Here is a 121,896-nt window from a genome sequence, read left to right on the forward strand (position 1 = left end):
GCTCTAGGCCTACGTCGGCTCTGGACAGAACAGTCATTTGAGTCCGTCCGCGACGTGGATGCCAGAAAAGTTCACACGCTCTGATCTGGAAGTGACAGTGGGAAATTGTTACTCACTTATTAGAAAGTCTTTACCATTGTCATGTGTAAAGTTCTAGAGTTCTAACTATAAAATAAATGAACATATAGTTTCATTGTGTTTTTCAAGCTTTGTTACATCGTTTTCCATTTTCTTTTACGATGCCATTGTTGTAGCCATATAATGATAGGTACATGCACTTAACGTGTTTGGCTGGCCGAAACGTAAACGTGAGAATTGCAGTCAGTCGTCGAATTAGATGACGTCTGATAGAGTTGTTGTCGCATTAAGCCACTAATACATATTCAGAAGTCGATAGTAATTTCTTTGTACTTTGTTTAATAATTAATTAATAATATCCTAATTTTGAGAGCGAAAAGCTTCTTCTCATTCAATTAAAATTGGACAGGAAAGTGCACAATGAACAGCAGATTTTATTTAACAATATTTACTGACTCGTTAAAATTGGATCATTTATTTTCTAAGAATGTTGGACTAGGAATGTCCTTGACTTAAAAAGTCAGCTTAATACTAGCTTTGTGATAGGAGCAGGTTCACCATTCGGGGATCGCACTTCTGACTCAAATCGACAATCCTATGCCTAAACCGTTGGGCTGGGGTATTGTCCCCATTCGTTTTGCCACCTGCTGATATTGTCATTTATCAAAAGTGCCACATCCAGCGCTCATATATCCCTGCCGCTGTTCTCAGGCAGACGTGCACTTAGCATGTACGGCGCCTCCTTTTGCGCTAATTTTCATCAACTGATATTGTCATTTACTGATCAAAAATGCCTCATCCAGCAGTCGTACATCCTGGGCACTGTATTCTCGGGCAGACGTGCACTTAGCATGTTCGGCCGGCCGAAACGTGATCTCGCAAATCGCAGTCGGCCGTCTAGACGCCCGGAGGCAGTCTGCTAGAGCCGGTGCGGCACAAAGCCACCATTACAGATTCGGTAGCAGCTATTAGTTACATCTTGGCTCGTCTTGGACATGATGCAATATCCAATATGCCAGACTGATCTTGATTGGGATGATTTTTTTCCAATTAAAACGGTAGAGTTCGGACAATTGTCCATGCGTTGTTCTATCTGCATTTTAGATAGGTAAATAAGGAAGTCACGGGTTGTAAGTGATGCTGTGTTATGCGAGGTTAGGTAGAATTTATCGCAAATTAAAAACATACATTTATGTATGGTTAGCAGAATAATGTTATAACAAAGTTAACTAGTATTAATTATAAATTATGACAAAAAGCCTGTATCACCAAGCAAATTACTTTAATATGAGCCTTAGCCATCCATCATCTTCAGATACTGATGTAGAGAAAATGCAATAAGCCCCATAAAACTAAATAGCTGTTGTGCTCACTTGCTAATACCTCGCTACGCACCGTGCATGGTAAACGCATATTTACATATCTATTTACATGTTTAAAATAGTTTTACATTAACACGTAAATGTTCGCAAACATCACATTTGTAAGTATGGCACCTAGAAGTCTGGATCTTATGCTGTAATATAGGTACATTATACATACTTACATCGATCAAATGAACTCATTCAATAACTCTACGCAAAAGAACTACTTTATCTTCTTTACTCTTAAAACTACATATAATGCAAGATAAGTACAATGAGGGTTTTCGCGATTGACAAATCCGCCAGATGGCAATACGTAGACGGGAGGTCCAAATGCTGTATGATTGGTGGATTTTGACATATCTGTCAATGTCATGTCAAAAATAACCAATCATGCAGCATTTGGACCTCCCGTCTACGTATTGCCATCTGGCGGATTTTTCAATCGCGAAAACCTTCATTAACTAGGACTTATGACTGTTTATTACGTTTTCCCGCCTATGCCTGAAACAATTATTTTGGTATAAAATCGGTGGGACCTAATAACGACCCAAACTACCATTTGTATTAAAACTTAATCTTAAAAAGTGATGAAATGGTGTGTTCTTATGAGGAACCAAACATTCACCCGTGCCCGTGCGCAGATCATAAAGGTACCTACCTAAATAATGATATCAAATTTCGATGCAAGCATATGATTACAATCAATATCCCTCTTCAAAAAGCGGTCTCAGACAGAACCAGTAACTTGAAGATAAATTCCAGCGTCAAAAAATAGAGGACACCGTCTCGAAACTAGTATTCACTCGAGATTAGTAAACACAGACGAGAGCCAGACGGTCATCAATCGGGATGGGAGAAAAAAGGCGCGGATAAAAAACTGCGTCGACGCGGATGTGCGCAGGCGCAGACCCTGCATCGGTCCGCGCGCACTTGCAGGCCTACTCTGTGAGAGGATGCCCGCGTTTTCGGCGGTTTCAGGCTCTTTTACGCGTCCTGAAACGCTTAACAGATGAAGAGACATAATAAACTTTGAAAAGCTGCTCAGTAGGTATGCATGCAGCCGTAACTTTACATTTTTTTTAAAGTTTTGATATCACTACATTACCTATAGCGAGTTGCCTCATCAAATAATAAGTAAGCCCACATTATTATTTATCAATGAATTACTTTCATTATTTCACCAATATCATGGCTATGGATGGAATATGAAAATTCTGAAATATTTTTCTCAAGAAAAAAAAGGGTTCCGAAGGACTATAATATTATTTGAAAGTTATAAATGAAAAACTATTATTTTGTCCTCCTGGAGGTCTTTCGGTTGAAAAAGAAAAGATGGAAAGATTCAGAACGAAAATAGCCTACCTATGTAATTTGTTTTCTGAGAGCAATTATTTTTTTCTGGATGGCTATGTGATGGTGTAAACCTTTATTCCAGGATTGGGAAATTTCATACGTACCGTGTATGAAATGTAGGTGCCTACCTATATTAGGTATATCGAAACTGAATTCAGTCGAATTTAATTACCTGCAGCCAATATATTTTACATAAGCCTGTCTGTGTTTATGTGGCGTCTGGCTACAATTTAAGTGTTCGCTTCACGTTTGATCTCTGGATAAAATAAATGCTACCGGGAGACAAAAACAAAACATCCGTATCGAAAACCAGACCTACATACAGAAATATCCGATATACAAACGTATATAAAGAACTGATGAATCGATGGAGAACTACTTCGTTTATTCTTTAGCGTATTTGTCAAAGGTATTCTTCGTAACAATACGTAATAGTCCGACGGCCGTATATTTAAGTGGGTAGCCGATATTATAATACTCAGAATTCTAAGAGATATGATTCATGAAGGTCGCTCAGGACTCGCCGAAATGTTCACCTTAAGGTAGGTCACAAAAAGTACTAAGCTATACGTGTCCAAGTAACAGATGACTCTGCATTAGTTAACAGTTTTCGCACAATATCTTATTGATGAGGACGTCGGTTGCCTTTTTTTACGGTACAGTTAGGTAGTCTGGAAATTTCCATTGTTACTTAACTATGATTCTGATTGATCGGCAATTCGAATGGAACGACCGCGACCGGCCACAACACCAAATATTTTGCGGTTCACGTACACTTTCACAACTTTGCTTGCGTCGTCAATTGTTTCGTCCCAGACTGGCCTCATCAGTAAGGTTTTTCTAGTCTCGATTGACAGACAGATGTCTGCAAAGCTAGATGCGGCTATTGTGGAGATAGTAATCGTACTTCAGACAAATTAGAACCCAATAAGAGCCAATCTGTTTAAGTTTACGGTTGAAATTTGAACTGCCTGGGTTTGGCACTTAGAACATAGCTTAGCCACGAGCGTGCTCTTGGTCTATTTTGAATAGCATAATGTAATGAATGTTGAACTGATATGACAACATAAATAAGAACATGTAACTCGCATTGATGCAAATTACTAATACATACATACTTATAATACTTAACTATTCTGGTGTCTACGCCAGTGATTCACAGTTCGAGCCAGACATTGTGATAATAAATACCTAACTGTTTATTTAGTCAAACACTTGGTAACAATTAATGATGCATCTCCGAAGTGAATCCGGCTAGTCACGTCGGCTCCACAAAAAATGAATTTTCTTGTAGCGGTTATGCTTCGGTAACCGCTTCCAAGCTCGCGGGATTATCAAGGAGTCATGCATCGTGGTCCGGATCCACTTTTGACTATTATTTTGGACACAAATCCGTATTATAAACTACATTCTTACCATGTGTCTACGAGCTGGTAAATTAGATGCAAACCCCTGAATGTTCTAATATGAAAATTCAATTACAGGCCTAAATCTTTTTTACTCGAGTTTGAATCAAGTAGAACGTCATTTCACTACTGAAAACACTCGTATTACTAAAAAAAGTGAGACTTATCATGTCAGTAACGAATTTCCTTGGATAGACATACAGGGTGTACGAGACATATTGACAAAAAACTGAGTTCTTGAAGTGATCGGGACTTGCAGAGCTTAGTTAAGAATTTTTTTTAAATTTTTTTTTTTTAAAGTTATACATTAAAACTACCCTCGGTTGTTTCAAATTAAAATATTTTTCCTAACCTAAGCCTAGTACCTAAGCCTCTACATTTTTTAAAATTCAACCCCATATTGAATCAATTAAAAGCGCGTCCAAAGCAAGAGAAAATAATGTAAACAGGGTCAAGCGAGCCAGCCAGTTCGCAGACAGTGCGTTTCCACGATTCTTACTTTCGCAGAACATCGTGCGCATATCGGGTAGCCTTGTTTGATGTAAGCAGACACGTCTGCCATTAACTAAGTACTTGTTTCGTCTCAATACTTTGTAAGCTCATGGGAATATTCTCTCATGGAGTTACGAGACAGCGTGTGAAGGATGACTTTATTGATGGACAGAGTGCAAGTTAAGTTGCATTTGTTATAAGCAAGTCATTTTATAAATTAATCCAGCCAGACAGTATTACAACTTAGCAACAAGATCTAAATATAGACATATTGATCTATGGACTCGTACGACTACCTACTGAATTAAATTTAAACTTTTTAGACCGGCTTCTGTTCGCAGTTAGTTTTATTTCATATTTATTGCCTGCTTACTAAACCTATTTTAATATTTATGAGTATATTATGAACACCGAAAACTTATCAATATACAATCTTGCTGTTGTAAAAAGTTGCCGAAAGGATGAGTCAGAAATTAGGCAGATTTTAGTCAGAAATTAAAGCGTGGCCTGGCCTACTCGCGCTGCCTAATATCTTCCATCCAGATAACACATTATACCATATGATTATTGAGTCCATAATTCATATTATGCTATCATTTTGTTTTTATTTATTGGCTGCTAATCTATTTCTTCATTTTTATTATTTATTACCTCCTAAATTGCTGCTGGGGGCATCAATTTGGGAACATTACTGAGTTATGTGCGCAAAAAATGGATGTTCTAAGAGAGTGTTGGTTGTGTAACCTATTGGGGTGATCTGACCAGATTTTTGTAGGTCATAAAAAGTTATTACGTGGTTTATGAGATTAGGTACTTATCCAAGGCTACCATCTAAATGAGCTCCACCTGTTAAAATGTCGGACAGAAGAGATAACTTAGAAAATTTGATTTGGGCTATAAAGATAATATTTTATTAGTGGGTGTGGTGTGATTAATGAATAAAAATTTACCTCGGAAAAAAATAATACTTAAACTTTGGAAAAGTATTATGCAATATGAGGTATTCAAAAATTAATAAATTTTCCTGGCTATTTCTTGTTCTATAACTTCTCTACCATTCTGCAGTCAAACTTTTGTAGTCTTGTCACAACAGGCTAGAAAAGCTCAAACCTTATCCCTAAAGCGTTGCACTAGATCACCGCTTTATTACACAGTAGTGCTGCTTAAGTTTAAAACTTAATTTAATATACGTATATTATTTTTCAGACACGTAAGTAGATTAAAGCCTACAGTGCCTGACCAAAGAGGGAATAAATAGACATTTTTGTCCCACCTGGGAATCGAACCCAGCACCTCTGTAATTCTTTCTTTTTACCCGACTACGGCAAAGCAAAAGGAGGGTTATGATTTGACAGGCTATGTATGTATGTATGTATGTATGTATGTTCATGTGTTCCCTCGTAACTTCTAAACTACTTATCAGAATTCGACAAATGACATATCATTAGAAGCGTCTATATTGTCCGCTGGTTATAGGCTATATGGAGTTTCACAAAATCGAATGTGGCGGCCTCTAGCGGACAAAACATACAGAGTAAAAAAATAAAATTAAGATAAATATGCCGTGTTTGGTATCATTTGAATGCGCTTTACTTGTACATTTCGAATATATATATATTACTAGCATTTGCTTGTGACTTTACCTGTATTCATGGGCTGATTGCATATAATTCACATCTTTTCGTTCATAGGTCATACCTTCTTTACTACTTATTAGTTCATCAATTTAACTTTTGTTAATATTATGCGCCACAAATACACTTTAACACCAAAATTGTAAAAATAATAAAGTATTCTGAAAATCTTGTTTTATACTTTTTCAGCGTCGTTTTTTGTCGTAGTTGGGTTTTATTACGTAGGGATATCATGCAGTAGGTTCAGTAACTTTCATTGGGACCTTTTGAAATAACTTCTCTATTCATTTTTTTATACTAAGGTCATCTGTCATGAGGTCGAAAATACATCACAGACTTAACGACACACCCTGTATAATAATCGCTTTTTTAATATTCGGTATTTTGTCTACTAAGTACCTATTTGAATGTAGATTATTAAATAAATTTTATCTTATCTATTATTTTTAATCTCATAATAGACCACCCTGAATCCACAAATGCAAAGGATGATGGGCACAAATGTATGGAAAGTGGTACCCGCTCCAATAGCCATAACCAATATATATTTTAAAAGGCCTTTAGATGTAGGAAAATGTCTGCTATGGGGCCAGTTCTAATTCACGTTTTGAAAGCAGTAATTCCACTAAGTATTATAATGAAAGTATAACACAATCATCCATGTATACGAGTAGGTATGTATTATGACTACAATCTATTAATATAACTAAAAGAAGCATTGAAAAGGAAAGGATTATACCTACGATGAACTACCCAAGCTATTAGCCCTTTATTCGCTTTCATCATCATCATCATGATCATTTTAGCCATAAGACGTCCAGTTGAACATAGGCCTCCCCCAATGATTTCCACAATGGCCGGTTGGTGGCGACCTGCATCCAGCGCCTTCCCGCTACCTTTATGAGGTCGTCGGTCCATCTTGTGGGTGAACTTATTGGGTCTTGTGGGTTTGTTCGCTTTAGCAAACCATAATAAAACCCTTAAGAAGTAATAAAACTTTAACCCTTTTATTAATAAAAGTTACACCCTAGTTGAACTCTGGCTTAAATTGTCATTTGGTATGGAAATGTCATTTTAATTCAAGTTTCTTCCTAGGTGTAACTTTTTATTAATAAGGGGGTAGTACTTCTTTAAATAAACATATTTATTTCACAATTATCCCCATTAATAATTATAGAGTTAAGGAAGGATGCTGGAGCAGTAAACCCTTCCTGCCTCGCATAACCTAAGTACCATACGATGGACACGTATGATACTTCTTCTTCTTCTTCCTCGGTCCCTCACTGATGAGGATCGCGACCACAGATAGTGTTCCTCCACAGACTGCGGTCATAAGCTGTGTGGACCGCACGATGCAAACTCCCGCCCACCGTCTTCCTCACCGCGTCCGACCATCTCGTCGGTGCCCTGCCCCGAGCGCGTCTGCCTTCCATACTGTATGATACTTAGGTTACACAAAAAGTATCTTTATCATCGAACGCAACCAGATCTGAGGCTGGTGGCCATAGTAAATGTTGTTCGTCTCGGTAAGACCTTTCAAATGACACTACAAACATAACTATTGGAGCCGGGTACCATTCTGCAAAAAAGTATGTATATCTTCGTACACAACCAGATCTGGGGCTGGTGGTCATAGTAAAAGTTGTTCATCTTGGTAAGACCTTTCAAACGATACTAGACACATATCTATTGGAGCCGGGTACCATTTTGCCCATTGTCCAAATCCATAAAACTGTGAATTGCGAAAATAACGTATTGCGATATAGATCTAAGATCCATTGTGTTACCGCGAAAATTGGCTAATAGAGTCTTGTAGGTTTCTTAGTTCCAAACATTACTGTACCTTTAGCATGAACAACAACATGAATCGTTTGCGTAATCGAAAAATTCGAATTCAACGATAACATACCAATTTTTATTGTAAAAATTAGTTTCGTGCTCACCATTTCTCACACTGAGTTCACTTAACGTCACTTTCAGAGGGGCTCTGTTCAAGTTTTCATACTAAATCTATTGATGGCGATTCGAATACGCAAACGATTCGAAGTCGAAAGTTTTTCATGCTAGAGGCACTGTAATAAATCTAGACAGGCAAAAAAGTAATGAGGCAGTGAATCTGGTCTGTTTCAGACTGCCTAACTCTAGCTGGCTAGACGGTGACTCATTAAATAATTGACACATTTTTTACGACTTGTCTAGGATTCCTTAAATGAGTATGTGCATATGTTACCCAAATGTGTCAGTACGGAGAATTTAGAGTTAGCAATTTTTTAGTCGAGAAATTGAAACATGCACATGGAATCATTATTTTATTAAATTTATTCATAGCAGCATTTTTATTGAGAGTTATTTATTTTAATTAGACATCAAAAGTGCTACCTGTGACACATTAGCAGAATTGTGAATACATCTGCACTAAACGATTTTTTTTTTATTTCAATTTATAGCAAAACATGGTAGTTTACCAGGCATGTAGAGTCCCTACATGCCTGGTCTCAGGAGCTCGATTCAGTTTTAAGCAAATATCAAAACTTGTAAAGTTTTACTTTAGTTGATTATTAATAAATAATAGTTAATTAATTGTATAGTTAGACAACAATCATAGGTCAAAATCGACAGCTTATTTTTTTATGTGACAGGAGGCAAACGAGCAGACGGACCGCCTGATGGTAGGTAAGTGATTACCGTCGCCCATAGAAGCCCGCAGTCTCAGAGGCGTTACAGGTTAAATTTTTCTATTGAATCAAGTTTTGTACTCCTAAAAGCCCAGCCTAGACTACTGAGTTCATAACTTCATACTATCATCGTCAAATTAAACGGAGTGTGAACTCATAGTCAGTCAACAAGATGGCAGGCAAACGAGTGATGTTTGTCAGTGTCTAGACGGTTGACATAACGTCTGGGGCAGCCTGCACCGATGCTGGGCAAACATGTCAGGCAAATAAGCTCGTCTGTGATGGAGCGATAGGATATGATGGCATTTTGATAGATCCAATTGAAATGTTCTAAATTAAAATTAGGAATATTTTTAAGTCTAAGGTTCACAGTCTGTGGTGCGTAATTAAAAGTATCTTTATATTATACACAAACAATAGCCAATTCCAAATCGTAGAGTTATAAAAATGCGATTAAAAACGATTGAATGCGAAATAACATTTTTAAAGTAAAGTTAAACACTGACAAGGTAAAACACAATAGACATTGTCAGATGCTCGCGTGATGCCGTAATTTGGTATTGCATTTACATAATCCTGCCTGCTTGATAATAAACACCTAGACTTTAGCAAACGTACAGGGGTTTAAGAGGCGTCAGTAAATGATTTGCCTAATCCTAATAATATGTACAAGTATATGAACGAAATACCTATGGTTGTATGTAGACGTACTCGTACCTACTGGCTTCTAATTCTTAATTAATTAATAATGCCTATGTCTATTGTCTACATTATATCAAAACAATAACCAGTGAGTTCATTAAAATACACTGACATGTAAATCACAAATCTAGTGTTACTTTTTTAACAAAATACCAAGGCCCTATCCACGCCTGTGTCGTATGTAGCACCCATCTCGTCACGTTAGCAAGAAATACCAAACGCACATTTGTGGAAGGCAGAAAGACAATAAATAATTGAAATGACCGTTCGAGAATTCTAACCAGACCTATTGTGGCTTTAGACAGGCCTAGACTGAGTGGCAACTGGTAATACTAGACTGGCAGGATAGAAAGCCGTTCTCATTGACACGCCGGGCAATTTACAAAATTTGCTGCGAATTAAAGTACCTACTCTCACTTAGGGCCGCTTTCAAAGGAAAACTTGAGAAAGTTAAAATTACGAATTCCTTGACTCCTATTAGGTAAAATGACAAACGTTGTTTCCCTAAAGGATTTAATCGCGGTCTAAAATTGCTATAAGTATACTCACGGGGTCGTAACATATTTATCATCGTATTATATGGAATAGTGCATTTATAGGCAATACAGACATTTACTTAACCACTTCCGTAATGTCTGCACTTTCCCCTATCCATAAAAATATTTAACTGTCAGTTTAAAGACACTAGCTTCTGCACATGGTCTTTTGGTCTAACGGAAAATCAAATGAAAATCACTTGATTTTTCTCCAAAGGCATAATCAGCCTGCATTTCAGTCTGCCGAAAAATAATATGATTTTCATTTGGTCTCTTACCAAAAGCTTTTGAATTTTCAAAGCTTTTACTTGAGTAATTATTCATTGTTCCTATTTAACTTTAAAATAGATGAGTATGGCTCCTAGGTCTTATCTACCTCTTAATAAAATCCAATGATGATGAAATCAATATGAAGTAACAGACAGACACATAAGTAACTTTAGCATATAAAATATAAGTATCGATTATTATGTTATTTTTGCACAATTTCCACGAAGATGTACCTCCGCAAAACATTGTAAGTAACATGTTACCCGATATTACGCTAGTCGAAACTGCCAGGCGAAGTAAGTAGCGCCATTGTAAGCTACATTGTAGCACAATCGGCGGAGACCGGTATACGACAGCTTCGGTAAACCGCGATCTAGTTGCGAACGTACAAATTAACGGTACAACCATTGTAAACGCAGGCCGTGCTAGACAAGGGGTTGAGGTGGGAACGAAAATATCTGAACTTTTGTTTCATAGAAAAAATAGTACCTATTCGGATTTACGACATGCTTGTTTTAGCGCTCTACCCGCTCTAGCTTTAATTATGTCACTCTCACCTGAAATTTATGAGATATTTTTTCTTTTTCAAATTAATACTGTTATGCATTACAATGTAGTTTTAAAGAGGAGCTTAAATTATTTCATTTGTTTCTGTTTTCGTCGCCAGCATTCAAATTGCAATATCTGTTCAATATCGCACAATTTGAGTCGGGAAGTGTGCTTAGCTAACTCTCGCTCGAGACGGCTGGTATGTGTAAAGTATTTCCCAAAAATAGAGATGTGTTTATCGTCTTGTCGCTCGCTAAAGGTACTAAAGAGATATGTCACAATACATCGTACAGCCAACACATAGCTGTGGCATCATGTATTAGGTGCGATTTAGCAACATGTCAGCTGTCAACTGTCACCACATCCTAAGCTTTCGGACTTACGCGGTTTCCCTGCCCACCTACCACGTAACTTGGGGTATTATTACCGTACATTCAGAAATAGCCGTCGCCACGTCTCACGAGGTAAACAAGTGCTATGTAAAGTTGTAATTCGCCAGATTCTTGGCATCGCACCACCGCCCGCATATTTGAACTGCTAAGGGCCCGTGACCACTCGAGCCGCTAAACTGAGCGATACTCGATGGTACAAGGTTTACTTTTGATTTACATAGCAGGAGAGGAAAGCTAATATCAGTGGCAGTAAAATCTGACTTGAGTAAGAGCATTTTAACCATGAGAGTAGTATTTTACCAATAATATTCAAAGAGCGTTGTTGAAGACCAGATAGACCTACCTATAACGAATTTGAAACCAATTATTTTGATTGATCCGACACCATGGATTTTACTGTTATCGCGCTTACATGAACAAAAGAAACCTAATAATTCCAATGAAGTTCTGAATTCTGCAGTTTCCGTACAGACGAATGTCAAAATTAAAAAGCTCCTGGTATTACTTAGGTACATACATGTAACGTACCTACATATGTTCAGCACATCTTCGATACTGGAGATTCGTCTCTATTTCCGTACAATATCAATGTCGCACCCTTAATAATGAATGGGCACAACTCCAAAATTCAGTTTTTTGGGAAAAGCCAAAAAACCAATCGGCGGATCGCGGTTTTTTACATAATTGGCTCTAAAATCTTTATTTTATAAGCTACAACTTTCAAATTAAGCATACTTCATCACTGGTATCTGTTATATAATTTGACATGAGACATTTTTGAAAATATTGATTATGAGTATGTAAAAAAATTGTTTAAAAAAATATTTCAAAGTTAGGCCTTTATTTTACTATTTCTGTTGTTGTGATTTTGGGTATTACTTGTACTTGTGCCCATCTAATCCTTAGGCTGAATTGTTTTATATGGCATATTCCCTAATATTGCTCTCTAATATTTAAAAATAAGTGTATTATTCGATTTTTATATTGATTTACGCCCAATAACATTGGGGACAGTTATTGTGCGGTATAGTAGCTTATAGCTAATTCAGTATAAGAGTAGGGTGCTGAATACTAGAAAATTATTAGATATGTCGAATTAGATTAAAATAAAGACTATTAGCTATTTCTCTGAGAAAACCGACATGAAAATACTAATTTTATGCATTCAAAATATTTTTACTTAGATAGATAGGGACTCTTACCCTATAAAAAATATGCTTTTTATCAAATAAAGAAAAAACCTACAAAAACTTTTTCTGTAAGGTTTTCTGTTATGGATTTGTTCATGATAATCACTTATTAAAGTCCAACAGCCGTACCTTGGTATCTTTTTTCCACTATCCTGCTGTCCTGGTGGAAGGAACCGTTCTCCTTGTCCCTTACTATAATCACCCACATTATGTGGGAATCAGTTCAAATGGCTATTGTAAAAAATACAATTTAATACTCAAATTGGCGTGTGTAATTTTTGAAGGATTTTAGCAACCAATTTTGAACACAAGAATATCTATTCTGGTGTTCTAACATTCCCCAAAAAAGATTTTACTACTAAAGCACCTTAGCCATGCTTCAGATTCAATTTGTGTTATATGGTTTACAAATACAGTATTTTATAAGAGCACGGATTTGCAGTCCATCGAAGATAGCTGCTTTTAATTTTTCCGTACTCATCATCATTTTGCTTTTGATCATTTTAGTGATTAGAAAGCTCAATACATATCTTTGGCCCTCCAAATAGAAGCCCTTTACGTCCTGCTTGACTTCAGTATTGCAAAGAGTCTAGGTACACAAGGTTTACGACGATATTGGACACCCAATATTTATTATTTTGTACAATTTTTATCCCAGAGTATGCTTGATTTGCTATCACAAACTCCGTGATCTTTTTTCTTTGCTTTTGTGTACAATATTTGCCACATATTAATAAAAACTGGTGTTAACACAAGATTACATTACGAACTCACATTTTTAAGACAAAAAGCACTTTAGAACTTAAATTTAGACAAACTGAAAATTTCAAGGTCTAATAGCTGATCAGTAAAATTGTAGTAACTTAATACGTGAAAAGATAATTTTAAAATAAATTCGATGTATCCTCAGTCCTCAGAATCTGAGTGATTAATTAGCATCAATTTATGTGACCGTAATAAATTAAAGAATATAATTATAAATTATAACACTAACATATTAAAGTAATTCACCTTTTGGCTGACTAGTGCGTTTATTCATGAAATAAACAAAGAAAAAAGCCAACCCGAGCCCCGAGCGAACGTTAATAGCCTTAACACGTAGGTATGTCTCTTATTTTATAAATCATTAGTTTATTTGTCGGGAAGTATTTCATAACCACCGCTTTATTTCTTAGCATCGCGATAAAACATTCTATAGGCTCCTAATCAACCAATAGGTATGAAAATTAATACCAAGAAGCAAATTACTTTTATAGGAGAGTTACAAATTTAACTACAAACACCCATCCATGGTCCGCCTAGCTAAAGTTAAAGTTATATTTTATAATTTTCTATTATTAACGGGACTTTATCAATGTAATAAAAATGAAAATGTAACATATTATTAGAAATATATGGAATTAATTAGACTTAGCTCACTAACACTTACTTAAAAGTTTGTCACACAAAGGCACAACTCCAAATTGGACCACAGTCGCGGGGGCCGGATTCGACAAATATCGGCATGTCTCTGATTCAGCCCTTCTAGCGGGAAGATAGATGAAAGTATGGAAGGGGCACAAAATGTAGAACTCTTTAATCTGATCATTGTTTTCGATTTCTGTGAAAGCCATCTTGTAGAACTGACGAAAATATGCCTCTCTAGTACAAAAAGTAAAAAACCAAAAATTTTGAGTTGTGCCCCTATATTATTAAGGGTGCGATGTGCTCTCGCTTTCAGCAAAGGTGCTTAGAACCAAATATTTTAACGCAAGCCCTTACAGTTTAGGAATCTGTTAATGACCGGCATTGAGATATACTTACCTAATAGTGAATGTAGAATGATTGGCCTCGATAATACTTAGGGGAAACGGTTTAGTTAAGGGTATGTACTAGTAAGGCTTATGATTGGTTACGTTTAATAGTTTAACGTTTATTTACCGTGTTTTTCATATAAGATTACTTTAATAGGATCGCAATAATGGTGTCCTGGAAATGAGATTGAAAATTGAAAGCTTGAACGGTATTTTACTTTAATGACATGACGTAAAAATCGTAAAATACATATTTTTAACGCATTAGAACTATGTACTTACATCTGAAATCAAGCAGATGTCTAATATTCTAAAGCATTAGTCCGTTCTGGAACATTTAATAGGCGCCATGCAGCAGTTTCTTGGTAAAACAGTGATTATTATGACTTATGCTGACACGAAATGGAACTGGCACACGTAAACGTTGCATTTGTCCCATGCAAATGAATGTGTGAGGAACTGGACTTGCGTAAATATTGCGGCGACGGTGCAGGTGGAAATGTTATTATTCTGAAGAAAGACAGTTGTAATAGGATTCCTCTAACATACTGTTATGATCTGGCTTTCACATTTCGCAATCTGGTAACAATTTCAAAAGCAATAATTTTTAGAAGCTTTGAAATTTACAAATAATTTGCAGCCAGTTGTGATCGCAACCTGATGACGATCCAATCCCCATTCCCATACAAAATGTACGGGAGAGTCGCTTTTCGACAGCTTTAAAAAGTCACGGACGGAGCTAGGTCTCCACTATGAACTCTCTATGAACACATTTAAAGATAAGTAAAGTTTGTTTTGTTTTATTTTTTAGCCAGGGTTTCACAATCAATCTGAAACATCCATACATAATTTAATCTCTACTTCGAGGAAACTTAATTTTCTAAAAAGACGGGATTACGCCGATAAAATCAAGTCAATTTGTACGATCCCACGACGTGTTGAGTACATCTTGTCTAGCCATCAGTATCATTTGACTACTGTACTAGTCGGACCACTGGTAATTCCACGGCTTAGGGTCGCCGCACACGGGCCACCGGCCACCACCACGAAACGCCACCACCACGAAACGCCACCACCGGCATATTTACGTACATTTTCGTGTGTCGGCCACCGGCGTTAACGGTTGACGTATGAAAATCTGCCGGTAGCGGTGATTCGTGTTTGTGGCCGGTGGATCATATGCGGCGACTCTAAACTCATTTTCAAGCTTCAATGGAGCGCCTACGCGGCCTGTCTAGACGATAGACTGGAATCAACATGCTTGCTAATTTCAAAGAGATTTATGTACTAGAATAGGTGTTTGAATGCAAATATTTACCTTACATTCGAAAAAACATGTCTGAGGAGTTATTTTTCTAGGAATGAGTCACTACAAGTGATTTCGTCTGATAATTACAAATGGACACCTTAAATTCAATTTATCAATTTTGCTCTTTTTAGTGCTTCTTTCTTTTAACTTTTTTCGCATGATCCTACTTAGTAATATCAAGGAGTTTTGCATCTCAAAGTCACGTTTAAAATTTGAAAAATTTTTCGTCTCTCGTAGGAATTGAACCCACGACCTTCTGCTCGTCAGGCATCCACTCTGACCGCGCCTGACACGTTCGAGGCAGTAGATTTTTTTAAATTTACTACTCGTAGTATAATTTCCAGTTCTACATTAAAGTAGCAGTAATTTACTACATTCCGTTTTCTATTTACGTTACTTTTTCAGTTTTCAGAACAGAACTACGATATATTGCTTTTTTTTTGTAAACCCACTTCTCATGTCTCGGCATTTTACTATATCCCACAACTCCCATACTACGTACGGCGCTCAATGAAGCGCCTACGCAGCTTAAGTCTAGACGAGTTGCAATTAATCGTCGTTAGTCAATCGTGCGCACTCGCTCGTCGCAAATAAATCTCAATTGCTTGAAAAATAACCAACAAACGCCGACAGATTGTTGCATTTGGAAGAAAATTGCTAGAGAAAAAGTTAGCTCAAGTTAATCTTTCAGATCGGTAGCATTTTCCGAGAGAGACTCTACCTACACAGTGTTTAATGTTTCATTCTCCACTTAAATTTTGTGAGAGTCGCAGATTTTATTCGAACTGTTGATATGAATCGATATCACCATTCTGTAAGTAGTCTAATTATTCACCAGAGAAAAACCACGTAGAAGTACCTCCCCTAGGTAAGTAAATAGTTCCGGGACTTGCTGTGTGCTTTGCCGGGAATGTCTTAACTTACTTAATTATAAGATCCTGATAGACTTAAATAAACTAACATGAACTAAGTAGAGACTCTTTACGAACATAAATAAGGACCTCATATTTTAAGATGTTTTGAATTAGTATTAGATTACATAATACTAATACGAGTACACATCGCTTCATCTCGCTTTTATTTTGAACCATATCTAAGTTGTTTCTACAAATGTTGGGAGTCGAATCGCGACTAAATTGCCGCAGACAACTCGTCCATCTTAATAACCCATGTGTTGACTGAATCATCGGCGTCTTTTTATCCTGACAAATTGGGACAATCATTTACGCCATTATCTTTTTGTCCGACACAATGCACTTGCGTCTCATTTTGGCAAACAAAAAATGACATTTGTGTGATTAGGTCACAGTAATCACGATGCTTGGGCCGTAAAGCGACAGATACTAATGATTCAAACCCAAAACTGACGCAACAAAAAGAAATAACTAGACAAATTGTCCGAATGCCCTATTGTAACTTTGTGAGTCAACTGTCTGCTAAGTAGGTACCAACGTAACTCTTGAGAAAAACTAATACTTAATGATACCTACTTGTCGAAAGGTTGTCTCGCGTCAAGTGTTTGTCATGTAAATGATAAGCAGAAATTAAATTGATACCAGACGAATATCTGCATTTATAATGGAATTTCAAAAGAGGTTTATGATTACGTTTTCAAGGCGAAAGTGGATAGGCGTTTGAATATTTCTGTTTTAAGATTATTATATCCAATTTAGATATCTAACATTAAATGTTGCTCAATTGGATATTGAATGTCTATCTACACAGACACTTCCTGACTAGATGTGAAACAGGCTACAAAATATTTAAAGTAATGCATACTACCCACAGTTTACCCTCATAAATAGCTACTAACTTGTTTTTTTCTTTATAATTAGGCGTGTCGACATTTCACTGCGACTGCGGTTCCTATGGCCAGACTCTACATCGGTTACGGTCAAGATTATCCCAGAGCTCAATTAGACATTGAAGTTAATCAGGGGAAAATAACAAAGAGTTCATTCCAAAAGAGGTTAAACACACTATAGTGAAAAGAAGCTAAAAATAACCTAAATCTGGCGTCATTTTTAACAATACCAACACGATAAGTCGATCCTTATAGTTGTTTTATGTTCATTGCAAGTAACGGTCTGGGCATCATGACTGCACTCGTGCGCAGTCCGACAAAGGGCCGGACCGAGGGCTTGCAGACATTTAATTAAGCCCAGAACTCTTCGACGCTATTCACATTGGTGACTCGCAATAAGCGAAAATATCCTGTCATTCCGCTCCAACATTATACTTACTTAAGTATACGGCCAGGGCTGTAATCAGTAAGGATTTCTTCAACCATTACGGTTAATAGTCGGCGACCGGCTACTGGACGTTTTTAAAATCATTAGCAAAGTTTGCAGGCACGGATTAAGGCTGGAACAAATAATATTGAGCATTTATTTTTAATTTTGTATTACTCACGCTAATTTTAAAATGTTATGAATATGATTTATTTACAACTCCTTTTACAGTTTTCTAATTATTTTTCATCGAAATTAAACGATAGTCAAGAAGGTAATGCATGCAACTACCTTTTGAATATGTATTTATTTTTAATAGTTAGGTAGACTTTAAATTAAATTAACCTAATTGACTAAAATGACAAGTAGTTATATTTATTTAAGTAATAATATTTTATTCTACTTACTGATTAACCCGAGTCCTGCTCTGCCTTAAGGCAATATTATACTCCGAATTGTGTAAACCCTTTCAAGAATTTTTTATTTTATTGTGAGCCATCAGTGTTTCGGGCTACCCCTTCACTGGTGATTTTCGCATGATGATGGTCTTTGGTACCAAGATCAAGTAATGATTACCACAAAACTTCAACGAAACTGAGAATGTGCAAGCTTTTAAATCAACATCGTATCCATATCCATATAAATAATTAGATATTTTGCAGCAGCCAATATTAAATATATAAAACACTCTCCCACACTTTTTCTTTCGGCAACTAAACGGGTTATGATGAATTATATCGTATTAGTAATTAAATTAGAATTACTTAGTGTTGTCGAGAAAATAAATGTAACTTAGTACTTACCTAATAATTTATTATTTTAAACTAGATACCTAATTCAAAATCGATTTTATACCAAACTGGGCAATTATATTCCTATTAAAATTACATTGTAGGGTTTTCAGAATTTCGAAGTACCTTACAAGCGATTATAATATTTCGATACACAGCCCTACAAACGTACTTTTCTATAGAGTTATACCAATACTCTAAAATAATAGTATCGACGCGAGCTGTGGTGGCCATTTTTACATAACGGTTTGCTTTAGCGCCCTTGAAAAGACTTCAACGCTTAAAGACAGCTCGAATGCTCTATCAAATAACCTTGTCTAATTAGTAGGCAACACGATTTTTATCACAATATTGGCGTATGTAGGATTAAGTTATTACGTACAAATAGGTATTACATATAATATTGAACATTTTTTTTAATAGGTTGATTTGACATTAATTGAATTCAAATCCTTTAAATCGTTATGCGATAAAGTATACGTACATTATGGTATATGTATATTAATAAACTAAATGCTTAATGATTCACTACTAGAAATTTACAATTTTAGATGGAATACGTAGTGATAAATTTTAAAATTCTAAGTACATGTATTTGTAAATCTAATAGGATTTACTTACTAATTTCATCCTACTTTAAATAAATCTTCGATGTTACGTAATACGTAACGTTTCCGAGTTACATATTTACAACTTGTTGCTAAGTGTAGCGTGATGTGGTTTTTGTAATAGGTGTTCAATGTTGTCAAAAACACGTGGGTCTTCTAGTGATTATCTACTAGAAGGTATGTGGTTGATAAAAGATAGATATAGATCGATAGAATATAAACACTATTTTGTTTGGTATATTACCTAGATGGAAAATATAAGTATCCGAGTAATTTTCAAGTGTGAATATTTTTACACGAAAATTAGAAGAAAGAATGTTGTAGGTATTGTGTATTTGAAAATACTCTGAAAAAGTTGCAGGCTTGTTATTTAATTTTTAATAAAAAGTTAAATTCTTGTCAGATAATAAAGAGTCGTTAATAAACCTAATAAAATTGGAAAACTGTAATGTGTATGTTTTAGTATAATTTTCTGTTTCAAATTTATTACCTACCTATAAGTCACCGGGTATTTTTTTGCGAAAACAGTAAACTGAAAGTTAAATACCCAAATCTCATCGTAGGTAGGTACCCATGCACCTACACAGTTTAACAATTAAAGAAGTTTGATAATGAGCGTTCAATCTAGTGGCAAAGGTTAGCACATGGTGACGGCGACGGTGCGGTGCGGGTGCGGTGTGGCGTTGTGGCGCGGAGTCCGGAAGGCCGCGGGACGCGCGTGGCTCGGTCGACGACTCCGCTGCACTTGCACCGCGGCCGGCTCGCCGCGCTCAGTCCGCCACCGAGCCCCGCCAAGAACAGGCACCACGCGCGCGATCACTCTTGGGCTGCGCACCCAACTTTAACGTAGTGTATTACTTTAACGCGATCATACAACGTTTTTGAATTCACTCATTGTTTTTGCACGGGTTTTGTTGGCGGTCAAGCAAGGAGTTGCAGTGGTGGGAAAGAGGTGGGAATTGTTACAAAATTATTTGTTTTTCGAAATGTAAAGCTTTTAACGAAACATTATTTAAGAAGTAAGCAAAAATATAGAGCTATTTTATGTCATGCGAAATTTTGAATCGACTCTACATTCCCGCGCTAGACTTTGTCACTGCAATGAGAACATGTAAGATTTTTAAATGTGAAATTACCGATAAAAGTGACCTGACTTTGAAAATACACATATTATAGATGTTACCTCTACTCATACAATCCTGCAGATACTGCAATGATTTCTTCCTCTTCATTTAACCACGATGCCGCCGTCACGTGTTTAGTTTCAAGATTTTATATTCAGTGACACCAACATACAGTAGTGAAGTGACAGAAGGTTTCCATTACGATCATTAATATTTAAAATTGTCATTTGTCACTGGCTATCAGAAAACGAAAAAATTTGGTAACTAGTTGACAGCGCGGGAACCGCACGGCAGCGTGTTAGCTATACAAAAAAGTTTTTATTTTAAATTGTAAATGGTCATCCTCATCAGAAAAAGAAATGATAGTTTGAGCAAGGTGTTATCAGTACCAAAAAGTATTTAATCAAAATAATGATACTGGCCATAAAAAAATAAGTTTCTAGAATCGCACAACGTGCTAGCATTAAAAAGTATAAGTACCTATGCATTTACAAGAACCTCATGCCAGGATTAAAAAGTATCCTATCAAAATTGTTACTGGCCATAAAAAATGTGTTTGACAGCTCTAGAACAGCAGTGGGTCTGGACAAAGTGCAAATTATAATCGCAAACCAGTCGAAAAGTGGTCGAAAAGCCCCTTTTCAACCGACTTCAAAAAAGGAGGAGGTTCTCAATTCGACCCGTATGTTTTTTTTTTTTTTTTTTTTCTATGTTTGTTACGCGATAACTCCGCCAATTATGAACCGATTTGAACAAATCTTTTTTCGGCGTATAGGTAATACCTCAAGGGTGGTCCCATTTAAATTTAATAATAAAAAAAACAACCCCCAAGGGTGGAAAATTGGGGATGAACTTTTTTATACGCAATATCTCCGCCGATTATAAACCAATTTGAACGATTATTTTTTTGTTGAATAGGTATTATCAAAAGGGTGGTTTCATGCGAATTTGAAGAAAATATTTCACCCCCAAGGGTGGAAAATTGGGGATGAACTTTTTTATACGCAATATCTCCGCCGATAATGAACCAATTTTTTTTGGTCTCAGTGTACTGCCTACCTTCAGTGGTAACATCAAGGTAATAATTAGTTAACTAAAAAGCAAGAAATAAGTAAAATTTTATAAAAAAAAATAAAACCGACTCCAAAAAACCTACACTAAAACGTAGAAAAATAATTACTATTTACCTACTTATTTATTAGGACGAATTATTAATATTTATGTAGGTATACCATGATTGATACTTTTGGAGTCGGTGCAGGCAAACTTTATATGTTTCATAATCTTGGCACCGACTCCAGAAGTATCAATCATGGTATACCTACATAAATATTAATAATTCGTCCTAATAAATAAGTAGGTAAATAGTAATTATTTTTCTACGTTTTAGTGTAGGTTTTTTGGAGTCGGTTTTATTTTTTTTTATAAAATTTTACTTATTTGTATGGAGTTTTGACGGATTCGATTTTCGATTCGATCAAAAAGTGCGTTTTGTCTAGGGGGGCAGAACGTGTTAGCACCAAATACCGTACCTATTTAGTCAAAAATTGTCACTGGCCATAAAAAAATGTTTTTGACAGCTCTAGAAGCGCACAACGTGTTAGCATACCTAGTACCTATTTAGTCAAAAATTGTTACTGGCCATAAAAAAAACTGTGTTCTTTAGCGGAACAACGCACGGCGCGCCACAGCCGTAGCGCAGCGTGGTGCGGTGCAGGCGCGGGCGCGGCACGTGCTCCGGAGCGGGCACGGCGCGTGCCGCGGCGCCAGTGCCGCGGCAATACCAACCTATTAGGCTGGTTTAAGAGTCACGCTGACGCACGCTGACCGTCAGCGCTGACAGCCGAAATGTATGAAGCGTCGGCGCCGAACGATCAGCGTCACTCAGGAACGTTCCCATCAATTACATACATATTGATCTGTCAGCGCCGACGATCAGCGAGCGGTCAGCGCGATTCTAAAACCCGCCTTAGTCAATTGTCACTGGCGCGTCTTTCCGTTCTATACATGGCCAGAACGCACCCATAGGAAACTGCTCGTGTATATTTCGGAGTGCCTGTTTGTAAATCTGTGACTCCAAACTATACACGAATTTTGCGTACTGATCGTGTATAGTTTGGAGGAGCTTAGTAAAAAAAGTCATCTCCAAACTATACTCGATTAGTTTCTACTACACCACTTACACTTGACTAGAGTGTGTTTAGTTGATATTGATTTAGTAAAATTCAGTAAAATATGGAACTATATTTAAAATTACATTTATTTGATATTATTACATAAAATATTATTATTTTACTGAATCTATAATAAATCCAGATTTTTAAAACTATTGTAAGTGGTTTTTGAAATTAAATTGATTAGGTAGATTTCAAATTAAATAACAATTTAATTAATACTAGCGGCCGCCCGCGACTTCGTACGCGTGGATCCCGTTTTAACCCCTTCATCTATCTTACGCGGTTTAGATTTTTTCATACAAATGTTTTTTCCCGCTAACTCCCGTTCCCGTTGGAATTTCGCAAAATCCTGTTGTAACTAAGCTTTAAGTTTACTAAGGGACCTGCATCCCAAATTTCAAGCGTCTAACTTAAGCGGTTTAGATTTTTCATACAAAAGGATTTTCCCGGTAATTCCTGTTCCTGTGGGAATTTCGGGAATTCCTTTCTTAGTGCACCTCTACGGTACCTAAGCTACGTCCCTTATAAATTTCAAGTGCCTACGTTTAGCCGTTTAGGCTGTGCGTGGGTATGTCAGTGAGTCAGTCATACAAAAGGAATTTCCCGCTAATTCCAGTTCCCGTGGAATTTTTGCAATATCCTGTTGTAACTAAGCTTTAAGTTTAGTAAGGTACCTGCATCCCAAATTTTAAGCGTCTAACTTACGTGGCTTAGATTTTTTCATACAAATGTTTTTTCTCGTTAATTCCCGTTCCCGTAGGAATTTTGCAATATCCTGTTATAACTAAGCTTTAAGTTTACTAAGGTACCTGCTTGCCAAATTTCAAGCGTCTAACTTAAGCGGTTTAGATTTTTCATACAAAAGGATTTTCCCGCTAATGCCCGTTCCCGTGGGAATTCCTAAGTATCCTATAACCTGCCCAGGAGTATGAAGAATAATTGTACCAAGTTTCGTTAAAATCCGTCGAGTAGTTTTTGTTTCTATAAGGAACATACAGACAGACAGACAGACAGACAAAAATTTTACTGATTGCATTTTTGGCATCAGTATCGATCACTAATCACCCCCTGATAGTTATTTTGAAAATATATTTCATGTACAGAATTGACCTCTCTACAGATTTATTATAAGTATAGATGAGAGAGAGTGAGAGAAGAAAGTTCAACGCGCATTAAATACAATATTATGCGAGACTTTAAATGCTAGGTTTGTATTGTCGGCCGTTTGGTGTAGTGGTTCGAAGTGGTAGCGGGTTCGATTCCCGCACAGTACAAACATTTGTGTGCATGAACATATTTGTTTGTATTGGACTGGGTGTTTTCTATGTATGATAAGTATGTATTTACAAAAAAAAGTATTTAATTATGTTTATATCCGTTGTCTAGTACCCATAGTACAAGCTTTGCTTAGTTTGGGACTAGAAGCGCAGTGTAAAATGTCTAAGGATATTTATTTATTATTTATTTTATTTATTAACTTTTATCTCAAGAACAAAATCATTTTGACATATTTCCATACCTACAATTGGTGAAATATCAGCCCCAAAACAAATATCTTTTCTATGGCAGAATAAGAAACACCAAAAAATCCTTTATCAAAACAATGACACGTGTCGTAAGATGATTCAATGTTTAAAGTAGACACGCAGATATGAATTAATCTATCTATATAAATAAAAATGAATTGATGTTCGTTAGTCTGATTAAAACTCGAGAACGGCTGGGCCGATTGAGCTGATTTTGGTTTTAAAATGTTTGTCGTAGTCCAGGGTAGGTCTAAACGGTGAGCAAATACGCGCGCGATATTGTTTTTCTGTAACAGACAAAATTCCACGCGAGCGAAGCCGCGGGCGGAAAGCTAGTATGTAATAGAAAGAGAGGTCAATAAGTCAAAATGACTAGCATGCAACTACTCGCGTATAAATTGTAATCACGCACTTATTACAATACATACATGATTAGTCCGTATGCGTACTGGCGATGTATATTTTGGAGGAAGATAATTGACCTAAGTCACTACAAAGTATACGCGAGCAGTACGCAGCGTATGCGTACTGGTCGTGTATAGTTTGGAGGAGCTTAGTAAAAAAAGTCATATCCAAACTATACTCGATTAGTTTCACACCCTTGCGTTCTGGCTATGTATAGAATGGAAAGACGCGTCACTGGCCATAAAAAAACTGTGTTCTATAGCGGAACAACGCACGGCGCGCCACAGCCGTAGCGCAGCGGTGGTGCGGTGCCGGCGCCAGTGCCGCGGCAATACCAACCTATTAGTCAAAATTTGTCACTGGCCATAAAAAAAAACTGTGTTCTTTAGCGGAACAACGCACGGCGCGCCACAGCCGTAGCGCAGCGGTGGTGCGGTGCAGGCGCGGGCGCGGCACGTGCTCCGGAGCGGGCGCGGCGCGTGCCGGCGCCAGGGCCGCGGCAATACCAACCTATTAGTCAAAAATTGTCACTGGCCGGAAAAAAAATGTGTTTGACAGCTCTAGAACAGCACAATGTGTTAGCACCAAATACCTATAGTCAAAAATTGTAACTGGCCATAAAAAAAACTGTGTTCTTTAGCGGAACAACGCACGGCGCGCCACAGCCGTAGCGCAGCGGTGGTGCGGTGCAGGCGCGGGCGCGGCACGTGCTCCGAGGCGGGCGCGGCGCGTGCCGGCGCCAGGGCCGCGGCAGCCAGCGCCGGAGCGCCGCACGCGCCATGCGCCGCTAGCGCGAGCATGCGGCTGCCTCTGCTGCCGCTGCTAGCGCTCTTGCTCGCGCGCCCGTCGGCAGGTAATTCACCAGTTTTTCGATTCATAGTATAACTAATTGTTAAATTTTGCTACTAATAGTTAAATATTAACAAAATGTAAACTAATAGTTAAAAAATGTACCTACTAAAAGTCAAGCTAACCATTGCTGGAAAAATATTTTTTTCTGATATTTAACCTATACCAATATAAAATTTACCATTCAACTCAAAATAGTGTCTTATTTACAATATCATTATTCTCTACATTTGACTGATAAAAAGTCGTATTCTAATTCGGTAGACGTCGCGTCGGCAGGTAAAATCTAAATAACGCGTGTAGTTACTTCCCTCTACATTTGACCAGTAAATAGTCACAATCTAATTCAGTAATTTTTATTCCGAAGATATTGCCCACGCGCTCGTCGGCAGGTAAAATTCATCTTTCAATTCACTATAATGTCTAAATTAATCCGTATTATTGAGGTATTATCAGTCACTACTCTCTACATAAATAGTCGCAATCGTATTTGGTAAGTCCGTTCCTTCAGTAGATTTTCCGATGATTTTGTTCGCGCGATCGTCAGCAGGTAAACTTAACGCTTTGTAGTGTCTAATTAACCCTCAGTATTACCACAGAATAGTACTAGGTACGGTATTACTCCTCTCTACATTTGACCAGTAACTAAATAGTCGCAAGTGGAATGACTGAATACGAATTCAGTCATTCATTAAAACTCATGTTATCAATTATTCTCTACATTGACCGATAAATACTGTCGCAGCCGATCATCGTCTTGCTATTTGATCAAGTTAATTAAACTCAACATAGTCTTTAGCACTTAATTAATATTTACATTTTAATATGACCAGTAAACTAAAGAATATCTCTACTTTTGTGTCTACTTTTAAACCGATGAACTTGCTCTACCGCGCATCAGGTAAAAAGACCTACTTGCAGTTTTTTTTATTCTAATAAAATGTAAGGACTTTTGTCTATGTATAGACATGCCAGTCCTATCGTAACCTAACCTTATAATTTACAAAGCTAGAGTTATAAACTTTTAATTAAGAGCCATTTCACAAAAATATTCCGCGCGAATTTAGCTACAAACTGTCAACGCAACGACAAAAGAGTAAAAAGAACGCCGAAATGGACAAAAAAATCTTGAGCCGTGACCGTATTAAGACTTGATATAAGTTATTAATTTTAAGGTTCGTTCGTTCGTTCGTTCGTTCGTTTCAGCCGAAAGACGTCCACTGCTGGACAAAGGCCTCCCCCAAGGATTTCCACAAAGACCGGTCCTGCGCCGCTTGCATCCAGGTACTTCCCGCGACCTTTACCAGATCGTCGGTCCACCTAGTGGGAGGCCTGCCCACGCTACGTCTTCCAGCTCGTGGTCGCCACTCAAGAACTTTCCTGCCCCAGCGGCCATCAGCTCTTCGAGCTATGTGCCCCGCCCACTGCCACTTGATTTTAGCGATTCTGCGGGCTATGTCAGTCACTCTGGTTCTCCTACGGATCTCCTCATTTCTGATTCGATCACGCAGGGAAACTCCGAGCATAGCACGCTCCATCGCTCTTTGGGTGACCTTGAGCCTTCTTATGAGGCCCATAGTAAGCGACCACGTCTCAGAGCCATACACCATCACTGGCAACACACACTGGTCAAATACTTTTGTCTTGAGACACTGCGGTATTTCGGACGTGAGAATTTCGCGAAGCTTCCCGAACGCTGCCCAGCCGAGTTGGATTCGACGATTAACCTCTTTCTCGAAGTTGGACCTACCTAACTGGACTGTTTGTCCCAGGTATACATAATTGTCAACAAGTTCGAGTGTAGTGTGTAATTTTAAGGTAGAATAAGGTATTAAAACATGATGAATTAATTTAAAATTTTAATAGAGTTTATTTAGTCTTTTAAAGATTTTTATACTTATTTCGATTAATAATGAAACACGAATAGGTATAATATGTAAAATATATTATATTAAGTACAAAATAAAGACAGTCACATAGTGAAAAAAAATCTGCCCCCTTGCAGCTCCATCATCGGACCCTGGATATCATTTACCTAGACGAAGTATTCGTCAAGGCGAATTACACAAGCCCAAACTCCATAGGGTTCTATTGTTTTGTTATGGAGTTGCAATGGAGGTGGCCATTGCAACTCCTCCAGATCCATTATCAGACAGAGCTAAGAAATAAATAAATATTATTATTATTTAACAAATAACTAAAATAAATTCATCTTACTATCTTTCTTCTTACAAGTCTTACTAATATTATAAATACGAAAGTTTGTATGGATGTTTCGATGTTTGTTACTCTTTCACGCAAAAACTACTGAACAAATTTTGATGAAGCTTTACAGTACAGTACAGCAGTACTAGGCAGTTTGTGTTCAACTATCACTCGGGTCGGACGTTCCTATCGCAAGACCGTTGGTTCACTCAGTTCCGATACGACTCTAGTGCTGTGTGTAATTATTCTCGTGAATACACTAAGTTTATTAATTTCTATGAGTGGATTTCATTTTGCCTGAGAACTACGTCATGAACCCTTAACCAGAAGACCCTGTCGCCAGCGACAGCGATGCTCATCCATCCCTGGCGTCGACCAGAATAACAATATATTTATGACGATCTGTAGCAAACTAAATTTCACGCGAGTAAAGCCGCGGGCAATACTACATATTCCATACTAGCTTTTTGCCCGCGACTTTTTCCGCGAAGAAGTGGAAACTGGTTCTAATAAAACTAAATTATTCTAAGAAATTATTAATTTTGTTATATGATAATATTTTTTAATATAAAACTTACAAATTATTAGGTATGTTTAAATATCTGAATACTTACAAAATTATGATATCTTTCTACAACAAAATTGAAACATTTCCTTCGGGTGCTAAAATCACCAGGCTATTGTGTGCACACTCTGGAGCATACAACTTACAACTGGCCGTCGGAGAAGCATAGATTTCCCTTAAGTCTACTCCCGCTACCACATGGAACTCCGCTAAAACTCGTGAGCCAACACTTGTTTTTGTATCGAAAATTAGTATGAGCAGCGCACGCGGTTGCCCGTTGCAGGCTCTATGCAACCACGCTATTTTAAACCGTGGCCCTAAGCATGAGATGGGAAACTGCACTCTCTAGAATTCTCTTGAATTTGATGGTGTTAGGGGAATCCTAGGAATGAATACAGACTTTCCAATGGAATCTCCTCATCAATATTGAAACATTGCAACTTGCAATGCAATGTTTCGTTTTCATTTGTTGTATTATTGACTATTTCTTGATTTTTCAAACACGTCAAAATAAAAAAATACCTAATTTAAATCAAAAGCACTAAGGAATATTTAATTGATATCAACTTCGAAGCAAGCACAGATCACAGAAACTAAAGGGAAATGTGATAAGGGGGCGGAGCCGGTGTCGCAACAATATGCCCAAAAACAGAACATATTGCTTGTGATAGCAATGATGACAGCAGCGACGTTATAATGTAAACAGTTTACATTGCTTGCATACTACTAAAGATTATTCGAACGTTGAATACTGATACCGCAGTGGATAATGAGCACATATTTTGATTTCTTTGACACTGAGTTTCGAACTCAGCGCATTACTTAGCATCTTTCTATATCTCTATGGAAGCAAGTTATCTTCAAAATAACATTCTACACCTTTTTAACCAAATACGAAGCACGTCATCTATCAATAGGGAATATATTTTAGAAGTTAATAAATTATGCATAAAATAACACTTTAGTTAAATCATAGAATTTCTAAAAACTAGTACTGAAATCGTACTGGAAACAATAAAAAAATATTAATATGTTATCTAATTTATTTATTAAACGACCAATTATCGAAGATTTTGGAGTAAAGTTTTTGAAAATATTTTATAGCCAACATAGGAAACATTTAGTGAAAGAATTTCTTTTCGGTGCCTATTGCCTTCAAACAAAAAAATAATCAAATCTTTCCTCTTTTATTACTATTGATTTAACAACAAAACTTCCCTCTCGAAACAAAACGGTTCTTTTTCTTCTTCACGAAACAAAACTCAAAGCGGATAAATAAATAAACAAATCTTTGGACAATTTCACAATGCCATCTAGTCCCAAAATAAGCAACTAATATGCTTGTGTTAAGGGTGCTAGCTTAATGGATGTACTATGTACTTACAACCTTTTTTATAATTTATTTATTAAATTAAATTCATACATAAATACATAGTTACTCCCAGTCCCGTCAAAGAAATTAAATTTCATCATTTCAATTTCTGCTCGGCCGGGAATCGAACCCGGGACCTCTCGGCATATTAGTCCGTTTCGAACCACCAAACGGCCGACTCAAAACGGACCTCCCGGCATAGTATCAAAAGTATTTGGTCGCCGTATAAATCTCCGCTTCATGACACGAACACACGTAAACGTCATGGCGGGAAAAATGACACAGGTCCTGCCTTGACGGGCGCTCGCGCCGTACTAATCAATGTCGGCTTCCGCATTGTAATTTATACTGATATTCACATCAATATTTTGACAAAGTAGTTACTAATATTTAAACAATAACTGTGGAAATCAATTCTCCAATGAATATTCTTTATTTTGGGATACTTTTATTGCTGTTATTGCTGTGTATTAAAACCAAAAATCACGATCAAAATGTGACGTAAATCTTAAAAATTTGCCAAAATATTTTTAGATTTTACTCAATAATGGTAATGAAATTCAAGAATCCGTTTGATTATTGGACTACAAGAATATATGTCCGATGATTTCTATATATTTTTAAGCTTATTATACGAGCATAAATAATAGATACAGGACTTTGAAATTGAGTCTGCGGCAATTTTTCCGTAAAATGGTTGTGGGAGATGGGGCACTGACAGGGCCGGATTAACCATCTCGGGGCCCCTAGGCACAGTTCGTTTCGGGCCCCCCCTCTTTCATACCACAAAAACGCTATTTGGAAATTTTTACTGTCTACATTACGAAATAGAATGAAGGTCATTATCATCATCAACAACTGACTTCAGTCATCACATTGAAAAGGTATACGCCTTCCTTCAAGTGAAAAGACTTTCGCCACAATCTACAGGACGAAGTATCGGAGTCATTTAAAAATGAAACAAAGAACAGGAAAATCTTGCAAATTTAAAAAAAAAACTAACAAACATTAAAAATAAAAATGTACGTAATTAGTCATGTAAACCTAAACAGTAATGTCAACTAGGCATGTAGAGTAAGACATGAAATAATTCCTACAAAAGGTTTTATTGTTCTAATGGCTTCATTTGTTGCTCTTTAAGATTATCCTTGGTTTTCGACTTCGACGGAGTTATGCTTAAGTGGTGGGGCCCCCCGAAAGGGCCATTTTTGCGGTTGTACTGTTATACCGCGTAAAGGACTTATTGCATCGAAAGCTGATCTTTATGACGGTTAAAGGACATTCAATGCTGCATTGAATAAGACCAAATTCATATGTTTTGGACAAACCGTTCTTGTGCTTATCTTCGACAAAGTAGAAAATATACGAGTACGTATAATTAATTAATGACGCTCTCTACGTCCAATGGCTCGTCACCCGCAATTTCCAAAGCCTTAAAAAGGGCCACCTTAACCAGCATATTCCTGTTAAGCCTCGCGAGTTGGATTCGTCTATCCTTATTCATCCCAGCCGTTCCTTTACTACGGTTGCTGCACCTCTTCCTTGCACTCTCTTAAAAGACTCTGTGTTATCTACTGTGGCTGCCCCTCTTCCTTGCACCCTCCTGCATGACTGCGTTGCCAAGTCTTACAGCTGGTCCATGGCTCGACTCCAAAAATCAACAACAACAGGTTCATATTAAAACGCTGAAGAGTGAAAAGTTTGTTTGAACGCGCTAATCACAGAAACTACTGGTTTGATTTAAATAATTATTTTTATGTGGGATACCTCGTAAATTGAGGAAGGCTATAGGATATACAGGGTGGAATTTTGAAATGCCACCTGGAGGGAAAGTACTCTTAATACTGTAGATAGAAAATTTTACACAAAGAAAACATTCCTTTATTTTTGAAAAGAAATATAACTGCATTCAAAGATTTCCAAAAATTTGCTTGCCACACCCGGGAATCGAACCAACTGAAATCTGTTAAAAATTACACCCTGTATTTTTATTGCATCGATCGTTAGGGTTAAGTATAAGGATGAAATCTCTTTAACAAATTAAATTAAAGGAAAACCATGAAATCTTAAATTATTTTAATTATTTACAGAAAATTGTATGCGTGGTGAATTTTCAAAAAATTATCGGAAATCTTTAAATGCATTTCTCTTTCATTTTAAAAATGAAGGAATGTTTTCTTTGAGTAAAATTTTCTATCTACAGTATTAAGAGTACTTTCCCTCCAGGTGGCATTACAAAACTCCACCCTGTAACGATCACGCTACGACTAATAGGGACGAAGCAGTTAAGAAAAATGTTGCAAGCACGGGAAATAGTATTCAAACTATTTTCACGCGTACGAAGTTGATTTTATGGCGTCGAACCTTGGACCAGGCGTACGGCTAGGCAACGCAGTCGTGCAGTAGGGTACAAGGAAGAGGGGCAGCCATAGTAGATAACACAGAGTCGTTCATGAGAGTGCAGATAAGAGGTGCAGCAACCGTAGTTAAGGATGAAGAAGGAGGAACAAGTATAGGTAAATCCAACTCGTGAGGCTTGAAAGGGATACGCTGGTTAAGGCGGCCCTTTTCAAGGTTTGGGACCCTGCGGGTGACGAGCCATTGGACGTAGAGAGCGTCATTAATTAATTATACGTATATTTTCTACTTTGTCGAAGATAAGCACAAGAACGGTTTGTCCAAAACATATGAATTTGGTCTTATTCAATGCAGCATTGAATGTCCTTCAACCGTCATAAAGATCAGCTTTCGGTGCAATAAGTCCTTTACGCGGTATAACAGTAAAACCGCAAATCGCGGGGCCCCACCACTTAAGCATAACTCTGCCGACGTCGAAAACCTAGAATAGTATTAATGGGCAACAAATGAAGCCATTAAAACAATAAAATCTTTTGTAGGAATTATTTCCGATTTAAAATCTAATTCTACTGGCCTAAATGTTACGAATATGAATTAAGTTCCACAATATCGAAATATAACGATTGAATGTGTAAACCAAAATAAGGCGAAGTTTGGAGGTGGTTTGAGATTTTTTGCATAAAAATAATCTTTAACATATTGTTTTTTTTTTTTTCATTTTTAATCGGGACTGCTGGGCCCCTGGTCATAGTGGGCCCCTAGGCACTGGCCTAAAGTGCCTTATGGATAATACGGCACTGGGCACTGAGAATTAATCAAAAGAGTTTTAGTAAATCCGTTACATTATTGGTCAACAACAAGGATTGAACTATCTTTCGCAGTAATTAAATAATCTCTGGGTGTTGCTTAAGATAGTAATTCATGCTTCCAAAATCTTAGAAATTTGCACGAAAATGTAAAATGGCTCTTAATAAAAATATCAATTTAGCCGCGTCGGGCAATGGTTCGGCTATCAGTGGAGTATACACGTGCTAATCACATTGAATTTGACCGGTAAATATACTAAACAAGTATACCTATGCTGTCTTACATATCTACACGTGCTATACTTACTTACACTTGACCGGTAAATTAACATTTTAATTATGTTCACTTAAGGCTATTATTCTTGAAGTGCTTTTACTCGCGTGCCCGGCAAAACATAACCTAAGTCGTTTTTAGCGCTATTCTTAACTTACTCTTTACTAATAATTACTTTGTGCTTTGATACCGATGATCCTTGACACGCATAGGTGACTAAAGCAGTTCTGATTTTCCCGGTGGGTTTCGTATGAATACGTGATTGCAGTCAACCTGAATTTATACATTTAAATTGGTGCATTCTCGGACGAAACTTGGCAAACGGAGAGGAGAATTGCCGGCAATACTTTAGGCATAGTTTTTTCCCGTACCAACACACTTGCACAAACTTTTTGTTTATTTTTACTCGCGTTACATCATCAATACTAGTTTTTGTATACACACATTTTATGTTTGAAAATTATCAGTAGGCGTGGAACGATAATTCAATTTAACTTTTATTCAAGTTGCTGAGTTATTTAAAATCGCATAGAGCTCTATGACTTTATGTTATTTGTAAGTATACCTACATTGTACAGTTGGAAACCCACTTAAATACTTCTGTATATGTATACAGAAAAAGTATATTAAGTATCTATCTACTTGTCACTCAAAATGCTCGAAGCTCTTTAAACTTTTAACATCTTGAAATGGTTAATTATTTTAAGATAAATAATTATCTTACTATAATTAAAAAGTAAAACTAAGAAGCAAAGTCCACGACAAAGTTCAAATTACCTAAACAGTCCGTTTTTGTGAAAAGTGCGTTTACAAGTTGACTGGTAGTCATTTAAATTGTTTGTTACTTTGGATTTACGGACTCTATGTAAGAAACCGTATTCAATCCATAAGAAACTCTTAGTACCAGAAAATGCATATTTTAAAAGTAGCATTCGTAAAAATAATTCGAAATTGCACTTCATAGAATGTAGAGTTCTTATTGAAAAATATCTATTGTATCCTACGACTTAGGTATTCAGTTACAAATTAACATTCAACCGATTTACATAATAGCACTTACTCAAGTTACTCATCAACTACACGAGACGTAATTTTGCATATTCGATTGTAGAGTTAACAAAAAGTGTTTCATAAAATTAAAACTAATTTCGGTTAGCACTCCTAAATTAGATACACGTGTCTATAACTTTTCTAATAGGTTAGGTAAACAAAAAGTTCACGAGTTTAAGGAACCATATTTGGTACATAACTAAACAATGTAGAGATAGATTTATTTCAACGTCTGGGGACTTTTCCAAAATTGATCATGCGCGTCGTAAAAGATAGAGTTTAATTATCACTGTATAAAAATATATTTATGAGCATTTTACCAAATTAGCCTTTGCTTTCCCATTCAAGGATTAGTAGCAAAAGTTTTAACAGGAATAGAAACTTGCTATTTCGAAACGACCGTTGTCTCTAACACAAACTCGACTAGGTATACTATTTCTTGTCCTGATTTTTGACATGACTAAATATTTGCCCATACAGTTGGCTCGTTAGGCCATGTTCCTGGGCGATTAAGGCGAATTAACGACAGTTAGCGCCTGCCTCTTACACTAGGGGACAAGTAAATAGACCAACAAAGTAATAAACACAAAATAAACATGCTTCTCAATTTACTTAAGTTGGAACTTACGAAACTGATAATTATACTTGCTGAGTAATTTATAGCGCTGTAGCGCACATTTTATTTTAAATAGAATATTTTATATTAGCTAAAAATATCAATTAATCGAACGAAAAATTTACTGTTCAGTTTTCAGCACGATCTTCTGACTCTATCATCAGACCCCTCGAAAATTAACGTAGGTATTTAAAGGCAAAGCAAAAAAGTTCAAATATAATGGGATAAGGATGATGTGTCGAATTTTCTTTAAAAACCAACCGACTTCATCATCGACAGGTCTAACACAAATAAAACGACACGAGTCTTTCACCCTTTATCTTCCATTTCCATTATCAGACTAGCACAACGTGACCATAAAACTACAATGTCAATAATACTTAGCTAGGTATACCTAAAAAGTTAGCTTTGTATGATATGTAACGCAACTTTACTGTACAACCTTATCAACTTGGCAAGAAAAGCCTTATTTAATTCTAGGTTTTTACAGCAACGCGTAAGTTTTAAGTAAGGGTTGTAATCCTCAACCTGCCCGTATGTGTATAAAATATCCACTTTACTGAATAACACAATATTTCTCTGTCTGGAAAACATCCGGCCATCGGCTGACCACGGTTGACCAGGCGCGCGTTAATTGTGGGACAATAGTTTGTTAAGTCACTCGTGTCGACGTAATAAAGTGCAAATTGCAATGATTTTGTTAAATGAAAATTTCGCTGTGCAAGATGAATTTAAAATTACATTTTAAATCAATAATGAAACTAACCTAGAGTAAGTGTACGAGAATAAATCCAAACCTATGAATCCAAATAAAATTCAGGCTTGATATCTAGCTTGTGTTTGGATAGAATTATGAGGCTTGGATCATGAGACTTGATTTAAACTCAAAATTTGGAACACTCTTATGTCTTTATTATTACTTATGGTGTGTTTATCTAGACCCGAACTCAAAACATACCGGTTAAAGGTTTTCGAGAGAGTTAAAGCTTAATTTTCCAAAGAAAACTGTACTTGACTAAGATCTGTCAATATAAAACCTACAAAGTATCTTAAAGATTTTCGTTACCCCAGATACGAGTAGGTACGAGTATTTATCATTTATTAACTTTTACATTTTAATGTGTAATGTAAATGTACTCGTATAGTATGTTCTATGTTTCGCATTACGTCCACCTTTGTCGATTCTATATTTTCTGCGTAACCTAATGACACGGTCTACTGGCAGAGAACGCGTTTGTTTGTAACTACACTCTGTCTATCTATGCAATTACCAACACCTATGTACGTGTCTTCTCTAAAACTCTACCCATTACTTAGCTAATCATAGTAATCATGCCTGTAATTAGTAGTGTGCGCTGAAAACCTCGTAGTGACAAGCGAGTAGCAATTGCTTGGGGACCGTTCGTACGGCAACTTTGTCGCGGGCGACGCGGAAGCGTCTGCGCTTGCGCAAGTAATGACGTTGAGGGTTGACAGGTTGACATATAACATACAATTTTGGGTATTAAAGTCATATAGGATTAGGGTTTCAATGCCTATTTCTTTTACTTGAAGTAAAAAACAATGCGAAATATAGTATCGTTTAATGATTGACTTTTTAGCTTGAACAATGAACATGCTAAAATATAATTTGGGATTAACTAAAGCTTTCCAGAATTAGGAATTTAAATCCCTATTTATTTGATTTGAAAACAAATACAATGGGCAATTTTCATTTTCTATCCCAGCATCTGAACTGAAAACCGGCTGTATGTCTGTAAAAAGCTTCAAATGCTAAGACGAGAATATAGAACATTCATAGCGAGTAAAAACCGTGACTTAAAACTTCCAACGCAAAGTGAATTAGCTCAATTCTGCGTAAATAGCACTGAGAAAGTTTTATTGGTGACAAACAAGTAAATATATTGTTGATGTCAGATATTAATGTCTCTTGGGCGATGAACACACATTATCTGCGTATCAAAAATAAAACTTGTGACCCCTTGTGAGCTTAGACCCAAATCTAGATCCAAACCTTGAGGTTTAATCCTAGAGGGTCTTAGAAGACCCAAATCTTTTAGAGAGGACCTTTTCTAACATGTTCAGCCCTGAGAGGATGTGATAATAAACATGCTGTTGTGCGCGGGCGCTTCAGTGAACTCGTAATACGCATAGATGGACAGAAATGGGACTCATCCTTTAGACTATGGCAATCTTTTTATTGTCCCTTATAGGACATCATGGAGTTACCCAATATCTTAAAGTATTTCTTGCTCTTGGTTATTTGACGTGGTGACAATTTTGTATCTACCTACCTATGAGTAACCTTAAATAGGCTATAATTTATTTTCGACTGAAGTTCCGCTAAAAATAATAACATAGTTGTACACACAACTGGCTGCTCTAGGTGCTTCATTTATAATTATCTTCATTCATTCCTCAAACTTGAGAATCGTAACAGAACTACCAGGTAATCTCAGCAGACAAATAATAATAACGTCTCATTAATTTTTTCTCAGATTTGTATTCCCAATTTATTCTGACTGAAAACGAATAACGTTACGACTCTACAATTCCTCAACCAATCACAATGATAAGATTGCGTCACTAATTAATACTTCCGCAGTGCCCATCCATAAACGCCATTACGTCGAAAAAATACTTGTCACGCGACATTTCCAGTACGAAACCCGTCTGCCGGGCCACAGCATTGTGCATCCCACGAAATGTTTAAGAGCGACCAGTCCGGTGCAGGCGAAACGATTGAGTCAAATATCCGTCCAATTCCCCGCGATGTTTTGGCCGGCCGCATTAGCATGTGTAAATAAATATAAGAGCCGGGTCGTCTGGTCGGCGGCGCCCGCGCAGCGCATCAACCGGCCGGCCACCTGCGGGCTAGTGCGGACCACGGAATGACCTCGATATCGAATATTTTGTCGATTGACGCGATAAGCTCACGAATTCTATAACTTATTCAAAATCAAATCATGCTTTTATACCAGTTGCATTCAAGCTGATCTTAGGTGGCTATTTCTCATCGCCACGGTTCTCATCGTCACCTTCGTGGCGAATTTTATTTCTAACTTATTTCAACTTTTTTTAAACAAAAATTGTAGCGCTTGATGTGAAGATTGTATTCTCAGTAAATCAGTCAAATAGTGAGTCTCGTTTGGAAGCTTTAACGTTTTGAATTTTTTGATGCCACGAAAGTGATTCTGTACTTCACAGCAATATTTTTTTCAAACTTCACTACTGTAAATGACTCTTTTAAGTGTTTATAAAACATATATTTTGTCTTATTTTCATAGATAAATAGCAATAACATAATATAAATAGGTACCTACTTAAATACGAGATAAAATTCTACCGATTACGTCACCTACTAAGTTACAAGATTCTACGCAATTGGTTTTAAGGGTGACACTGGTGGCATTCTGATATGCTAAAGAAGCAAAAAACGTATTATCAGTACCTCAATAAAAAGAACTCTAACTGATTATCAGTCCCTCAACAAAAATATATTTTTTATTTAGGGCAGAGGGCCTCGCATTTTTGTTGTACAACTTTTAACTCAAACTTCAGATTAAATTTATCTTACAAACAGATACACACACAGTCACATATACAGACATACATACAGTCACACAGACAGACAGACAACAAAAATACGAGGCCCTTATTTATTTATTGATGTAGTGATCTCTACTTACCACGTATAATTTATTAGTTACTAGCTAACCCGGCGAACTTTGTTCCGCCTTAATGGCAATAAATAAGCAGACTTTTTTTTTAAATTTCGAACGGGACAAAAAGTATCCTATGTCCTTCTCCTGGCTCTAAACTACCTCCCTGACAATTTTCAGCTAAATCGGTTCAGCCGTTCTTGAGTTATAAGTGGAGTAACTAACACGACTTTCTTTTATTTATATAGATTAAAATATTGTAAAAACATAAACACCAGTCACTATATTTTAAAATAAACCAAAGCAAGAAATCACTTTCGTGGCCTTAAATCACCTTCGTGTATAAAACACCACGAAGGTGATGCCACGAAGGTGACGAAAATTTTAGTTTTTTATGAATTATCCTTAAATTTGAATTTAACGGTTCAAGTTGAATACTACACAAATAAGTCTAACATGTTAAGTGTTCAATGGCAAAGTTTCAATTAAATTGTTTAAATTTTAGAGGTAGAAAATATTGTTCAAGCAAGCGACGGTATGTCTATGGATAATCACAAAAAGTTACGTATTTTTTTCGCGGAGCGACGATCGACCTATCTCACCTCCCCAATGGTCGAAGCGCGACTGACGTTAACCGAATAGAACGCTGTGATTGGTTGTTGGTGTTCGGTTTAACGGCAATCTTGTATTATTACTCAAAATTTTAGGTACCTAAAATCGTGTGACCAACGTATTTCGCTTTCTCAATTCAAAATAATTATAAGAAGATATTTTTTTGACTATTGTGTAGAAAGTATATTTAATTACGATGATTTTAGTATATGCTACACACAAATTGAATGAAAATTGTGAATGCAGTAACCAAATGTTTCATTGCAACCGAAGGTGTGACACAATGAGAACGCGAAAAATGACCCCGTTTTTTATCGTTTCATGTGATTTTTTCGTATTATTTTTGCTTCTATTATGATAAAATTTATTTTGTATGTAGCTAAATAGATATTTTATCATCTGATTACAAAGTTATTGTTCTAACTTATACCGTTTATGAACTATTATTGTGTGACCATCAAATTTGAGTGTAAATGAGAAGTACCCAGGTATAGCCTTGGTTTTTTGCGGATCGATAAAAATATTTATAATCTGCTGGGTCATCTTGCATCTCAGTTTCCACCACATTTCTTCTTTGATATTTAATGTATGTGATGAAAGTTCTATTAATCGTAACAGGCCTTGAACAAATGACGAACAATATATCTGAGGATATTGATAATATTACTGTGGCGACAGCTCATCTTTGTGACACTGACTCATGCAGTAAAATAATTAAGGCAAGAGGTAATCATTCTTTAAACATTATCACTCAAAATATTCGTAGTATTTACAGGAATTTCAATGACTTTTGTGCTCACCTTGCCAGGCTTGATTTTGAAAATGATGTCATTGTTTTGACGGAATGCTGGCTTAGTGAACACAAATTGCCACCGACTCTTGATAACTATAAGTGTTACTATTCTAAAAAATATTTGAACCAAAATGATGGAATTGTTATATACATAAAGGAAGATCTCAGATGTACTGTTGAAGAACCAGACCCGATTGGTGCTAACTTCATGGTGCTAAATATTGTCCCAGATATTGTTATAGTTTGTACTTATAGGTCACCATCTATATATAACACTGATGGTTTTCTTCAATCGCTAGAAAACATAATTATGCCAATACGTGCAGATAATATTGTCTTGGTAGGCGATGTTAACATTGATATAAAGATAGGTAGCAGCGATAGAAATAGCTCCTCATATCTTAATCTTTCCGCTGAGCTTGGTCTACTTCCGGGACATTCCTTTCCAACAAGATTAAATAACTGCCTAGATCACATATTGATAAAATCCCGTATGTCAGCAACAGTAATTGTAATTAATTCCACAATAACTGATCACGCCTCAATTATACTCAATTTAGATAGGGAAAAATCTAAAATGTCTTGTAATCCTTACTCCATTAAATGTAACCTCGTGGATGCCTTAGATCATCTTAAACAGGTGGATTTCTCATTTGTAACATCATTCTCAAGTGTTGAAGAGATTGCACAATCATTTGTCGATAAGCTTTCTTTTGCTGTAACTAGTAATACGAGGGAAATTAGAATCCCTAGAAGAAAAAGAACTATAAAGCCCTGGATCACCCCGGGTTTGCTTAGATGCATCAAACATCGTGATAAACTACATGAAAGGGCCAGGGCCCATCCTAGTAGCACCGAAGCGGAAACCTGCTATAAGCGATACAGAAATTTCTGTAACTCGCTCATTAAGAAAGTCAAAACCCAATACGACAGATCTTTGATCTATACCGCTAAGAATAATAAACAAACCTGGTCTGCTATCAAATCAATTATTGACGCACCTAACAAAAAATCAAATCCTGACGAACTTTTACGCCTGTCAGATGACCCCGATAAATCTGTTAGTTGTGTCAATGGTTTCTTTGCAAGCATTGGTAAGGATTTGGCTGATAAAATTGCACGCCCGAGGGATACTGGAGATTTAACTTCTTTTAGAGCTTCATTTTTGGCCAATTCTATGGGAATGTTACCACCTGATGAAGCTGAAACTGAATCAATCATTTTAAATCTAAAGACTGACTGTGCGGTGGGGTATGATTCAATTCCTAATAAATTCTTAAAAATGGCAAAGGATATTATTGTTCCACCACTTACTATTGTTCTGAGATTGTGCTTCGATCATGGTGTCTTCCCCAGAGCCTTTAAGAAAGCGCTTATTACACCAGTCCACAAGGGTGGGAGTCGAGACAGTGTTACGAATTATAGGCCAATATCAGTACTTACCTCATTGTCAAAAATTCTTGAAACTATGTTAAATAGGAGATTAATGTCGTTTTTGGAAAATAACAGAATTTTATCAGATTGTCAATTTGGATTCAGGCCTAAAAAAAGTACGGAAGATGCTGTGCGTACACTTGTAGATTTTGTTTCTCATAATTTGGATTGCAAACGTAAGTGTATTGGTATATTCCTGGACCTCGCCAAGGCTTTCGACACTGTTTCGATTCCTGGGCTTGTGGACAAGCTAGAGCGGATTGGAATAAGAGGTAACGCGCTTTCTATTTACTCTAGTTTCCTTCGTGACCGTGTCCAGCAAGTCAAGATAGGAAGATATATCAGCAGGGAAGAGTATGTGTCCTATGGAGTCCCGCAAGGTAGTATCCTGGGTCCGAGTCTATTCTTGATATACATCAATGATCTATGCCAAATGTCGCTTGATTCTGGCAAAGTCATCACATACGCTGATGACACGGCACTTGTGTTTCATGGATTGACTTGGGACGAGGTGCGGGGTAGGGCTGAGGTTGGGTTGCGCAAGGTGATTGAATGGCTTAATCGAAACTTGCTAACACTAAATCTTTCCAAAACTACCTTCTTACAATTTTCAGCCTCTAAGGTGCAATCTAGTGATTTTGTCATCAAAGCTCATTCTTGTGACGTTAAATTTGAGAATTCGTGCACATGCCTTTCTATTATAAAATCCTCTTCCATTAAATACCTCGGTGTTTTACTAGATTACCGACTTAACTGGCAACAACATATTGAGCTACTTACATCACGTACTCGAAAACTCATTTGGGTTTTCAAGAGGCTAAGGTATGCGGCCAATTTAGACCTTTTGCGAAAAGTGTACTTTGCATTAGCACAATCAGTTCTTGGCTATTGTATTGTCGTTTGGGGAGGCGCCTGCAAATCTCACATGATCCAAATTGAAAGAGCACAGAGATCCTTGCTAAAAACAATGACTTTTAGCCCCTTCAGATTTTCGACTGTTGCCTTGTATCAAAAGTGTTCTGTCCTAACTGTAAGGCAACTATTCTTTTTGCGGACTATTACCAGACAACATCGTTTCACTCCATACATCGCTGAGAGAACTAGTGGGAGGCGTGTAATCAAGAATGTAATTGAAGTGCCCAAGTGTCGAACTGCATTGGCCAGTCGACAAAGTTGCTTTCTATCCATTTATTTATATAATCAAGCCAACAAACTTCTTAACTTTTATCCTGGTACTGTATATGAATGCAAAATTAAAGTAACAAACTGGCTGCTTACGCTTGACTACCAGAAGACTGAGGAACTTTTAAAAGTACGTTTTTAGCTCACACAGAAATAATTTGCTCTTACACACACACACACACACACTCTACACACACACACACACACTCCACACACACACACACACACACACACACGCACCGATACACCTCAAACTCATACACCTCACAATGTACTATTTTATCAGTTTTTTGTTTGTGAACAATGTTTAAGATTCAATCTTTATTAACACTTTTAATTTTTCTTTGTTTATGATCTGTGGAAGAGGGCGCTGATCTTCTGAGATACAGGTATTCTATACCTAGTTCGGAAATCAGAGTTCTTTTAAAGTCTCTGTATTATGTTACAATTAATAAAGAAATTTATTATTAAAAAAAAAAAAAAAAAAAAAAAAAAAAAAAAAAAAAAAAAGAATTAGATCGACGGCCTAGATGCCAATGAAAAGTCTAGTACGATGAAATATGTAGCATTTTCTTTGGAGACATTGATCAATAAATACTGAAAAGTTTACCAAAATAACTTTTTAAAATTCCATCCTACCCCATCACCGAAATCATGCAAAACAATATTTTACTTTTATCGATCCACCCGATATTTACATTTTCGAGCTCAGCATATAAATATTAATATTACTGTCACACGCAGCCTACCGATGTTTACGCGCAACAACAAAACCATAAAAGTTGCCAGACGCATAAAAGCGACAACCTTGACAAAGAAAACTTTCAAGAATACCAATGTTACGTCTGAGCTTTTTTAAAATGTCCTGCGTGTTGTAAAACGACTTATGCATTTGTCAAATGACAATGACGAATTCCATCGGAGGGTAGCTCTCGAATTTTGATTTTTACAGATGCATGATTCGTAGTGACCAATATGCACATTACGTCGTCACTAACGGGTTTATGGCTTCGAAATGGAAGCAGCCGTCTGCATGCCAAGCGGCGATTCCTGGTGATCGCCCCTTTGAATTATGCGCACGGGCACACTTACGCGTCTGCATTCAATCGCCACGAGAGATTTATGTGTGTCCCGCCCGCCCGACACATACAAATGTTTCCGCGAAATTCGACGTGAGAAGTTTTTCTTTCGGCTCGTTATTTTGGCAATAAAATTTTAATAAACAAGCGTACATTAAAGTTATTTATGTGCTATCGAAAGCTTAAAATAGCTGTATGTATAAGGTACTTCACAATAATAACTTTCTGTCACTGACATTTCCATATTTTATTTAAGTAACAAAATATGCACTATGATACTTAACAAAACCCCTACATACTGTTTTTGTTATAAAGGATCGACATGTAGGTACTATTTGCTTTTTATCGACGTTTTTCCAACATAATCGGGCATCACTAAAACGATTGCACGCCCGAGGTGCTGCGGTCGGTGCATCGCGCTCGCTATTGTTTGTACGGACCGAAAAATGCAATGTGGCTTCTGCCCCATCTGCCGCCAGACTCGCCGCAATTATTACAGTGCACACTCGTTTAATTTTCAATTATAAACTTCGCTGAAATAAATAAAGTCTCCCAAAATGTAGAGTCATCCTAAATTTTTCAAATCCATTATTTAGCATTAGAGCTTACAGGCTTTATATTTTTACAGGTAGAGTTTTTAAAACGTACGAGCAATCTAAGAAACTGGCATCTAAAAGTCGCTGAAGTCACTGGCGCCACAAAATAGGACTGGGGCGCCTTAATAATAATAATAATTTATTTAGTCAGAGACTAGATCCAGCATGTGCACCACTTTCACTTTTGTCGATTATTTTGCGCTTAAAACGGCCTCTACGTGTTGGATCTGTATCCCCACGCAAGCCTTACAAAGGACCGGGCCACTTTTGACCCGTGAGCTCCAAAGCGTACAAACATAATAATAATAATAATAATAATAATTTATTTAATAACCAAGAAGATGACGATTTACAATATTGTACAATGTATTAATTACTTAAACTACGATTGACAATCGTGTTAATCTTAAGTATGTCCCTGCCAACTAAACTAGGATTAAACCTGTATCTTAGATGACAGTGATTCCTCCAGGGTGAAGAAAGTAATGTAAGTTAAGTGAATCAAAGGAAGTTTAAAGTAAGTTTACAATTATTAAGGTTGACGGACAATAAGTACTTAATAAGCTAAAATAATAAATTTATGTTTGTGGTGCAAACGAGCACAGGAGCTGTGGGTGTGTAATGTGGAGTGTAAGTGTTGAGTGTAGTGAATGTGTATAGTGGGATGTGAGTGTGTTAGATGTGATTTCGCCTATGTTAGTTGTTTAGCAAGCTTTCGGTTTCTTTATAATTTGTTGGCCTTGGAGAATGCCCGTTACTATAATTACCTATGATGACGTATGTTTTTATTTTCGCTAGCTTCTGCCCACGACTTCGCATGGATTTCACCTGTCACAAAACAAAGTCCAACTCATAACCCGTGATCTTCATCTAAATTATTTCTCACCTAAAGCGTGTCTCCAAGGTTCAATTCATCTCTATGTATAGTTAAATTCATTGAAATCGATTCATTTAGAATTAATTCATCAATTTCTTAAATATTTAGAATTCCAATTCCAACGAACGCTGTTCTACGACGTCTGCTTAATGTTTTAGATAATCATCTTCGTATAATCAGATATCTAATCTTAAATAGTTGCAAAACGCAATCAAGTTAGCTCATTGCGCTGGAATTTAAAGGACAGGCTATTTGGGCTAACGAAACTGAGCTAATAGGTAGATGAGCTAGACACAATGATCGCTGTTTAATTTGCATTTCGAGATATCTAATAAATCAACAGTAACTAGGTTTCTCATTTTCATTCTTGAGTAACACCTACCTATAGATATTCTTACTTAACGTGGGACGTTGCATTAAACCTATACAACATATTATTAACTTAGTAGGTATATGTTAAGGTTGTCTAAATGTGGTTCTTTAAAAAAAGTAAGTCCTTACTTCAAGCCTTAACTGATTCGCACCCGCTCTACATTCAGACTTTATTGCAATAAGAGTCATACAATTTTTTATTACATAATCATATTATTACCGGAAATTTTGAAATGTCATGAAGCCTGTCGGGAAAAGCCTGTTTCATATAGGCTCTTCCTGATCATCCTCTAATTACGTAGGTGTTAGGTAATTGAAAAATCACTGAAAACTATAATTAAGGTGGCAGCTGCTGCTACAAAATTCTACAGATTGGTGTCGGGTATTTACATATTATTCTCGTTTGACTCACAACAGCCCCCGTTCAAGTTAAAAACTATGTATAAAAAGTTAGTTTTGCATTGCACACCGAAGGCACTCGCAATCCAGAGCGAAGTTAGGGCCTAATTTGAAATGTTGATTGTCTGGCTGTCCCGCCGACCTACTTTACGTTTCTGGGACGCCGAAGGACACAAGCAGGTGACTGGGGCAGAATCATATTTTGCATATTTTATCACAATTCGCTGTCTAGTCACTACTTTATTAATATTTAGATTCGCAGACAAAGTTTTAGAATTTATTACCATGTTTCCGACCTTGGATTCCAGAAAGTTATCACTCACTCCGAACTGTATACATTAAAACAATGTTCACTACAATTCGTTTTTTGGTGTGTGCTTAATACTTTTGGGGCTGTTATAACAATTTTGAAATAAGTTGGTTTCATTTCGTAAAGTTTGAAAGTCTGGGCTAACGCTTTTTGATTTGTGTTACCATGTGAATTAATCAGCATCTCATTTTACAGATTTGTTTCAAGGACTGCGCCATTCTCTTGTACGCACACCCTATATAAAAAGCTACATGCATTAAAAACCACTGCACGCAATTATTTCGGTACTAAAATTATTTGCAGCTCTGCCAGTCACACCTTGTCACAGGAGATACGGTTAGGGCATTTCAAATTGACAGAGACATGCGACAATTTTTGATGTTCTGCCAGAGTTCATTACATCAAAAACAATGTCGGTGCCTGTTACGAAATGCACTACGACAGTTTTAGACAACCTTATTTTAAGACCGTTCACCTAAAAGTTAATGAGAAAGGGAATGATGCAAGGAAGTCGTTCTGGGAATAAAACGTAATGATGCTCTTTAAAATAAGTTTTGTATTACTGAAATGTTATACAGTGTGATTTTGCTAATATTATCCGTGGTATAATAAATCCAAACAATGAATTATTATGAAGTTACAAAATAAATATAATAGGAGATTTTTGAGATTGATAACTTTTGTAAGTCAAACGTCACTGGGGCGTTAGATTTTTAAAATTAAGTTATGAATTTAAATACATATGTGTGTAAGATAAATAAATAAAATAAAATAAAATATTGTATCTAAAATCAAAGCTAAATCTAGTTATTAAAATTAAATCACTGAAATTCTCTGAAATTTTGTTTCAGAGAATCAGTTATTTTAAGTGACTTCTTAAAAACGTTTAAGAAACACTAACAACTAAACTAGAAGAATGAACTGTATCCTGGTTCTAAAAACGCGTATCCAAAAAGGTATATCCTGTTTAAGTTGACGCATCACCTGTTTATTATTCCGCCATACCATGTGGTTTTAATTCCCGCCTCTTTCTTTGCCAAGAGCGATTTGTTCACTCGATCACTTGTTGTTATTTTGACATAATCAAAGGCGTTTGTTTTTGCGAATTAAAACAAGCAGTGCGTAAAATTAGGCGAGCTTTATTTAGCCGTCTATTCTTGTGTCATTCATGTGCTGGTATTGAAACTAGCTGTGCTATTATGATGGTGCCATAGTTAAATTACGTTTCAGTAGTAATATGCGCTTGACGCACTATTTGCATTGGGGAAGGTTCCTGAAAATGTTTCAGATTGTAAAGTAAAGGTTGCTGGCTGATGACCAATGACTTCTTCCAATAGAGAAGACTATATGATAGGTTATTATTAAGGCGATTTCATGATACAATTTTATAATAGTAACAGTAAAGTTTCACATATAGAGAACTGAAAGACTGAAGACATTTGGCAAACCTTTTCCTTTACTCTAACCGCTACTAATGCTTTAGGATTTTTGGGCAGAGCTAAATATAAAATAACAAAACGTTATAAAAGAATCTACAGGAACATGAGTTTTTAAAAAAAGGAAAAACTATTTTCCATTCGATTCGCTAAAAACTACTGAAAAACCATTAAGAAGAGAGATACATTACTGGGAATTTCTACATTGTGGTCCTCAACGAATCTATTTGCGAGTTTGGCCGCACTTGACTTGCTCCATGTTTGCGTCCGCTGCTTTAGAATTCGTACGCTAATAGCCAAACAATGGGGCAAATTATTTACATAAAATGTTATCTGAAAAGTGGATAGAGCTGCTATAGTTGTCGTTGTGAACTGAAGTAACAGATGGACTAATAAATTGAGTTGCTGACAGAAAGGCATAATTGAACACCGTTGCTTTAAAAATATGATCCTGGTTAGTTGTGCTGATGATATGTGTTATCTTTAATTTTAATTAAAAATAATATTTCAGTACAAATTCGCGGATCTAATAAAAGCATTGTCATCCGCGTCAACTTCTACAGACACAGCATGATTAGAAAATCTATTGAAATAGCCAGAAACTTTAAGTGTCTACCTATTTTAATGCAAATATCAAGTAGCTCTACTTTGTTAAAATATATTATATAATTAGTAAGTAGTACCTACTTGCAGTCGAAGGCACACGTAAGAGACAGTAAAAATTCAATTAGTTCTACTTTACATAAAGTTGATGTGATACCTAACATCAAATCAGCATGTTTCTACGTTCATTCGCCTCTACGCGGTCGGTATTTTAGATTTTTTAGGTTCTTTTTTGCGTTACAAAGACACAAGTCATCATAGACAAGACAAAGGTCATAGTATGCTCCAATCACGAGTTGTTTCATAGGTCACGGTGAGAAGAATACGAGCAATACCACCGAGTCCGCAGGTGGTATTTGGCATTCGCACAAAATCCCGTTATTTTTGACAAAGCAACTGAGGCCTAGTATTATAAATGACAATGTGACTGACCAGAGCCTATAAATACTAAGCATGAGGCGATTTGAATAACGGACAAAAATTCCGTGCATAGTAATGTGTAGTCAACGCGCGATCGGAAATGGCTTAGAAAATATTTTAAGAGATTTCCAAATCCGCAAAAGGTTACGGACCTAGAACCTTATTGCGCAACTTTAAATTTGTAGATAATTCTGTATAAGGCACAGGTTACTGAATAATGAAGATATGACTTATGTAACTAACTATAAAATATTAAATCGAGACAGTAAGTTCTGAAAAATAAAGTTTCCGAAACTTTAATTGATATTCTGTTGTGTGAGGCTATAAGTACAGGAAATAATGGATAAAAATGTAAAGTTCCGACAGGTCTTGAATTTAGAAATTGGAATCTACAATCATTGAAATTTCTTCTTATAATAAAAGTAAGATTATCAAAGTGCAGTTTGATGAATTGTTGAAAACGTCCAAAATAGTTTTCGGTGAAAAAGATAAAACGAACATTTTTCGAAATTGTTCAGTGTCTCCGAATTATTACCGAAGTTAAAAAATAAGTATTATGTAAATTGTATGTCTTCATTTTGAAGACGCAAACATTCTAGGTAACCTACCTACATAGACAAGGAAAACCCAAATTTTTACAAAAGATAATATGTATGCCGAAATAAATGTACGTCATAACAATGCATTTACAAGATTTAAATTATAGGTACTTAATGGATACATTGTAGCCTCATGTAGCCAACAATTCCACAATCGGCCACAATTTAAATTATTTATTATCCAAACAAGGCACTTTCCTTCTTATACTTACTAATAATAACTCTCCTGGCATCGTACGCTTCACGTCGCTTAAAAACGAATTACTCAAAGAAAGTCGGATATAATTTGTTGGAATAAGTGCAAATGTCCTTTTAAAAAGGTCATTCGATCCATACACGTCATTGGCAGGCCGCTGCATTCATGCCCATGTTAGGCCACGCTCCGCGGCCCCGTCTGCCGTCTGCGCGGCGTCTAGCACCGGCGGTGACTCACGCGCATCGCGAACTTTTTTAATCGATTGTTTTATGAACAATCGCGAGATCAGACGTCTAACTGCTAGAATTTAAATGCCTGAATTTGATTTTGATGGTACACAGTTAGATTTTTTAAAGTTCGAGTCGCGAACTCATTTTTGCAGACAGAGTTTTAGGACGAAAGTTTTGAAATGTTGAGCCATGGAAAAGGCATATTTATTTAATTGCAAAAATATCGCTCAATACGGAAAATATTTAAAATATGTTGAATTCACCTTTGCATATTAGATATTTTATCACTTTGCCAGGTATTGTGAAATAAACGTTGCACGTGTTGGGGTTTGAACCCAGAGTCTAAATCCGAACTGAGCTCTTAAAGCCCTTTTGCCATTTACTTAGGACCGTGCCCTGAAAGTCTCTCTCTTAAAACGTACCTGAATTTATCTAAATCAGTCCGTGTTCCAACCATGTTTATCAGTCATGCTCAAAATATTCAACACACAGCCCAAAATGGTTTTGTAGTTGGACTCCCACGCAAGGCTCACTTGTTTAGTCTGGAGGCGATTTTATGTTCCTGGTAAGAAGGCCCGCCGCGCCATATCTTGTTTTTCTACAGTACATCGACTAGTAAAAAACTCCGCGTACTAAATTACGTATTCACTGTATAAACAGAGCATCTTTACGATTACATTTATAGGTGCTAAATTCTAGCATTAGTAATACTTAGTTGAATCAAAGTGGATTTTAAATTCGCAAATCTCGCGGCCTAGTCTTATTCTTTTACTATTACTATTTTGATACAACGCTACGTCAAATTCCGTGAAGATAACGAATCCGGTTTCTTTAAAATATCAAACACGTGTACACCTGTACACTCGCAGCTTACGTACGATTTTATACAAAAACGATCAAGCATGACGGAATTATCAGTTCTTTCTGGTATTTTATTAATAAACCTTTAGTCCGCGCCTATGGACTTGCAAGTTGAAGTAGATGAACGGATCTCTACATTATTGCAGTAATATTTATCCAATCCAATCGATTATTGGGACACGGAAAATTCGTTTACGATTTTCCGACATTATCGATTCAAAAATTCATTACACTAATTACCTACATAAGTTAATCTGCCTGAAAATGACGTGAATGGTCTTAACTTTTATACTCCTGCGCACAGAACATAGAAAGAGGTTTCTATGTGCTCCTGCGTCAAGCTTTAATTCACCTATTGAACCATCCTCTTTAGCCGAAAAACGTCCATATTTCATTCTATTGTTTTTGTGTCTAGCCGGGATTTGCTGGACGGGAATGGACCGCGGCGGGCGGTGTAGTTCTGTAGCGGCGCTGCGCGTGGGCCGAGCTGAGTGTTGCGCGGGCGGCGCGCGCGCACCGGCCGCGTGGAGCCCTAGGGACCTGGATAGCGGCGAGATATTCTTCTACAAGGCGCTGTCGGGAGGCGTGCCTTGTACTGCTTGCGCTGGTGAGTGGATAATGTTACAAAACAGTTTTGTAGTTTGGAATCGGTAGCGTCACTGCGCGTGCACCGACCGCGTGGAGACCTAGAGACCCTGATAGCGGCGAGATATTCTTTTACAAGGCGCTGTCGGGAGGCGTGCCTTGTACTGCTTGCGCTGGTGAGTGGGCTAAATGTTACAGAAAGATTTGTAGAGTTTGGAATCGGTAGCGTCACTGCGCGTGCACCGACCGCGTGGAGACCTAGAGACCCTGATAGCGGCGAGATATTCTTTTACAAGGCGCTGTCGGGAGGCGTGCCTTGTACTGCTTGCGCTGGTGAGTGGGCGAAATGTTACAGAAAGATTTGTAGAGTTTGGAATCGGTAGCGTAGCTGTGCGTGCACCGGCCGCGTGGAGCCCTAGAGATTTGGATAGCGGCGAGACATTATTCTACAAGGCGCTGTCGGGAGGCGTGCCTTGTACTGTTTGCGCTGGTGAGTGGACCAAATATTAAGGAAAGTTTTATAGGGTTTTGAGTTAATTCAGAACTCAACAGCCCAAATTGTAGAGCAATGTAATACTTAGCTTAAGCTTGGTCCTAAGATGTCTGACTGGTAATTTAAGAAGTTGGAAAATTATGTTTTTATCATTAGTTAGTGAGTTAACTATATTGACAGATGAATTAACCACTCGATTGATATTGTTGACGTAAATTGATAGGTGCGAGTAAGTCATTGTTTCAAAATTAATTAGGGCAGAGAGCGTTGTACGATTATCATTCAATTGAAGGTACACACATAGGTGTAAATTTTCTTGAAGGTGCCCAATTTTGGATCCGGAATGCTAATTTGATTTTAAAGTACTAAACCACATATCGTTAGAAGCGTCTATAAAGCTAAATCTTTTTGATGACTAATTAATATTCATGATTTCCTAATGAATATTTTATTCAACCAGAGTCGTGCGCCGGCGTTTCCTGCGGCGCGGGCAGACGGTGCGTGGTCCGCGACGGGCGCGCGCGATGCGTGTGCGCAGCAGCGTGCCGCCGCGTCGGCTCCGTCTGCGGCACCGATGGGAAGACCTACTCTTCGCTCTGCCGGCTCCGGAGACGGGCTTGTAGGCGGCGGACCAAGCACCTGGCGCTGGACTATCCGGGACCTTGCCAAGGTAAGAACTGCTGATACTTGTGAGTCACGGATGTACACTAATTTCGTAAGAAGACCGTAAGATCATATCACTTACTTTTGGGGTTTGGTACCTTCGAGTCTTCGATAAAATGACCTAGAACCAAAGTAAAGTGGTCCACGAAATACAGTTGAATCAAGTACGTGGCGATGAATTATCCGGGACTTTGCCAAGGTAAGAACTACCAACAACAGTATAGCAAGTCCACTAAACCGACGAGAAAGGCCTACTCTTCGCTCTGTCGGCTGCAGGAGGCCGACCAGTTACCAGCGTACCCTGGGCCTACTATGATAACTACTGGGTTTTATCAAGGTAACCCTAACCAGTAAGACTGTGCAAATAGCACCACATGAGGTCTCCCTTCTTCTAGCTAGAAATTAATTCCACCAACACAGAACATTCTTTAACTTGGTTTGCAAGCTATGGTACTGGTAGACTGGTACTACAAATGAGTTGCAGTGAGGGATGGAGTAATAGGTATTCTCCCAGGCCTAGATAGATCTAGTTCTGCAAAAAGACGTTTAAAATAATGAAAAGGCTCTAAACTCCAAATCTTAATTGGAATTATAATGATATCTCCTGACATAGTCAAGCTTAGACTTCACACATTTTATCGATAAATAGACGTTACATGTATATTTTCTTCATAAACTCTTTCCATCAGTGTCGGAAGTGAATCGTACCATAACTCGTTCGAAAGCACTTTATAAACGTAATAAATAATCATCTTTCAGTCTATCTAGTCAGTCAGAGCATCTATTAAAGCGGTAGACTGACAGGCAGACTTATTTATTACTTTCGTTTGAGATCTTGACATTATAACTAGATAACGACCGCTCTATCATCGGATGGCTTGCAAAAAAGTTTTCTTGCAACTCTACGACTCGTCACTTCAAGTGAATTTGCCGCGGTCTTACGTTTTAGAACTCGTTATTGTCATATGAAAAAGGCATTCTAACTATGGTTAGTAAATTATTTCATTTTTTTACCGAGCGACTTGATAGTTTTTTGTTTTATTTAAAAATTATCAATTTCTGAATGCTCTATTCTTCAAGAGTTGATCGGTAAAAATAAACGTAATTTTAATTATTGTATAAATAAGAAGTTCATTATTTTATAACGTTTTTATCACACTAACATTACTCGTATTGACTAAAATGGCAATATAAGTAGAAAAAGACATCTTCAGTCTTTTCATAATAATTACTCGTACCTGCTACGTTTAATGTACCTACTTGAGCATCTTTTTCATCTTTTAATAGCTGTAAATAGACCTAAAGTAAACGAAACAGTATACATCAATATAGAGTTAAAACACACGGCGGGATTCGAACCAGCAACTTGCGTTATACCGACGCAAACCACCAGGTCATTAGTTTTTCTTAGTCATCATTAAAGATGCATTAGCCTCAGTGATCGCAAGATTCATCAAGTACCCGCATAGCAACTAGCAATCATCTATCACTCTAGGGTGGCAACACTGGCTACACGCTCCGACATAAACAATATTACCATTACGGTACTGGAAATAAGTACGAAGGTTAAATTCCATTTGGATTTAACACCGCAAACACGTCACTTTTTCTTTCAATAATTATTTGAAGTGAAGCTAATTTTAATTTCTGTGACGGGTCTGGGTGTTACTATGTATAATATGTATGTATTTACAAAAAAAAGTATTTAAGTATGTTTATATCCGTTGTCTAGTACCCTTAGTACAAGCTTTGCTTAGTTTGGGACTAGAGGCGCAGTTTAAAAATGTTCAAGGATATTTATTTATTTATTTAATTAATTTTGATCTAGTGGTACTAGCTATAGTTAATAGGTATTTTGGGGGAGCTTTTGTTTGATGGTAGGTAGGCCTTTTCTAAACGCTCTTTTACTTACTCGTACAAGATAATATGCAAATTGTGTGACACAAACATGCAATTATAAAGTTCACCACTTAAGGGCACTTCCATTTATCACACACTCAATTAACTAAGCAATACCTACTTAATTAACTAAGCATACTAATTACAGAACAAAGTGCGACGTGATAAAATATTACCTAAGACTTTATCATTGGCCCCTTCTTAACATCTAATTGAGAGGTCGATAGAGTTTATTACTTTGTCACCAGACAGACATTAACCTACATTATAGCCTGACCAGGAACATAAAAACCCTCGCCATGTTGCGGAAAACTAATGGTACTAATTTCTTTTAATGGCAACAGTAACTGAAAACTTCATTGACATGTCACCTTGCATGTCAGTCTATTGCTGTCAAAGTGTAAACAAACTTTATTTTAAATGTGCGCAATTGATTTTGTGAATTAAATTGCTAAAATCTTTTTATAGTCGTGAAATAAAAGTGGTTCACAATGTGTTCAAGTATTTGTCGAAGAGAAATAATAAGGGTTCGGACAATATTTTCATTGAATAATTTTTCCGACAAGGGTGTCAAATTGACTGACATGTTTATCGTATAGTACAGTCCACTATGAAAATTAGCTGTGGTTTGTTTCAACTACCTATTTTAAAGTTTTTTGTCACTTTCTAAGTGTTGAATTTTATGGAATTGGGAAAGAAGTACCGAGTTTGTAGCGTTCATGAGCAGACATTGCAGTTGAATATTGAAGTTCTGAATTTGATTATTGATGAATAATAAAATAAATCCTACTAGCTCGATTGATGTTTTCATTTAATTTATTTAAACCAGGTTACCTATAATAATATTTTTTTGTTAATTCATGAAAATATCAAATTAGCCCGTAATCCTGAATCCTGATACATAAAGTTAGCCTATTAATTTAACACAGGTACGACTGTACTCAGTGTTGCACTATCAAATGCAATTGAAGCGCCTCTATGCCAGGGTTTTTATGTTCCTGGTCAGGCTATAAGAATAGTGCTGAAAACCGCTGAAAAAGTCTAACAAGGTTACAAAATCTGGCCAAAAAAGTTTTTCAGTCACTATAAAAGTCTGTGGTCTGTGCCTAGGCTAAGACGTGTTAAACCATGATACTCAACCTCATTTGCACCACCTTAATTTTAAATAACTACGACCGGTCTTTTTCAGTTTTTGTATGGAGTTTGAAAGTCTTTTGACGTTGTTAGAGTTAAAGTGCAACCAGTGCAACCCAAGGTTAATGTTATCTCTAATGCGTTACCGGTACCGGTCGATGCTAGTGGAACATAAAGCACGTTTCTCACAAGTGACGCTTGTTTAGCGCCCATCAAACTTACGGGCTCGTTACAGCGCTTATCGGCCACGGAATACTTCACAAGGCCCCGCTAGCGTCATTAAGAAAACGTTCTGTGGCAACTAGTTTAATGAGCAGCGAAAATTGTATGCATACTTTTTTGACACACCTATGCAGAAAAATGTGACTTTGGATGTACTCTTTGGCTTAAAAATCATTCGATCGGCAACTGAAAGGACATTGTCAGAAACGGCCTTAGATTCCTGGGCACAGCAGTAAAGTATCAAAATTAATCTCTTACTTTTTGAATACATAAATATTAATTAGATTGTAATGGACACTTGAGGATTAGAAAATGAAATAATAAAAGTCTTTTGTATGTATTCCATAATACTATGACGACATCCGGACATTTTAGGGCGTGGCCTGCTCCATATCCTATGAAGTTCCATAATTTGTGTCGATAAAATCTATGTAAAATCGGCACAAGGCAATGCCGTACTTCATTGTTAGGAATCCACGTAATAGTGATGTTGACTGCGGTCATCATAGACAATAAGATACCGATCTTGTAAATAAAATAAATCGTCCAAATTGCTACAGTATGACTAGATTTTAATTAAAAGTTAAAAATATATTGCACGATACTACAAGAAGCTATCTAATGTGTCCAACTGGTCTAAAAGGTCATGAATAAAATAAAAAGAATTGTGATCATAATACTGATATTGACAATGACAACAATATGGGATCATCTTTAATATATCTGTAACAGTTTCAAAATCCGAATATATCTGTAAAGTTTTATTCGCTCAAAATGCTTATAACAATAATTGGTAATACATTTCAAATATTAAGTACCTTTATAATGTATCGATAGAACCAAAATGATTTCCTCTCAGCTTGGAAAGGGAAAACCCAGGATTGGGGGAGCGCTCCAGGCAATTTTCAGAACATTTCATAGGTGGTAGCAAATAATATTTATTTTATTATTAAAATTGAATATTTTGATATTGATAAAATTGAATATACCTTTCGATTCAAATACCGAATATTTTTCAATCGATAAAAATTATCGAGAATTGTTAATAATATTCAATTAAAAGTTGTTCAATCCCTAGTCATACATAGACTAAGACGGTAACCATGGAGATAGTTAGTTTGGTAAGTCACGTGTTAAATGTCAAGATTGGAAAGTAAACATAGGATTCATGTTATTTATTTACGTGCAAAATGTAAGTAAGTAAATCATAAAAGTGGAACGCCGAGCTATTTCCAAAACCCGTCCAATATTATAATACAATTTGGCTGCGACAACTACAATTCAGAACATGTCCCAAATCGATGTGCATACAATATTATAATACAATACTAGTAAGTAAGAGGTTATGATAACAATATTGCTATCAATAAGTTTATAGAATTGGTCCGCCAGGAATAATGGTTCTTACATAAAGATTTGTGTCATTTAGAACCTAGAAAGTATATTTTCGGCACTGTTGATCTAACGGCGAACAATGTATGGAGAACGAACATTGTCCTTTTCCCATTACATATATTTACCACTGAAAATACGCCTGAAACAATGGTAACATAGTTAATATTACTTTTTTAAATGTTTGCGTTGCATTAGATTTATTTAGGGTATCGCGGTAATTTCCGTACTAATTAAAAATCGCAGGATAGAGCTACTTGTTAGAATTTTATAAGAACACACATAACGGAGAAATCACGACATTCAATCTATATAAAGAACTATGTACTAGTATAATCATAAAAACATAACGTTACTCGTATATCAAATTACTTTATTAATTACCTACATACAATAAACGCTACGAGTTTAATAATTGTAAGATTGTTCCATATACAGTTTAATTTAGAAATAACTAGCTTACAGTTTATTACAGCACTAAAAACCAGTTTATTACTTTCCTGTAATTTATCCAAATGCTTTACTTGCTAGTTAGTTTTATCGACATGCCGTATGCACCGCACTAACTTGCCTGATTGACACTTATCGATAAAAATGTTGACCGACTGGTGCATCATGCAGACTATCTGCCATCTCAACTATACTTTAGATAAGTCGCCTTTACTCTGATTACGCTAAAAGCAGCGGTGTGCTTTTGTAAGCTTTATTTTTCGAGTTCACGCGACGTGTATGGATGGATCAAGATCATATTGGGTTCGTATATTTTTATATTGTCAGAGATTATGGTCAGAAAAGAAATCATAGGGGAAAATCTCACCCATTCTAGTCCATGTGTGTTGCAATTTTTTCTGAAATAAGCTCAGGTGTTAGTTCCAGAGTCATCAGGCAGCATCTGTTAGGACTTAAAAGTAAGTTTAAATACGTTTTGTGCGAATAAGTAGGTGATATTATATCGACAACGTGAAGTCTGTTACTCCTATATATTCTGAGGCCTTATACTAAAAATCGACTCCTGCAAATGTTTCAAAGCTCACACATACCTACTTACACAGCTTACGAGTACATCCAAAACTGTCACAGTGATTATAGTTTTAGTGACTGTCTGTACAGTCCCACGTTTCAACGGATTGCATAAGCACTAGTCAACTGCCCACAAACCTCGGTTTGAGGGAATTGGCAGCAACAACAATGCATTCGGCTGCTGACCTATTTAAGACCACTCAGCGTAAGCCGACAGCCGACACGTCATCTCAGATTATCTCGCACGAGCTAAAATGCAGTTTACGACGCGCTTAAATCACGCGGCATATGCAAACACAATTGTATTAGGAGGCATATCAAACTGTTTTGACAGCTGGCCTAGTGTTGGTTGGTATAGCCTACATAAATTAAATATATTTTTCATTTTCTTACTACTTTATTCGTTACGCCAGCCTGGTCAACTCTACATTGGAACCAAGTATTTTGTAGTTTAAAAAACACACACAGAGAATGCAAAGAAGGCATATTAAAAAGAACAACAATGAGAGCCACTAGAAAATTATAAGAAAATATGTATTCAGTGATCACATTCCTCGATTTATAAAGGTTGGCTCTCCACGGCCGGCTGAGGTTGAAGTGATTAATTGCCTTAAAAACATTATACTTATTCCCAACAAGCCGTTTTACCTTGTAGCAAACGATTTGTGTACAATACCCAATCAATATTTTAACAGTGCAACATTAACTTAAACAATAGTCCATTGAATGCGTTATGTGCATCAGTCGATCGTATTAATTCTTCTGGACGTTTATCCCGGTCTGGTAATGGCTGGACACTCCCCCACCATCGATAGTAAATTGCCTTCGTTCCTAGAATGGTACATCTCTATCGGATCGCAGAATACGAGCGTAATGTAGCGTACGCCTGCTATATCAGGTACATCGGCACCAAAAGTGTATAAATAAACGAATTAACTCACACGATCCGAAGAAGTTTTCCGATCTTAAAATGTTTGGTTTTGTACGCGTTTTACTTGCAAATAAATTGCTACGAGACCATAAATCGTAGTAGTCTCGTAGACCATGCATTACTTTGCCCGTCTATCAAATGGTTTATGGTAATACCTTGTCCCACAAATAACACGTTAGTAATTTTTGATTGACCACAGTGCTTTGATATTTCAAAGGAAATTATTAACGTAAATATCCACGCTTGGCATACATACACTGCATTTAATGTTAGGTAGGTAGTTACTTGTTTATTTTGTAAAATCACTAAATACGACGAATATTTTATTTTAGTTAAATTACGTCAACTGAAAGAACACACAAAGAACTGAACACGTTGCAACTGAAAGATTACCTCTATCCATCAATTATTTAGTTCTTATGCATGATATGCAATGCAACCATACATTTCTGCAGTGCAAGTCGCATGATCCCCCCAGGTAAATAATTGCAGTAGCAGCAGGAAAATTGCATAAAAGATGTAACTCCTCTCTATTTAGTTATTACACTGCAATTTGTTACGTTTAGGTATTCTTTATAATAATCGGTGTGCAATTAACGATGCAATTGACGATTACTTACGTGAAGTAGTAAAACATTGCTGGGATAGGATGTAGATATTTTTCATTGCAATTGCTGGATACATTGGTACTTACCTACTGTAATAACATCTCTCATGTTGGATACAGCATTCAGCTGCATTAAAAACATGTCGCATCTTTTAATCTAAAAGAACATTCTTAAAGATTTCTCACAGAATTAAAAGATTAAGTAAAAGAAGAACCTGTAATTAGTGCCTTTATTATGTCTTGCTAACTAATTTAACGATTGCCGTAATAATTTAGCATACATTTGCGACGTCCATAACTAGGGCCTATTAAAATATGCAAGATGAAGTTGTAGCGACTTATCTTCATATCACGTTAATACGACGTCCTCTTACTTTATGAGTGCAAAGTGACTGCCGTCCAGTTTATGAGTACCTCGGGCGATCTAAATCACATCAATTAAGTCTCAATACTGTAATTTGACAAATTTACCAGTTATTTTAATGTTATCTATAATCTGCAATGAAGGTTGAAATTAAAGTCAACATTATAGCATTTAGCGTTAGCGTTTTAGTTATTCTGCCACTAGTTATTAAATTAATGATACCTTCTTTCGTACTTAATTATTTTTGAATGGGTCAACGGGATAGTTTGTCTTTGTAGCCTTTGATTTAAGTTTACTCCTAAAAAACTAATATAAACACATAAATGGCACCAAACGAAATATTTGCATAAAATGTGAAATAATAAATGGCCCATAGTTTTTGCGTAGACTTACTTATCTTTCTTTACAAACATTTTTCACGTTTAGGCCGGAAATACTGACTCTATATCCAAAACAAAACTCTCATTATCTCACAGAAAAACCAAAACTCATCCAAAATCCCTCTCAAATCCCCGACAAAAGGTTCTGAGTCATCGATACATTGCATAGTAATCGCAGGATGTGATCCGAGCGGCAGTGACACGCCAAACCGGCCGCGCGACCGTTACGCTGCACCGCGCTCAATGGAAAACACTTGCATACGACTGCATTTCAATTATTATTTTTTGCCTTTTTTATTGAGTGACAGCCGTTTTATATGTCGTAAGGAGGTATGGCTGGGTTATGAGCACAACGTGTGTGCTGTCACGTAGATTATCAAGCAGTGTCTCGGAACTAGATGTAGATAGGTAGTAACTTATTTTTTTCGAATTGAAAGCCTAGTTTTCCAATATAATAAAGTCAATAAGTATAGGTAAGGACGTGAGGATAAAAACGGCGTCAGATTAAAAATGTAAAAAACTTGAAACAAAAGCTTAAAAAGCTTGTAATTTAAAACAGCTTTTCCAAAGCACCCAAATGTATTAAGCACTATAATCGGCTTTCAAACGAAATTGAATCAATAAAAAGACGCTAATGCTACTGAAAAGGGGTTAGAAAAGGAAAAAGTACGATTCCAAATAAGCATGTGAGATAGTAACCGGGCGCGGGCGCAGCTTGCAGCCGTTACGCACGCGCGCCTCCGCTCAATGGAATCATGTGGAAGTAACGCACACGACTGCATGTATTGGTACCTGTGCAACAACTCGGCAAACCTAGCTGTTACTATGTGAAACTATGCATCACTTTTGTTAATAAGTTTAGTTTGATTCATAAGTCCAAATTAAGTGTATTGAATTTGATGACTCTTAAGAGTCATCAAATTCTTATTGCCTGAAATACTCATTTATGATAGATGGTCTATTAATTTATAATGATTTGAGTTAATAATTTTAGGAATTAATGTTATTAGGGAACTATCATACTCGTTGTGAGATCGACGTTATATCACTTTGCAATCGAAAATAAGTTCGCACACATTACAGTACTAGCTAGGAATCCGTCTACAATTTGGACTCTGATAGGTAGGTACACGTATTATAAGATGGTAGAGGTACGCGCATTTAGTAACCCCATTTGTTATCTCTCTGTTCTTTCCTAATTTACTTTACCGACAGTTTGTTTTCCACTATCCATAAGATATCCGCGGAGTGCCGGCTCTTAATGACTGAGTCACGCCAGTCGATCTATGAACAATGTAACGTAAATCACTAGACAGCCGGCGGCTCGCCCCGGCTCGACGTGATAAATCCCCGTAATCTGAACTGAGCACGGCCACTTGATCGTGTACCCAGACCAACAGTCTATACAGTAATATGATACAATCGCGCAAAAACCATCAGATATTTACAGACCCTGCTGGTTGTTTGTCTGATTCCTACTCCGTTATTATGTTACATTAGCCATAGTATTTCCTATTTTATACCCGCCCCAGACGACTTTTTATCCGGCTCGAAGGACCAGAGCCATAATCATAATGCTTCAAGGTAACTTTATAGTCACTTCATTGTTTTGTCTATGACCGTCCACGCCTACTCGTTAAGATTGTGCATATTTCAAAAGATCTGCCGGGGACTGTGCGAAATATTTTATCAAAGTATTAGTTATCTACCAAGTCGCGAACGACTGTAAATAATAATTTGATTTTACACTTTATTTTTATTTAAGGTTCAGATTTTTAGTGCTGCGCTTTGTTAGATAGGTACCTAATTGGCAGGAGGTATTTGTACCAATTTATTTTTATCGTCTTCTATATCGGGTGGATTTTATTAAAGTTCACTTGTCCATTCCATGTCATAAACAGTCTGAATGTGTTATAATAACATACCCTAGATAACATAAACTACATAAAAAGAACCCGTCATTAACTAAAGTTGATAGGTAGACAGGATAATGCTTTAATCGGATACAAATCCTAATTAATTAAGAAATTTGCGCAAGTTGGTCACTAGCCAAATATTGGATTAGTTACATTCCAATTTATAGCAATCACGTGCTTCATTGCCTATGTAAGTAGGTACAGGTACCTGTAAGAGAATTTTGCGATGTTGATGTTTTGCAGAGTCTTACAACGCGTTATGCTGTATTTTCGTTCAATGATCATTTACGGTCTTTGACCCAAACTAGACAATCTTTGTTTGAGCCTAACATGTTAAGGTTTCAGTTAAAATCGAGTTCGCTTTTCAGAAAGTAAGCTTTAAAAATGCTTTTGTTGTCCACAGAAGGCAGCTGCGATCTCGTGCGATGCGGCGGCGATAAACGCTGCGTTTTGGACGCCGAGTTGGGCGCGCATTGCGTGCGTTGCGGATCGTGCAACGTTGCGGGCGCGCCGGTGTGCGCGGTGGACGGACGAACTTACGCCGGCTTCTGCGCTTTGAGGAAGGCGGCTTGCGAGCGGGGCAGAGCCCTGCCGTTGGCTTATAGAGGGCCTTGCATGGGTGAGTTCAGAGTTAAAGCACCACTATATTCTGTGTTACCGACAGAATACCAATTGTCGTATCTTGCTCTTTAGCCGCTAGATTTAGGCCTAAACCTAGCGGTTTAACGCTTTCCCGGACAGTAACCCAGACACAATGGAAGTTTAATTGTTATGACTGCTATAGCAGTTCAGTCACAGAAAGTGTTAAAGTCCCCTTTATCATACAAAATCTACGGGAGAGTCGTATGTCACTTGACTAGGGTGGTCCACTAACCTATTTCTTGGTGATGTCTGGTTCCCTATTAGTGCTATTCTTGTCCCAATGACATACAATATGTAACGACAATCTTCATTTAACGTTTGCCCCTAACTTAATTATAAATTGTCTCGCAGCGAACGCGACCTGCGCGTCAATAAAGTGCGGGCCGGGCCAGCGCTGCATGTCGGGCGGGGCCAGCGGCGCGCGCTGCGTATCATGCGGCGCGTGCGAGGGCGGGCGAGCACGCCGCCAGCTGTGCGGGTCCGATGCACGCACTTACGCTTCGTGGTGCCAGCTGCAGCGAGCCGCGTGCCATGCTGGTCGTGTAGTCGATCCGCTACACCCTGGCGCTTGCAGAGGTAACTAAAACAGCTTTTTTTCTAGCTTTTGTCTGCTAGCCTTCATTAGTTGTGTTTTTAACTGGCGGTCAAGCTGTGGATCAGCAGCATATCAGTGCAGCGGTGGTGACGAGAGGTGTGAATAGTCCCGTTTAGCTTTGGTCTTGTGGTCGATCCGCTGCACCCTGGCGCTTGCAGAGGTAACTAACAACTGTTTTACTTCTTACTAGCTTTTGGCCGTTGGCTTTCACTGGTTGGGTTTTTATTGGCGGTCAAGCTGTGGATCCTGGCTACACAGGAGTTGCAGCAGTGTATATTCCCAATTAGCTCTTGACTACTGCACCTGGGCGCTTGTAGATGTACTTATCTACCAAAACTAGGCCTTTGTATCCTCAGCATTGGGTAAGCGTCGTGACATGAAATCACTCTGCGTGATCCTGGTCCGGCTTTTCTCTCTACAATGCCACATGTTCGTTGATCCCAACTACTAATGGGTGTTATTAACGTGTATCAGTTTCATATCTGTGTATTGGCATCTATTTTTTTAAATCAAACTATGGACGTGATTGGCTTACTCCAAAACGAACGTCTTAAATTGGTGATTACTACGTAGCTGCGTAGGTAATATTAATTTCCTTTTTTCTTTTCAGGAAGTAAAAATGTAACGGACAATAGAGTGAGCCGCGAGCGCAGAGACAGCGACGTCGACTCCAGCCGCGCGCTATAGTCGGCTTCATCCGACTTGCACATCTTCCCTAGACATTACAAATAATCCACAACATTTTCAAAACTCCATTTGTCATAGAAAATATTGGTAAAACCCTCTACAATCATAATCACATAAGTCCTACGAATTTCTCTGTCCTCTTGGCAATATTCGTGTTAAACCTTTGAGCAAAAAGATTTTTTCATCTTAATGTATTAGGTATTAGATAAAATAATTCGAGCAGATTGTAGCGAGGAAACACCATTTTAAAATGCAATAGGTAGGTAATTTAATATCTTGAAACTCGGGGTAGCGCCCGACCTTTTAGTATTTTATAATCAATTGTTAAAATTAGCGAGCTCAATTAGAGGAATCATTTTTGATTCGTCACGATTCATATAATCCGAACGATCACTTGTATGTACCAAATCACCTTGTCAAAGTCATCTTCATGGCAAGTTTATGAACTTTGAAATTACTGTAGTTAGCGTAGAATTAGAAAAATCTATTGAAACTGATGCACATTTTTCAAACTTTGTAGATAAATAATAATTCTTATTAATAATTAACACTTACATTATTAAATTTGAGCACCAAATCGTACTTAATATTTAGTCAAAATATTACATAGGGAGTGTAGTTAGCACAATGTTTGGATTGTAGTATATTTTGATGAAATTCTAACTTTTCTCTTGTTGAATGTATGTTTGAAGCTTATTTTATGGATGAAATTTAATAACTTTTTCATCGGACTGACATAATTGTTCTTAATTTTAAAATAACTCTAGTGTTTTAAGACTTAATCTTACTTTACGAAATGTGGTTAACGCTTATTGCAATATTTATTATATTAAGTTATGGATATGATGTTAGTGCAATAATTTTATTGAGAACTGTATGAAATTTATGTTACGTGTTTTGTTTTGTTTTTTTCATGAGTCGATTCAGATATCGTAAAATCTATTCGGACAAGTCTAGTGTTATAGATACGTTTTCAGTATTACGTGTGTATGTTAGATTTGTAGTAGATATTTTAATCTTCAAAATTTAACACTGGAATTTCGAATGGTTATTGAGACTGTTGTTAAAAGTAATTTATTGTTACTTTACTCATTTCAAAACATTTCTGAGTCTGAGTATGTTCGAATTGTTTCAATTAAGATAATCATCAAATGAATATGCATTGAATCTTGTCACTAGTAGTGAAATAACTTTCTTGGCGTCCTCTTAGCTTTAAAATTTTATTTTTGTACACATTTTAAAAACATTTCTGCTGGTCTGCTACCAGTGTAAAAAATACATTCTAAATAATAGTGATTTATTTGCTATTAAGTTTGCATTATCAAAATTGTTTGTGGTGACTTGAGGTAAATTATTTAAATGATTATTTGCCCTAATTATTTTAGGAGTAATTTTTGATGATAGTCACCTAAATTCCAAAGAGATCCCAAATTAAAAATTCGTCACACAACTAAAAATTATGAAATTTGTTCCTCGTTAATATACGTAAATAGTATGATGATTAATGTTATTCTATGTTATTCGTCATTGAGTTGTCAATTAAGTAAAGTAAGTTATGCTTTTTCTTGTATTATGGACAGACTAATTGTAATGTATAAGTTGATTCTCGTCAATTACTTCCTAGTTCTAATCAAGTTGTTAATTGTATCTGACTATAATAATACTAAATTGTTGTAGTTAAACTCATTGCAAACATTAGATGATGTATAATATATTGTCCCTGTTTCTTCATAAATATTTTACACAGAATTTTGTATTTTATTTTTTATAAATCCACCTCTTAACCTTTTAAAACCAATCTAGTATCATTGGTATCTTTTACAAAAATGAAATAAAGTGAAAAATATTTTTAACACTATTTATTTGATAGTAAATATCTTTCGTAAACCACATAACCATCATAGACTTACGTTTGTAAATCAGTTACATGTGATATTTAGTCATTATGATACAATTGTTCAATTACTGACACATTCGAAATTAATTGATACACATACACTTTGTTTCTTATTTTTTCACTATTTGGAATGCATATTTAAAATATTTTCTCTTCAAATGTCTGTATTAATTAAATCTATGGATTTATTACACCGATTTTACTATTTTCTCATTATAACAAAATGTCAAAGATTAGCTAAAATGTCAATTAAATGTAATTTTGAAAATAATGTGAGATTGCACAGTTCTATTATTACAAAAATAAATCGAGGAACTACAAATTACATTGATCGTACAATTACTCTTAACGTTAAAATTGAAGTTCAAAAGTAGAAAACATGCAGAAGTTTCAGTTCAAAATACTCTCGTTTAATAGAAATATATTTACCCATCAGCTTTTACAACCCAAATTGTTTTGCCACAATAAATATCCTCGATTCATCGTTCACTGTAACATCACTACACATTTCACTGATTCACTTTGATCCGATTAGCACTCCTGATCTTGCTGCATCGTTGTCCGAGTGAAGAGTTCCATGGTGAGAGCAGAGAGGAACAGTGGGATGGAGCGGTGGTGGTGGAGATGTAGTTCCACCAGCTCACCCAGCGTAGACGAGTAATCGGTGTGCACCATCTCGATGCCATCGTCACAAAGCTTGAAGGTGAGGTACTCGTCTGCTGATTCAGCATACATGTTTGATATTCTGGAAAGTGATACAAAATCTTATAGAGTATATTCCTGCTATGTTGGCAAGTCTTTTTAAATTAGATAGACAAAAAAACGCAAAGTAAATTAGATAGCAGCAAACTGTAAACCAGATGACTAAACCAAGACTCACATGCAACCCGGTCGAATTAACTGCGCACCTGGTGGCCGTGACGTCACAACGACACTGGTACAGGGGAGGTGTAAGGGTAAGTGGGAGGGAGTCGCATTCCAGCAAGGTGCGCAGTTAGCTCTATCGGGTTGTAAGTCTTAGTGCCTTTTCACACGTTCCGGTTGCCGGCTAACCGGCGCCGGCTACCCGGCGTCAAATGAGCTTTCACACGCTCCGGTTGATCGACTAGAGAGCCGACAAGAGTACAGTCTCGTTCATTTCATACTTTCAAAGATGGACCGTGAACAAATAATTGCAATGTGGCTTTTATATCCTAGACTGCATCCCACTTAACATCAGGTGCGATTTTGATCAAATACCTGCCTTGTTATGCATAAAAAAATAAATAAAATAAAATATCGAAGACGAAAATATCTGCGCCGGAAAGAAATATCAAGAAATTATTGGGTTCATGCAATTAATATGAAAAGAGAAGCATTAGGTACATTCTATACATTATTCCCAGATCTACGAGCACATGAAGATAGGTTTTTCAAGTACAACTACTTTTGATGAATTACATAACCGTTTGAAGAACTCTTTGCAATGTCAGGATACAAAAATGAGAAACTGCAACTCTCGCAGACTGTACCTGGACGACTGACCGGCCGGCGCGTGTGAAAGCTAGTTGCGTGTTCCATACACCACTGTCAGTTCGGCCGCCGGCTAACCGGTGCCCGGCGACCGGACGTACAGTGGTGGATCCGGCGCGCACCCGGCGACCGCCTGCCGGATTAATTTACGCCGGAACATGTGAAAGCTCCGTACCATGCCCATACACTTCACCACCGGGTACCCGGCGCCGGATAGCCAGCAACCGGAACGTGTGAAAAGGCACTTATAGCTGGGGTTAGTAATAAGAAAATATCTTTACAACACAAAAAAAAAGTTAATCCTTACCTATAATTTTTATGGCCAGTTCTATCTATCTTATAACCTAGAAGCATATAACAGACGTCTCTATATTCTTGTGCTGACGAAGTGAATTCTTCCTTCATCCTGAAATAAATGGGGATAAGTGGAATAAGAAATAAAGACAAGAACATTTTAACGTTGGTGCCTAATTAAGAGAAAAATAATATAATTACACTAGTGGGCATATCTAGAATATATGAAAACGTAGTTGATTAAACATGAAGCATCTTATGTAGTCGTAATAGGTGCTAGTTTTCAACAAATCCGTACCTTTTGAGCTTGATGTCTCTATTCTCGAGCTGTTGCCGCAGCGCCTGCGTGTCCGCATCGGAGCAGGCGCGCGACCCGCCTTCACGCAACGCCGCTTTTAACTGCTTTATCTGCACAAACAAGTTTATTAGTATTTTGTAGTAAAATATTAAAAAGCGTCAGCGGTTACAGATTTAGATTCCCGCTGGGAGTAATTTTTAGGTTGAGCTTTGGCAGTGTTTTTGTATGCAAAGCGTTTAAGAATAACTTAAATTCAACATTTGGTCCTTCGAGCCGGATACGACGAACCAGAGACATACAGCTAAGTAAGTAATGTTGGAGCATATTATTAGGGTTGTTTGTCGTTATTAGCGTCTACAGCAAAACAGTAATATGTAATGTAATAGTTACCTCTTCTTGTGCGGCTTCCAAGTCCAATTGGAATTGTTTTTGTGCGGCGGCTGCGGGATTGTCAGCCAGGTGAAGCACCTAGAAATAACATTTCAATTACTAATACCATAAACAACACAGCAATTTCCTCGATCAATATTGTACCTTATACTCAACACAGAAAGTTCAAAATCCTTTGAAGGAGAAGTAGTAAGTTAATATGCTATCGTACCTTGGTTCCCTGGCTGCTCCCAAGGCGTTCAACATGCGCTTGCAGCATGTCCCGCTGCGAGCGAAACTTCTGCACGTCGCGACGGAGGGACTCCGCCTCTTCGCGCCACTTGGTCACCTCGTTGCGGAGACTTTCCACCACTGTTATGAAGAATAAATATGTGATTAAAACTTGAAGAGAATGGAGTTATATCGCGGGACATACATTAAATAAATAAAAAACTAAATACATACTTACAACAGATTTCAACAGAATACAACATACAACAGAATTCATTATTTTCAGCGTTATCGAACTTTTATCAGGGATCAAAATCAATAGTCGTTCTTTATTGTGCGAAGTTTGGAATCGGAACAGTAACTTTGAGGAAGGTTTAAAACAACTCCGTGAAATACAGAATCGTAATAATTGTATGCGCACTTGAAGTGATGATACTTCTGTAAAGGTGCCTAGACTTGAGGTAAGTAAACAAAGAATTTATGCAACATGATGCCATAATATGAAGATGAACGAAAATGACGTAAAAAAATACTTTGATAAATATATTGCCACCATAATTTAAATCTTATTCACTTATCATAAGGTTCAAAACTTACTTCTAGTGCGCGCGTGCTGATCGTGAGTGGTCAGCTGGTCGCTGTAGCCCTACAGAGCCTCCTAGATAAGGTTCAAAATGCCGTAACTTTCCTGTAAAGCTTTAAACTTACTTTTAGTGTGCGCGTGTTGATCGTGAGTGGCCAGCAGATCCCGGTAGCCTTGTAGAGCCTTCTCCAGCTGTTCCACGCGAGCTGATAGTAAGGCAGCGCTGCCCGCGCCGGTTTCGCCGCATAGAATCACCGATAACTTACCATTAGTGGGCGCATGTTGATCATGAGTGGCCAGCTGGTCGCTGTAGCCCTACAGAGACTCCTAGATAAGGTTCAAAATGCCGTAACTTTCCTGTAATACTTTGAACTTACTTTTAGTGTGCGCGTGTTGATCGTGAGTGGCCAGCAGGTCGCGGTAGCCTTGTAGAGCCTTCTCCAGCTGTTCCACGCGCGCTGATAATAAAGCAGCGCTGCCTGCGCCGGTTTCGCCGCATAGAGTCACCGATAACTCCTTCTCGTAGCAGTCTAGCTGTTGTCTGAGATAAAAATAGTAATAAATATTGAGACAAACTAATTTATTTCTTCTACCAATTAAGAAAAGATATATTTGGTACACTCTAAAGTCTGTATTTAAACTGATTTTAAGAAGATTTAGCTGATTGGACATCGATCCAGTCGAAGCCGAATGGGCTATAAGAACTTATGTTATGAACTTCATGTGTTATTCTTTAATAGTCACTGTGATGAGACTCAGCATAATGGGTTATCAACAATTATCCATCTTATCAAGCTGAATTAAAATCATTTTGTATGATAACCAACGATCTAGGATGAACTAGGATCTAGGGTTAAGCCTGTATAACCGACTAATAACTGTATTACACCAGTATGTATTAAGGAATTCCTTATTCTTACATTATTGAATTTACGTTCCGGATTTTGTAATGACACAAGAATTTAACTTTTGTTATTTGAAAACATAGCAACTCACCTATAGCTATCTCGCTCCCTCGTTACAAGCAGCAGGCGCTTCTGCAGCCGGTGTATGAGGCTCTCCTGATTCTTCCGCACCGTAGTCAAGTCATTCAGCTTCGTCGTGGCCTTGTCTCGCTCGTACTTGATTGTAGCTACGTCCTAAAAAATGATTTCGATGGGTAAAGGAGACTGTAAAATCTAAAAAATGTTGTACTAAAATAAACAAGGACTACGTCCCACGTAGGAAGTTATAAGTTACTCGGATCATACTCCTTACTTATCTGTAAGTTTACAGCGACGAAGCACTGCGGAATATTATATCATACACTAGCTTTCCGCCCGCGGCTTCGCCCGCGTGGACTACATTATATAGCCTATAGTGGACCCGCCCTTGCTTCGCTTCGGGTACCATTTTTTTTACCCCCGTAAGAGTTACTTTTCAAAACACCTATGTCCTAAAAGTTAAAACTTACTTACCTATACCATACTGGTGCAGTGAGAATTTTGAAGTTTTATTTAACACGCCTCGCACGCTAGACCTCTAAAATTTATCAGTGTTTCTCTGCTATACATATTATGCATGTATTATAAACATAAATGTTCCTCTTGAATCACTCTATTTGATGAAAAAAACCTCATGAAAATCGATTGCGTAGTTTTAAAGATTTAAGCATACAACACGACAGACAGAAAAAGCGACTTTTTATACTATGTAACGATGTAATTTAACGTATTATGCCTTGAGTTATCCCTAATATCTGTGTCTCGCTCCACCTACCTCGGTGAGCTGAGCCAGCTGCGTCTGCGCCTGCGAGCAGCCGGCGGTGGCGGTGAGCTGGCTGCTGAGCGCCGCGTCCAGAGCCGCCGCCAGCGATGATAGACTACACTCCCTCTAGTGACTCTCCTCACATCTGTCTCACTCCACCTACCTCGGTGAGCTGAGCCAGCTGCGCCTGCGCCTGCGAGCAGCCGGCGGTGGCGGTGAGCTGGCTGCTGAGCGCCGCGTCCAGCGCCGCCGCCAGCGATGATAGACTACACTCCCTCTAGTGACTCTCCTCACATCTGTCTCACTCCACCTACCTCGGTGAGCTGAGCCAGCTGCGCCTGCGCCTGCGAGCAGCCGGCGGTGGCGGTGAGCTGGCTGCTGAGCGCCGCGTCCAGCGCCGCCGCCAGCGATGATAGACTACACTCCCTCTAGTGACTCTCCTCACATCTGTCTCACTCCACCTACCTCGGTGAGCTGAGCCAGCTGCGTCTGCGCCTGCGAGCAGCCGGCGGTGGCGGTGAGCTGGCTGCTGAGCGCCGCGTCCAGCGCCGCCGCCAGCGATGACAGACTACACTCCCTCTAGTGACTCTCCTCACATCTGTCTCACTCCACCTACCTCGGTGAGCTGAGCCAGCTGCGTCTGCGCCTGCGAGCAGCCGGCGGTGGCGGTGAGCTGGCTACTGAGCGCCGCGTCCAGCGCCGCCGCCAGCGATGATAGACTACACTCCCTCTAGTGACTCTCCTCACATCTGTCTCACTCCACCTACCTCGGTGAGCTGAGCCAGCTGCGTCTGCGCCTGCGAGCAGCCGGCGGTGGCGGTGAGCTGGCTACTGAGCGCCGCGTCCAGCGCCGCCGAGAGCCCGCGAGCGCTGTCCACGCCGTGCGCGCGCGCTGATGACTTCCATTCTTCCAGCGCCGACTCCAGAGCGGCGATTTTGACCTGAAACCGATAGTTGGTTAAAATAGCTCATAACAACACCGTAACAGGATGGGTAATCATGTACATGGTAAGCACAAACATTCTCTCCCTGTTTATATATAACACAACTAGCTGTGCCCGCGACTTCGTACGCGTGAAAACCCGTTTTCGCAACATTTTTCATTTTTTCTCTGCACCTATTACTCGTAGCGTGATAGTATATAGCCTATAGCCTTCCTCGATAAATGGGCTACCTAACACTGAAAGAATTTTTCAAATCGGACCGGTAGTTCCTGAGATTAGCGCGTTCAAGTAAACAAACAAAGAAACTCTTCAGCTTTATAATCTATATATATAAAAGAAAGTCGTGTTAGTTACTCCACTTATAACTCAAGAACGGCTGAACCGATTTAGCTGAAAATTGTCAGGGAGGTAGTTTAGAGCCAGGAGAAGGACATAGGATACTTTTTATCCCGTTCGAAATTAAAAAAAAGTCTGCTTATTTATTGCCATTAAGGCGGAACAAAGTTCGCCGGGTCAGCTAGTATTAGTATAGAAGTATAGATAAATTGTATAAAAAGGCGCAGCGTCTGGATGCGGCGCTTCGCAGCGCCGGCGTCGCATCTGCGCGGCGCAACGCTTTTTTCGGACAAGTGACGCAATCTCACTCACCCCGTTGTGTTCAGTCTCTTTAACGCCAGTGCCGCGTTAACACTGCGCAGGCGCTGGCGAATCGAATCGAATCGGGTTTCTTCGACCATTAAGTGGCTGGCGAGACGTCGACATTTGAAAGACACTAGTGGGGGAGAGGCCTAATCCCAACTAATATTATAAATGCGAAAGTAACTCTGTCTGTCTGTCTGTCTGTCTGTTACGCTTTCCCGCTTAAACCTCGCAACCGATTTTGATGAAATTTGGCATAGAGATAGTTTGAGTCCCGGGAAAGAACATAGGATAGTTTTTATCCCGGTTTTTGAAACAGGGACGCGCGCGATAAAGTTTTTCTGTGACAGACAAAATTCCACGCGGGCGAAGCCGCGGGCGGAAAGCTAGTAATACATAATGTCCCGCAGGGAGCCTCAGTCCCTGCAGCCTCGCGCTCGTCGCTCTCAGTACCTTAGCCTCGTGCAGCTGCTGCTGGTGCGGCTGCATGGCGTCCACGCGGCAGCCGAGCTGGTGCACCTGCTCCTCCAGGAGTAGCTTGTTGCAGACGTCGCGCAGGGAGCCTCAGTCCCTGCAGCCTCGCGCTCGTCGCTCTCAGTACCTTAGCCTCGTGCAGCTGCTGCTGGTGCGGCTGCATGGCGTCCACGCGGCAGCCGAGCTGGTGCACCTGCTCCTCCAGGAGTAGCTTGTTGCAGACGTCGCGCAGGGAGCCTCAGTCCCTGCAGCCTCGCGCTCGTCGCTCTCAGTACCTTAGCCTCGTGCAGCTGCTGCTGGTGCGGCTGCATGGCGTCCACGCGGCAGCCGAGCTGGTGCACCTGCTCCTCCAGGAGTAGCTTGTTGCAGACGTCGCGCAGGGAGCCTCAGTCCCTGCAGCCTCGCGCTCGTCGCTCTCAGTACCTTAGCCTCGTGCAGCTGCTGCTGGTGCGGCTGCATGGCGTCCACGCGGCAGCCGAGCTGGTGCACCTGCTCCTCCAGGAGTAGCTTGTTGCAGACGTCGCGCAGGGAGCCTCAGTCCCTGCAGCCTCGCGCTCGTCGCTCTCAGTACCTTAGCCTCGTGCAGCTGCTGCTGGTGCGGCTGCATGGCGTCCACGCGGCAGCCGAGCTGGTGCACCTGCTCCTCCAGGAGTAGCTTGTTGCAGACGTCGCGCAGGGAGCCTCAGTCCCTGCAGCCTCGCGCTCGTCGCTCTCAGTACCTTAGCCTCGTGCAGCTGCTGCTGGTGCGGCTGCATGGCGTCCACGCGGCAGCCGAGCTGGTGCACCTGCTCCTCCAGGAGTAGCTTGTTGCAGACGTCGCGCAGGGAGCCTCAGTCCCTGCAGCCTCGCGCTCGTCGCTCTCAGTACCTTAGCCTCGTGCAGCTGCTGCTGGTGCGGCTGCATGGCGTCCACGCGGCAGCCGAGCTGGTGCACCTGCTCCTCCAGGAGTAGCTTGTTGCAGACGTCGCGCAGGGAGCCTCAGTCCCTGCAGCCTCGCGCTCGTCGCTCTCAGTACCTTAGCCTCGTGCAGCTGCTGCTGGTGCGGCTGCATGGCGTCCACGCGGCAGCCGAGCTGGTGCACCTGCTCCTCCAGGAGTAGCTTGTTGCAGACGTCGCGCAGGGAGCCTCAGTCCCTGCAGCCTCGCGCTCGTCGCTCTCAGTACCTTAGCCTCGTGCAGCTGCTGCTGGTGCGGCTGCATGGCGTCCACGCGGCAGCCGAGCTGGTGCACCTGCTCCTCCAGGAGTAGCTTGTTGCAGACGTCGCGCAGGGAGCCTCAGTCCCTGCAGCCTCGCGCTCGTCGCTCTCAGTACCTTAGCCTCGTGCAGCTGCTGCTGGTGCGGCTGCATGGCGTCCACGCGGCAGCCGAGCTGGTGCACCTGCTCCTCCAGGAGTAGCTTGTTGCAGACGTCGCGCAGGGAGCCTCAGTCCCTGCAGCCTCGCACTCGTCGCTCTCAGTACCTTAGCCTCGTGCAGCTGCTGCTGGTGTGGCTGCATGGCGTCCACGCGGCAGCCGAGCTGGTGCACCTGCTCCTCCAGGAGTAGCTTGTTGCAGACGTCGCGCAGGGAGCCTCAGTCCCTGCAGCCTCGCGCTCGTCGCTCTCAGTACCTTAGCCTCGTGCAGCTGCTGCTGGTGCGGCTGCATGGCGTCCACGCGGCAGCCGAGCTGGTGCACCTGCTCCTCCAGGAGTAGCTTGTTGCAGACGTCGCGCAGGGAGCCTCAGTCCCTGCAGCCTCGCGCTCGTCGCTCTCAGTACCTTAGCCTCGTGCAGCTGCTGCTGGTGCGGCTGCATGGCGTCCACGCGGCAGCCGAGCTGGTGCACCTGCTCCTCCAGGAGTAGCTTGTTGCAGACGTCGCGCAGGGAGCCTCAGTCCCTGCAGCCTCGCGCTCGTCGCTCTCAGTACCTTAGCCTCGTGCAGCTGCTGCTGGTGCGGCTGCATGGCGTCCACGCGGCAGCCGAGCTGGTGCACCTGCTCCTCCAGGAGTAGCTTGTTGCAGACGTCGCGCAGGGAGCCTCAGTCCCTGCAGCCTCGCGCTCGTCGCTCTCAGTACCTTAGCCTCGTGCAGCTGCTGCTGGTGCGGCTGCATGGCGTCCACGCGGCAGCCGAGCTGGTGCACCTGCTCCTCCAGGAGTAGCTTGTTGCAGACGTCGCGCAGGGAGCCTCAGTCCCTGCAGCCTCGCACTCGTCGCTCTCAGTACCTTAGCCTCGTGCAGCTGCTGCTGGTGCGGCTGCATGGCGTCCACGCGGCAGCCGAGCTGGTGCACCTGCTCCTCCAGGAGTAGCTTGTTGCAGACGGCGTCGCGCAGGGAGCGCTCTGTGGCCTTCAGCCGTACGACTTCTTTCTCTAGTTCGGCCATGTTTGTCAGTCTCTTTTGAGCAGTCTGAGAACATGAGAAAGTGATTATTTTTAGTGGATATGAAAATAGATTCTGAGCATAATATGGTGATGAGATCAGACATTTTGCAGTGAAAATTTCTAAAATCCATATGTTTATTACTTGGGCAAACATCCATGAAAGAAAAGATTTATTTGTATAGTAGACTTTGAAAAACGGAAACTACAAGCATAGTCAAACTGAAAATTTCCATCAATAGTAAACTTTGCACAGGATCGTAAAAAGAATCCAACTAAGTAGACTGGCTGCTTCAGATCCTTTCTGGCTTATTTACTAGTTCTATCACTAAAAATTACAAACAATACCTTAGCTTGCTGCTGCCAATCCTTGTATGAATCTCTCTCATACTCCAGCTCTTTCAGTTTGTTGGTGACTTGCTGCAGCTCAAAGGTCTGCTTCTCCAGTTGAGTCTTCAGGCTGACGCACTGCTCGGCACGGCTGGTCTGCCTTGCCACCTCCTTTTTCAGCATTTCCACCTCACATTGAGCTCCTTCTAAAGCCTACAATGGTAATGAAGTTTTTCAAATTAAAATTATGACTAATTGAAAGAATTTTGGAATGGAATTTATCTGTTTCTTTATGTAAATTTAACTAATAACTGGTAATATTTTTGTATAACATGCTTAATAATTAGTCAAATAAAGAAATAACTCTTGTGTGTTTACATTATTGATGAAAGAATGACAACAACAATAAAAGAGATGTAAAATTACAAAAGATTTAAATCAAAAAATTTAGACATAAACAAAATTAGATACTAGTTCAAATTCAACTCAATACTTGATTATTCACTTTAACATTTTCAAAAAGTTACAAACCTGTAAGTAAATAATACAAACCTGCAGTAATTCATCCATATCTTTCTTCATTTCAGATATCTGGTCTTTATTGCTCACATTAGCCTCCAATAGCTTATCCTTTAACTCTCCTATATGCTTATGAAGTTCAGTTTTCTCTTTGTCCCAATTTGCTTTATATTCTTTGTGCTCTTGCATAGCCTAAAATTATTACATCTTTACATACAGTAAAATAAGAAATCATACACAATCAATATGTCTTATAAAGTTGTAAAAGTTGACTTTTATATTATGGATTGTATGATTTGTCACAATACATACATAAAATGCTGTCAAGTATGTTTGTGAACATCATTATCTATCAATATTATCTTACTAACAAACTTCTACTGAACAAATTATTTGTCTCTTTCATATCTGACCTGCTTTGTTATTTGGGTCATTCTAAGTTAAGAGGTACTTTCGATGGCAAGGGCAAAAAAGTACCTTTTTTTTATTCTAATTTCCTAATTAACCTATTTATTACTTAAAACTAAATGTCTTCTACATGCTCACTTAAATTTATTACAGAAATGTACGCAGTTTAGTCACAATAAGTTCTAATACAAGAAAAATGTCTCTACCCTGGGCTGTCCCAAACCCGACTTTATTTGTAAACCAATTATTATGAACGTATTAAAATTAAATAATTACTTCATCATCGTTAATTTTATACAAAACAATAACTTAGGTACACTGTCTTATAAGTAAAATTACATAAATTCCAATTTTTCATAAATAATATCAACGCCGAAATTTGTCCTCCGTATTTCGTGTCTCGTCCCCTGGCTTTTTGTTTTCGTTTAAAAGTTAGTTTTGTTTTACTATTTTGTGGAAGTTATGTCCTTTAGTGCATAGGATGTAACGTGAAGCTATCAGCAAGCGGCGCATAAGCCGACTGCGAAGTCATTTTAACCGCCATTTCAGTCACGCCGCTCGCTGGGTGTAGAAGTGTTGAGTGAATGCAGTCTTTCCTCTGGTAAGTTTTATTCAGCAATTATTTGTTAAAATACTAATGTAAACTTCAATATTTACTATGAATAGTGCATACATTGTTACGTTTGGATGTGAATTGCGTACGAAAAACACTTTTACGGCTATTTTAGATATTGATCGAAAATGTATCTCCCCTGGCGTATTTCCCCTGGCTTTTTTGATGGCAGGGGAGATTCGTAATGACCAGGGGAGATACATTTGTATGCGTTTTCATGAATACTTCTATATTTTTCTCTGAACCTTTACTTGGTATTATGTATATCTTAGCTTTACAATTTAATATGACTTTTTTACAGAAAAAATGGCATCTAGAAAGCTAAAGCCCTTGAGAAAACCTGCCCGAATATGAAAATTTTCACCGTAGATACACCGTAGACATGCTATCGGAAAAAGCAGCAACATTAGGTTCTACTGAAGGTATAAAGACTTTTTCAGGCACAGTAAAGGTTCACAAAGTTACCGGTTGATTTATACCTGACATTATATAAAGTTTGAGATGCTTCTGTGTGTCCAGCCAGAGTTATGTCATCATTTTGAATTGGGTACCTACTTTGGATTATCCACAAACACATGCTAAAGTCACTGTTTCTGTGAAGGAAACTACGCAACATCTTTTCGTCCAAAATACCTCAGTGCCTATAGACGAAAGTCTTCAATCAAGCAACCTCAAGTGACAAAGGGCAGGGCACATAGTACGCGGAACTAACGGCCGATGGGGCAGCAAGGTTCTGGAGTGGAGACCTCGTACCGGAAAGCGCAGTGTAGGACGTCCACCCACAAGGTGGACCGACGACCTCATAAAGGGAGCAGGAAAGGGCTGGATGCAGGCCACCACCAACCGGTCATTGTGGAAATCATTGGGGGAAGCCTATTTTCAGCAGTGGACGTCTTATGGCTGAAATGACGATTATGAATTGATGATGATGTTTCTTTAATCTCCTGGGATCAGGTTTTAAAAAAACTACCCTAACCTAACTTAAAAATGAGAGGGTAGCGTATTTTTTATGATTTAATGAATCTATTGATGTCTTTGAACGCAGGTTTTACATAAAGATTTTTTTTAGTTACCTCTCAATTCAAATGGTTGTTTAAGTACAAGAAAAGTTTGATAATATTTCAGAGAAGTTTTTGTTTCTTTTTATTTCGTTATTGACTATTGATAGTTGTTTTGATGGAAAGTAAAAGTAAGAACCTTTTTATGTTTTGTACCTAGGCTTAAAATACATTTTTGTTAACAAAGTTTGCTAAAAAATGAAAAGTCTGATTATAAATAATTCATAATTAAAATTAAAATAAATAAATAAAGTTAATTCCTAAAAACACACTGTTTTTAGTATGTCTATGTCTCTTCCCTGTCCATAAAGTATCCTCCCGTGTGCACCTTGTCTCTACCCTGGACTGAGTATTTACCCTGGTCGCTTATAAAACGAGAAAAAACCAACAAATTGACTGGCCACTTTGTAAACATTTTCAACTTAAAGGTTTCCATAAAACAGATGTATACTTAAGTAAAAATATTTAAAGAAATGCCGTGCCGTCGCTCCATACAACACATTACCTCTTAACTTAGAATGACCCATTTAACTTGTTCAAAGTTACCTTATATTTAGTTAACAACATTCTTACCTGAGTTAACTCATCTTTCAACTCCTGTTCCCTTCTCCGCACAACTTGTAAGCGCTCCTCCATATCCGATATAGCCCTCTCATCTCTCTTATGCTGGTCCATGAGGGAAGCCTTCTCCTCTTCGAATAGAATCTGCATCTCTTTGCGAATTGTATGCTGGTGGTTCACACGGGCTTCCAATTTTGTGATCTGAGAACAATAAGTTTGTAAACAAACCTGAACATTTAGTTCTGTTACTAATGTAAATTTAAAATCTAAAATTAGTTTTAGTCATAGTTTCAACAGGCTAAGACATAGTTTGTATTTGTCAATGATTAGGACTAAAGAAATACCTGAGCCTTTGCAGCAATAAGGTCTATCTTCATCCTTTTAGCCTCCCAAGGAGATGGCGGCGCAGAAGCAACATTAGAAGAAGAATCAGTCCGCATTCGTTTGTCAGGAGTAGACATTTCAGGACCAATACTCGATTTCCTTTTTCCCATTGATAATAGGTTAGAAAGTCCTACAAACATACAAATAATTTTAGCCTTCTATCAACAATAGAGCATTATTGCTACAAATCAAAGCTGTAATTACCTTCTTTAATAGATTGGTTACTATCAGAAAAATTTAATTTAGAAGACGCCGACAGCTTGTCTTTCGGCGGGTCGGTATTTATAACTCTTCTAAACGGCTCCAAAACATCGTTGAATAAAGACATATCACCCTCCTTCGCCATTTTCGCAAATTCTTTAACTGAACTGCGATTCTTTAGATATTATTCATAATCAAAGCAAGTCTAAATTCACTTTACAAAAATGCTAAATCGCACAAAAGCACCAAATCAAAAGTGAAAAGCGCCTTTGTAAAACAAGCGTCAACGTCAAATTATTACCACAGATAAAAATAGAATGAATAGTAATGAATGAATGAATGAACGAATGATGACTTTTTTATACTATAATGCAATGGCTATAGATAAGACAATTTATTTCATGTGATATAGTTACTGTGAATTTATTAGGGAACTGTGATTTAATATCATGAAAGGGGAATTTAATCTATGGAATAATTATTCCCTTTCAATGCTACCAACTGTGAAAAATTTAATGTTATTGTTTGATAATGTCATGTGGGTGTGTGAAAAAATAATTTCACCTAAATTAACTATTTAAAGTGTGCACTATATTTAAATTAATATTCTTCTAAAATGGAGACTGACGACCCACCAACTGAATACTTTTCCAGCTATGAGGATTTAGAGGTAAACAACATAACCTCACTTACGCTTCTGAAACTTTCTAGATTTTTTTTTATTAGTATTTTTTAAATTAATTGTATAATATCTGAAACTTTCTCCTTACCCTGTTTTATTCCTGGTTGAATGAACCTGACTTTCAACTTGTTCCTCTCAATATGAAAAGATAAGTTTGCACCTGTTTGATGTTATTTAAAATTACAGATACATAAACTTATGCTTGAAGATGAGCCTAGAACATCGGCGTATAAGAAAGCCATTATGAACAACAAGAGATTCTTTAAAGATAAAGTTGTAATGGATGTTGGTTGTGGAACAGGAATCCTATCAATATTTTGTGCGCAAGCCGGAGCCAAAAAAGTTTATGCAATTGAAGCAAGTAAAACTGCAGAACTTGCTATGGAAATTGTTAAGGAAAATAAATTCGAAGATGTCATTGAGGTAAATGTAACTTAATATTTTTAAAATTATGGATCATTGTATCATAATCAACCTACCAGACTGGTCTTGTAGTTTCTGATGTTACAATCACTTTACTTATCATGTAAAATATATTCTGTCCACTTATCAAACATTCTTGTATTTTACACTGACTACAGAATCTGGTACCATTAAGATTCCCATATTCATAAATTAAATAACTTTCTACAAACCCTAACATATAAAGTGATGTAAAATAATATTTTGATTAACCAGGTAATTCACTGTAAAGTAGAAGACTTAGAATTGCCTGGCAACACCAAAGTGGATGCCATAGTGTCAGAATGGATGGGCTTTTACCTGCTGCACGAAGGCATGCTGGATTCTGTACTCCTGGCCCGTGATAAGTTCTTGAAAGATGGAGGAGAGATGTTCCCTGAAAGTGCCACAATCTATGTTTCCCCTTGTAGGTAAGGGTGGATAAATGCCTATTCTTTTAGTAACATTTTTCATATCACAATCTTTTACATCATACAACGTGCTCTTTTTGATTTCCTGGAACTCTAGGTTATTAATAAGACCACTTCAAAGAATGGAATGGCATTACATTTTTTGTTAAATTCAACAATTTTTTTCGACTAATTTTTTCATACGAAATTATTTAAAAACTTAATTTTTCACTGAAATAATTCATAATTTACATACACTTATTAATAAAAAGTCTGCACAAAAAGACTAGGTGACAATTTTGAAAAAAAAAACTAGATTCATGATACTATAATCTAAATCAACTAGGTATCTTCTAAATCTAGAATCCACAATATCTTCAAAAATATGCTTTTAAAAACACATATTCCTAAGACTCTTTAACTAGTTTTTATTTATAGAATATACCCCTAAAATTTCCGGAAAACAAAAGGAGCATGTTGTATTAGACAAGAAACTAGTTAAATCACTTGAGATTACTGTATTTTCTCTTGGAAATAGCTTTTCTTTAATTAACTCTAAAGACTACTACTGCAGTTGCTAAACTTAATTCAAAATATTTTGGTCAATTTTCAGCGTGCCATCATTATACAGAAAGTGGGATAACTTCCATGGAGTGTCCATGACAACTTTTGCAAAACAATTGCGTACCTGCAAGTATAATAAGCCAGAGATCATGAATGTGCAAGCTGAAGATTTGATGGGCTGCGATGAAGTGGCTCTAGGCTGGATCAATTTGAAAGAAGATACTGTTTCTAATTTAGATTCTTATAGTATTCAACATGTTGTAGGTATGATATCAAGTACCTTCTCAAAATATTATGATTGTGAAGCAGAATGAGGTTGCTCATCTTTCAAATATGTAATTTTTATCTATTACAGGTGCCAACAAAGATGGAAGTTACCAAGGCATGTGTATATGGTTTGAATGTGTTTTCCCTGATTTAGAAAATGATAGTGAAAATTACAATCCAGTGAGATTGGACACGGGACCACTCAGTCCACCAACCCACTGGAAGCAAACAGTTATTATTTTACCTGAAGAACAGGAGGTTGAAACTGGAGACCCAATTGCATTTGAACTTAAAATGACTAGAGATGCTGTAACCACTAGAAGGTATTGGATTAAAACATTAATATTGTTCGTTCGTTTCAGCCAAATGACGTCCACTGCTGGACAAAGCCGACCCTCAAGGATTTCCATAATAACCGGTCCTGCGCTGCTCGCATCCAGGCACTTCCTGTGACCTTCTGATCGTCAGTTCACCTAGTGGGGGGCATGCTCACACTACATCTTCTGGCTAATGAATATTGTATACCTACTTTTAGAACTCTTCAGCATTCTAATTAATTATTAAACTATTTTCAGATACAACCTGCAGCTCTCACTGCTAGACGCAGAAGTTATTGAGCACCCACTGCCTTGCACGTGCGATCTAACAAAGTGCCTACTTATAAAGACTTATATGCTGCAACACCCAGAGTTGCCTAGTAAAACAGCAATGGAAACCAATGGAATTGAAGATGAGGCTATTGATGATGATGATATTGACGATGAGAATGATGATGGTTAAATAAAATGTTGTTTGTTAAACTAGTTTGTTTACTCTTATACCTTTTTATGTTAGTTGAAGCAGCATTTGAAACTGTCACATAGTCTTAACTACTAAATTAATATCTTATATCAGAGACTAGCATTTTATTCAAAGTTCTGAATTTAATTACCAATCCTGTAGCCAGATTAAGATAGGCAGTGTTAGGTTTTGTTTTAAAAAATAATAAAACAATATACATTTTTTATATTTATTTCTTAGCTAAAAGGTTTATGACATTTGCATTTCCAAACCTCTTATTTTTCTTCACTAGTAGTTCATCTTCATCCATTGGGTCAATGACAGTACCAGCCTTGGTGATCACACTTGGTTTGATAAGTTTTTTATGGGCAGTTTCAGGTATAAATGTATTGCCTAATGGAGCTCTGATAGACGCTTCATATTCCTTGATGCTTGTAAATGGGAAAGGTATATTTGTAACTTTATGTGAGGCAAGCTTTGGATCCTTGTATTCTTTGATTATAATATCTCCTTTGTTCTCATCACGCCTTAGCATAACAGGTGGAGCTTTCAGTATGAACCTATTCTTTTTCCTTTTTGGAGCCTTCACACCTTTGCCACCCCAACTGCCCCATCCAGGTAGACTCAAATCAATGTCTTGAGGTTTGTTTTTGTTGATCTCATCCTCTTTTTCTTGTCTAAAGCTGGCTACTACATCATCTTCCTCAAACACTTCTTCAATATTAACCTTTGGCACAACTTGTTCATCATCATCCAACTCATCATCATTTGCAGCTCCAGGGATAGCAGTGTTCAAGTATTTGGGCTTTACCTCTATGAATTTACTTGGATCTATATTACTGACATCAGCATTTCGCTGTCCACTTTGTTCAGCTGTCTTCAGGATTTCAGCAGGTGATTTTTCATTGGTTTCTGAATCAACATTTTTGCCTGTTTCAATCAATTCTTCATCAATCACTGCCTTTACCTTTTTATTTTTTAATTTCAAATATTCAAGATTATCATGTTCTTCATCATCAACTTTCCTCTTTTTGTCTTTTGAAGCTTTTCCTCTTTTGTCCAATTTTTCAATGTTTTTTCTGAGAGCATTCAACTTCTTTGTAATTTTACTATCAATTTTGCTCTCATAACTCTCAAAAGCAGTGGAAACTTTTTCACCAACAGCTGGTTCTTCCTCTTCATTGATAGGTTCAACAACCCAATTTGAAGTAGCTGTGACTTTCTGCACTTTCTGTGTTTTCATTGATTTCTTCTTTCTTGACTTATTCTGTTCAGCTATAGTTCTTTTGATAGCTGCAGTGTCTATTACATATTCTTCGACTGGTGTCTCTTCTTGAGGTATGCTATTAACACTTTCTTTTAAAGTCTTCATATCCTCATTATCTTTCTCATTATTTTCTACTGGCTCATCATCAGAGTCACTATCAGAATCCTCCTTCCTTTTAAACATTTTGTTTTTTAAATATTTTTTGTACCCGAAATCAAATTCAGCTGCAACATTAGATTTCCCAGGTCTGCTCATCATCCAAGGATTCATGGGGTCTTGAGACAATGTTAAGTCTGGGATCATTTCATTACTTTCTTGCTCATCATCTGTGCTTTCTGTATCTTGAGTTTTGTGGGTAAGACTTCTGCTAACTGCCAATTGCTCTGCTAGTTGCTGCCTCACCTGTAAATAGAATGACAAAATATTGAGTACCCAATTAATTTTAGTGAAGCCAAAATTAAACAAGTTCAAAGTAAGTCAAAAGCAATATACATACCTCTTTATCATATTTGGCTTGAATCAATTTATTTTTAGCCCATTTCCCAGTGTTTTTGTGCCTCAAAGTATGACGCTCCAGAGCTCTGGCTTTTTCCAGTGTTTCAAGTTTTTCTAATGCTTCCTCAGGGTTTTTCTTTTGTAACTCTTCAAATTCTTTCAGTTGCTGTTTAAGCCTTTCTTTTTTGAGGATTCTGGAATAATATAGTTTAAGATTAGTTCATGATAAAGTTTGAATTTAAATTAATATTACAGCAATGATAAACATAACACTCACCGATGATACTTCTTGCTCTTGATTTTGCTTTGTCTTTTAGCTTTAGCAGCTTTGTACGATTCCTGAGCCCGCAGCCTGGCCAAGTGCTGACGATGTTCAACCATTTCCTCATACGACATGGGATATGTTTGCTCCTCATCCTCCTCTTCCTCTACCATCGCAGGAGGGTCCACTTCCTCCAACTCTTTCTCTAAAGAAGACTTCAACTCAAACTTGGACAAAAATTCAGCAGCAGGCTGAAGCTTTGTAGACACATTCTTCAAAGGGAAAGACACAAAATCAACAGTTCGGCTTCTAGCAACGACAGCGTCCCAGCGCCCTACCTTTTTCTTCGCCTCTTCATACCCTGTGGCCCTTTTAATTCTTTCAGCCTGAGGTTTCTCTAACGGCTTAGGCAAAACACGTTGGCTCTTTTTCAACTTCTTACTAATCTTTACATGGTGAGCGGTGTCCTCCAATACCTTCACCACATTGTTAATATCGAGTTTATTGGACCTTTTTATCAGGTTGAACTCGGAATTTTGGTTGGTAGGCTCATTTCTAGTAGGCTCTTTAATGTGCTGGGTTTTATCTAATTTAGACACTGCATTCACTAACTGATCATGCTCTGATGCGATGAAATCGTTGTCGTCAACGTCTTCCATGATTAAAACAAATAATTCTTCTGATTTTTAAATAAAAACACCACTCTTTTCGACGAACAAGTCAACAACACATGACATAACCTCAAAACAATTTTGACATTGACAGATCGGCTGACTCCATGAAGCTAAAGATAAAAATGGAGGGCAAAGTTGGAACAAAAACTTGAGTCAAATACCTACTTATATCTATCTCGCTCTCTGAGGCCCTACCTCTCTTTTTAGTGTGAACTGTAGTATTTCTATCTTCTTATTTAAATCTCCTTGTAAATTCTTCGAAATAACCAATTCACTAACCAAATCAGAAGTTAAACAAATAAATAATTAATATTTGAAACTAAGATTACCTAGTTAAATAAAAAATCACAAAATTGTCAGCCATTTAGGCTTAATGTGTTGGCGAATCAGGGAATTACAATCCCAATTCCTGGGTAATCGGTACCATGTGGCAACATCGGCCCAATCCGGCCCATCATGGCGGTTGTTTACTATTTTGTTTATTAAGCAGTTAATTTCGTTTGAGATTGTTTACAGGAAATAATCATTGTTTTATCACAAGAATTGGTGCAAAATTTTGTAGTGCGTGGTTGCGGTAGTACGTGGTGTCTTGGAAGTGACATAAGATTCCACGCGTAAGTGTTTATTTCGTGATTTCCGACATTGGATCATTGTAAACATTTTTCACATTTTTTACAGTAATTTCTTCCTAAAACGTTTTACCAGTAATTACACTTATCATTTTTAATGATACCTATGTCAAGAAATAAAGATTTTACATTGAGTTTCATTGAATTTGAGCAATTTTATATTTTTTGTTTATTTAGAAAGAGCGAGTCTGCCCACAGAGAGCGAGATAGTGATACATAGTTTGTGCTTCAAGTAGGTATTCGGAGTGTGGCCTCCATTTTTATCTGTAGCTTCATGGCTGACTCGGACATCGTATTTTTTTTTATGAAGACAAGATATCGGATACGGGGACCACAAAAATTGAGCAATGACCATGACCATAACAGCAACCTAATACTACGAATAGATATCTGTGACGAATAGGCTTTCCATCCATCCGAACACAGAGCACGTATAATATTATAATAGTCATCCGAATTAACTCGGGATTTTTGGTATTTTCATATCCTGCTTAGTTTTATCACGGTTTTATGTTAGAGAACTTCAAAAGTAACTTTTTTTTAATATAACTATTTGTTAGTTTAATTTTAAAGGAATAACTTTCGAGAAATAATAATAAGAAACGAGAACCGTATTCCAAAATAGAGAGATTTAGTAAAAACGCCACATTTATAATTTACCAACTTTATTGAGTAAACAAGTATCACATCACATTTGTTATAGAATATTATTGGTATAGAAATATTACTTCTATTAACTTGTGAATTTAATTTTAATTAGCTGATAATATGGCACTGTATGCAAGATTACATTTCTCATATAAAAACTAAATAACCTATCGGATTTTACAAGGACAGTAACAGACAAAACTTGTTATTTTCTAGGAGATTTGAAAAAAGACCTATCTTTTCATGTTACAGCATGTTAATCAATCAATTTTATTGTTACGGATACAAAACAACGTTTTTTTCTTCTTTCTTCGATCACACATAGAATCTCGAATGGTGACCAACCGACAGCAATTCCATTTCTAAGCTCTAGATTCTCGAGTTTAATACCGCAACATATTAGTAACGGACTGAGTGAGCTGCGCTTCACCGCTGAGCCAACGGTTGTAGTCCAATCGCATCAGCAGCCGAGCTAGAAACACCCCGCACGGCCGGTCGCGCAGTGAAACTAGCAACTGCATCAGTTGTTTCACTAGTTTGTTGAACCTGAAACAAAAGTATATTTAGTAATTTAGTATGACTGACATAGCCCGCAGAATCGCTAAAATCAAGTGGCAGTGGGCGGGGCACATAGCTCGAAGAGCTGATGGCCGCTGGGGCAGGAAAGTTCTTGAATGGCGACCACGAGCTGGAAGACGTAGCGTGGGCAGGCCTCCCACTAGGTGGACCGACGATGACTTGTGACGAAGTCAAAATTGTAAGGAATTATGTCTGAAACTACTGAAGAGACATTATAAGGTTTGAGTTCCTATTCGCACACAAGCATCGCACAAGTCCTGCGTAATATCTTTAAGCAGGTACTTCAAACTATTTTTCTTCCAAAAAATCTTACTGATCAACAAAATCTTTGCTAAGTTACTGACTGTATACAGTCAGCATCAATTAGTTCGTGACACCCAAAGTAGCCAATAAGTTCGCAACACGCAAACAAAGATGTTACATTTGGAATAAGGTTGTGTTGTCAACTTTTTTACCAAGTTGAAAGCGGTTTTCGAATATTTAAATTTTTGACAACCGCCCGCGTTGCAACTGCTTTGAAACTGCGCTGCTTTCAGTGTGCCTCAGCCACGCTGCAACTGACCCGCACTGCTTCTGACCCGCGTTTGGTCTGTGGAAGCCTTAAATATTCGACGCGCTGCTACCGCCCTGCGTCCGGTGTGTCATGCTACTATGGCCGCCATAGTAATACAACAGCGCGGGCCCGCGTTCGCGCCGCTTCTGTCCCGCACCCGCGCCGCCTCGTTTGTCGTTCGGCAGTTGCAGTGCGGCGCGGTTGGAGCGCGGGCCCGCGTTCAAATTTGGTGTGACACACTTCAAAGAGTTTCTTGTATTACAACTTGCGCGGGCCCGCGTTTGGTCTGTGGAAGCCTAGTGTTACCAAACAGCAAAATATTATGAAGACAAAAATTAAAACATCACATTACCTATCTGAAAACCCTCTGATATAATAATCTTCCGCCTCTTTATCGGACGCGAAATCTCCCATACTGCAGAAGGAGTGGCAGAGTTTGAGGAGCTCCATGATGTTGCAGAACACTGGGTTGTTTATGGAGTCGGTGGTGTCGCCGGAGCAATCGCTCTCTTGGGACTGGAAGTTAGAAAAAGTACTTTAAAATAATAATAGAAAAGATTTTGTTACACGCAAAAGTTACATAACAGATTATTGAGATGTAATTCATTTGACTAAAAAATTCAAAATCTTAGTGAAATTAATATTGTGTGTAACCTTTTCGGATTTGTTGCCCATGATATAAATAATTTGGAACAGGATATTATAGCTACTGGAAAGTCTGTAAAACATGTAAGTAGCTAAGCTAGCTCTAACTAACTCACCGAAGTGACAGTCAAGAACGACTGGCTCAGTACATCAGCGAGGAAAGTTGCATGCGCCTTTTTCAGTTTCTCAAAATCATTAGTCCGGTCGATTGCGTCCATCAATCGAGAGAAGTTTGTCTCCAAGACGTCCGCTTGCAAGTAGTGTTGTAGGTTGTCCATTAGAAACATCAGTTTGTTATGCAGTTGGCACATTTGGAAGCTGTAAATAAAAATGAAAAAATTACAGTTTTAATCAAAATTATAAGGCAAAGCTTAATGTAATTTTTATACCATTTCGTCAAGGGATGGCCTTATTTAAAAACATTTTGTATGCCAGCTAAAGCATAGGCAACATAGCGAATCGGCGTGGCGTTAGCATATCATACAATTTAAAAATCGGAATGTGAGAACAAGGGTGTTAAAGGTATGGCTCCAGTATAGTGGCGAATTTACCAATAGTCTGGACCCTAGAGTAGCAAACGACCTACCGAATTTTACAGACCAATATTTGACCTTGCGTGTGTTAGGCTGCCAAAACTGGCCAAGTTTGGACCTATTGCGCATACAGCAGGTGTAGGCGGTGTAGCGGCCACTTGAAGTCGTAGAGGACGACGCTCGCCCAGCCGCCTACTGGAGTCTATGACCTCCACTGACCTGCCTAACTGGCTAAGTTTGGACCTATTGCGCATACAGCAGGTGTAGGCGGTGTAGCGGCCACTTGAAGTCGTAGAGGACGACGCTCGCCCAGCCGCCTACTAGAGTCTATGACCTCCACTGACCTGCCTAACTGGCTAAGTTTGGACCTATTGCGCATACAGCAGGTGTAGGCGGTGTAGCGGCCACTTGAAGTCGTAGAGGACGACGCTCGCCCAGCCGCCTACTGGAGTCTATGACCTCCACTGACCTCCCTAACTGGCTAAGTTTGGACCTATTGCGCATACAGCAGGTGTAGGCGGTGTAGCGGCCACTTGAAGTCGTAGAGCACGACGCTAGCCCAGCCATCTACTAGAGTCTATAACCTCCAATGACCTGGTGGCCTGCTTGTAAGTCTTCCACAACGCATGCAAGTCGTGCTGCGTCTTCTTGATGCGCAGCAGCAGCCGGAACATGTCGTTGTAGCGCGCCAGCACCTCTGGAGTGAACAGCAGGTGAAGCGGCCACTTGAAGTCGTACTTGAGGACAATACTCGACCAGCCGTCAGCTACTGGAATATAAAAGTACTCGTTTATTCATATCCATTACCAATCTAATGATGGTAATGCTCAACCAACGCTTAACTACACCTCGTTTATTTTAGCTATGGGTCTACCGTGCGTCGAAAACCCGTCGCATTTACGTCACATTGTGCTGTTCATACTATTTTACGATACAGACGCGGGCATACGCCCGCGCGTGTTGAGCGTAGGCCCTGAGAGGCACCGGTCTTCCCAACATGGGGAGTGTAAGGATAATAAATTTTTTACCTCTAGTAAATTAGGGAGGATTATCCCCTGCAATGAAGAAAATTTCGTCATAAGGGACTGTTATTTTAAAATAGGTACCTGTACTGCTGTCATCCTCAATGGTGGAATTGGCTGAGATGTTGGGCTTTACATAGGGCAACTCAAAACTGAATTTCTCAATATCTGCGCTGTTACTGAGAAATACTGCTCTAGCAGCAAGTTGGAAGGCATGGTTCATGTCTGGAAATTAGAAAAAATATGGATTTTAATTATAAGAAGATAAGAAGCAAAATACAATGGCAATACTATCTGGCTTACTAATTTAATATTACCTCTAGTAGCAGTTCTCGTGGTTGGTTTCTCTAATATATGGGCAGTTAGACGTAACAACTCGAGGAATAGTTCACCTCGACCAAGTAGGTAGAAGTCTTTCATTAGACGCACTTCGTGAATCAATTCGGCTTCTTCCACTGCTACATTCCATAAGTGCTGAAATAATTGATTTATTAATAGCCCCTTCATTGGGTAAGAATCATTGATTTTTAACCTTAAAATTAAAGCCATAAAGTTCATTGCATTATACTAGTCATTTTTCTCACCTTAGTAACACATTCCTTGATTTCTCTAACAACACTTCTTAAAGTTGCTACTTCAAAGACTTCTGGATTCTTCAGCTTTTGTAATTTTGTATGAAACTCTGCTTCTTTTTCCTCCCAAATGGTAAATCTGACAAAATACATGTACAGTACATAATTAATTAAGTTTAGTTCATTATGTTCCTGGCCAAGGCCTGTTCTTTGTGAATGATTTTTAGAGAATATTCCCTTTCAAATATTGCTATTAAATAAAGTAATGAGAAACCAACCTTCTAGAATCAGCTCCACACTTCTGGTGTGGTATCACAGGCCTTGTGATAAAACAATTACTTCTTTTGATTTTCTTTGGGTCATAACTAAACAGAATCACTGTCTTCCCAATGAATAGGACTTCCTGGGCCAGTGATAGAGGTATAAAATATGGTATCATGTTCGCGTTTAGATGGTAACCACAATCTAAAGTTGTGTCTTGTAACTGAAAGCATTTAAAAATTAACATGTACATAAATTCTTCTTTCTTCTTCTTACTGTATTTTGACAGATTACTAGATAGGAGATATTATAATAACAACTATTCTCTAGGTTGCTGGCTGATATTGCTTTATAGCAACATAGCAATAAGACTGCCACAATTTTCTCTTCTTATTTGGTGTTTTATAAAGCCTCTTCTATCTAATAGTTGACTGTCATTTTGACTACATCAGCATTAAACCAATTAATATTAAATGCAAAATGATGTCCAATGTTATTTTACTCACTGTAGATATGAGTGACTTATCACAAGTATTAGTTGAAGGCGATGAGAGGAATGTGTCTGAGGATTCATCTTTTTGGTTGCGGAAGATAAAAAATTCTTGGTATGGGTCTCTTAATTCACCGTAAAGCAGCCAAGTGCAAAGTTGGTTGATAAATACTTTATTGACACAGGAAAATATCCTGAAAGATTAAGAAGAAATGAGGATCATTTCGATTTTTAGCTGTGAATGCAGATTTATAGGGCTAAGAAATCCTTAATACACAGTCCAAAAATTTTTGTTCTACGACAAAAACTGACGAAGTTATGGCCAAATTACTAAAAAAGTTCACTGACCGCCCGGCGCGGGGACAATGACGTCACTATATCCGATCCGAACGCTGCCGGCGTACTGCGTGGATAGAAAATATTTTTTTCTAGCCAAATTATCAGTTTTAGAGAAAAACTTGTAATGACATTTATTCATCAGAATAAAGTAAGCTATCGATAGGTAATTTTTAAAAATAGAAATCCATACGCTCATACGATTCAATGGAACGCAGAGACGCGATTGGGGTCTCCGCGGTGGTATATTTGGCGATTTATTCAAATAAAGTGTTCATAAGTGTTGTTGGAGTCATATCTTCTTCCAAGTAAAATATAAAAATGTATAAGTATTAATTTATTTACTTCTAACAATAAGGTATAGCTGAGGCAGATACACTCTGCCTAGGCTACAAGACATTGCTATGAAGATCATTTCGATGTACACGCAATACCTACCTGTTATTTAGTTTTTCTGAGTTAAACCTACGTACCTACCTATCTATTCGCCGTTCCCATGGGCGGGCCAGCTGCTGCAGGAAAGGACAGCTGCTCCCTCCTGGAAATCTATTTAATCTTAGCCTAGAAACTGGGTATGACTCCCCCGCCCCCCTCCTCTCCCCAGGTCATAAGCTGGGCATGACTTCCCCCTCGGCCAGAAGTTGGGTATAATATACCCCCCCCCCCCCCCCCCCCCCCAGGCCCGAAACTGTCAAGTCATACCCAGTTTCGGGGTCACCCTCCCCCTCCCCCCAGGCCATAAGCATAAGCTGGATATGACTCCCCTTCGGCCAGAAGCTGGGTATGACACCCCCCCCATGCCAGAAACTGGGTATGACTTGACCCCCCCCCCCCCCCCCTCCCCCCAGGCCAGAAGCTGGGTAAGGCTAGCCCCTCCCCCCAGCCCATAAGCATAAGCTGGGTATGACTCCCCCCCAGGCCAGAAACTGGGTATGACTTGTGGTGACTACTGGTCAATAGGTTACTTTATTTTGATGAATAAATGTTATTAAAAGTTTTTTTCTAAAACTGATAGTTTAGCTGGAAAAAAATATTTTCCATCCCAATAGTACGCCGACTGCGCTCGATTCGGATATAGTGACGTCACGCGGCCCTGCGTACGTTGACTTTTAGCGGCAAAAACGGCCTATGTTTATTACTTAATATCTTCGTAAGTAATGGTCTGATTTGGATAATTCAAAAAGATATATCTTTCTTATGTCTTAAAGATTAACGTAGATACTAGTTTTATTGAATTTTCTACAACAGTACTGATCCTCATTGTAGTTTACATCTTGAATACAGTAATAGACAAATGAATATTTTTTTATCTTACTTGACAACGGCTTCATGCACCATCTCATTTCCATTGAGAATATACTGCTGTATCAAGCTTAAGATCTGGCAGCCTACCAGTCTTCTCTCTTTGATGGTGACAATCAACTTATTTAATGTGTTAAAAAGGCCCCGGTATTTTTCAACATAACTGTATACAAATGACAGTGTGTAGTTGTGGTTACCAATTACGAGGCTCTCGACTTCAACCAAAGTCTTTTTGTATGACTGCAGAACCTCAGCTATACCTTCACTAAGCGCTTGGGCATACAATCCGTATGATCTGAGACCTGAAACTGAAGTAAAATGTTCTAATTTAAAGAATAAGTAGTGTACACTTCAGAATTATATTTTAATTATGTCGCGAAGGTAAAAACATAATCTTAAAAGCTTCAAAATATTGTTAATTACCTGTTTGCGATTTCCTAGACTGAAATCCAGTGAGTTCTAAAAAATTTTGTATTTTCTGATGACTCTTGGCTATATCACAGATTCTGCCGTATATTTCTGCGTCACCTTGCTCAGCAAACATTTCTGAATTGTTCTGAAATTATTAACTTGATATCATCCCAGTTGAAACTTAGAAAACAGAGCTTATAAGTACCTACTTACACTATTTGTATAGTCGACTTCTTCTTCTTCAGTATAATTCCATAGTATTAGAAGGGCGTCTTGCATCATAATTGCAAACTCACTGTTAACTATTATTGATAAATGTTGATAATAAGACTTTCGTATTGTATTGTTATTTTTATTTGACAATGTACAAACAAAACAAACCGAAACAAACAGTAATTTACCCCCCCCGCACCCGTGCCCCCGTCGTCCAGTCGCCGTATTTTAATCTTCATTCTCTTTGTTTCTATTGGCTCTACTGTCTTTGAAAAATACAACCAACCAATAGCAATCATTGAACAATACAATTGCTCAAAAGAATGAACTTTTAGTAAATCGTAATCGAATTAGGTAGCACAGCAGCACAACACTATAAATGTCAGATCAACGGGGTCTACTAAGCAAATCTGTAATTTCACCCGTTGTATCTATCTCTGTCGAACACGGTAGTATTGTGGAGTAAGTGAAAGAGACGGAATACATAAAAATTAATAAACAGAGTCGGACCTTAAAAGCTCTGAGCGGCGAAGTAAAAAGTTACTTCATTCATTCATTTTTTCATCAAAACTTACCTGCTGCAACTTGCGCATGCGCCGATGCCTTCTGATTGGTTGATATTATTATTTTAATATGCTCGGACTTCGGCTTCTTGAAGTGGTTTCTTGATACCAGTTTGTAAAACAAGCTTTTATTTGTCATTAAGTAGTGAGTTAGGATTTCTTTTCTTTTAAAATGTTTTATTGAATGAAAAAGAATGGCAGAAGCTTGTAGATTAGGTTTACCAAAATCAGACAACAAACTAACTATTTCTCAAGAAGAAAACTTTTGTGTATTAAGTGTTCTGTGTGTGTTTATTTCACTTGTTACTATACTTGCAGATTTGACTACAGGTACGTTACTGATGTGTAATGAAATTGTAAAAAAGCTGTTACTGATTACTATTTTGTAAATTATTTTCATATAAATTGACCATTTCAATTTTCAGATATTTTGGTATTCGCAGAATATTGTAATGATGGTCATATCTACTGGGCGATCCCAACATTAATATTTATTATTACACCAAATTTATTAATAAATATTTTTTCAATAAGGTGGTATGTTATTGATCATAAATCCGACGCAAAACACTGGCTTACACATTTATGTCTTGGTGGTTTACTTGAGAGGTAATTTAACATTTATAATTATTTATGAACATGAAAACTTACAAAAATGCATAGTATTTATTGTAAAACACAATAACCCAGATGATATTCATTGATTTCAGATACATAGTATATTTACACAAAGTTTTTGCTTGCAAAAATTTGGAATCATTAAAAACTCAAAAACTATTTTCACAGAGAAATGATTTGAGTTTATTGCATTTTCTGTATATTTTCACGGGAACGGTTCCTCAAGTCATACTACAATCTTACGCAATTGTAATATTAAATGAAAACTATTATACTAAAGGTAAACCTTAACTTTAGTTCTCTAGTGTTTTGTCAAGTATTTTTGAAATATTAAGTACCTATTTGTTTATTTTTCAGCATTTGCTCTTACAGCGTCTATAGCATCAATTGTGTGGGGTTGTGCCACATACATCTACAGCATTTTAATTTTTTCTAATGATGTTTTTCATTGGAAATCTCTGTTATTACAACTAATATGGCACTTTAGTATGCTCCTTGGGAGGATTTCAAGCATTTTATTATTTACTGTAATTTTTGGAATATGGACTCTAATACCCTTAGGTAAGAACCCGTGCTCAGTAAGTACAAACACTATTTTGATTTGGTACTTTTCTAAAACTTTGAATAAAAAAATAATTATAATTTAGTTAATTAAGTTTTATCAATTATTATTTTCTATTGTTGCAGGTTTACATTGGTCTGCTATGACTTTTTGGATTATTATCCAAAAAACTACTTTTTGTTCAAATAAACTGGAAGAAACTCTTTACAATGTTGTGATGGGATTTGTTTATTGCTTTTGTTACATCAATTTAAGGGAAGGCCAAACACGTTATCGTATTCTGACTTTTTATACATTGATCGTAACTCAAAACCTGGGAAGTTTATTTTTGTATGTTATGATATCTGATATAGGACGGCAACAGAAGCCATGGTCAATCACATGTACGGTGTTTCTTATAGGAGGAACATTCATAGGCAAGTGTTAGAATATATTTTTTTTAAAATTACTTGTACTTGTGTTAATCCGCTGGGATGTTTATTAATGAATATTACTTTTATAGGTTTATGTTCGATGATATTTTACTATAGATATTTTCACTCAAAGGGTCCAATAGAGTGGAAACTTCCTCATGAAGACCTTGAGTTAAATAATAAAACAACAAGAACGAATCCTAGCAATTTAGGAATTAGCAACTTGAGATGTTTTAAAAGTTCGCAGAAAGAACCTACTCAAATTAAAAACAGGTAGGTACTTTTTGCATTAATTTGTGCGTTGAAAGTAACCAGTTAAATCGTTTTATATATATTTTTATTCAATACTGTTGCAGTGATATATCTCCAATTCCTGATCAAGAATCTAGAAATGATACGCAAAATGCTGATAAAAATTTTCTTTTAGACCACTGGATAGCAAGGTCTGGTACGCCCACATTTTCTTCTGTGCCTATAGGCAATAACAGCATGGATGTATCAAGTGTTGAATTTTACACTGTTGAGAATACACCTCAGGTTATGACACAAAACGAAGATAATGATGGCGGAACAAATAAAAGAAATACGAAAAACTATAAATTGAAAATATGCTCTCCAACTGAATTAACGTTAAAATTAACGGCGATTGATAATTTAGAAAGTTCGATTGATGAAATTACCTGTAACAATCTCAACTCACAAAAGCGGCGAGGAATTTGTTCATCTGATGAATTGAGAGATGATTTAACAAACATCAACATCGGTATGGTGAACGAAAACTTTATGAAAAGTATAAAAACTGACCACAGCTCTGAAATAAGTCAAGATACAGATGGCTCTAATAAAAAAACTTCTTCGGACTCTATTGATATGGATTTAGATTTAAGTTTTAGTGATATTAATAGTTCTGACATTAATACATTTAATGAAAATATTGTGCAGAAGTTGTGTTTGAGCGCACTAAAAAATATCAAAGTAGGAAATCAGGACGCAGATATAGAAAACATTCAAAGAATAGCATTAGATATTTTAAAAGAAATGTATGCGAAAAAAGGTAAAGGAAAAAACATTCTCAGTGGGGAAACATTTACATCAAAGCAAAGAGACTTGGATACACCGACAGAAATGCTTTCAGTTCACGACTATGAAAATATTTGCGCAGTAAATATTGCGAGGGAAGCATGGGGTCTTCGGTCATGGAATGGCTATTCAGATATAGAAAATTGGTTACACGATGGAAGTGTAGTGAGAGATAGACGACGAGATACACTCACTTCAGGTAGCTCTGAAATAAGCAGTTGCTTATCTCAGGAATTAAAAAACGCTATATTATCTGCTTCACCTTTTCCTAAAAAAGCACCAACTTATTCAAATGTGTTTGTGAAATTCGAAAGAAGTAGTCAAGAAGATTATGTGAATGCTGTAATTTGTCACTCTAATGATGACACCTTTTTAGCAAAACCATGCATGACCGATATTAGCAAAGATCCTAATCATTTGGAGCCTATCATGGAAGAACTTGATGATTTGTGTGATAAAGATCAGCCATGTAAGAAGAGGTTGAATTCTGAAAGTTCTTTGGTTGCTACGATTGATGAGATAAGGAAAGCAACTGTGACTAACTCTCCCAGAAACTTATATCATAGAAGAGAGCACATGTGGGACTCCCCACAGTTCGACGCATCCGTAAAAATAGGGTCAACACTGAAAAGGGCTTTGTGGAAGGAACCGTCTAAATTTAATTCCAGTAACATTATGGAATCTTTACCAGAAAAAGAAAATATTTTCAACTTGCCGCATGGCATAAAAAATGATCAACTCCAAAAAGACTTAAATTTATCTAGTGCATCCATATCTCAAGACAGTAATAATTCAGAAATAGGGATATTATACAACCGAAATATGAAACGTCGTATGAAATCTAATATGATGACTACTAAAACCCAACCTAAGAAAATAAATAATAAATCAGAACACAATCTTCAAGATTTATCCAATAAAGACATTGACTTACTTTGGCAAATTGTTACTGAAAATACAGGACCACATAGTTCAGCAGAAGATTTATCGTCGAATCGTATTTCAACTTCTTTACAGTCTTTAATTCAAAAAGACGCAAGTTCTAATAGTGAAAATGGTGGACCTACTCCTAAAATGAACAATATTCATAAAAAAGGGACAAAAGGTCGACCTAGACGGAAATTTTCCATTTTAAGAGAGCGGTTTGAACCAAGAATCAGTCTTAATTCGGATGAAGAAATATTATATCATTGTTCGGAAAATCTACCGAGCCATTTGGAGTCCATTGTTCATGTTAAAAATAATTTCAGCACAAGTTCTGATAAATGTGTTGACGGCTATTTAACATCTAAACCTGACAGTAAAGTATTAAATAGAAATAAGCAGGAAAATGTTTTAATATCGCCAAAACATTTGTAAAATAAAGACACTTCACGATTTTTCGAGTCGATAATACTTTTAGGTAACTTAGATGTTATACAATTTTTGTTCCTATTTTGCATTATTCAATTTTACAATTTACTAGCTAGCAGCATAGGCTGATATGTGATGATAAGTCATTATCAACTCGGATCTCATGGGGAGTATTAGTCAAAATATTCATTTTATTTTAATGATTCTATAATAGAGCAAGCTAAAATTAAGTGCATGATTGCTTCCATTACTTAGTCGATAAACTAGATAGGTATATTAAAGTTATAAAAATACTGTGATGTATGTGCCTTTTGTATTGAAAAAATTGCCAGTATTTTGGATAGTTGAATTAGAATCGGATTTAAGTAACTTACATTAGGGAAATTACTGTTGAACGATGCAATTTTGTTTAATTACTTTATTCTGGTATTGTTTGTATTACTGAGGATCTCTATTGCATAGCATAATTTTAGAATACAATAGTATTTTAAACTTCATTCCCTTAATAACTTTATGTAGGATAGTAGACATAAGCTAATTGAAATAAAACTTTTGATACAAGCAATATTTTATTATTTCAAATATAATTTCACATTGATAGCTGCAAACAGTTTAAAACATTGTAATTATAAATACAATAAATTAATATTAGCATTTTGAAAATGCGTTGTTACTTCTTAACAACTATAAACATCATCTCATTTTTATCACAATATTTTATGAATTTATATCTTAATTTACTAACTTTGATCGCCCGCTGCGCGAGCGAACAAAGGATAGTTTATAATAAGTAACTATAAATTATAATTAAATGATAAAAATAAATAAAACCAACTTTTTTCTTATTATCATTAATTAATATTCAATTAACAAAGTAAAATTGATTATTAAAAATATAAATAAAAACAGAACAATGCAAAAATCTGCCATTGTTGTTTTTTTTAGAAAATAAATTGTTATAACTTTTTGTGGAATCAAATAAATTATAAATGCAAATTAAGTTCGTTCAGTCTTTCAATCGGAACAATTATTTTGATTTTAACATTCAATTATTATTATTATTCGAAAACATTTTCCATTGTGTAGATAAAAGCTGGCGAATGTAGGTAGGTACACTAAAGTCGACGTAAGAGAGTCCTACCTAGCTACCTACAGAGCTAAGTTTAATTATTATAATTATGCTATTTTTACTTTGTAACATACATGATTATTATCTTTCCTTGCCTACAGATTTACCTATTAGGTATCTTATGGCTTAATTTTAAATGGCCTCTTATTAAATAAAATCCCTAGTCCATTTTATTCGTTCGTTTCAGCCAAATGACGTCCATTGCTGGACAAAGGCCTCCCCCAAGGTTTTCCATAATGAGCGGTATATTCCATTTTATAAATGTAAAGTATAATATTTATTTTTTAAAAGCTTGAAACTCGAAATAATGATCTTATTAAAAAAAAACTCATAGATCAGTCGTCATTACATTGGTTAGAAGGCGTACACGGTGAGCATTACATTCTTTACATAAGATGTGGTCATCAAGTGGATAGCATCCACGTCCAACAGCTTCAGAGGAAAGCAAAAGGCCACAATCTTCACAACGATAACAATGAACATGAAAGCTGCGATCCAAAGCCACAACTCTAACTGTTTCTTCTTCGCCTTCCTCTGGCATTATTGGAAGTTCACAAACACAACAGCGTGGAGCAAATTTCTTATGAAAATCTTCAATGCAATGAATTTGATTCATTGCATCAACTGTAAATGGTACGCCATCGAGGCTTTTTCTGCATACAATGCACGTAAAGCATGAAGGATGATAAGGATTCCCTGTAGCTCGCAATATGCGGTCTAGAATCGGTTTATTACAAACTGAACATTTCTCCAAAATCTCGTAATAGTCATTTTCACAATATGGCTCTCCTTCAACTGCGTGAAAGGTTTTGCCCTGTAATTTTATGTTACACCGATAGCAACAAAAACAATCCACATGATACATATTTCCCATTGCGGTGCAGCCAGAGCCTTCTCCAACGACTTTTTCGTTACACTTGATGCAAATTCCAAAAACATCTAAGTCTTGACTATCAGTGATTGATTTCACCAAAAGATCTGTTAGGGCATCCACTTCTTGTTCTTTTGGTAATGGTTTGACTGGATTTGGAGAATTAGTACGAAAGTTTTGAATGGAGTTGTTTCTTGCGATGTTATTTTTGGAATGTGGTTGAGGATTGATTGGTTCGTAGAGTGACTCATAAGTTGATGCTTGAGAGACCCCATATTCAGGATATTCATTTTGGTATGTTGGATACACTCTGTCTGGATTATAATTTAAATTTGTGGTAGCTCGTACTAGTTCGCTATAATTAGAACTAACTGGAGATGGTGGTGGTAATATTTCTTCGTTGTTTTGATTTGCATTATAATGTTTTGGTTGTAACAAGTGTAATGCAGGAGGTGGTGGTGGTGGTGGCGGTGGCAAATCATCATCAGTTCGTCGATAAGTTGGAACATTGCTATATGTGGTGTTGTAGGAAATTGGTTTTCCAGCAACAGGCTTATAAGTATTGCCTGGAAGAGTTGCAAATTGACTTACGTTTGCATATTCCTTAATGGCTGGGCGATTAACCCCACTTGTGTTGCTATATGTATGAGCGTTATTATTCAGCGAAATATCAAGTTTTGTAGAATATGACGGTTCACGTAGATTACCGACTGCAGTACTATAGGGCACTTGTGGTTGAGCTTTCTTTTTTGGTGGCACAGCTGGTGGCATTTTCTTAATTTTGCCCGGCGTATTTATTTCCTTAGCCATTTGTAAATCTGCTAATTGTTTTTCTAAGGCATCCATGTTATCAAGACGCGACATTTCATAAATAATTATGTAATTAATATGACTCACAATATCATAAAATGAATGTTGAAATCTCTTCAGTCAATCACTAATATATATTTGATTAATATTTACTATCATAAACTCGGTATAATAATTATGAACACACCTTTCACTTAATTAATACTAAAATTTTGTACAATTTTCCAAAAACCATATTACTTTCTTTGTACTGTTTCTTGAAGAAGTTGTGAATGATGATGATGACATCATTTTTGGATTTGACACTCACATCCTTCACTTACAAAGTTATCAAAAATGACATTGACAGGAGGGCGCTACTATCAATACTGGATTAGTTCCAATTTTTGCCACTTTGGACCACACGAAGTGTGTCCCTTTTGGGAATATAACAGGAGGGCGCTACTATCAGTACAAATTTTTGCCATTTGACGTTTCAGAATCGTTGAACTATACCAATTTTTATTTTAAAGTATCCATTTTATAGCAATAATTAAAAACTTGATAATACAATTTTAAATTAAAATAACACTTTTTAGTTATTTTGCTGAGTCGAGTTTTTCGATTACGCACACTGCGGCCGCACTAATGTTTCTTTTTTCTGCCATTCACTCATTCATCGTAATCATCGTCGTCGTTCACTCATCATTCATTCAGTTCAGAAAAAATCAAATCATTCATCAGCAGTGCACGATTTTGTGATTTTTGTCAAGTCGAATTTTAATTTATTACGAATTTATTAATTACCTTTTACGCATTGGATTAAAATTAGAATAAAAAGTGTTCATAATTTAATAAAAAATGCAGTGCCAATTATGGATGGGCAGTGTAAGTACCATTTCAGAAAGTAACTGTCTGTAAACATTTTGAAAGTCCCATTATTTTGTAAACAGTCACAACAATTTTTTAGAATCGTTTATATTAAAAATTATCACTTCTATTCTTTCATCCCACTGAAAAGTCTTTTCTTCAAAATTTTCAGCATTAAATATTAGGTCCTAACCTATAACTTGGACCATTTTTGTATGGATTATCAATCTATAAGCAATGTTAGGAATACTAACTAAGGATCTATTTTCATTCCTTTTCTTATAGTTGGAGCCCAATATGACAGAGAGCTTCATAATGGCTGCATTCCATCGTATGGGACAGCGTCCATTAGCAGTAAAAGTGATGAGAAATAAGTTTACAGGTGAACCAGCTGGATATGCGTTTGTTCACTTCCAGGTAAGTACACATTTTAATGCAGTCACTCGTACTGATTTTTGCCCGTTAAGAATATAATGTACTAAGATTCCACTTCCAGATTTCATACCAGTGGACTAATGGCATAAATGTTAGTAAAAGGTTAATATATATTGAGGTTCTATGGCCAGGAAACAATAATATTAAATAAGAGTTTGCTTGATTCATCACTTAATATCTTGAAATGCTGGAATTGGTTAAATATTATAAATTTTAAAGAACTGTGGAACTTATTTACATGATATTAATACATACAAACTTAACCATCAACAGACTGATGAAGAAGCAATAGATGCGATGCACAAATTGAATGGCAAACCGATCCCAGGCACGTTTCCTGTAGTCCGATTCAGGTTGAACACAGCATCCAGGGAGGCTCGTGCGAACATGCAACAGGAACGAGAGTTCTCCGTGTGGGTTGGAGACTTGAGCCCTGATGTTGACGATTATTCCTTGTACAGAGTATTTGCAGCAAAGTATAATTCCATTAAAACAGCTAAAGGTAACTTAAATTTCTATCTAGCAAGCTTTTGAGACTTAAACTTAACTTCATAGGGGCTTTGTCACTAGTCTAGAGATCTTTTAGCTCTGTTGCTAAATGTATTTTATTTTCATAAATGATGGCAGCGAAACTAAAGACAGTATTAATAAACAGTGGGATAGCAAAAAACTGAACTTAACATTCTCATGTATCAATTTAGTATTAATTTGACTTGTATTTCAGTAATTATGCCTTTGTAATAATTATGTCTTTCTTTATTTTGCAGTAATACTGGACAGCTCAGGATACACAAAGGGCTATGGTTTCGTCCGATTTGGCAATGAAGATGAACAGCGGAATGCTTTATATGCCATGAATGGATATACTGGATTAGGCAGTAAGCCCCTTAAGATCTGTACCGCAGTGCCCAAGCCCAAAGGCGCTGTGACCACGCCATCGGCCACACCCACAACTGCTAGTGCGACGTACAGCAGCGGGACGGTATGCTTTTTCAATTACAAGTTGCACCAAGCGGGAGTGACATGAATAGCTATGTATAAATGATATTGTATTTGATGTGATAGCTGTTACTGTAGAAACAGCGTACATCTGTAGTTTTCACCCTTGCTAAAGATAAAAATTTCTGCAATGTAAAATAATAATTCATTCAAAACAAAAGAATAAGATCACTTTTCATTAGTAACTTTACTGGCAATAGATGTAATAAAATAAGTAATTTCAGTAGGGCTTATTGGCTTTCTGTCTTCAAAATTATTCATTAATCATTTTTAAAATGTCTTCTTCACATCATAGTCAGCTGAATGGCATCAATTCACTGATCATAAAATTTCATCAAGAAATTGTAATATGTGGCTGGCTTAAACGCCATTAGATCGCCGATAACAGCACGTTGATTTGTCATGAATGCCTGAGAGATTAAAATTAATATTGATTTGAGCTACACGCACACAAACTATAGCTCATGAAACTGCTTCCTCAGCTCATAAAATGTAAAGTTTGCCTCTGAATAGAATACCGAGTATCAGTGTATTTGCAACGTGTGCTTTGCTACCGAGTGAGATTGTTAGAGCATAACTGGTTCGTATAAATAGAGCTTAGAACCATTGCCTCAGCTGTATGGCGTGTCGCCAATTAAATATGCTGAGTACTGACGAACAGTTATGATTATAGGAGTACAACCAATATTATGATCCGTCTGCCTATTGGCAAAATTACTCAGCGTGGTCTGGCTACTATGGGCAGGGCGACCAAGCGGCAGTGGCGCAGGCGCCGGTGGCCGACGCCGCCCAGGCCGCCGCCGTCAAGGCGCAAAATGACGAACTGGCTCTCGTTGGTAAGTGATTATACACAGCACAGGTGGCACCAAGGTTTATACACAATCACGCAGGTATACACTATTTATTTCCCATCGAAGTACCTATGTGGCTAACTTGATCTTCAATCACGAGCAATCCATAAGCTAATATTATGTAGGTGGAGGTATATGGTAGGTGGTGTTTTCCTTGCAGTCTTAACTTTATGTTACTATTTCCTCAGATTAATTTGTGTTAACATGGAATTTTACATGTATAACCCTTTACTGCACAAAGACATCCACGTTAGTTAATTTCCCTCTTAATTTCAAGGTTCTGAGGTAGATAAATAAAACTGATGTATATTCTTCAATGTTTTAAGATACTTTTAGATCTCCATGTATTTGGACTCCTAATTTATTAATTATTTGGTTTTCTGCAGCAACCTGCAGCAGCTCTCCTGCGCCCAGTTAAAAAAGAATACCGTTTCTCTTCTTGTGATATTCCGTCTAATAGACGGTAACAGCGATGCGGACCGCTTTCAAATAAGAGGCGTGAGGAAGCGCTGCAGTGGGCGCAGTGGCGCCACTAAAGTTTTCATACAATTTCTAGAAGCGTAGTTGCAACGCCACTACCGTGACAAGACGTGCGGATGTTGCGCTTCTAGAAATTGTTTGGAAATAAATTATGGTTTAAATCCCGAATTGAGCAGCTTGTGTAAGCGCCTCTTTAAATATCTGTGTATCCAACTATTCTTAGAAATTGTCTTTGTACTTTCAGAGCACAAGAGGACCATAGACGTAGACGCTATGAATTGCGAGTTCCTAAACCCCGAACTGTCTTTGTGGGACAGTCTGGAGTCCTCCCAGTGGCTACCCCACGAGGTTGTCGAAGTTCACTGACAAGAAGACCAATACGAGGTGCTGGATGAGTGATGTGATATTATGCCAGGACCGTAGTGATGTAATGATAAGTTAATTGTAATCTTTATAATAAATATAGAATAAATACATAAAGTACTGTTTGATTTGATATCCTACACTTTATAAGCTGTTTTGCTCATTCTTGCTGTCTCAAATTCTATGGAACTTGTTTCCGTGAGATAAAGTAAAGACATTATTACATAATTGAAATAAAAAATCAATAATATTCAAGATAATCTTTATATAACAAACAATACATTATGTAAAAATAAGGAAACTGATTCAACTTTGTTCCTGTGATGAAATGCAGATCCAATGTTCATGCTTAAAATATTGTAGATTTTACGCTCAAAGACCGAAAACGCTCGTTGAACGAGAAAACTGCTCACAACGCTTTGATAATACTGTAAAACAACTATGCGAAATTAGTGTTGTAGCTGTCTATAATTATGACGATGTGTCCTTTTTCATAAGCGGATATAACACGAATTTCGCGATGTGTACGTTTTACAATACAATGACCTCAACGCGTTGTGAGCTGTTTTTTTTTATCAAAATAAACGTTTACGTTATTTGAGCGTAACATAATTAAATTTAATTACATTTTACACTACAAAACAAATATTTACAACATTTAAATCTAGCACAAAACATAACGTCAACTAGCGATGTCTATAGATATGAAATTTCAGCCTGCTGCAGCTTAAAATTGGCACGCCAACATTATTTACGATAAGCTATTAATATTAGTACGTATTTCGATTTCGTTTCTATTTATGGAAGTTTTATCAAGGCATCATTTACTATACAATAGGGATGTAACAAACGGATTACGAACGAATAATATACAGGGTTATTTGACTATTTGTAAAACACCAGTAACTTATCAGGACTAGATAGCTAACATCATAAGCACCAACATTTATTACATTATTGCTTATGAAGTTATGAAGCTCTGCGAGGTTTCTGGTGTTTTACAAAATGTCAAATACATTCGTCAAAAATTTGCATCGTTCCTTGCGAATATAAATTCCAATGTGCGAGCGAATATTCCCGAATTAAAATACCTAATTGTTACATCCCTACTGTACATTTTACGGAGATACAAATATATGAGGTCGGTTCTCTTTATAAACAAACTTAACTATCAATCTATAACTACAACACTATCCTAATTGCTCATAAATATCTCACTTTAGGCACGCGGTAAGGTCATAAAATGTGTTCAGTCTCACATGAGACAATCAAGATGGATTTTAGACTCGAAGTACAATTTCAAAGATTGAGGCATTGATGCTCCAAATCGTCTACTTCACCTGGACCACCTAGATTTGATCACCCAGGTGATTAAAGTGGACTATCCATGGGTGATCAAAGGTCACTAAAGTGTCGCTGGGAGTCCGCTTTGATCACCTGTGTGATCAAATCCAGGTGATCAAAGTGGAATAGACCTCAAGATCCGGTTTATATTTCGATTATTTTCCAGTTCGTGCTTGGTTGAATTTTAATATCTGGACCAAGAACAGTAACAACCAACTATATGAGTGTCATTCATAATGTATACCTACCAGAATGGCAGTCGTTTAATTATTTTTAATAACATCAAGTGTACTTAAATTACATATTTGAAGATTTCTAAGGCACCTTTATAAATTATGAATATTACACCCACAAATACCTACATTCCAAATCAAACTTGCCGTTTGTATAAATATTGAAATTCAACCAAACACGGTTTATCAAGGCCTGAATTTGAATCGTTTTAGTTCAATTTGTAAGAAATATGAGGATTTTTTCCGTCATATTTCAGCCTAGTAAGTACTCTTGTCCCTTAATATGTGACTAAACACATTGTATAGATGTGTATAATGCTTCCAATAGAAATAACCATATATTATTGCTTTCGATTAACAAGGTATATTTCTGCGCATTTTGGCAATATTGCTTTAATTATAATTTTATGTACTTGTGAGTAAAAATATAGATTTTATGGTATTCACTAACTACTACTAGTAAAAAGTAGCTATAACTGCCTCTAGCCTTAATCCTATACGAAATATAGAAAAGTCTATCACGTGACAAAAATCTATAATAAGAAAACGTTAAAGCTGCGTGATCGTGTAAGAACTATGCCTTTGCCTTTTGACCGGGCTGGGGTTCAGCTGTATGACACTAGAGGTCGTGGCGGTTTTGTCGTCAGGGTTGATTACCGTGACGGGCGACGTCAGAGGAGACCCGGGTGGGCCTTTGGGCGTCCCTTTCTTCATGTACCCCACGACGGAGTTGAGGAATGTGGGAGGAAGCGCAATCGGAGTCAATTTCCCTTCCCCGTGAGCTATGTACGTCTGCAACATTTTCTTGGAAGGCGATTTGGGGTCATTGACCGTGAGTACGACTAGAGATCCGGACTCGATATTGGAAGGCACGGCAGTGGAGTTCAATAAGACGGGGCCGGGCGACGGTGTTTTTGAGGAGTTTGGGACCACTCGAGAGATGGTCGCCATGTCTACGGCCGGCTCCGCAGGTGGCTCCGGGGTTTCGTTCGAGTTCAATAACGTGATCGTTGCGAACGGCGTCTTTGGGGTTTGTTGTTTGCTAGTGCTGCCCCGCTTGGCCTGCAACTTGGCCGCGGCGGCCAACTTCTTCTGTTTCTTTTTCTCTTCCCTCGCCTCTTTCGCTCGCTCGATGATATCATCAGCGGTGAGCGCCTCGCTGTTTCGTTTTCTCAGTAACATGGAAGGCCGGCAAGAGTTCTCCAAAGCTTTCACTCCTCTACCTGTAATACATAAAAGTATGGATGAATAAAAATATAAATAGAGGATTAAATACTTCGACTAATCGTCATCACTAAAATTAATTATTTCAGTCTTCAGTTTTTTTTTTCATTAATTAACGGCGCGCTCGCTTTACTATTGAATGCAAACTCGCAGAAGACGGTGCAACAAAAAGTCCAAATGAGAGTAATGAGACAGCGGATATCAGTTTGTGGGTGCAATGACGTCATGCAGACGTAGAGATGTGTACGTTTATTGATAACAATATGTAGGTTAGGGTGGAGCGAAAATTTTTTTTTCAGATATCTGTAATGTAATAGTCAAAATTTTGTGCCTTTAGTGCTTAAATGAAGTCATGCAAAATATTAATCAATTCGGTTTAGAGTAACTGCCTCCGCATCGACACTGAATTTATAAAAAAAGTTGGTTTTAGACCTCACTTAGGCGCCACATATCTGTGCAATATTTAAATAAAAATACTATTTTTTTATCACAAATCGTTTACTGATATGCTATATTTTCAATGTAAAATACACAAAAAAGCCAGGCTTTGGGTTTATAATTTTAATAAGGGCGTGAGAGAGCGCGAGAAGAGAATTTTTCTGGCCCTTTTCACGACTCGCGTCTTTGTCAGATAGTCTACTGGAAAAGCTCTGGAAACATGTGAGAAACTGCCTATCTATAAATTTGAACAAATTGAAGGACAAATGTGTACAGAAATGGCCAATTATCTGAGTACTGATCAGCAGAACTTGCATAAAATTGCTTCGGCGGTAATTAGGCGTATTCTCACAAAATCTCGCAATAATTTCTCCTGGTGAATTATAACATGCCCGTTAGATCACACGAGCGTACCGAATACTACGTTTGTATTGTAGAAACTTAAAATCCAATAGAAATTTTGATACCTCTGGCTACTATTGTGGTTAAAGTCTATGCTTCTTCCTGGTTTTTGATTAAGACAAAACCATCATGCAAAGATGGCACCCGTCATCTGTTTAAAATTATTATGGCCTCGAGAGGCCTGCCAGATACCCTATGAAAGATAAAGAACTAGTTACCCGGAGAAAAAGCTATCACGAGTATCCTGATAGCAGTCTTCTTACGATGTCAGAGAGCTGGCCGCTCGTCGCATACTAAAGTCACACAGTACGAGTCACCCTTCAATACCTAGAATTTTTTAAGTACTAGTGATACACTTTAATGCTATTTTATATATTTATTTAATTTACTTAACCAAACAGCCGCTTTTGAGATATTTATTTGACTAAGAAATTCAGCACATTGTCAAATCTGGTGGTGAGAGCAAACCTTTGTTTTAAGGCTTCTCTACCTCACTCAAGCTGTTGAGAGACCTGTGAAGATTACGATCAAAGATTCTATTTCTAACTGCATCCAGAAAGTCACTAAAAAGGTGCAATAAAAGTCAAGTTGGAATCGCGAAACGTGATGCCTAAATTTTGATCAAAAAAGGATTTTCAAGCATAATAATTAAAGTAATTTATCTAATTCTTGTATGTATTTCTTGTTATATTGCCTTAGTAAATATCTAATCTATAAATTATCTGTCATTTAATACCTTCTTACTAATAAATAGAGCGCAATATTTCTCCTTAGATGACTTTCAACTTTAAATAAAATTTTAAAATTTTGAAGTCACTGCGGAGGCAGAAGATATTCATTAAATGAGATAAAAAATTACAGTTATTTATACTTTCATATAAGGCACAAATCCCCCCCTATTAGAACTTCGAAACTAAAAAAAAATTTTTTCCCATACAACCGTGCTCCACCCTAATGTAGGTTTCAAGTGGAGTATGTATTTGAAATAGAACATAAACTACAGTGACTTACTCTGCCGCAAGTTGACCTCCTTGGCGAGGGCGGTGCGCTCACGCTCGGCCTTCCTCTGGCGAGCGATATGTTCACGTTCGCGCTCGGCGCTCGCGGCGGCCTCGGCACGTTCGGCCGCGAATTCGTCCTGTAACCGCGACGGGTCCCACGTGGTGCCCGAACGGAGAGCTTTGTCTAGTTGCGCGCCGTTCACCTTTTCTTCTTTTTTAAACTGAAATGAGGTTTAATTTCGAGTTAAATATTTCTTTTTTGCTGAACAAGGCAGATATGTATTTGAAAGCATTCGCAAATGATGTTCAGTGAGATTGCAGTCTATGGCGGTATTGGCGGTACATACCTGCAACCCAATATTATTATTACCCGACTGCGTTATAAATGCATATTCACTCTCGCCTTGAGGAGTCCGACTTGTCGGCACCCCTGGTCCAACGGAGTTACTCCGAAAAACTTTATCCGATGCTTCTAATGTTGCCATCTCTTTCACGCAAAGCGAGATGACAGAATGACAGATAGTCTTGAAACTACGTTGATAGCGTTTCAGATTCATGCAGGCGCCCTCGTATTAACGAGGATATTTTGTGTTTACCGTCTGTCTCTTTCGAACAAGCATACCTTTATCTTAAGGTCCCTCCTATTCCGTCCAGGGAACAGCGGCGCCATAAGCGAGAAGTCAGTTCCGATCGCCGCTAGAGCTCGGTAGAACCGCACCGTCTCGGCCGCACTCCAGTCCGCGGTGCGGTTATACTTGCCTCCACTGACCCAATGAGGTTACAACGAAAACGTTATCCGATGCGTCGAATGTTGCCATCCCTCTCACGCAAAGTGAGATGTCAGCATGAGTGACAGTGACAGCTATAGACCCGAAACTACTTTGACAGCGTTTCAGAGTAACTATGAAGGTGCCCTCGTATTAACGAGGATATTTTGTGTTTACCGTCTGTCTCTTTCGAACAAGCTTACCTTTATCTTGAGATCCCTCCTATTCCGTCCAGGGAACAGCGGCGCCATGAGCGAGAAGTCTGTGCCAATGGCCGCTAGAGCCCGGTAGAACCGCACCGTCTCGGCCGCGCTCCATTCCGCGGTGCGAGCGGTGCGGTTGTATTTTCCGCCGCCACTGGCCCAAGCCCCTTCTCGGACCACAGAGGACACTTTGCGCTTGCTGTTTGTCGGTTTTATCACCTGGAATAAAAGTTGTGCTATAGGTAAGTATAATTGTTATAGCATATCGATCAAGGAGATATACAATGAAAATAAAAATGAAAATTGTGTAACAAATTCTATAGTGCTCACTCGCTCATCCATGCCAGATTAGCCCACCGCTGTGGGTCGCCGCGTGTAAGAATGTTTATAACACCTACACGGGGAGTAAAAGAGGCCTGTGTATCAAAATAGTGGGAGAGTGGAATAAAATTATTGTAAATGTCAATGACTATTATTGTCATCCTTTGCATGATACTGCTAAAGCTAAGTGGAAAGGATACACGCAAAAACTTTCTATACACAATACATTTTAAATAAATTTAATTCCATTCGGATTTGAAAGTCACTAAATATTTTGCTAGACAGCTATATTTTAGTTACAAAATAGCACTTATTACAACTGTATTAGTTACCAAAGTGGCAAAGTAGCTCGGCGTCGGGCGCGGGGTCGTCGTCCGCTTCGGCCGCCGCGCGCTCCGCTTCGTCCTTCTTGTTAGCCTCTAGCTTCGATCTCGACATTTTGATGCCCTGTATGAATTCGTTTCTACTCACCAAGCTCTTCTCGTCAAGCACGATCTCCCCGTTAAGGCCCAGCTTGATCTGCGGCACGGGCGCGGCGTCGGTCGCGGGGTCGTCGTCCGCTTCGTCTTTCTTGTTAGCCTCTTTCGCTTCAATCTCGATATTTTGATACCCTGTATGAATTCGTTTCTACTCACCAAGCTCTTCTCGTCAAGCACGATCTCTCTGTTAGGGCCGAGCTTGACCTGCGGCACGGGCGCGGGGTCGTCGTCCGCTTCGTCCTTCATAATAGCTTCTTTTGCTTGACATTTTAATACTCTCTGAAAATAAGTTTCCACTCACCAAGCTCTTCTCGTCAAGCACGATCTCTCCATTAGGGCCCAGCTTGATCTGCGGCACGGGCGCGGCGTCGGGCGCGGGGTCGTCGGGGTCGTCGTCCGCTTCGGCCGCCGCGCGCTCCGCTTCGTCTTTCTTGTTAGCCTCTTTCGCTTTGATCTCGTCTTGGTCTGGGCTGTGAAATGGTTTGTGTTAAGGTACAATCCTACTTTGTCAAAATTAATTGGGAAGGTCACTGTTGACCGTAATATCTCAGACTTGGCCATAAACAAAATACAGTGTGAGTCACGTTAAAGTGTACATATGAAAATAGATGAAACTAGACCTATTTTTATTGACAAAAAAGAGGTCAATTTTTTTTTAAAATTTTATAGAATTTTTTTTCTTCCGATTACTTATTGCAAAGAAAACGTAATAACTTTTAAACTAAGAGGTATATCCTGATAAAATAAAAACAATAATAATGCTAAATGCATTAAACGGGTCTTTAAGGAAATGTATGTAGGTACAACAATGCAATGTAAGCAATGTAAGCAATGTAAAAAATGTTAGTTGTTAAATAAACTTTTATTTATTTATTTTATTTATTTTTTAAATAACAGGCGGTACCAAAAAAAATACATAAAATACTCAGAAAATGCCAAAAAATAATAAAAAATTATACTTTTTGAAAAAAATCTGCTTTTAAATTCGTATTTTTTTGTGGTGGTTTTTATTACTTTGTATTATTCTCTATCGTATTACCTTTGTAAAACAAAAAATCGCATGTCTCTAACCCTATCACAACATTTGCTATCGTTTGAACAAAGGCCTGCCACCACATTATTCTCCGCTACAGGTAGAGACAATTTTAATTTTAACTAAAATGTTTATTTTTCTTCGAAATCTTTTGTTAGCAAATGTTGTGATAGGGATAGAGACATGCGATTTTTGATTTTACGAAGGTAATACGATAGAGAATAATACAAAGTAATAAAAACCACCTGTTATATGGGCTTTTTTTTTGGAGAAATTTATCAAATAACCAAAAAAATACGAATTTAAAAGCAGATTTTTTTAAAAAGTATATTTTTTTATTATTTGTTGGCATTTTCTGAGTATTTTATGTATTTTTTTAGTATCGCCTGTTATTTAGCATTATTACTGTTTTTATTTTATCAGGACATACCTCTTAGTTTAAAAGTTATTACGTTTTCATTGCAATAAGTAATCGGAAGAAAAAAAATTCTGTAAAAAAAAAAAATTGACCTCTTTTTTGTCGATAAAAATAGGTCTAGTTTCATCTATTTTCATATGTACACTTTAACGTGGCTCACACTGTATAAAGAATGAGATAAAAATGGCAGCCAAGTTCAATATTGTCCTTACTTCGAACTCCTATTAATATACCTATAATTTCGTTGTGGGTCCAATGACAGTGTAACTTACCAACTTGGCCTTCACTGATCTTTATTGGAGGTCAAGCTCTAAACCCTGGCTACACAGAAATTGCAGCAGTGGGAACGAGAGATGGATAAAGTAAGTGCACAGTTACGAAGGATTGACTTGGTTACTTTTTGTTTACATTGTATTATTGTTTTGTTTTAAAGAACTACCTACTTAATCATTTGTATCTAATAGCTCGCACACTCACTGCGGGCGCCTGTCGTACAGTCGCGACAGCAATATAATTACGCGCGAGCGATAAGGATGGGTAGCTTGAGGTCATTGGACAAAATTCTACGTGCTTGCAGACCAGGCTTTAGATCTACATTAATTTATAAGATACGTAAAATGAGTACTTACACGATAGGGTTACTGGTGGGATTGTAGAAGATGAGATCGTACATAGTGAGCGTGTCCCGCTGGATAGTCTCTCTGCGCCGACGCATCGCCGCCATCCGTCGACTCATTTCTTGGCGACGAGTTCTACAAATTATGAAGTAGGTAGATAAATAACATGTGATATTTAGAGAAACGGTATAAAAACGTATGTTATATTTTGAATTACTGAGTTAGTTTTGCAAATAATCTATACTAATATTATAAACCTGAAGAGTTTGTTTGTTTACTTGAACGCGCTAATCTCCGAACTACTGGTCCGATTTCAAAAATTCTTTCAGTGTTAGATAGCCCATTTATCGAGGAAGGCTATAGGCTACACAACATCACGCTACGATCAATAGGAGCAGAGCAATAATGAAAAATGTTGCGAAAACGGGTTTTCACGCGTACGAAGTCGCGGGCACAGCTAGTAGAAAATACACAGTAACAGTCTATAGCATAATTATTATAGTAACATTATCATTGAGTTTAAAAACTAATTCGTCAGATTATCGAGGAAGGCTATAGGCTACACAACATCACGCTACGATCAATAGGAGCAGAGCAATAATGAAAAATGTTGCGAAAACGGGTTTTCACGCGTACGAAGTCGCGGGCACAGCTAGTAGAAAATACACAGTAACAGTCTATAGCATAATTATTATAGTAACATTATCATTGAGTTTAAAAACTAATTCGTCAGATTAATTATCAGAAGATTCTTTTTCTTCTTTATTATGTCGTCTTTTGTTTATAATAAGTCTAATTAAATTAAAACAGTAAAGAGGGCTTTGACTTTGTAAATAAAAACTGTGAGCCATCACGCTCGAAGACTTTGCTCTGAATTTCATAAGTAACGGTAAACTTTTTCAACGCCGTTATGGCTGAGATTTCAGATAAGTGTTGGTTTTAATTGTGAAAGATAATTTATATGATAAGGGTACAGGTTTCCATGATACATAAACTATAAATCAATTTACATACGCTTTTGAAACAAGTAAATAAAATCTCTCAAATACGGGGGTGGCTTTTTTTTGGTTGGACATCTTGGTTCAAACGAAAAAGCCAAATCAACAAGTTTTATATATAATTATGTATTCAAATTCAATATTCAAATGTAACTAGGCTTAGTTTTATTTAATAAATTTATTCTTATTCTTATAACTTTTATAAATGACCTTCCACCATATAAATGTTTGCTGCAGTGGTGCATAAGTTACATAACTCACTTGTGGTGTTTCTCCTTCGTGGGCGAAGCCGTCAGCGCCGGCTGTGTTAACTGGCTGGCACTTGAGCAAATAGAGTCGGTCCTTATCCGGTTTACCTCCCTGAGAAACAATTATTACGATTTCAAAGTTACTAAACGGGAGAGATTGTCACGTACCTAATAGATATTATCGCGAAAAAGAGAAAAAGATCAGATTCGTAGGAACTTTAAAACAAAATTAAATAGTTTCATTATGTTATTTTGACGATTTCAATCAACTTGATGGAATAGCTGTATGAAAATATAGATTTTTAGATCGCTATTCTCTAAATACGGTTGCATAGCTTATCACAGTTATGTTAACAGTTTTTGCTCATAGAAATATGAATCTGACTTTTCTATCGCAAAGTTACACGTTACAAACGAACGATACAGTTGAAACTGCCTACAAAAGAGTATTACTCTTAAAAGAAAACGACAACAATGTAAAATGATGATATTAGTCTTTCAACAAATCAAATCAGAAATAACCCAATAACCTCTTTACATAGATCAATTCTAGCTGTCTCATCAATATTAATTCAAGAAGCATTTTGTTGCAATGCAAAAATAAATGATTGAGTATTATCGATTTCTTCATTATTTAAACAGTTTATAATATGATTTAATAGGTTTATAGTTTGAGACGCCGTTGTCGCCATAACAAAGACGAATTTCAAAGTATTTAGTTAGTGATTAGAATAATTGCGAGGCAAATTAGGTAATTACTTTTTCAATGAGGATCATTTCGATTTTTAGCTGTGAATGCAGAGCTAAGAAATCCTTAATATACAGTCCAAAAATTTTTGTTCTACGACAAAAATTGACGAAGTTATGGCCAAATTACTAAAAAAGTTCACTGACCGCCCGGCGCAGGGACGATGACGTCACTATATCCGATCCGAACGCTGCCGGCGTACTGCGTGGATAGAAAATATTTTTTTCTAGCCAAACTATCAGTTTTAGAGAAAAACTTGTAATGACATTTATTCATCAGAATAACGTAAGCTATCGATAGGTAATTTTTATAAATAGAAATTGTGAAAAATAACGCAAAAAATCCATACGCTCATACGATTCAATGGAACGCAGAGACGCGATTGGGGTCTCCGCGGTGGTATATTTGGCGATTTATTCAAATAAAGTGTTCATAAGTGTTGTCAGAGTCATATCTTCTTCCAAGTAAAATATAAAAATGTATAAGTATTAATTTATTTACTTCTAACAATAAGGTATAGCTGAGGCAGATACACTCTGCCTAGGCTACAAGACATTGCTACTCGTATGAAGACCATTTCGATGTACACGCAATACCTACCTGTTATTTAGTTTTTCTGAGTTAAACCTACGTACCTACCTATCTATTCGCCGTTCCCATGGGCGGGCCAGCTGCTGCAGGAAAGGACAGCTGCTCCCTCCTGGAAATCTATTTAATCTTAGCCTAGAAGCTGGGTATGACTCCCCCGCCCCCCTCCTCTCCCCAAGTCATAAGCTGGGCATGACTTCCCCCTCGGCCAGAAGTTGGGTATAATTTACCCCTCCCCCCCCCAGGCCCAAAACTGGGTATGACTTGACCCCTCCCCCTCCCCCCAGGCCAGAAGCTGGGTAAGGCTTGCCCCTCCCCCCAGGCCATAAGCATAAGCTGGATATGACTCCTCTTCGGCCAGAAGCTGGGTATGACTTACCCCCCGCCCCAGGCCAGAAACTGGGTATGACTTGCCTCTCCCCTCTCCCACCAAGGCCAGAAGCTGGGTAAGGCTTGCCCCTCCCCCCAGGCTATAAGCTGGGTATGACTTATCCCCCCCCCCCCCCCCCCCCCTCCAGGCCAGAAACTGGTTATTAGCATCATATTATGTATTATTTTGTTCAATACAAACAATCATTAAGTTACACTCACCCCAACCGCGTCTCCGCATTGCATCGAATCCTATGAAAATGTGGTTTTTGGACATAGCGATACTTATTTTTCACAATTTTTATTTTTAAAAATTACTGGTCGATAGGTTACTTTATTTCGATGAATAAATGTTATTAAAAGTTTTTTTCTAAAACTGATAGTTTAGCTGGAAAGAAATATTTTCCATCCCAATAGTACGCCGGCTGCGCTCGATTCGGATATAGTGACGTCACGCAACCTGCGTACGTTGACTTTTAGCGGCAAAAACGGCCTATGTTTATTACTTAATATCTTCGTAAGTAATGGTCCGATTTGGATAATTCAAAAAGATATATCTTTCTTATGTCTTAAAGATTAACGTAGATACTAGTTTAATTGAATTTTCTACAACAGTACTGATCCTCATTAGTGTAGTCACATTAGACTGCTTATTACATTTTTGTCTGTAAACTATGACACCGATTCAAACTAGCTATCTTTCCTAGTTTCATAATACAAAACAAAGCTCAAAACAATTTCAACAATAGATTCGAGTTTTGATTAGTTGAATTTTAATAACAGGAGCGCTCACAGAATCTTTAGCCGAGATTTAATAGAGCTTTGAGTGTAATATGAACCTAATGTCGTATTAAGATAATGGCAAAGGTCTACACTACATCTTTCGGCTTGTGTTCATTACTCGAGAACTTTCTGCCCCAATCTATCAGCTCTATGAGATTGTGATGAGACGTAATGTGGGTCTCCCACAAGGTGGACCGACGATCTGTTGAAGGTCGCGGGAAGTACCTAGATGCAAGCAGCGACCGGTCGTTGTAGAAATAATTGGCCGAGGTCTTTGTGGACATTATTCGGCTGCAACGAATAAAGGTTAAACAGACCTGTTTACTGTCGGCATTGTGGTTTGTGTACTATGTGAGGTGTGAGAGTCGTGTCTTTGCCGTCCCGGCGCTGGCGTGGTCGCTCCTCCCAGCAACGCCCGCCGGCTCTCATCCTCAGACTCGCTGGCACTGCCCTGGCAAAACAAAAGAATGTGTTAAAAATACTGTTTAACCTATTTTCTGGTTTAAATAAAGAATAAACTATATTGAAACCGGAATGAGTAGGTATTGTATGTAATGCGTTTTAAAATAAATAAATAAATAAATAAAAAGCTTTTATTTCCACAAGTTTACAATTTTATAAATTAAGTTAGAAGCATTTGTCTTCACTCTTGTGGCACCCCTGTATGGGCAAAAGCCTCCTCCATTCCGCTCCATTTCTTCCTGTCCTGGGCTAGGTCGAGCCAATTTTCTCCCGCTACTCTCATTATATCATCAGCCCACCTTTCTTTGGGTCTCCCAACATTCCTCTTCCCCTTCGGTCCCTTCCATTCTGTTGATGTTATAGTCCATCTTCTATCTTTGTACCTTGCTAGGTGTCCAGCCCACTGCCATTTTAGTTTTAAAGCTTTTTGGAGGGCATCTGTTAGTTTTGTTTGTTGTCTAATTTTTTTTTAAAATACGAATCATAAATTGCAACTGATCACAATATTTTTAAACCCTAAAATCAAACTAAGTATTTTATTTACGAGGGTGGTCTGAAAAGTTTCCGACCTAACATAGATACAAGATTTTTTTTCTTAAAATTTATTTTTATTTTTCTACATAGTCTCCTTGTAACTCTACACACTTCTCCCAGCGATGCTCCATTGCGCCTAAACTGCGCCAACAGAGCATTGAAAATGTTCATTCGAACACGTCGTTGGTCTGACGTTAGCAAATGCGGCACCCAACGCGCGGACAGCTTTCTCATGCCTAAATATTGATTTAATATGTGACAAACACGTTCTTTGGACATTTTCATTGCCTCTGCTATCTCTCTCACTTTAATTCGGCGGTCGTCTAACACCATTTGGTGAACTTTAGCGATGTTATCGTCAGTAGTTACAGTTTTTGGACGTCCCGAACGTTCATCATCTCCCAAGCTCTTACGGCCACGTTTAAATTCGGCTGCCCAAAATTTTACTGTGGTAAATGACGGTGAAGAGTCCCCGTACACAGAATCTAACTCATCTTTGATTTGCGTAGGGGTATTCCCTTTCAAAAACAAATATTTTATGACAGCTCGATACTCGATTTTTTCCATTTTCACAAAAATACTCACATCGACTCACTCAAACGACTTTCAAATAAAAACCGCGCGTCAAAAATGGCTGAAACTTTGAAGTGTTGCTGTCAAAAGATGCACAATTACATTCCCTGACTTTAATTGATGTGTGTTGCCATCTTCACGTTGAGGTCGGAAACTTTTCAGACCACCCTCGTATATGACAAACATTCTATACTTTAGTGAATGTGGTGTGTTGTAATGGTTCCTTTGTTAATGTTTAATCAGTTTAGCTTCAGTGTACAAACTCATAGCCTTGCCATCTGTACAAATAGTTATGAGGATTGAGCTTAAGATCTACTAGCAATAGGCTATGAAAATAATGTCTGCATGAATAAATAATTTTTAAGTCTGTTTTTGGGACTTCATTTTACCCATTGTACATCTGTTTTTTTCTGTAGCATTGTACACGCTGTGTATGCACTAGGCGTTTATAAAATAAGATAGAAGAAGAGCTAGTGACAATTCACATGGAATATGTTATAACCCTCAACATGTATGTAATGTTGCTAAATCAATTTTTTCATATTGCTTTATGATGGATGTATAGTTACAAATACATTTGATAAGTTGTATAATACCTGAATACTATTCCTTCTGAGAGGTGCAAGTCTTGGCACAGGACGTAATTTCGGTCTCACTTTGCTGGGCGATGGCAGAGGGACAATAGGGTCAAACAGCACTTCTGCGTTTTCCGATATAATTTCATTCTTCAATAAATCAATAGGTTTGGGCACACTACGGGCTGGCTGCAGTGGAACAATGCCATCCATAACAGCCTCCTCTGTAATACTTTCAGGCACACTTGGCACACTGTAATCTGCAATTAAAGAGCAAGAAATTAAGTTTAACACCTTTATTTGTCACTGTTAAAATATCCACCATAACATGAAATAATCAATGGGTATGTGGTGTACAGAGAAAAGAGAGAATTAAATCCATATCTAGACTTTAGTTAAAAAACTCATAAAACTCATTTATTTTTGCAAATAGGCTTTTAAAAAGCACTTTTACATGTCCCAATATTAACCCTACCACTGCTTCGGGACAATTAATGGGCAAGTGCTGAGAAGAAGCAGCGCAAGAAACTGCCAGCCAGCATCAATATATCAGGAAGTAGGCCTGAAGGAAGGAGTTGCTTGTGATCACCATTTTTTGTGTGTAGAGGATATGGGAATAGGTTTGTTAGTCCTTTAATACAGATTGCTATGTCAAAGACTAGAATAGAAGACAGCTATGTTGCAGAATATTTAAATAATATCAGTATTAATTCAGCATAGAAGTAATTGTACCAAAAGTATAAAATTACTTACCATCTGGAACATCACTTTTATTACCAGCTTCAGCAGTATCTTTCTCATGCAGAATTCTAGCTTCATTCTCATTTACCTCACAAACTTTGACTGTTACTTCTAGATTGGGCTTCTCAACTTGTGGTGTCTTGGGCTTAGGTGTTCTTATCGTTGATCTGAGAAGTGCGGCTATTGGAGAGGCTGTTCTGATCGGGCTGTCTGTTCTTGGAGGGGGCGAGGCAAATATTGATCTGTGGATGCTGGATGGAGCAGCTGTTATAACTGACACCTTCTCAGCTGTTTTTGGAGTTCTTGTAATAACTTTAGGCGTCTCCGAATTCGGTTTTGCAGGCGACGATACTTTACTTTGCAAGTTCGGGGTACTGTGCAGTGGCAAGAGAGGTGGGGTGGGTCTCAATACCTTTTCGCCACCCTCTTTAGCAGCCAACGACCTAGGCGTCCTAGGACTCTTCACAGCTTTCTGAGTATCATCTATCAACTGTGCAGGTTTGGTTTTAGCAGCATTGTCAGCATTGTTCTTGCGTCTCGGCGGCAACGACGTAACAGCTTTTATACGAGCCCTTCTTGTAGACATTTTTGTAAATATATAAACGTGTTACTTATAAAATACTTAAGACCTACTTATCACACATTTTTGTACACTGATTACTAGTTATTTTTAACATACAATTAAAATAATGTACAACACGAAATTAACTTTAAGTTTTGGAGTTTTTCAAAAATACTAAGGAATTATAAACAAATACGATTAAAATCAGCAATATTGCCAAAATAGCCCTGAGGAACGAGCAAAGGGTTTAAAATAACTAAAAAATACGAGGACATCCCAACGCATTGACAATTCTGATGACAGTTTTTTGACACATGGGGAACAGATGACAGGAAATATCAGTGTTGCTAGTATGCAATTCTAAAATTTTCCGGCTTTGTATCGAGTCATATTGGCCTATTGTGCTTATAAAATTCTATTGGAAATGGCATACGGTACGGACATTACATTTATGGTCTAAAGAAGAATATTTAAGCAGAATGAGCATAACCACAGAATAATGCATAACTGTAAAATGAGTAATTTGTGACTTTAAATACATATTAATATAGAGGTAGACTCAACCTGACTTGACTCGACATCCAACTGACCTGCGACCTACTGCCTCCTTCCCGCCTGGACATGTAACAAAAAGTCACAATTCGCGTTCAATTAAATATCGCGTTTTTAATGATGGTTCACGCACTGGACTTTCCCGGTTAGATTAAGGTCAGGCTATTTTATACAAAGGTTTTTCAATTGAAATGTGTACACATCCGGCATCCCGTATCATAGGCATCCGGTAATCAGAAGAACGGATGTCAATCAACTGAGATACTGTTTAAAATGGTTAGAGCGCTTTTTATAATTAATTTTCATGAAAATACACTCAACATCAAATAAACCGGACCTTCCGCGACGCGAACTTTAAAGATTTTCTTCTGACACAATCATGGTAACTACCCCAACAATATTGGTGCTATTTGAAAGCCCAATAAATATCCTTAAAGAAAAATACATTTCATTTCTAAATAAGTAAATGATTAACATATACCTACCATAAATGTGACTTGAAAATAGACCTCACTTTGGGCTCACCTCTGGGATCAATTAGACCAATTTTTGTAAACCAAATAAAGATCTCACGTGTCCTGTTTAATAGATGGATAGCGATTAATCCCAACTTAACAGTTTTATAGTCATAAAAAATGGCTATAGCGTAACTACCTATTTTTTGAAGAAGTGACTCTGGATCCTTGTAAAGACACATTTTTGGGGTAAAAACCTTTCCTTTAATGAAATTAAGTTTAGAACTAAATTCAAATTCAAATTCAAATTCTTTATTGCTCCAATGTTGGTATATAAAAGTTCTTACATATAGACATAGACCCAAAACATGGACCCTGCTAGGGTATTGCAACATGAGATTAAATCTAATAAGTTTCTAACTAGGCTTTCAAATGGTACCAATGTTGGTGGGAAGTGGGGATGCATACGTTTGATAAGTGCTTGTCGCGGGAGGTGCGATTTATTTG

At 37.8% G+C, this 121,896-nt stretch overlaps 11 protein-coding genes across 11 annotated transcripts; 4 read left to right on the top strand and 7 right to left on the bottom strand.

Annotated features, from left to right (window-relative positions):
* Nucleotides 1-25,181: 25,181 nt before the first annotated feature.
* LOC135080233 (follistatin-A-like) lies at nt 25,182-65,643 on the top strand. The gene is made up of 7 exons (XM_063974915.1): nt 25,182-25,185; nt 25,249-25,461; nt 50,780-50,971; nt 51,903-52,112; nt 62,374-62,589; nt 62,964-63,188; nt 63,818-65,643. Exons 1-7 carry the CDS (start codon nt 25,182-25,184, stop codon nt 63,892-63,894), a joined length of 1,137 nt encoding a protein of 378 aa, XP_063830985.1. The 3' UTR covers nt 63,895-65,643.
* A 95-nt stretch (nt 65,644-65,738) lies between these two features.
* LOC135079969 (mitotic spindle assembly checkpoint protein MAD1-like) lies at nt 65,739-70,919 on the bottom strand. The gene is made up of 8 exons (XM_063974616.1): nt 70,837-70,919; nt 70,075-70,217; nt 69,456-69,619; nt 68,497-68,636; nt 68,286-68,363; nt 67,896-68,005; nt 67,611-67,709; nt 65,739-66,536 (listed from the first exon to the last, which is right to left on the bottom strand). Coding segments are annotated over exons 3-8 (642 nt in total). The 5' UTR covers nt 69,457-69,619; nt 70,075-70,217; nt 70,837-70,919; the 3' UTR covers nt 65,739-66,322.
* Nucleotides 70,920-73,009: 2,090 nt separating this feature from the next.
* On the bottom strand, nt 73,010-74,672 carry LOC135080234 (G-box-binding factor-like). The gene is made up of 11 exons (XM_063974916.1): nt 74,637-74,672; nt 74,489-74,554; nt 74,341-74,406; nt 74,193-74,258; nt 74,045-74,110; nt 73,897-73,962; nt 73,749-73,814; nt 73,601-73,666; nt 73,453-73,518; nt 73,305-73,370; nt 73,010-73,222 (listed from the first exon to the last, which is right to left on the bottom strand). Exons 1-11 carry the CDS (start codon nt 74,670-74,672, stop codon nt 73,010-73,012), a joined length of 843 nt encoding a protein of 280 aa, XP_063830986.1.
* Nucleotides 74,673-74,933: 261 nt separating this feature from the next.
* LOC135080235 (GRB10-interacting GYF protein 2-like) lies at nt 74,934-79,595 on the bottom strand. The gene is made up of 6 exons (XM_063974917.1): nt 79,313-79,595; nt 79,069-79,238; nt 78,737-78,925; nt 76,118-76,276; nt 75,584-75,778; nt 74,934-75,263 (listed from the first exon to the last, which is right to left on the bottom strand). Exons 1-6 carry the CDS (start codon nt 79,452-79,454, stop codon nt 74,934-74,936), a joined length of 1,185 nt encoding a protein of 394 aa, XP_063830987.1. The 5' UTR covers nt 79,455-79,595.
* A 199-nt stretch (nt 79,596-79,794) lies between these two features.
* Nucleotides 79,795-82,473, top strand: LOC135079971 (uncharacterized). The gene is made up of 6 exons (XM_063974619.1): nt 79,795-79,979; nt 80,178-80,414; nt 80,670-80,863; nt 81,456-81,670; nt 81,762-81,996; nt 82,249-82,473. The coding sequence occupies exons 1-6, from the start codon at nt 79,926-79,928 to the stop codon at nt 82,451-82,453; spliced, it is 1,140 nt and encodes a 379-aa protein (XP_063830689.1). The 5' UTR covers nt 79,795-79,925; the 3' UTR covers nt 82,454-82,473.
* Nucleotides 82,474-82,668: 195 nt separating this feature from the next.
* On the bottom strand, nt 82,669-85,233 carry LOC135079970 (U3 small nucleolar RNA-associated protein 14 homolog A). Its single transcript, XM_063974618.1, has 3 exons — nt 84,493-85,233; nt 84,217-84,409; nt 82,669-84,122 (listed from the first exon to the last, which is right to left on the bottom strand). The coding sequence occupies exons 1-3, from the start codon at nt 85,134-85,136 to the stop codon at nt 82,683-82,685; spliced, it is 2,277 nt and encodes a 758-aa protein (XP_063830688.1). The 5' UTR covers nt 85,137-85,233; the 3' UTR covers nt 82,669-82,682.
* A 1,280-nt stretch (nt 85,234-86,513) lies between these two features.
* LOC135079695 (gamma-tubulin complex component 4) lies at nt 86,514-93,533 on the bottom strand. Its single transcript, XM_063974306.1, has 12 exons — nt 93,346-93,533; nt 93,145-93,277; nt 92,735-93,029; nt 91,100-91,277; nt 90,611-90,816; nt 90,345-90,471; nt 90,078-90,234; nt 89,845-89,985; nt 89,333-89,507; nt 88,322-88,523; nt 87,913-88,076; nt 86,514-86,974 (listed from the first exon to the last, which is right to left on the bottom strand). Exons 1-12 carry the CDS (start codon nt 93,412-93,414, stop codon nt 86,812-86,814), a joined length of 2,010 nt encoding a protein of 669 aa, XP_063830376.1. The 5' UTR covers nt 93,415-93,533; the 3' UTR covers nt 86,514-86,811.
* Nucleotides 93,534-93,929: 396 nt separating this feature from the next.
* LOC135079972 (uncharacterized) lies at nt 93,930-98,380 on the top strand. The gene is made up of 7 exons (XM_063974620.1): nt 93,930-94,238; nt 94,334-94,517; nt 94,619-94,806; nt 94,884-95,087; nt 95,214-95,504; nt 95,591-95,774; nt 95,858-98,380. The coding sequence occupies exons 1-7, from the start codon at nt 94,103-94,105 to the stop codon at nt 97,938-97,940; spliced, it is 3,270 nt and encodes a 1,089-aa protein (XP_063830690.1). The 5' UTR covers nt 93,930-94,102; the 3' UTR covers nt 97,941-98,380.
* Nucleotides 98,381-98,484: 104 nt separating this feature from the next.
* On the bottom strand, nt 98,485-101,035 carry LOC135079973 (lipoma-preferred partner homolog). The gene has a single exon (XM_063974621.1). It carries the CDS (start codon nt 100,796-100,798, stop codon nt 99,392-99,394), a length of 1,407 nt encoding a protein of 468 aa, XP_063830691.1. The 5' UTR covers nt 100,799-101,035; the 3' UTR covers nt 98,485-99,391.
* A 415-nt stretch (nt 101,036-101,450) lies between these two features.
* Nucleotides 101,451-104,838, top strand: LOC135079975 (tRNA selenocysteine 1-associated protein 1). The gene is made up of 6 exons (XM_063974623.1): nt 101,451-101,611; nt 101,879-102,010; nt 102,302-102,530; nt 102,796-103,010; nt 103,701-103,863; nt 104,603-104,838. Exons 1-6 carry the CDS (start codon nt 101,585-101,587, stop codon nt 104,722-104,724), a joined length of 888 nt encoding a protein of 295 aa, XP_063830693.1. The 5' UTR covers nt 101,451-101,584; the 3' UTR covers nt 104,725-104,838.
* Nucleotides 104,839-104,966: 128 nt separating this feature from the next.
* Nucleotides 104,967-120,640, bottom strand: LOC135079974 (uncharacterized). Its single transcript, XM_063974622.1, has 9 exons — nt 119,833-120,640; nt 119,101-119,339; nt 117,253-117,386; nt 114,461-114,559; nt 113,214-113,336; nt 111,435-111,603; nt 110,334-110,552; nt 109,374-109,584; nt 104,967-107,521 (listed from the first exon to the last, which is right to left on the bottom strand). The coding sequence occupies exons 1-9, from the start codon at nt 120,404-120,406 to the stop codon at nt 106,848-106,850; spliced, it is 2,442 nt and encodes an 813-aa protein (XP_063830692.1). The 5' UTR covers nt 120,407-120,640; the 3' UTR covers nt 104,967-106,847.
* Nucleotides 120,641-121,896: the final 1,256 nt, after the last annotated feature.

The sequence above is a fragment of the Ostrinia nubilalis genome, chromosome 17, assembly GCF_963855985.1.
Source record: "Ostrinia nubilalis chromosome 17, ilOstNubi1.1, whole genome shotgun sequence".
In the NCBI taxonomy this organism is placed as follows: domain Eukaryota; kingdom Metazoa; phylum Arthropoda; class Insecta; order Lepidoptera; family Crambidae; genus Ostrinia; species Ostrinia nubilalis.

What these genes read in the sequence shown, in the direction of transcription:
- LOC135080233 (XM_063974915.1), top strand. An exon ending in GCCTTGTACTGCTTGCGCTG is followed by an intron (nt 50,972 to 51,902) that starts GTGAGTGGATAA and finishes TTATTCAACCAG; the next exon opens with AGTCGTGCGCCGGCGTTTCC. An exon ending in TTATAGAGGGCCTTGCATGG is followed by an intron (nt 62,590 to 62,963) that starts GTGAGTTCAGAG and finishes ATTGTCTCGCAG; the next exon opens with CGAACGCGACCTGCGCGTCA.
- LOC135079969 (XM_063974616.1), bottom strand. An exon ending in TGGAAGCCGCACAAGAAGAG is followed by an intron (nt 68,006 to 68,285) that starts GTAACTATTACA and finishes TTGTTTGTGCAG; the next exon opens with ATAAAGCAGTTAAAAGCGGC. An exon ending in AGAGACATCAAGCTCAAAAG is followed by an intron (nt 67,710 to 67,895) that starts GTACGGATTTGT and finishes CATTTATTTCAG; the next exon opens with GATGAAGGAAGAATTCACTT.
- LOC135080234 (XM_063974916.1), bottom strand. Translation starts at nt 74,672, where the DNA reads ATGCAGCCGCACCAGCAGCAGCTGCACGAGGCTAAG. An exon ending in AGCAGCTGCACGAGGCTAAG is followed by an intron (nt 73,667 to 73,748) that starts GTACTGAGAGCG and finishes CTGGAGGAGCAG; the next exon opens with GTGCACCAGCTCGGCTGCCG. An exon ending in AGCAGCTGCACGAGGCTAAG is followed by an intron (nt 73,371 to 73,452) that starts GTACTGAGAGCG and finishes CTGGAGGAGCAG; the next exon opens with GTGCACCAGCTCGGCTGCCG.
- LOC135080235 (XM_063974917.1), bottom strand. Translation starts at nt 79,454, where the DNA reads ATGGCGAAGGAGGGTGATATGTCTTTATTCAACGATGTTTTGGAGCCG. An exon ending in TAACCAATCTATTAAAGAAG is followed by an intron (nt 79,239 to 79,312) that starts GTAATTACAGCT and finishes GTATGTTTGTAG; the next exon opens with GACTTTCTAACCTATTATCA. An exon ending in ATTGGCAGCAGCAAGCTAAG is followed by an intron (nt 75,264 to 75,583) that starts GTATTGTTTGTA and finishes TCATGTTCTCAG; the next exon opens with ACTGCTCAAAAGAGACTGAC.
- LOC135079971 (XM_063974619.1), top strand. Translation starts at nt 79,926, where the DNA reads ATGGAGACTGACGACCCACCAACTGAATACTTTTCCAGCTATGAGGAT. An exon ending in CCAGCTATGAGGATTTAGAG is followed by an intron (nt 79,980 to 80,177) that starts GTAAACAACATA and finishes TTAAAATTACAG; the next exon opens with ATACATAAACTTATGCTTGA. An exon ending in AATTCGAAGATGTCATTGAG is followed by an intron (nt 80,415 to 80,669) that starts GTAAATGTAACT and finishes TTGATTAACCAG; the next exon opens with GTAATTCACTGTAAAGTAGA.
- LOC135079970 (XM_063974618.1), bottom strand. Translation starts at nt 85,136, where the DNA reads ATGGAAGACGTTGACGACAACGATTTCATCGCATCAGAGCATGATCAG. An exon ending in AAGAGCAAGAAGTATCATCG is followed by an intron (nt 84,410 to 84,492) that starts GTGAGTGTTATG and finishes ATATTATTCCAG; the next exon opens with AATCCTCAAAAAAGAAAGGC. An exon ending in AAGCCAAATATGATAAAGAG is followed by an intron (nt 84,123 to 84,216) that starts GTATGTATATTG and finishes TTCTATTTACAG; the next exon opens with GTGAGGCAGCAACTAGCAGA.
- LOC135079695 (XM_063974306.1), bottom strand. Translation starts at nt 93,414, where the DNA reads ATGATGCAAGACGCCCTTCTAATACTATGGAATTATACTGAAGAAGAA. An exon ending in TGAGGATGACAGCAGTACAG is followed by an intron (nt 89,508 to 89,844) that starts GTACCTATTTTA and finishes TTTATATTCCAG; the next exon opens with TAGCTGACGGCTGGTCGAGT. An exon ending in ATCAGAGGGTTTTCAGATAG is followed by an intron (nt 86,975 to 87,912) that starts GTAATGTGATGT and finishes CTTTTGTTTCAG; the next exon opens with GTTCAACAAACTAGTGAAAC.
- LOC135079972 (XM_063974620.1), top strand. Translation starts at nt 94,103, where the DNA reads ATGGCAGAAGCTTGTAGATTAGGTTTACCAAAATCAGACAACAAACTA. An exon ending in ATGGACTCTAATACCCTTAG is followed by an intron (nt 95,088 to 95,213) that starts GTAAGAACCCGT and finishes CTATTGTTGCAG; the next exon opens with GTTTACATTGGTCTGCTATG. An exon ending in CCTACTCAAATTAAAAACAG is followed by an intron (nt 95,775 to 95,857) that starts GTAGGTACTTTT and finishes ATACTGTTGCAG; the next exon opens with TGATATATCTCCAATTCCTG.
- LOC135079973 (XM_063974621.1), bottom strand. Translation starts at nt 100,798, where the DNA reads ATGTCGCGTCTTGATAACATGGATGCCTTAGAAAAACAATTAGCAGAT.
- LOC135079975 (XM_063974623.1), top strand. Translation starts at nt 101,585, where the DNA reads ATGCAGTGCCAATTATGGATGGGCAGT. An exon ending in GCCAATTATGGATGGGCAGT is followed by an intron (nt 101,612 to 101,878) that starts GTAAGTACCATT and finishes CTTTTCTTATAG; the next exon opens with TTGGAGCCCAATATGACAGA. An exon ending in CGACGTACAGCAGCGGGACG is followed by an intron (nt 103,011 to 103,700) that starts GTATGCTTTTTC and finishes TTATGATTATAG; the next exon opens with GAGTACAACCAATATTATGA.
- LOC135079974 (XM_063974622.1), bottom strand. Translation starts at nt 120,406, where the DNA reads ATGTCTACAAGAAGGGCTCGTATAAAAGCTGTTACGTCGTTGCCGCCG. An exon ending in ACAATGCCGACAGTAAACAG is followed by an intron (nt 114,560 to 117,252) that starts GTCTGTTTAACC and finishes ATTGTTTCTCAG; the next exon opens with GGAGGTAAACCGGATAAGGA. An exon ending in TGCTTGACGAGAAGAGCTTG is followed by an intron (nt 110,553 to 111,434) that starts GTGAGTGGAAAC and finishes CTTTTATTCCAG; the next exon opens with GTGATAAAACCGACAAACAG.